We start from the raw sequence: 144179 nt of genomic DNA on the forward strand, positions 1-144179 counted from the left end.
CCACTTACTTTGTAGGGAATATTAGAGTATATTGCCGCATTAGACCATTCCTTTCTGATCAAAATGCGAAGTCGACGACCATATATTATTTTGGCGATAATGGTGAGCTCCTTATCAGGAATCCCTACAAACAAGGAAAAGATGGACACAGGATGTTCAAGTTCAACAAAGTCTTTGGTCCTACTGCATCTCAAGGTTTAAATTTTGTTGATGATCTATTATTTCATTGAATTGTTTCTTAAAATAATGCAACTGTTATTGCTTTTTACTAGAATCAATAAGATTTGATAATTTAATTGGTGTGATTTAGTTCAATATCTTGATTGTTAATTTCTATTCATAACACTTATTTCAGTTTATCTATTGTGCTTTATTAATAATAGCTGAAATATTCTCGGATATTCAACCATTAATAAGATCTGTTCTTGATGGCTACAATGTATGCATTTTTGCATATGGTCAGACTGGTTCTGGGAAGACATACACAATGGTACACTTTTTGTTCCTTCTCATTAATGAATTTTAAATCATTTTTTCCATTAGTTTACAATGTTTCTTTTTACCTATGATTTTCGGAAAGTTGAAAATCTTTCTTGTTTTAAGAGTGGTCCTAATTTAGAATCAATGGAGGATTGGGGAGTGAACTACCGAGCTTTGAATGACCTTTTTGAGATTTCTGAAAGGCGGAGAAATAATTATTTATATGAAGTTGGAGTCCAGATGGTTGAAATTTACAATGAACAAGCGCGCGATCTTCTTTCAGGAGATGGTTCTCATAAGAGATATCCTTTAAGCACATCTTATTTAAAAATTCTAGTAGGAATATTCATGTTTTACTGGAGGTAATTGGGATATTGATCTGATATCTAGCTTAATACGACTCAAAATATGCCTGTTGATTGTAGATGTAATTGTACCTACTTGGTAAACTTTTGTTCTATCTCTTGGTCTTAGAATGACTTTAAGTATTGTTGGAACATAAGTGCAACTTATTTACCTTAACCTACCAAACACTTGGTATTTGGAGTATCACTCAACCAAATGGACTTGTTGTTCCTGATGCTAGCATGCATCCTGTCAAATCAACCTCTGATGTTCTGCAATTGATGCATATTGGACAAACAAACCGAGCCGTAGTTTCAACTGTTCTCAATGAACGAAGTAGTAGATCTCACAGGTCATCCTTCTATTTTTTGCAGTTCATGCACATACTGTAGTTTTCCTTAGCTATTTTTTTTTTCTATTATTTTACTGCAGTATCCTGACTATCCATTGTCGAGGTGTGGATTTGAAGATTGGATCTACATCGAGGGGTTGTCTTCATTTGATAGATCTTGCAGGTAGTGAAAGAGTTGAACATTCTGAGGCAACTGGAGACAGAGTCAAGGAAGAACAGTATATCAACAAATCTTTGTCTGCTCTTGGAGATGTTATATTTGCTTTGGCACAAAAATCTACTCATGTTCCATACAGAAACAGTAAATTAACACAAATTCTTCAAAGTTCTTTAGGTAACTATTCTTTTATTTGTTGGAGATTCGTATTAGCTGTGCAATGAGTCCTCATTATTTGGAACACTTTCACAACAGGTAAACAAGCAAAGACACTTATGTTTGTTCAAATAAATCCAGACAATGAATCATATTCCGAGACTATCAGTACTCTAAAGTTTGCTGAAAGAGTGTCTGGAGTTGAGTTGGGTCCAGCACGAAGCAACAAAGATGACAAGGATGTCAAAGATTTATTAGAACAGGTCTTTTCTCTCTTGTCCTTCCTGGAAACACAATACATTAGCCTCTAACTTCAACTTCCTTATAAGTAAATACTTGCAAATATTTTCAATAATATTTTCCCAAGGACATGAAGTATGGAAAAGATCTTTGTTAGAATATGGCTATGAGTTTTCCTGAATTAGGCCAACGTAATTTTTAGCTTCACTTGAGGTTGTAAAAGAAAATACGGTAGTTAGTAATCTTAGAAATAATCATGGGTAGAATGTGAAAGGAATTTTGATGAGGGCTGTATATGCATAAATACAAATGGTGATTGTTCTTCAATATCATTTATCTTAGCTTGCCATTGACAGATTAGTTTGGGTACAACTCAAATGCTAAGGAAGCTAAATATCATCATCGTTGTCATGATTATCATTGTCGTCATCAACATTGTCGTCGTTGTCATCATCACATCATCATCGCCATCATCCTTCTAGTCCTCTTCATCACCATCCTCATCTTCTATCATTGTTGCTCATCAGGTTGCGCTTATTCCAACTATTTGGGCTTGGCAGGTTCTATAAGATACAACAGACCAAATTCTAGCTGGGTCATTTAGCCTTATCCTCATATTGTTTGTCTTAGTAAAATATTTCTTATAATGGTCAGATAATTTTGTTCCATGAACCATCCTGTAATAGAAAGACTTCCTGATTGTAGTTATGTTTTGCAGTTAATTAATTTACCATGCTTACTCTTCCCTACAAAGTTTCTCCGTAAAACTTCATTGTTTTGCAGGTGGCATTTCTCAAAGACACAATATCTAGGAAGGATGTAGAAATTGAACAGATGCAGATGCTGATAGATCATCAGACTGTATCGCATGAGTCAACAAATGAGAAGTATGCAGTGTTAGGACACTCTTCATCCACTCCTGGTATCCGTCCCTCAGAAGAAGAAACTACAAGTTCTCGTTTGCCTCATGGCATGCTAGTAACAACTGATAATTTTGCCTCATATCTTGAGAATCAAACTCAATTTAGTGAAAACGATGACACATCTAATGGAGGGGATAAAGGGCAGATCTTGCAAGCTGGTTCTGACCTTGTTGGATACAGAGATGCAGATTTAGAAGACAGAATTAGTGACATATCTGATAGTGTCATATCAATGATGACAGAAACAGATGGTTCTGTAACCAGTTCCACTGATTTTTCATTATCCCCTGGTACTAACAAATCAGAAGAGAAGAAAACAGGGAAGCTGTACGTTTCTGAAGTGCAAAATTGCTTTTATCTATCAATTCAATGAAATTTCTTGATACTTTTCATAAATCTGTTGCATCACTGAATTTTTTTATCCAGAAATGTTTGCTCTCTCAATTTCTGATGTCAATGTTGTCTCCATTTTCTTTGCTAAATATTTTGGCTTAAATATATTTGGTATCTGCTTTCAAATCTTCTACTTGTTTTTTTTTCTTAATGCAGAGCTAAGTTTCAGTCAAGATTTTCTAAAACGGTAGCAAAGGTAGGACAATCAATAACTTCCAGGACGAAGTTGAAAGAACCCTCAAACTCTGGAGGTATGTTATGAATCTATCTCAGCTCCTTATGGTTTTGTTCTTTCAATCAGTATGGTTGATTTCCATTTTAAAGATGTTATTGGAAGAAAAATTGAAAAGAACCTACTGTCGCTGTGGATGTTTAAAGATGTTATAAGGATTCCTCTTTCCATGATCAGTGATTTAATAGGTATTTTTATTTTACGGTTCATATTCCGGGTTGGATCTATCTCTCTAAGAATCAAACATCATCATGAGCGGCCCTTATCAACCGTGTTACTCTACTATAGAAAAATGCTTCTTGATTACATCAAGCATTAGTGCTTAATCCTCCTCACATTATCAGGCACAAGCAAAGCAACAAGCAATAGCAACCAGGCAACAGCTACCATGAAGCCTACAAAACACTGGCACTAGAAAAAGTAGATCCACAGAGCAAATCGATGGGAGGTCGAAAGAAGTTTAGAATGCAATGTATGTGCACTTCATCTGTCGATATGAACTCTATAGGTCGAAATCTGTATCAAAGGTCAAGTGATAGTTCTGTTTAGGTTGTAATATGTATCAAAATGATGTATAGAAAATTGTTCAAATGTCTGAAGAGCAATTACCATGGTAATTCTCAAAATGACCCAAGGAGACACCTTTTTCAATATGCTCCTAAAATTTTATTGACGTTGGGAGTAAGTACTCTTGAATATTTTTGTTTGCCATTGATAAATGAATAATTTGATCATGATAAAATAGTTGTTTTGATAGTAAAATAAAATATTAAATGTGTTTTGATAATAATAAAACTTTGATAATATTATAAGCTTTGTGAGGCATTTAAAAATAAAACTTGATGTATTAATTATTAATGGTTAATAAAAATGAAAGTTTATTGGAATGAAATTAATATAGGGAGAGATGTTTACATAAGATTTTATTATTAGTAATAATAAAATAAGATAAAATTTGTTTAAATATAGATGGAAAAAATAATAGAGGGTAGTATTGGAATGAAATTTTGAACTTTATAAATTTAGAAAAATTGAGGGGTTTTTACAAAGATGCAAGTAAAATGTAGAGGAGAAAAAAAGTGAAGGCAAATATGCATATTTGAACATATAATTTTAATAGTAATTCTGGTGTGATTTTAAAATTTATCAAATATATATTAATCCAAAAAAAGAAAATCATATAATTTATATTAAATTTTACCTTTTATAATTGACGAACATATAAACTAAGAATAACTAAGAAAGCAAATAAATTTTTTTCTTAAATTAAATTAAGAATTTCTTGGTTGATTTTATTCAATTTAAAATAATAAATAAAGGCAAGTAAAACCATAATACGGAACTAACTAAATTGAACACTTCGATTATTAAGTCGTTACGGAAGATGGGGCCACCTCTTCTCCAATTGAAAGATTGGTACAATTGTGGGGTATGTATCAACGGATGCACATACATTATGAAACTTTAACTCTATAAATAGCGCGGAGAGTGGCAGAACGAGGGTAACGTAGCAAGCTTAGGGTTACGCTTCGTGCAATTGCGGCGTGGTTCTCTTTTTCTCCATCTCGAGAGGTATTACTCTTGCCGCCGCTGATCTCTCTTAAGATCTCATGTTTCTCTGTCAGATGTTTTCTGGAGCTTTTATGCAATTTGGATCGCTCTCGACGTGTTTGTTCTCTGAGATAATCTTTGCTGCATATTGTAAAATTTGGCCCGAGAGCCATGGTCGTAGACGGCTGATTTGTTTTTGTTGATATCTTACGCTGTGATCTTGATATTATCATAGTTTTGGTGAATCTCGATTGGCTTGCCAGGAAATACGTCTATTTGTAACATTAGTAGGTGTTACGAACGTTTAAATTCTTCTCGTGTTGTTTATTAAATACGCTTGGATGTTTATCTTGTAAGGTTCAAAATTGTTTTTTTTTTGCTGATTTGCTTTTTCTTTTTCTTTCTGATCTTTGACTCTGAGATTGGACTTTGACGGGATGATCCATCCCTCAATTCTATATCCATCTGCTAATGTTCTGTTGATTTGTTGATCTGTTAGACAAAGATCTGAAATTTGAATGAGGTTTTCTTCCCAGAAAATATTATTTTCTTATATAGCTTAGAGGTTGCATTTTGATTTTTTTTTTTTTTTTTGTGTTATTGATCTTGGTCTACAATATTAATTGATAGCTAGTATGTGCCATCAATTGAAAATCTAAATGCTTATAAAGCTAATATCTGAGTTTACGTTAGATGACTAAACTGTTAAATTTAACCTTTTTAGCACCTATATATTGATACGTCAATGTTCTTCCCTCTTTTGTTATTCTAGGGGTAATTTGGGTTGTGACTAGTATGGTGTTGAAGTGGAAGGATCATGGGCTAACGCCTTGTGCTATTTACAATTATACTGATTGTGCTGTTTCCTGTATAATGTTTCAAGTAAATTTGGTTTGTATCATGTTTGCAACCTAAAGATTCATAAATATGTTTGAAGAAACACAGGACATACGACAATGACTGAATCTGTCTGTTGGTCTATGTATTTTGTATTTTATATTAATTTAGATGTATGACCCTTTTGTTTCTGAATCGTTTTATCATCTTCTCTTATTGTTGCTTTACTTTTAATCGATCTATTCTAGCTTCATATGTTTACATATTTTCATGGTTCCTACGTATTTCTTTTTCTGGTTCTTAACTTCCTGTTGGTGTTGGTTTTCATACTTTTATTTCTTAATTTGTATTTTATACTGATCAACTTTCATGTGGATGATGGCCCTATAACAGGATTCCCTTTAAATTTGTTACATCTCAGCTTAATATTTTTTGTTTGTGCGGAAATCCATGCTTTGTTGACAAATCGGGTAGCTTCTGTGTCTGTGGTATTGATTGACATTAATTGTGTCATTTGAGTTCATAGTTTCAGTTGTTGCTTGGTGTTCAATTATGATAAGTTATTAACACTTTGTTATCTTTCGTTAACTACATTTGTTTTGGTTGTTTTCTTTAAACTATTTTTTAAAGCCTTATTAATACGCTCCTCATCTTTTTATAAATTATTATGAGATTGCTTTTCTTTGTTAAAAAAAAGCTTTAAAAAAAGGGAAGCTGGATATAAAGTTGTCTTTTTCATTATTTAATTTTCTTTTCTCTACTGTTATATAATTCATTGTGACCAGGACCCTGTTCTGTTATTTGTGCATTCACAGGTTCATTTTGAGGATTGTCTAATTTCTAAAATCAGTCGAGATGGTGAAGTTCACAGCCGAAGAACTCCGTCGCATCATGGACATGAAGCATAACATCCGCAACATGTCTGTCATTGCACATGTCGATCATGGTTAGTTATTCCCTGCCTCGTACTTTCTCGATACCATGTGAAGTAACAAATACATCAAGTGTTGTTTCTTATATTTGCAGGTAAATCAACCCTCACTGATTCTCTTGTTGCTGCTGCTGGAATCATCGCACAAGAAGTCGCCGGAGATGTTAGGATGACTGATACTCGCCAAGACGAGGCTGAACGTGGTATTACAATCAAATCCACTGGGATTTCCCTTTACTATGAGATGACAGAGGAATCTCTAAAAAACTACAAGGGCGAAAGGAGTGGAAATGAATATCTAATCAACCTCATAGATTCACCTGGGCACGTTGACTTTTCTTCCGAGGTCACAGCGGCTCTTAGAATCACTGATGGAGCATTAGTCGTCGTGGACTGTATCGAAGGCGTTTGTGTCCAGACTGAAACTGTGCTCAGGCAAGCTTTGGGTGAAAGAATTAGGCCCGTATTGACTGTCAACAAGATGGATAGGTGTTTCTTGGAGCTTCAGGTTGAAGGGGAAGAAGCCTATCAAACATTCCAACGCGTCATCGAGAATGCCAATGTTATCATGGCAACCTATGAAGATGCTCTTCTTGGTGACGTCCAAGTGTATCCAGAGAAGGGTACTGTGGCATTCTCTGCAGGTTTGCATGGTTGGGCATTCACTCTGACCAACTTTGCCAAAATGTATGCTGCCAAATTTGGAGTCGATGAGTCAAAGATGATGGAGAGGCTCTGGGGTGAGAATTATTTCGATCCAGCTACCAAGAAGTGGACTACTAAGAATACAGGATCTGCTACCTGTAAGCGTGGCTTCGTCCAGTTCTGCTACGAACCAATCAAGCAGATTATTAAAACTTGCATGAATGATCAGAAAGACAAGTTGTGGCCGATGTTGCAGAAGCTCGGCGTGACGATGAAATCCGATGAGAAAGAGCTGATGGGCAAAGCTTTGATGAAGCGAGTCATGCAGACTTGGCTTCCGGCGAGCACGGCTCTGCTGGAGATGATGATCTTCCATCTTCCGTCTCCTTCCAAGGCGCAGAGATACCGTGTGGAGAACTTGTATGAGGGTCCTCTCGACGATGTATACGCTAATGCCATCAGAAATTGTGACCCAGAAGGCCCCCTCATGCTGTACGTTTCGAAGATGATTCCAGCTTCCGACAAGGGCAGGTTCTTTGCATTTGGCCGGGTGTTCTCCGGCAAGGTAGCTACCGGGATGAAGGTCCGGATCATGGGGCCGAACTACGTGCCAGGGCAGAAGAAAGACTTGTACGTCAAGAGCGTCCAAAGAACTGTCATCTGGATGGGCAAGAAACAGGAATCAGTGGAGGATGTCCCCTGTGGAAACACAGTCGCCATGGTCGGTCTGGATCAGTTCATCACAAAGAATGCAACTCTGACAAACGAGAAGGAAGTGGATGCGCATCCTATCAGGGCCATGAAGTTCTCTGTCTCCCCCGTCGTGCGCGTCGCCGTGCAATGCAAGCTCGCGTCGGACCTGCCTAAGCTCGTGGAAGGATTGAAGCGCCTAGCCAAGTCAGACCCCATGGTGCTGTGCACGATAGAGGAGTCCGGCGAGCACATCATCGCCGGAGCCGGGGAGCTTCACCTCGAAATCTGCTTGAAGGACCTGCAAGATGATTTCATGGGAGGAGCCGAGATCGTGGTATCCGACCCGGTCGTTTCCTTCCGAGAAACTGTGCTCGAGAAGTCATGCAGGACCGTGATGAGCAAGTCCCCCAACAAGCACAACCGCCTGTACATGGAAGCGCGGCCCATGGAAGAGGGTCTCGCCGAGGCAATCGACGACGGGCGCATCGGTCCGAGAGACGACCCCAAAGTGCGGTCCAAGGTCCTTTCGGAGGAGTTCGGCTGGGACAAGGATTTGGCCAAGAAGATTTGGTGCTTCGGCCCCGAGACCACCGGCCCCAACATGGTGGTCGACATGTGCAAGGGAGTTCAGTACCTCAACGAGATCAAGGACTCCGTCGTGGCCGGCTTCCAGTGGGCATCCAAAGAAGGAGCACTCGCCGAGGAAAACATGCGAGGAATCTGCTTCGAGGTGTGCGACGTCGTCCTCCACGCCGACGCCATCCATAGAGGCGGCGGGCAGGTCATCCCCACCGCGAGAAGGGTCATCTACGCTGCCCAGCTGACGGCCAAACCAAGGCTTCTGGAGCCTGTCTACCTAGTAGAAATCCAGGCCCCTGAACAGGCTCTCGGTGGCATCTACGGCGTGCTCAACCAGAAACGAGGCCACGTCTTCGAAGAGATTCAAAGGCCCGGCACTCCTCTGTACAACATCAAGGCCTACCTCCCCGTCATCGAGTCTTTCGGATTCTCCAGCACGCTGAGAGCCGCCACCTCCGGCCAAGCATTCCCCCAGTGCGTGTTCGACCACTGGGACATGATGTCTTCTGACCCGCTCGAGTCAGGGTCGCAGGCAGGGCAACTGGTGGCCGACATCCGCAAGAGGAAGGGGCTGAAGGAGCAAATGACTCCCCTCTCTGAGTTCGAAGACAAGCTCTAGACCTTCAAGTTTCAACTTCACCTCACTTCCTGATTACCCTTTTCGCGCATTGGGATTTTGGTTAATGTTTTCGAGTTTATTTTACGGTGCAGGTTTCCCTTTTCTGAGAGTAATCATTCTGGAACCGAGTTATGTTTTCTTAGGCGAGCATCTGATGCTCTGGTTATTTATGTTTTGAGCAGAGTAATTGCGATTTCCATTTAATAGTTTAGTTCATTTTATACTTTTAACTTTCTCGCTGAATTCAGCCTCTGCTCTAAAAAACAATCAAGGGTGTCAATCTACAATTTGAATATGAATGTTATTATCTGATTAAAAATAATTTTTGATATGTATAATTTTTAAAATATAATTTAAGAAAACCCATTAAATTTTAAATTCAGACAAAACCGCGTCAATTTGAGCTCGACCCGATCCACCAAAAGCGAATGCCCCACTAACTTGAGACGGGCGAATAACGCAATCCACCATGGACAGATGGCTGAATTCCTCCCGTCAAACCCCATGGTGGACAAACAAAAGGCTGCGTGAATTGCGATGGATTTGGACGAACATATCCACTGCCAGCCAAGTTGCCATGAAGAAAAAGAATCCAAGAAACAAGGAGAGGCACGCCAATGGCAAAAGGGAGCACCTCGTCTTTAAATCGCCAGCAACTACATAGAAATGTTCCCCTGAGGCATCATACTTCAGCAATTTCTATAGCTGGGTTTCGATATGGGCGAAGCTGTAGTCGATGACGAAGAACTCTCTGATTTGGACTCCGACTACGACGATGATGTCGATCATGCGGAAGATGCAAACATGAGTAAGACTGGACCTCTGTATGAGCTATCTACTCTAATGGAGCAACTGCCTATCAAGTAAGTAAATATAGGACCGCAAATGAGTTATAAATCAAGCCGTTCAAATAGTTTGAGTTTGGTTTGTTGAATTCAAACTTATTTGATTAAGCTAGGCAATACATGTTTTTTTTTAAAAAAAAATATTTAAAAAAATAATTTTTAATCTTTATTCATAAAGATTAACTAGCTAAAAGTTAGTCCATTGTTGATGAAACTCGTTCATTTAATTAACTTTTAACGAAATAAATAAATATAAATAAATTTTGACCAAGCTAAACTTTTCATAAATATTTAATTCATTTAGGCCCCTAAATAAATAGATCTTGCAGGAGAGGGCTCTCAAAATACTACCAGGGGAAGTCACAATCCTACACGTCCCTCTCGGTGGTCCGGGGCATAGAGGACTTGCCAAAGAAGGAGAGCTCTTACAAGAGAAAGATGGCGAAGGCAAGCGAGAGCTACAAGGGAGTGGATGCAAGCCAGAAGAAGGCTACTGGTCATGCTCTTGCAGTTGGGAAGGTTCCAAGGGTTGTTTCTTGTGCTTCTTTGGCCACACCGAGCGACAACAAGAAAACCACCTCTTGTTCCCGCACAGAAAAATTCATGTAATTCTCATTGATTGTTTTTTTTTTAAAATATATATCGTTTCTAGATAAGGGGGAAAAAATCGAGTTGTGTGTTTTTTATGTGTTTTGATGCGTTACTAATAATACGATTTAAGTTAGTTGTTGTTTGTGTTTCTAATGTGTAAATTTGTTGACTTAACACGATCGAGTTGTGTTTCACTTACTGACTTAGTAGCCTCGAATGAATGGTTAAGCTTTGGAGAAACTTGAAGAACTCAAGGGCATGGAGCATTGAGTGACAATGAATCCTAGTCATAAAGGAGGATTGAATGACATGGAGCGAACTAGCTAGGCGAGCTTAATGTATTTGAATACTTGGCGGACTAATGCAAGCTTAGGGAGCTTGGTGCATTCGATAACTTACCAGCTTAGATTGAAGAGGTTAAAGATCATAAAAGTGAGTGTTGATAGATTATGAAAGTCAATTAGGTAGAGGGTTTGACTTTAATACAATATTTTTGACAAGAGGTGAAATCCATTCGATTTATTTTAGAATCATTAGCTTCGACGGATACATTTGGCTTTCCATTCAACTAGAGGTTTTGTTCAATCGAGATGACTAGATTAGAGTTGTTGGAGTACTTATTATACTCAAGAGTGCACGATAATATTCTCATTTCATCCATGAATAAGTGCTCAAAATCTTTAAAGCTCTCCTAATCTCCTCGACCACTATCTTAAAGTTTCTTGTATCTTCTAAGAGAGAACTTTGTTAGTTAGAGCCCTAGAACCAATCATATGATAATTATTGTATGGACTCATTGTATCATATTCCTGTTGGACCCCGCGGTAGTTTTGATGTGATCAACCAAGTTAGTTAGGTCCTGTGTTGTGTCTGAACCTTGTGTCTGAGTGTGCAGAAACTTAGGAGCGCAGGAAGTCGAGCGGAAGACGCAGCTAGTGAGAAGGACGGCACGGGAAGGGAGCCGACGGGCTCGGTGCGTCCGAAGGACGAGAGAGCTGCGGAAGAGAACTCCGGTGGAGCGAGAAGAACGTGCGCGGCGTTCGAGGGACGAGAAGTCGAACGGAAGCCTGCTCGAGGAGAAGGCCGGGAACTGGGTTCGGGTGAGCCCTATTCCGGATGGCCGCAATCACCCAAGGAGCCGAACCGGAGCAAGTCAACTGGAGTTGACTTGTCAACGGTTCGGTCGACCGAACCTATTGATCGGTCGACTGAACCCTTCATTAACCGAAGTCAATCAGCAGCCAACCGCCAATGCTACGTCAGAAGCCACGTCAGAAGCTAACCGTTGTTAAAGCTGATCGGTCGACCGAACCTCCTGATCGGTCGACCGAACCAAAGTTAATCCACAGACTTAGTCAAGCAAACTGATCGGGCCAACTCAGCTAGAGACCGTTGGCCGATCGGTCGACCGAACATAAGGATCGGTCGACCGAACATAAGGATCGGTCGACCGAACAAAAGCTCATCCTCAGAGACTGCACCTGGATGGAAGACTGGGCAGGTACAGCAGGTTCGGTCGACCGAACCTGGGGATCGGTCGACCGATCCCTCTCGAGTCAAAACCTGATCTCGAAGATCAGGTCATCCGATAAGCTCTAGAACCCCTATATAAAGGAGGGTCTCGGGCAACTTTAAAGAACAACGATTAGATATGAAATTCAACTCTGTAATTACTGTTTAAGCAACTTCTGTGCTCTCAAAGTGTACAAGGCTTCTCCGTCTTCAAAGAAGGAGTTTCTTACTGTGCTTTCCATCGCCCTGGATTAACAACCCTCTTGGTTGTAACCATGTTAAAAGATTCTGTCTTCACTGCTCTTTCTTTTATTAAGTGTTGCTTTATTTTTGAGTTGAAAAGCTTTGAGGAGGGTTATTTTTATTTGCAGGCAATTCACCCCCCTCTTGTCGGTCCACGCTGCACCTACAAGTGGTATCAGAGCCCAACAGCCTCAGAAGGACTAACCACCATTTGAAGCACAAAGATCAAGACAATGGCCGCTGTGAACATTCATCCCCCGAAGTTCGACGGAGATTTCGCTACATGGAAGCGAAAAATTGAGGTATTTTTTAAAACAGACTTTGATATTTTAATTATTATGAAATATGGTTTTGCAGCTCCTAAAGACAAAGAAGAAAACACATGGAGCAAGAAGGAGTAAGCTGATTTCGTCGCCAACGGAAAAGCTGAATTCCACCTCCTCAGCGTTCTGCCACCTCAGGAGGTAAGTCGGATCGGAAGCTACAATTCAGCGAAAGATCTCTGGGAGAAATTCCTGGAGCTTCACGAAGGTACCTCTGAAGCGAAGCTGGCGCGACGCGACATCCTCTGGACACAACTAACAAACCTCCAGATGAACAACGGCGAGAAGGTAGCGCAACTCCAAGCAAGAATCAAGGAGCTGATAACGCAACTAACGAACCTTGGAGAAGAATTAACCAACCGGGATTCCATCAGATACGCGCTCAATGCCTTCCCGAGGAATTCAGAATGGGCGTTCTTAGTAGATGCTTACTACATCTCTAAGAACTTTGAGGTAAGTAGTTTAGAAAACTTGTTTTCAACTTTCGAACTTCACGAGTCTCGACTTGCAGAAAAACCAGTAGAGAAGTCGAACCTCAACATTGCCCTACGAGCTGAAAAGGGCGATCCCGACTCCGAAGCATCAATCGACGAAAACGAAGCTGTGTTAATGGTAAGACGGTTTAATAAGTTTTTTAAATCTAACAAGTTTAGATCGCAGTCAAGTAAACGCCATCAAAAAGGAAGGACAGTCCGGTGCTACAATTGCAACGAAGAATGGCACATCAAGGATGATTGCCCAAAATTGAAGAGCAAACAAAAAGATAAGGATAGAAGCAAGAAGCCAGCTCGACCCAAGCATAAAAATCTGAAGACGACATGGGATGACTCTTCATCCTCCGAGTCAGAAGTCGAAGAATTCTCGGGACTAGCTCTGATGGCCAACCATCAGCTAGAAGAAACATCTAGCTCAGAAATGAGCATTGATGAAGGGGGAGGAACATCAGAAGAAGAAAGCAGTAGTGAAGGGAGAGCGTCACCAGACCAGGTAAGTAAGGTACGCAATCTAACCCTGACTCAATCTTTTAAATTTATTAAAGCTCTTTCTAAAGAATTAGATAAATTAGAAAAAGAAAATGAAAATTTGAAATCAGAAAATAAAGATTTAAAATTAGAAATTGAAAAATTAAAATCTGATGCATTCTTAAGGATAAATATTTTTCCAAAATCAAAACTTAAAATTTATGGAAAATTAAATTGGTATATAAGAAAGCATCAGGGTCAACTTAGGAAAATTCCTAAGAATTATATACCCCCTAAGTTTTTGACTAATCCTGTAAGAAGGAACCTTTATTGGGTTCCAAAATCTGTGCTAAACTAAGCTCTTTAAATTAAAAAGCTTTATAGAAAGAAAATTAAACATTTTCCTTATGAAGGCTTTGTCTAAGGAAGTGGTTGTTGCTCCAATAACCAAGAAGGCCTAGTGCCTCTCCACGACCTGGAAGCTGAAATATTGAAACAAAATGTTTAATTAACTTTTCGAAAAAGTGTTAAAAGTAGAATTAAATGCTTTGAAAGTGTACAAACATTTTTTTTACTTTTCTAAGTTTTGGATTTTTTTTTAAATTTTTTAACTTAGAAAATAGATTTTTACTTAGAAATTTTTTTTTCCTATCTTAAGAACTTGCTTCCCCGTTTTTGCTGTGATCAAAGGAGGAGAGAAAAAAGTACAAGTTTAGGGGGAGTTAGGAAAATTAAAAGTTTAAATTTTTAATATTTTTCTAAATAGTGTTGCAATTTTATTTATTGCAAATCTTATGCTTAAAATGCTAGTTTAGTAATTTTTCTTTAAAATTATTTTTTTTGTCTGTTTTACCCTAACTTGAACTTGGATTGATGCACATCAAAAGGGGGAGATTGTTGGACCCCGTGATAGTTTTGATGTGATCAACCAAGTTAGTTAGGTCCTGCGTTGTGTCTGAACCCTGTGTTTGAGTGTGCAGAAACTTAGGAGCGCAGGAAGTCGAGCGGAAGACGCAGCTACCGAGAAGGACGGCACGGGAAGGGAGCCGATGGGCTCGGTGCGTCCGAAGGACGAGAGAGCTGCGGAAGAGTACTCTGGTGGAGCGAGAAGAACGTGTGCGGCGTTCGAGGGACGAGAAGCCGGACGGAAGCCTGCTCGAGGAGAAGGCTGGGAACTGGATTCGGGTGAGCCATATTCCGGATGGCCGCAATCACCCAAGGAGCCGAACCGGAGCAAGTCAACTGGAGTTGACTTGTCAATGGTTCGGTCGACCGAACCTATTGATCGGTCGACCGAACCCTTCATTAACCGAAGTCAATCAGTAGCTAACCTCCAATGCCACGTCAGAAGCCACGTCAGAAGCTGACCGTTGGTAAAGCTGACCGAACCTCCTGATCGGTCGATCGAACCAAAGTTAATCCACAGACTTAGTCGAGCATACTGATCGGGCCAACTCAGCTAGAGACCGTTGGCCGATCGGACGTCGACCGAACATAAGGATCGATCGACCGAACAAAAGCTCATCCTCAGGGACTGCACCTGGACGGAAGACTGGGCAGGTACAGCAGGTTCGGTCGACCGAACCTGGGGATCGGTCGACCGATCCCTCTCGAGTCAAAACCTGATCCCGAAGATCAGGTCATCCGATAAGCTCTAGAACCCCTATATAAAGGAGGGTCTCGGGCAGCTTTAAAGAACAACGATTAGATACGAAATTCAATTCTGTAATTACTGTTTAAGCAACTTCTGTGCTCTTAAAGTGTACAAGGCTTCTCCGCCTTCAAAGAAGGAGTTTCTTACTGCGCTTTTCATCGCCCTGGATTAACAACCCTCTTGGTTGTAACCAGGTTAAAAGATTCTGTCTTCACTTCTCTTTCTTTTATTAAGTGTTGCTTTATTTTTGAGTTGAAAAGCTTTGAGGAGGGTTATTTTTATTTGCAGGCAATTCACCCCCCTCTTGCCGGTCCACGCTGCACCTACAATTCCTATATATATAAAGGCTTTTGTTTTGGTTATTATACTTACTTGTATTGGTACCAAATAACTAAGTATAATAGCGTCCTTGAGTAGAAGGTTCTTACCTATATCAATCGATTGGTTGAATCGATAGTGAGATGATATAGGGAACGCTACTCTTAATCATTCCTAGTCAAGTATTAACATTCAGGGACAATGTTAATGCGATGAGACTAGCATGTAGGTCAACTGGATGACTTGATCTCACAAGTCATGGATATAGAGATATCAAGTTGACACATGAGTATACATTGGAGAATGTATATTGAATGACCCGCCATGAGAAAGTATCATTGATCGTTATATGAGTGTCATATACTTTCTCATGTGGCTATTAGTATGACTACTAGTCCTTGGACCTGAAGTCACCATGGTTCCCTACATAAGGAGTTGCATACTTTGTCTTCGTCAAACGTCACCCGTAACTAGGTGGACTATAAAGGCGATTACTAGGTATGTAATAAATTATGCGGAGAGATGTGAGTGATGTAGATGGAATCTATCCCTCCTATATGACGGGAGTGACATCATTATTCTTGATAGAGTGAGACCACTAAGTGCATGACCATGCACAAATGAGTCAATATGAGATATTGAGCTCATTTGATTAGAGTGAGTCTACTTGGAGTTCAAGATTTAGATTGATTAGAGGATGACACGGTCTATGCCTCACATTGATCAATCTAGATGTCAAGGATAGAAGGACATTGTCATATATTGTGAAGGGTCACAATTAGTAGTCACAAGGTGATGTTGGATCTCAACATTCTTGTAACTTGGGTAGTAATGATGTGTTGTTAGATACCGCTCATTACTTATGCTTCTAAATGAGTTTAGGAGCATTGGCAACGTTACAAGAACCTATAGGGTCACATACAAAGGACAATTAGATGGAGATTCGGTTCATATGATGGACCAAGAGGATTAGGTTCATGTGATGAACCGAATTGGATTAAGAGTAATCCAAATTAGATTAATTGAGTAAGACTTGATTGAGTTAGACTTGAGTTAGACTCAAGTGAGGCTAGACTTGAGTTGGACTCAAGTGAGGCTTAATGATGATATTCATTGAATTTTGAATTCAATGATAAATGGAATTCAATTTGAATTTTAGATTCAAATTTAGAATGAGTTTCAAAATGGACATTTAATGAAGAATGAATATTCATTAAGGCTCATTAATGGCGTTAATAAGCATTAAGTATTTTCATTAGATGAAAATACTTAAGCCATTTTTTTACTCTTATTTTATAATCGATCATTATTATTCCTCTTTACTTCTTCTTCTCTCGCTCTCCTCCTCCTTGGCTAAAACCCTCAAAGAGTGCTAGCACACTCTAAGGTTTCCTCTCCACCTAATTGTTCGTGTGAATACACATAGAGGGGTATTCACTTGACACCCTTGAGATCCGACATCTTCTTGGACGAGCGGGATAAGCGAAGGGCTTCGCATCAAAGGTATAAACTCCTAAACATGTAGATCTAAAGTAGATCTAGGATTAGAAAACACGTACATGAAAAATTTAATATTCGCAGGGATCGGGTGGCATGGGATTTTGGGGTTTCTGTAACGTAAAAAGTGATTTTTATGATCCGAAAGACCCTACAAACTTATCGTAAACAATCATAGGTCCTGTAAGTAGAGTAGATAAGTATTTCGATATCTTCTGCGACCATTAATTGTTGACACGATCGACCAAACACAAACGAGCACACTCAGCTACTAACTTTTATTTTTTTAAAAATATGACCCGCAATCTTAAAGTACTGTTTTTGTTCATAACTAAGGTGTAAGGTGTGTTATAGGGAGAGCAGATTGTTTAGTCCATAATTTTTCATCTCTTTCTAATCACTTTCATAATTTGTACGTCAGATCATAATCAAAATTTAATTAAAATTGACGGTGATCTTATTTGGGTTCACATTCACATTTAGATTATAGTTTGGGTCAAATTAGGCGGCCGAAGGCCGCAGACAATTGAGCGGATTGTATGGCACCGACAAGTGGACGACTCGTTCACTGTCGGTAGCCTTCGGTCGTCTAATTCAACTCAAATTATAACTTATGTGAGAAGATGAATTTAGGAGAGATCGTAATTAATTTTGACCGGATTTTAATTCTGATCCAATATCTAAATGGTAGAAGGGATTAGAAGGAGATAAACAAAATTATATTTTTAAGTGTTATGAAATTATATAATAGATGTCAATAAATCTATTATAATTACTATCAAATTATACTATAGATAATAATAGATTATACTGAAGGTGCTGCTAAATAATATGATGCATGCTACCAAATTCTGTCTTATCTTACCAGATAAAGTAGTTCTATGGATCGTTTTTTATATTATTGGATTATATCTTTTATTATATTATTATTTATATTAAAAAAATTATTTTATTTTATTACTGTTAAATAAATCTTTTTAAATCTTTCTCTTACTCGTTTGGTATACATATTTATTATAATTTCACATCTTCTAACTAAAATATTTATTGATCGTTTAAGTATATATTCTTTTCATTTTAAACATGTCTATCAATGTTTTATCTCAATAGATGTAATATTATTTTTTTTTCTAATATTTTTATTTCTTATCTTGTCTATCCTTATATATCGGCACATCCACCTCAATATCTTCATATATGCCATTCTTATATTCTACTCATGTATTCGAGTTATAACATAATATTCAACTCCATATAATATAATATGTCTAACTATCGTTTTATAAAATTTTCTCTAAGTGTTAGAGGTATTTTACGATTACAAAAAACACATGACAACCTCCTCTATTTCAACTATTCTGATTCTATTCTATATAAGATGTCTTTGTATCAATTTTATAAAAATGATACTAAATACTTAAAACTCTCAGTTATAAGATAACTCATTATCTTTTATTTTAATAATTATTTTATTACGTCTAATATTATTAAATTTAAATTTTATTTGTTTTATCTTTATTCTACCGCCTTTAAAATCTTTCACATTTAGTATTTTTTGTCAAAATTTAAATTTAACATTTATTCTCCAGTGTCTCATTTAGCAAATTTTACAAATGCTACTAAAATTGTATCATAGGTGTGACCAAATTGCTAAATTACATTATAGTTATTAGAAAATTTAATTATAGGTGCTAATAAATTATAGGTATTTTGTTAGAGAAATAGTTTGTATGCTGGTTTTAATTTTACTCCTCAAAATTACTAAATTATATTATAAATACAATTAAATTATATTACATACTCTAATAAATTGTATCATTTAATCATGTTTATTAAATCTAAACAGTACTTTAATTTTTTTTGAAATTTAATGTAGAAATTATATTATTAAATTCTTTTATTTATAATAAATGGTGAAAATAAGGAAATTCTGAATAGATTTCAAAAATAAGATGATATTTATTTATTTATTTATTATTATTATTATTATTATTATTTTTTGCTGATAGCAACCTCTGGCGAAAAAAAGGGGGGGACTTGGGTTATCTTCGCGAGTTGTTCCTGCGGCGGCAATCTCGCGTCTGCCGGCGCCGGCGATAAGGCGTGTGGTAGACGGCCAACAGCACCAGTGACAGTGCCTGCAGAGGCCCATCCACTAGGAATGACTGCCTCACTGAAGCGCTGCTGCCTTCTCTTCTCCTCTCCCATCTCCCCCATCTCCCTCGCGAGATTGGGCCCTCAAATCTCCGCCCGCGACCTCTCCTCCCTCTTCCTCAGATCAAAGGAAAAGAAATATCTCTCCTTTTCCCGACCCTTCTTCTCTCCTCCCCAACCCATTCCTTGCGACGGCGCCAATGGGAGGACGCCGGTGTCGGCCGAGGCGAAGCCGGCTACGGAGCTTTACCTCTACAATACCATGGAAAGGGAGAAGGCTCTATTTCAGCCGAGGATTCCCGGTAGAGTGGGTATGTACGTTTGTGGCGTTACCGCCTACGACCTCAGCCATATCGGCCACGCTCGGGTCTATGTTACCTTTGATGTTCTTTATCGGTAAAGTTTCAATTTTTATAATTTTCAAGATGATACAATCTGGGGTTTGGGAAATTTTTTTATTGGATTGTTACACTCTGATCTACGCAAGAAAGTTTTCAACTGGTTTCCGAGTAAAAAGGGCTTCATATGATTTATTCTATTTAAATTTGCAACTATCTTGTGAGGTTTTTGCACTTGAAGTTTCAGTGACGGCTTTCAAAGTTTCCAACTTCGGTCATGCAATCATGTATCTTTTGCTAGAAGGGATTATATGATTCCATATTTAAGCATCATGCAGTTGCTTTAGATGTTAGCTTTATCTTAATTCAGCTCTGTGACCAATACATTCATGTTTCATTATGGATTGAATTAATTTCTTGGTGCTTTGAGTGCCTGTTATAAAATGTGATTTTTGACTATTAGGTTTAAGGTCCTTTATCTTGTATAATAATGTGAACTTCCAACAATCGGGCAACTATTGGAATCTTACAAATTCAAGTAGATCAGCTCAATTGTGGTACTTAAATCTTAAGTGGTTTGACTACTTATTCTTATATAATTATGACACTGAGAAATCCATGTTAGATAATGGGAATGAAATGTTGCAGAAATCAGCATTCACCGACCTCTTTGATTTTATCAGAGAATTCACAGAGTATTCTGCATTTTGTGCTTGAGTGTCAGACTAGATATAAGATATAAGCTCATTTCCTCTGTTAATCATCTCTAGGTTTATTCAATAAGAATAAAGCAACATCTCATTTTAGTGAATTCAGTGAAAGTGAGTGTTCACAGCAAGTGTTTTCTATTTTTCAAAAAGGATTTATCCTTCTTATTTTTTTTCTACAAGTTTCTTGCCCATGTAACTGACACAGAAAATCTGGGTAATCAAACCATAATTATGAATAATGATACAGAGAAGCTGGCTGTGGAGCTTAGTAAAGTTCGTAGTATTTCATAGTTAAATGGTGCACTTGTATGATCATTGCATGTCTAGGATACAGATATAGTACAGATATTAACAACAATATACTCTTGGAGTCTTGGTCAAACCTGACATAATCACAGGTATTCTTCCTCTAAAATGATCTCACTGCTCTTGTCTTGGCATATCTTGCCAAAAATACGATGTATCTTGTGATAAGTTGTTTCGTCTCTTCTTATCTCATCTTTAGATAGCAAATAAACTTATCATCCCTGACCATCAATATGACAGATATTTGAAGCATCTGAATTATGATGTCTGTTATGTGCGAAACTTCACGGATGTTGATGACAAGGTAACAACTTGAATCTCATACTTGTTCTCATCAACTTAGCTATACATTTAACTTAGGTACTGTTTCTTCTTGGGGACCACTAGAAATTAGAACCATATATTCCTGATCAATTATCTTGTCTTCTTCAATAACTGTTTTGAAGGTCTTGGTGTTTATAAGCAAGACATTTTCTCTTGTAGTTACCACATCCATAATCCTGTGAAGATATTCACACATCTCATACTTTCCTTTTGAGAAAATTGATCTGCATTACATGTATCATCTCACTTTGTTTCCTGCTGCATGACAATGTATATAGTGATTCTAGTTTTTTTGTTTATATTTACATTTTCTAGTAGTATTCAGCTTTGTGGTCTAAGATTTTTCTTGTAAATGTATGATAAGGAACCTAATATCAGAATTTGTAATATCTGTAGATTATTGCTAGAGCAAATGAATTGTGTGAAGATCCCTTAAAGTTGAGCAGTCGTTATTGTGATGAATTTCACATTGACATGGCTTACCTTCAATGTTTGCCTCCGTCTATCGAACCACGTGTTTCTGATCACATAAATCAGATCATAGACATGATTAAGCAGGTACATTGTGATGTATATATTTTTTTTACTATAACTTAATTAACCTCATTCAAACATTCTATTGATTGTTTCTTGCTTATATAAATTTCACCATGTTGCTCACTCAGTATGCATATCATGCTATGCATTTTTTTTTTCATACGATGTTCAGCATAAGCCATATTACTCCCAACTACTTTGGTGCTTCTATTTCTTTTAGACTATGATCAACATGTTAGTTGGAACTACTTGGGATTGACTACAGGGATCTTCTCTCTCCATTAAAGTATATGCAAGACAATAGTTATTATTAGTAATATCCAAATCTCTTAAATCAAACATATTATCTTAATTGTAGTTTTCTTTGGTCTCCCTCTACCACTCACCTTCAACTCTAATCAATTCAACTAACTTAATTATAGAATTGATTGCTTGTCTACAAACAATTATTACCATTTCATTCTATTTTATCTCATTCATCATCTGTCTAAGCACTTAATTACTTACCTGATGATAATATTTTTGATTTTTTTTATAACATCATACATTCATCTTTACCCTCCACCTTTAATTCTCTATGTAAATTGTAAATTTTTTTTCTTTTAACAGGTTTAATCATTAATGCATCTCACTTATCAATTATACTTCCAAATTATAATTTATTGGCAACTGTACTTATATACCAGAACTGACAAGCAACGGTCTCAATTAAGTGAAGTCAGTTAGACAAATCTTATTCTAGCATTATTCTCTAATTGTATTAGATAGAGTTCTCTTTTATCTCCTCTTCCTTGCACACCTTCAATCCTAATTGATTGAACTCGCTGGTATTCCATATCAGCATATTTTACAATTTTATCATCTATTAGAGTTGCACTTAATTGCTATTGGGCACATTTATCTTGTCTTGTAATTCACAAATTCATCTTAGCATAGTTTATCTTTGTTGCATTGACTTTATGTTTGCATTTTTCTTAACCACCCTCTCCTGTAAAGTATGGTTTGCGATACAATTTATGCATTTAACTAAGGTGCAGTTGACAAATGCACAAGACTTTAGAAACTCATCTCCATTTTGACCGCTTAGTTTGTATCTGTAATCAAAATATCAAAAAAATTTAATTGCAGGGGTTCCTTATGGCCATAATATATGCTCAATGCTAAAGTAACTCTTCCTCTCTTGTTGTCATCCTCTCTTTTGCTCTTCTCTTCCTCTTGTTTTCTCTTTCCTCTTCTTCCTCTGTTCCCATTCACCACCAAACGGAGAACATGAAGTCTGCACTGGTACTACCATAGCCACTAACATCTAATGATCCTCGATTCCTGTTTCTACCAGATATGGAAAATTTGTGGAATAATATAAGAATGTTTTCTCTCAAACATGTCACTATGGCAGTGGCGGAGCCACGTTAACGGCTACCCGGGCTGTAAGCCCGGGTAGCCAATGACGGTAGTAAAGAAATTTATGAGGGAAGAAAGGAGAAAAACGTGGGAAAGGGGCGGCTAGCCCAGGGCGACGATGTCAGCATCGGCGGCTAGTCCGGGGTGACGACGTTGGCGTTGGCGATCGTGACCCACAGCCTGGGTAGATCACCCAGGCCGGCTTCGCCATTGTTTCATGGCATTCAAAAAACTAAAGGTTAGCAACTATATCTTACACTAAATCCCTCTATAACATGCCATCTCCTTGATTGCAAAAGAAGAATCCTCAGCATCTCCTTGAGCATTGCTCTGCCAAAGCTCTGTGCTTTCCTCTCTTGGTTATGGTTGTCGAAAATGGGAGACAAACTGTATTTTCGCTCTTGGTCTCTCTCCCTCCCTCCTGCTTGGCCTCTGGTGGCACACTGTGCACAAACACATGAAGGAAAAAAAACTAAGACCTTTTCTTCACACTACTGTTGATTTAAATCATCATGGCAGGGATAAACATGGAGCCTCCTAATTCAATAATAGAATTTAATCTCCATAAATAGTTGTGGTAAACATGGCTGATTATGCTCTTATAATTCATATAAAAATATTAAAATCCAAAAATTATTTTGCGTAGTAACTAAAAATTCTTTTACTGGTCAGTTCCTATTACAAGTTTGTTGATTTGCAAATGTGTATTATGAATTTAATTGTTCATCAAACGACACTGTTCCTATGAATTTCACTTTGATATTTCTGGCCTATCTTTCCAACAGATTCTTGATAACGGTTATGCCTACAGACTTGATGGAGATGTGTATTTTTCTGTTGACAAATTCCCTGCTTATGGTCGACTATCTGGACGGAAATTAGAAGATAATCGATCGGGAGAAAGGGTTGCTGTGGATTCGAGAAAGATAAATCCTGCTGATTTTGCTCTATGGAAGGTACGAAAAGTTTTTTGGGTTCTTCCCTTTGAAGAATTTTAACATCACCTCATAGGCTAACCATATTAAATGAATTGCTATGTGCTGCAGTCTTCCAAGGATGGCGAACCATATTGGGAGAGCCCGTGGGGACCAGGAAGGCCAGGATGGCACATAGAATGCAGTGCGATGAGTTCGACATATCTTGGTTATATGTTCGACATACATGGTGGAGGGATGGACCTTGTGTTTCCCCACCACGAGAACGAAATTGCCCAGAGCTGTGCTGCTTGTAGCAAGAGCAGCATAGCCTATTGGGTACACAATGGATTTGTCACTGTAAATGAGGAAAAAATGTCCAAGTCACTGAAAAATTTCTTCACCATTCGCGAGGTAGAGTTCAGTAAATCATTCCTTGAGTTTCTCCTTGAGTCTATTAGTTCAACTAATTATGGAATTCTCAGGTCTTAGAGCTTTACCACCCATTGGCTTTGAGGTTCTTCCTAATTGGTACTCATTACCGGTCTCCAATTAACTACTCGACAGCACATCTTGATGTTGCTTCTGATCGACTGTATTATATCTATCAAGTAAGTTACCTCCATTTGCTCCTTCACTGAGATTGGTGTGGTTGACTGTTCCCTGTGCATGGTTCAGAGCCTTCTGGATTGTGAAGAAGCTTTACACCAGCAAGCCCGTCTTAGTGATTCTCTACCACCAGAAACTCTTCAATGCATCGATAAACTTCATCTCGATTTTGAGAGTTCAATGTCAGATGATCTGCACACTCCTGTCGCATTGGCTTCGATCTCTGAACCTCTTAGAATAATCAATGAGCTTCTGCACACAAAGAAGGTAGGAGTCTAAGTCCTCTCTGCGCACATAACTTTCTAATTCTAATCGGTGTTCATCCATCAAGTAGGGTAGGAAGCAAGAACTGAGAATGGAGTCTCTTTCTGCTCTGCAAAAGGGAATAAGTAAAATTTTGAGTATTCTTGGATTAGTTCCTTCAAATTTTTCTGAGGCAAGTATTTTTGTATTATGGATATGTCTAAAGTTAATATCTCGCTTACCAACACATTTTAGTAAACCAGATATTACAAGAGCTGAGGGAGAAGGCTCTGAAAAGAGCTGAAATCACAGAAGATGAACTGCTGCAAAAGATTGAAGAAAGGACATTGGCGAGGAAAAATAAGCAATATGAGAGATCCGATGAGATAAGGAAAGAGCTATCTACCATTGGAATCGCTCTCATGGATAGCCCTGATGGAACAAGTTGGAGGCCTACCGTCCCGCAAAGTGTCGAGGAGCATGCGAGTGTAACATGATTGCATTCTTTTCTCAGGCATTCACCAAAGTAGCTTCTTTTTTTTTTCCTGCTCTCAGAACTGGCCATAGAAATGTAATTCCTTTTTGAAGTTATAGTTTCATGTATCCAAACAGCATAAAACATGAATAATTTGACTCAAGAAACCACCTTCCTTGGGTCTTCTTCATTAGGTTTTTCTGCTGTCATCTTGTCAGCAAAATTTTGTCATACTTTGACTCTCATTATGGATTAACATTAGTTTACTCCATCCATGGTTGTTGAGCTATTAAACACAATAGTACGGTTCTTTTGAATACTTTTGGATATCAAAAAAGTACTTTCCTCGGGCATTCACCAAAGTAGCTACATTGAGAAAAATATTTATTTATTTTTATAAGGTTTAGTATATCAAGTGCTGTTTTTAATTTAGATTTATTATTTCTTTTAGAACTTTTAATTTTAAAAATAAATCTAATCAATATCACATGTCATGTTTTAAAAAGATTTCAAATTCAAATAGTTTTCTTTTAGAAAATCATCACCAAGCAATATTAATTTTTCTACCTCATACAAAAATTAAAATTATCTTAATCTATTTAAAACGCTTCAAACCTATTTTGGATTGAAGAAATGATAAAGTATAATTGAAATAAAAAAATTCAATTAAAAGTCTTACCTTATTAGTTTTATTCTCATCCAATTGTTTTTCTTTTAATTATACATTTTGAGATTGAATAATTTAAAAAAAAAAATTCCATATGTTTTGCATATTCAGAATCACATTTTATAGTAGACTTATTTATATTAAAATAATAAAAATAGAAAATACAGATCCCTAATATTTTATCAAAAAAATACTTAAAATTAAAAAAATAATACAATCTAGTTTATGCCTAGTATTTTCAATTTGATAATAATTTGCATATCGAATAGACCACAACTTATGCACACCCAAATATTCCATTACTTAGCTATATAATACATTTACATGACACGAGTTTGCATTCTTTCTTCAAATAAACATGTTCAGTGTTTGGCGATGGGTTTTGTAGTGAGTGTTCATTCTTCTTTCGTACTAGCTGTTTCTTTCAAAGGAACTGTCTCTGCCACTCTAGTTCTAATGGTATATACCTCTAAAAGAAACAGTGAGTACTTATACTTCCAAGGGTTATTAATTAATTATGAAAACGTAAATATCACAATTAACAAAGCAAATTGTGCATTTTCATTAGCTAGGTTCTCTCTGTGGAACATGGCAAGGTGCAGCTTGAATTCTACTAGTAAAGTCTTCCATTTTCGTCTCTTCTGCGGAGAACTCACTTTGTGTGCCAGACGGAGAAGACTTGGAATAGTAGAAGATAATGATAATGGGTGGCAGATTTCTACATAAACGACCACACGGAGAAGACTTACTAACTATCAGAATTATATTCCCTCGTTCAATACTTGGATTTGATAAGCCCAAGTGAATCTCAGTACAGTCTCTCAAAATTGGTTGTCCGACGTCAACATGCTCCCTTCCCTGCAAGAATTATATCTGTACGGCTGTGAACTTAATCACATCCAAACTTCATTTAATTCTCATCTCAATCTCACTTCTCTCGAAATTCTTGACTTGGAAGCCAATCCCTTCTACTCCTCCTCCTTGCCCAATTAGCTGTGGCGACTCACTAATCTCTCATTGCTTAAATTGATGCTTCAGGACTGATACCTGCTGGAATGAGTAACTTAACTAGACTAATTCAACTTGAACTTTCAGGCAACATATCTAGTCCCCTACCTGTTGAAATCTGGAGTCTGAATCATCTAATACTACTTGACCTTAGCAACAATAAAATGCTAACAGATCCTATACCTGCAGAAATTGCAAATTTAAGTAGTCTACAATCATTGTTTCTTTCTGATTGTTCACTTAATGGTCAAATACCTTCTGAAATTGAAAACTTGACTAGTTTAATAAGACTCGACCTTTCTTTTAATTCACTTTCGGGTCCCATACCTACTGAGATTGGGAAACTTTCCAACTTGAAGGATTTATTCTTAAGGAAAAACTCTCAAATTACCATTACATTAGACTATATGACCGGATCCCATCTTTACAATTAGAAAACATTGACTTGACCTCTTGTACAGCAGTGGGTCCTAGGTTTCCACAATGGCTCCACTCACAAAAATCCATGTCTATTGATCTCTCTACCTCATTGGTTTTGGAAGTCATCCACCTCTTGGGCTATTGATCTCTCTCATAATAAGCTTAGGGGTACTTTGCCATCATCCTCCTTAGAGAGCATGTCAACACTTGAACTTTTGAATCTCCGTTCTAATAAACTGGAAGGACTTGTTCCTCGTTGGCCACCTCAAATCTGGGCCTAGACCTATCTTTTAATGATTTTTCAGGGCCTATACCATCATCAAAAATTTCACCACCCTACTTAATCCTTTTGAATAATCACTTCAATGGGAGCATACCATCTTCATTTGCAAATCGGAGCAATTAGTGGGTTTGGATTTATCCTACAACAAATTATCTGGAGAGATACCCAAGTGTTGGCAAGAAGTAAATACGAACCTTTACTTTATTCACTTGGGAAACAATAAGCTCACCGGTGACATTCCTAGCTCCATTGGAAACTTGATTGGATTGATGTCTTTGCATTTGGACAATAATGATCTCAGTGGACAACTTCCAATGCCATTGCAAAATTGCACTAAACTACGTGTCATTGATCTCACTGGCAACAATTTTTTAGGAAGTATACCTGTGTGGATGGCACAAAGTTTACAACAATTGACAATTATCATATTACGGTCAAATATGTTTTCTGGCATTTTTCCTTCAAATCTTGGAGAATTGAGCAATCTTCATGTTCTTGACCTTGCCAATAACAATTTAAGAGGGTCTATACCAAGTTCCTTTGGCAATTTCAAAGCAATAAGATCGACATCAAGAACAACAGATGACACAATTTCAATTAGAGTATCAATCAAATATTTTGAATTTAGAGAAAGTGATAGTGTATCAATAGTGACAAAGGGATATAAATATAACTTTTCATCTATTCTCTATTTGGTGAAGATTATAGATCTTTCCAGTAATAATCTTACAGGTGAGTTTCCTATGAAATTAGGATCTCTTGTAGGACTTCAAACTTTGAATTTGTCAAGAAACTTTTTAAGAGGCATGATTCCATATACTATTGGTGGAATGAAGTCATTGGAAACATTGGATTTGTCATTCAACAACTTATCATGTGTTATTCCTCAAGATTTGTCAAGATTGAATGCTTTGGACCATTTAACCCTTTCTTACAATAATTTATCAGGGAATATTCCTTCCGGGTATCAACTTCAAACAAATCCCAAAATCTCCCTTGCTAGGTGATGCCTTGGATGCTCCTGCCACAGACACACTCACGATCGCAAGGTTGATCTGATAACATCTGTAACGCCCCAGCCCCAGCGGGCCCACCCGGACCGAACCGGGAACGCCACCAGAATTGCCCATCGTGTTGACAACTAGTTCCACAGACCACCGAAGGTCCTTTCAGCGTGCTTTGTCATCACTTGCACGCACCTTGGAAAACTTCTCAGGAGGTCATCCATCCTCAGATTTCTCCAAGCCAAACACGTTTAACTTTGGAGTTCTTAAGTTTGAGCTTCCGAAAAGGAAGGTGCACCTTGGTGATATGAATAGTACCATCTAACTTTTTAAGTCATACTTAACCAGAATCTCAGAACTAGGGTATTACACTTCTAGATGCTTCCATTTATATAGGCAATGCTCATCTTTGTGGGGCTTTGATTAATAAGAGTTGCTCTAATGATGTCAACCCCAATGTGACAAAGGAAGTGTTGCAAAAGAGTAAATCCCAAATATTTCTCTCAATTTACTTTGATGCCTCACTTGGATATGTGATTGAATTATGGACTGTGTTTATAATCCTACTATCCAAACAAAACTGGAGGAATTTGTATTTTCATTTGATTGACAAAGTTCATGTACCATTAGAGTAAGGTAACTAAATAATGTTTAGGTAAACTGTGGGACAAAATCCAAGTTAATATCAATGTAACTATTCGTAACTATTCAGATACTTAATAACAAGTTAACATAGTCCTATTATTATTTAGCAATGTTTAAGCAAATTCTGATATAAATAAAATGTAGTTTGTATCGATGTGTAACTATTCAAATATTTTATCTTCTATAATGGATCTTTATTACCCTATTGTGAGTACTTATAGTTAATATTATTATTTTTTCAATCAAAGGAAAAGATGCAAGTCCCTTAGTTAATAATATGGAGAATAAAGAAAAGAAGACTGATATAATACAAACTAACATAACATATACGTGAACACATTGTAGATAGTAAAAGAATGAATCAATTATATGGAGATTTTGAGTGAAATATCTTTGTATTTTGGAAATATTTATTTATATAATGGTCAAATTCAATAAAATTTAAAGATTTTTTTTATATTTTTAATTTTTTTGATAGTCTGGCCCACCTTATTGTAGGGATGTATTGACTATCACTATCAAAACTAATATAATTGATTTTGCACCAATTAAATTAGAATAAGTGGTCAATCTTGGCATCAAACCTCACTGTATTACCATAATTTATAATCCAATTTAGGAATTTTTTCCCTTCTTAACTCGTGACCAATCCAAGCCTACCACAGGCTAACCTGGAATCGCAACACGTGCGAATTGACTCATTTAGATCCGCTTTTAAATAAGGTATATAATTTCAATCCAACCTACTTAAAATATTTGGTAAAATAGATCAATCCAATGAGTCTAAATTGACAGTTCTTGTCAACATACTCCCTTCCTAACAAGAACTCTATTTGGACTATTTTGCGATCTTAATTACATCTCCTCTTCATTTAAATTTCAAAATGATTAATTATTGTGGTTATTTCTAATATATTTTATTAATTTTTATTACTATAGTAATAAAATTTAGAACAATTAAAAACATTTTTTTAAAAAATAAATATGATTAAGTTTTAAGATTATTAAATGTTTGTTGAAAATTATTCATGCTTGCATAATTCATGCAAATCATACATCAAAAATAAATAACACATTGGAGAAATTGCCAATTCCTTTTTGCAACACTAATATATATTGGAGAAATTTTTTAAATAATTTTTTGTTTGAATTTTTAAATATATTTCTTTGTAATAACTAACTCCTTTATATGTACCCGATAAAGTTTCTAATTTTTTTAATTATTATTATTTTACTATTTTAATAATAATATGTCCTCTTTCGTAGAAAAACTTTTATAAATATTTTGATTTTGAGATGTTAAAAAATATATTTTTCTTATATATATTTTTTTTATTATAATTAAGTATAATATTAAATTAATTTTTTTATAAAAGGATCTATTATAATAACTTGTTACTATGATTCTCGGGGTATGCATTATTATTATTTATATTTGTTCAAACTTTATTCAAATAAACTTTTTCCTGATCAGTTTTTTCAACTTTAAGTATTCCTGACCAGCGGCGAAAGATTATAAAATATGTGAATTCAAATTGGCAATAGCACATTGATATATGTGGACTATGTGCTGTTGTTGAATCTTGTCAAACAGATGAGAGGTTGGTGAAGAGTGCAGATCTTCTAGACCTTTTTTTTGTAAGAGGAAATAAATTACTCATATTTACGGTTGGATCGTGGCTGTGGTCCGATCACAATTGGTTGTGATTCATTATTGGGTTCATCCTCTCCATCAGATTATAGTTTGGTTTGGAACGGACTGTCGGAGGCCACTAGTGGTAGACAAGTGGTCAGGTTGCTGGGCACCGAGCAAGGGTGGCCACCGAGCAGCCTCCGGCCGTCCACTCTGAACCAAACTATAACCTGATAGGGACGGTGAACCTAGGAAAGGATCGCAATCAATTATGATCGGATCACGGTCATGATCCGGCCGTAAAGATGAGTGATCCAGGAGATCGGCCTCGTTGGTGAATTGCCATTGCCAATTGCACAAATTGAGTTAATTAGAAGTGGTTTCCAGTGCACCACTGACTGAGTCAAAATTCAGTAATGATGGGAGTCGCCTTTAATTTATATCCTACCTCGCTGCTATTCGATAAGTTTTCGTTGGCTACATTAATATTTGTCTTGTGAATTAGACTCCAAAACGTGGTACGCAAGTTGTGGAAATGGAGGATGTATATATATATCTAATTAAAGCTACAAGAAAAGTCCAGATTAGATTCCACAACATGTAATTAATCCAAGTGTTAAACACGGCATAATTGAATTAATTAAGGCTATTAGCAGTCTCCTCCTCCACATAAATCGTTATCTCTTTAAGATGAGATTGCTTTGTGCCGTCTTAGTGAGGACGTTATATATATGTCCATGTCCTTTTTGATAATTGAATTATGATGGTCGAGTCCACTTCGTATCTTTATTAATTATATAATTGTACGTCGTCGATGGTGATTCGACGACCTCGAATCCAACTACAATTTCTCAATTTACCTCTTTATAATAGATGATCGTAGGGCGGACCGTATAGAATTGCTCGGGCGACGAATTTCATCTTTACTACCATATTTGATATTGACAGTTTGAATTGGTAAAACTTACTGATACGGCTGATAATGGAGGGGCCCCAGAAGGAAAGGGGGAGAAGGGTCAAGGCTATGTAGCGGTCAAAAGTCAAGATGATGTGACAGTCAGTAGTCGAGGTGACTTGGCAGTCAATAGTCAAGCTGACGGGGCAGTCAGAGTCGAGCATAGGGGATAGTCAGAGGCCAGACAGACTTGTTGAGCGAAGGGGCAAAGCAGTAGGAAGACGAAGGGAGACGACAGGCGAGGTACAAGTCACGGGTCGGGATCGGCAGAGCTGACTAGAAACAGCCCGATCTACAGGCCTGCGGTCGAGGGCCAGGAAATACAAAGCGCAGGGTACAGAACGGTATCGGCAGAGCTGTTTAGAGATGACCCGATCTACAGGCCTGCGATTCAAATGACTGGAAGTACAAGTCACGGGTCGGGATCGGCGGAACTGACTAGAAACAGCCCGATCTACAGGTCTGCGGTCGAGGGACAGGAAATACAAAGCGCAGGGTACAGATCGAGATTGGCAGAGCTGTTCAGAGTCAGCCCGACTGGCAGGTGATGCTTAGAGGTTGGATCTGATCAGAGGATGCGAGGCAGATGCAGACCTCAATAAATCGGATGAGCTAAGCCATGCGGGAGTTGGGGAATCACAATTGTCCATCAAGGGGTAATCACTGCATACCAGCGATATGTGCGGAGGCGGATGTTTCTAAATGAGAAGATGCTTTCACAACCAATAGCAGCCTGACAGATGACCTTCATTACAAGACAAAACACATGTGTAAAGGCGGAGGTTTTGAAAACAAGAAGATGCTTTCACGATCAATAGCAGCACGACAGGTGTCCGGGACTACACGACAAAGCCCAGCGTCTAACGCTTTCTGACAGGATGGTAGATTCTAGAAAGAGAGGGGGGCATAAAAAGAGGAGGCTTCTTCGTACGCGGGTACGCGCTCTCTCGTCACTTGTTTTTCACAACTTTTCACTTTCAATCAGTGGTTTTTTCCTTCTCTTTGCGTTTTCTGGGGAAAAAGTACTTGACTTGAGCGTCGGAGGGCCTGATCCGGGGACTTTTTCCCTGGGTTCTGGTCTCTAACGTGAGAGGGGGGATCGTCTGAGTGTGTGCAGGGACCTGCAGCATCGTCAACCGCCCGTGGGAGCCGAATCACCCGCGACTTTCCGTCAGCAACTAGGTCGTCGCGACCAGCCTTCGTCCAACTCAGCCTTCGGACGAGATCAAATTTGGCGCCGTCTGTGGGAAACACAACAGCCTGATCCGAAGCGTGAAGATGGAGGACTCTGGTCGAAGCTCCAACAGGAGGATTAATGTCACCATGACTGCGGGGGAGTACGAGCTCTTCAAGGAGGTCAGAAAGCAAGCCGCCTCTGAAAAGTAAGGAACAGTTTCACGACCTCGCCTAGCACCTGAAGCGTCCAAAGAACCAGCTCCTGTCTCCAACAGGAGCTCAAAGAGGAAGCAACCAGAAGAACTCCCTCGTGCTTCATTCCGAGAGCCTCGCCGCAACTATCATCAGCCCGGACCTCGCGAGCATAGTCCGAAGAAAGAAGAGCCGCAGGCGTCGGTGGCGGAGAGCTCTCTACATCCACCCCGGGATTCAAGAAAGGGAAAAGCTATAACCCCTGCCAGAGATCTGCCCGAAGATCCGGATGACAAGGTACCCTTCTCGGCTCGGATCTTGAGGGAAAACCTACCAAGGGGTTATCGAGCCCCTAACATCGGAGAATACGATGGAAGCAAAGATCAGGAGGAGCATCTGCGAAAGTTCAAGAACGCGGCTATGCTGTATCAATACAGCGATGCTGTCAAGTGTCGAGTATTCCTACACACCTTGTCGGGTTCGGCGCAGAAGTGGTTCGATGGACTGCCCCCAGAATCCATCAATCGCTTCCTGGATTTCAAAACGGTCTTCTTGCGTCGTTTCGCCAGCAGTCGTAAGTATCAAAAAATCGACCACTGTCTTTTCGCTCTTAAACAGGGTCAGACCGAGCCTCTGCGAAGCTACATCAACCGGTTCAGTCAGGTGGCCAATGACGTCCCCTCCGCCACCTTGGAAATACTGATGAGCGCCTTCTCCCACGGATTGCTGGAAGGGGAATTCTTCAGGGACCTCATCAAAAACTCCGCCCGAAGTTTTGATGACATGGTGGAGAAAGCTTCTTGCTACATCAAAGTGGAGGAAGCTCAGGCAGCTAGGAGGAAGGCCGAAAAGACGGTGGCTCCTGGCAACCGACCTGAAAGGAGAGCACTTCAACCAGCTCAGCCCTTTCAGTGCGTTCAACCCAGGCCTGCCCCTCAGTCCGCTCAGGGAGTCAGACCAGCCCCGCGAGTCGCTGCCATACACGCGCCCAGGCCTGGACCAAGGGGAGCACCATATTGCACATATCATCGGTCCAGGACGCACGATCTCAGTAACTGCTTCCAATTCGCCCGTGACTCCAGGCGAGCTACAGAGCAGGGCTTGCCTCCCCCGAAGTTAGCACCCCAAATACAGAGAATGGAAGAAGAACGGGCTGCAGCGGGACGTGCTCGTCAGACCCGGCCCGACCTAGCCGGTCCTTCTAACCAAGCTGGTCCCATGAAGGACCGAAGAGATATCGGGGAGCTGGAAAACCGGGGTAACGCCGCTATACGAGAGATCGGCATGATTTCAGGTGGGCCCACTAACGGGGACTCAGGCCGAGCCCGTAAGTCACACGGTCGGCGGTTGTATGTGGGAGCTGTGGGGTGAAGCCACGAGCAGGCGTCTGGCCCTGTCATTAGCTTTGGGCCACAAGATTTGGAGGGTCTGGAACTACCCACGACGATGCTCTCATAATCAAGGCTGTTATCGCTAACAGTCGAGTAGCCCGGGTCTTTGTGGATACCGGGAGCTCGGTCAATATTTTGTTTAGAGCTGCATTTGAGGAGATGCAGATTGACGCCGCTGAGCTCCAGCCCGTAACCACTTCTCTATACGGGTTCACAGGTAACGAAGTCAAGCACATGGGTCAGATCAAGATGGCCATATCCATGGGCACTGAGCCACTGGTGCGCACCAGGAGGAGCACCTTTATAGTGGTGGACTCTCCTTCCTCATATAATGTCATCCTGGGAAGGCCAGCTCTGCATGAGTTCAGGGCTGCTGTCTCTACTTTCCACCAGAAGATTAAGTTCCCGGTCGGCGAGCAGGTCGGAGAAGTCAAGGGAGAATAGAAGGTGTCCCGAAGTTGCTATATTGATATGGTCCGGGTGGAGGCACGCAAGAGCAGGAAGACTCAGGATGGTGGTGTGCACGCTATCCGAGAGGAGCCTCTGCCTATTGCCGAGGAGCCTATCCCTTGGGAAGAAATTCAGTTGCATGCTGACAGAGCAGAGAGCATCACTCGCATTGCCAGCGACTTATCACCGGAGCTTAAGTCGGAGCTGATACAGTGTCTGATCCGCAATAGGGACGTTTTTGCTTGGTCCTCGGAAGAACTGCCCGGAATCAAACCAGAGATAGCCGAGCACAAGCTGCATCTGATACCTGAAGCCAAGCCAGTCAAGCAGAAGAAGAGAAATTTCTCCGCCGACCAGAATAAAATTATCCGAGTTGAAGTGGATCAGCTCAAGAAGGCGGGACATGTTCGGGAGGTGCAATTCCCGTCCTGGCTTTCTAACATTGTATTAGTAAAGAAATCTAACAACAAGTGGAGGGTGTGCATAGACTTCCGCGACCTCAATAAAGCCACCCCCAAAGACTGTTATCCTCTCCCGCGGATCGATCAGATGGTGGATTCAACTGCTGGCTGCGAGAGGATATGCATGATGGACGCTTATCAAGGATATCATCAGATACCCTTGGCTATGGAGGATCAGGAGAAGGTTAGCTTCATAACGGCTGATAGTACTTTCTGCTATACGATCATGCCATTCGGACTTAGAAATGCTGGGGCCACCTACCAGAGAATGATGGAAAAAATCTTTCAGAGCCAGATCGGGCGGAACGTTGAAGTCTATGTTGATGACATCTTGATCAAGTCCCCCCGGGCGTCCAGTCTAATAAAAGATGTAGAAGAGACCTGCGGAACCCTGAGGCAATATGGTGTAAAGCTGAATCCTCTGAAATACTTGTTCGGGGCCAAAGGAGGGAAGTTTCTGGGGTATCTGGTGTCTGAACGAGGGATAGAAGCCAATCCTGAGAAGGTACAAGCACTCCGGAACATGCAGGTCCCTCAGAATCTGAAGGAAACGCAGAAGCTGGTCGGCAGGATAACGGCGCTGTCCCGATTCATCTCCAGATCTGCAGATCGAGCCGCGCCCTTCTTCAAAGTGCTCAGGAAAGCAGCTAAGTTTCAGTGGACGGAAGAGTGCACACAGGCCTTTGAGGAGCTAAAGCAATATCTGGAGTCTTTGCCATCGCTGTTTAAGCCTGTTGTGGGAGAGCCCCTTTGGATCTACTTGTCAGCCACCCCCGAGGCCGTGGGGGCCGTGCTAGTTAAAGAGCAGGACAATGTACAACGGCCAGTGTATTTTTTCAGCCATCTATTGAAGGGGGCTGAGTCTCGGTACACGGCCCTAGAAAAGTTGGTTTACGGACTTGTTCTCATGGCTCGGCGCCTCTGACCGTATTTTTTGGCGCATCCCATCACCGTCCTTACAAACAGTACAATGGGTCGAGCTCTCACCAAGGTGGAGGTAGCAGGTCGGCTTATCAAATGGGCAACCGAGCTAGGAGAATATGATATACAGTATCAGCCCCGAACCGCGATCAAGGCACAGGCTCTGGCGGATTTCTTGACAGAAGTTTATCAAGCGGATTCGGAGGAGGTTTGGAAAGTTTACGTAGACGGGTCAGCCACCCATCGTGGAAGTGGAGTAGGTGCACTTTTAATATCTCCGCAGGGAGACATTATGCAGCTGGCTGTACGGCTGAATTTCAGAGCTACCAACAATGAGGCAGAATATGAAGCCCTATTAGCAGGTCTGCAAGCAGCTCGGCATGTGGGGGCAAGCCGAGTCGTAATATATTCAGATTCGCAGCTAGTAACTCAGCAGGTGACCGGGCATTTTGAGGCAAACAACGAAAAGATGCAAGTTTACAAGGAAGCTTATGAGAAGATGAGGAAAGATTTTAAAGAGGTCACAGTCACTAAGATTCCCAGGGCTGAAAATGAAAGAGCGGATGAACTAGCTAAAATGGCCAGCTCCCTGACCACTTGGGTACTTGACAGATCTATAGCACAGACCTTCCTTATAGCTCAGATAGATCTACAAAATAACCTGGGAGGAGTAATCGATTGGAAGGCGCCCATAATAAATTTCCTCCAGCAGGGAATTGTACCAACCAACTTAGAAGAAGCGCGTATGCTTAGGAGACATGCCGATTTTTATGTTATGATTGGAGATCAACTATACAAAAGGTCTTTCTCCAGACCTCTGCTCAAGTGCTTGAGTATGGAAGAAGCAGAGCAGGCCTTGCGGGAGATACATTTGGGGTGTTGCGGCAATCACGCAGGCGGAAGAACGCTGGCTCGGAAAGTACTACTGGCCGGGTACTTCTGGCCTACCCTACAAAAGGATGCACAGAGGCTGGTGAATACTTGTTTGTCATGCCAGAAGTATAGGAACTTGACGCACCGACCCACAGAGCTGCTGAGAACTTCTATAGTATCTTGCCCGTTTGACCAATGGGGTATGGATATCGTGGGGCCTTTCCCGATGACTACAGGGCAAAGACGTTTTTTGTTGGTAGCAGTAGACTACTTCTCCAAGTGGGTAGAGGCAGAAGCTCTGGCCAGAATTACTGAAGATGTGGTGATCCAGTTCTTGTTGAAGAATATCTTTTGCAGATTCGGCTTACCTCATAAGTTAGTATCGGATAATGGCAGGCAATTTCAAGGGTGCAAGATACAAAATTGGTGCAAGGGGTTCGGCATAACTCAGGCCTTTACTTCGGTGGCGCATCCTCAGAGCAATGGTCAGACAGAGGTGGTCAATCGAGAAATAGTGCGAGGGCTCAAGGTCAAGCTGGATCACACGGGAGGCAGTTGGGTGGACGAACTGCCAAGCATTTTGTGGGCTTATCGTACGACACCCCGAGAAAGCACATGTCTGACACCTTTCCATTTGGTATATGACAATGAAGCTGTGGTGCCTCTGGAGGTCGGGATACCCTCCGTCAGAAGAATGATGTGCGACGAAGGGAACACAGAGCGACGGCTGGCCGAACTAGATTTCATCAGCGAAATTCGCGAACAAACAGCTGCCAGGCTGGAAGCCTATAGACAGAGGATGAGATAGAACTATAATAGAAGGGTGATCCCTCGTTTCTTCAGAGAAGGAGACCTAGTCTGGAAGCAGGTGAAACCCTTAGGGGAAGTGACAAAGCTGGTGCCTCAATGGGACGGACCATACAAAGTTATCAAGAAACTGGCATCAGGGGCCTATTATTTGCAGGATGCTCAAGGAAGGAATCTAGACCGACCTTGGAGTGCTAACTACCTACGACCCTATCGGGTTTGAGGGGTGCTGACTCTGTTGGTGTAAGCCAGGTCAGGTGAGGGGTCTGAAGGTAGCAGAGTAGTCAAGTAAAAGCTCAAAGATACATATGTACATGTAAAAATCTCATCAGTTTAATCAGTTGATACAGATCATTTAAAAGGGGCAAAGATCTCATCCGGAAAGCCTTGAATGATCTTGTCTCGATCCAAGAAGTTTGTGGGAGGGATAGAGCTCAGGAAGTTCTGTGCGTGAAGTTGCCGAATAACTCCAGCCGCCGTGTAGGGCACGGTGGCAGAAAAGCGTGCCCCGCCCTGGGATAAAAATTCAGGAGAGCTCAGATACAACATTCGACTTTGAAGGCAACGATCACTCTCTCCTTCCCGATAGACCGCTAAGGCAGTGGATACTCCCGTCAAAGCCGCTCGGGACTGGGATAGTTATGCTTTCAGAGCCCTCAGTTCAGCTGCTTGAGTTTCCAGGTGAGCTGCCTGAACCTCCAATCTCTTGTTCGTCTCCTGCAGAAGGGTATCCTTGGACTGTATTTCCTGAGCCTGATGGGCTAGTTGTTACTGATACCCCGCCTTGGATGCAGCTCTCCCCTCCTTCAACGCTTGGAGCTCATCCTTGACTTGTACCAGAGACCTTTTTTGCCGGTTGTTCTGATTGGTCAGGGCTTGGATTTCTGCCCGCAATGTATAACTAGCTTGGGCTGGGTCATTGAGTTGCAGCTCTAATTCAGAGACTCTCTCTCGGAGTTCTTTGCCTTCATGATGGAGGTTGTGGAAGGACTGGTTCAGAACTAAAGATTCTGCATGAGTCTGGATGGAAGATATAACCTTCAGTTAGGGCAAATTAATAACAAGCGTAAGGTATGAGATACTTACTTTAGCCCAGGACTTCGAGAACCTGTCCATCTGGACTAGTGGCGACGCGCCATCCATTTGGCTCATGCTCTCCGCCCACAAGCTGCCAAGACAGCCTTTCATCATCAGAAGGCTCGTGGGGACGTCATGTCGCCGAACTAAGGCCGCTTCAGAAGGAATAGTGGTTTTGTAACGATAGCGACCAGAGAAGGAAGGTGCAGAAGGGTCGGCGTCAGAACCAGGAGGAGCAGGAGGTGGCTCGGGAACGAGCTCAGTTGGCACGGGGTCATGACGATCGCCTGGGCTGTCTTCCTCAGCAGGAGTGGGGGCAGAACGGAATGCAGCTGGTCTTCCCCTGTAAGGGTTGGGAGAGGCTGCCAGATAAACGAAACAAAAATGAAGAAGGGAGTGGGGCTAGAGTCAGCCACGATGGCAGCAGGGGGCAATATGGCAGCAAAAGGAACAAGATCGAGCATTTGTGAAGTCAGACCTGGTCTCCGACGTCGTCTGTGAAGCAGGGGCTGGTTGTCCGAGTCAGAATTATCAGAGCAACGCTGACCCTGTGAAGAGGCTGCAGTACCCTTGTCTGTGGCGTCTCGCCCGGACGAGCTTCGACCTGCGCGATGAAGGGCTGCGCGACCACGTCTAGGGGCTCGGGGGGCTCCTCGGAAGACGCGGCTGGCCGGACGGCTGGCTTGATCACAACCCCGACCTCGGTTCGGGGCGGCAGGTGAAGGAGAAGCTGTGTGCGAGGCGGGGTTGGAAGTAGGCTGAGGCGCTGCCCCAAATGAGGTGGATCCGAAATGAGGGAGTAGCCTTCTCTCCAGGATCACCCGACCGCGTCGCAGTATTTCCAAATCACTGAGGGGCAAAGGCAGAGCCTCTGATGCGCGATACAAAACCTCCGCTGTGGGCACCAACATGAAAGGTCATTCTAACAGAAAATGATCGAAAGGGGGAGCTCAGCACGAACTTACCTAAGGAGTGCGGTGTTTCAGAAGAAGGGGGGCTCAACCTGAAATAAGAGAGTAGGTCGTCGGACAACAACCTCGTCAAATTCAAGCGCCAATCCTCCATGCGGGTCGCAGCCACAGTATAAGAAAGGTCCATATGGAAGTCTTCCAACGCCGGAGTCAGAGGCAGCGCAGATTGCCATCGCAGAGGCCAGTCCACTTCCTCTGGAAACCTGAGAAAAAAGAATTTTTTCCTCCAGTCAGCGTTGGGAGGAGGAAGAGGAGCGAAGAAAGCAGTGTGACTGCGAGCCTGGAAGTAAAAAAGACCATCGGCTTGCCGAGCAAGAGCAAAGAAGCAGTGAAAAAGAGGAGCTGACCAGGAAACCTCACAAACTTCGCAGAGTATTACGAAGCCACACAAAATCTTTATGGAATTGGGAGTCAGTTGACCTAGGGGAATCTTAAAGTAGCGGCACACTCCAGATAAAAAAGAATGTGGGGGTAGACGAAGGCCAGATACGAATTGTTTGGTGAAGAAAGTACAAGAACCAGGCGGAGGATCGAAGTACAGGTTCACACCAGTAGGGATGATGGGGCGAAAGCTAGTAGGGATTTCATAAGTGTACCGTAGGTCATCCCAATCCAACTCGGCGAAAGTCGAAGCGCCTGGGAAGTGCTCCGCCAACAAGGAGATCCAAGAAGGAGAGGCCATTGCAAGAGAGATTATCTCAGGAGTTAGAAAGAACAAACGAAAAGAGGAGGCTTGGAGAAAAGGAGGGATCTCGGCAGAGTCTCGGGAGAAGTCAGTCTGCGGCGGCGACGCTTGAGTGCTCCGTGGTGATGGCGAATCATAACAGAAGGAAGACAGTATGAAGATACTTATAGGTATGGCGGAGGAAGGGCATTTTCGTAAGTGGACAACGGACGGGTGATACAGGGGCTGAGATAGGCAGGGAACGCCTTGTGATGATCATTGAAAATATAACCAGGGGGCATTATAGGAAAGACAGAGGCTCGAGATACGAGGCGCCTCATAAGGTACGAAAAAAGAGGAAAAAGAAAAAAGAGGGAAAAAGGGCACACGCAGTTCAGCCAACTTTTCGCCGAACAAGTGATTGTCGCGTAAGGACAAAGGTGTATGGAAGCGGCCATCAGAAAGAAAGGTGGAGCAGATCAGCGGGCTTCATGGACATGCGTCAAAGACAAAAAGCAAAATCTGGCCCTCGCCAGGCTCGGTATAAAAGCGATCATTGGGAGGAGAGCGACGTAGCAAAAGCGAAATAAGCAAGGGCAGGCTGATTAGCAGAGATCAGCCAAAACCCACGGACGACCTACTAAGAAAAGAAACAAGCTAAGGATACATGAAGGGGAAGCGATACGGTTAGCCGGATATAAGGGAAGATAAGTATAGTCATCCAAAGTTCAATACGACCACACGAGTAAATACAATCAGGGAAGGTTCAGCATCAACACATAAAAGGTAAACATTATAACATGGTTCCGACTACACAACATCTGAAGAAGAGGAGGCAGGGTCACCGGGGGCCAGCGGAAGGAGCACGGGGTCGGCCAGCACTAGGGAGAAAGACGCAAGATTAGCAGACGCTTCGGGAAAAGCAGCAGGAAGATCCCGGGCAGAAATATCCATGGGAGCCTGATCAGCTGCAGGGGGAGGAGCCTCCAAGAGGAAAAGTCCATCATCCGCTTCAAAGGAAGGGAAAGTTTCCTGCGGCAATTCCTTAGATAGGCGAGCTGTGTCCAGAAAGGTGGCAGGAGGTGCCGAGAGTAGAAAACCTTGCTCGAAGGCCTGTCTGACCCCGCCAGCGGCCCCATGGCACAGCAACAAGACCATCCAACGTCCCAGCTTTTGGAGGAAAAAGGAGGAGCTGACATAGGCCAGTCTGTACGCCTTCAACCGCTCTGATTCGCCAGCTCGGTACACTTCCAAACTGTGCTTGTTTTCGGCAACCTCGTCGCGGGCCACGGATAAGTCGCTCTGGCCCTGAGTTGCCGCTTCCTAGGCCTTCAAGAGATCTGCTTGCAAAGACTGAAGAGTGGCTTGGCACGCTTCCCACTGAGTCCACATGGTTGCCTCCCGATCAGCGGCAGCAAGGGCCAGAGCTTGGGCATCGGCCAAGCTCATTTGCAGAAGCTCCTGACTTTGCCGTAGCAATCTCAACTCTGCTGATCGGGAGAGCAGCTCTGCCTCTTTGTCCTTCAGCTCAGAAACTGCCGCCTGATGACGCCCCGCTTCAGAAGCCAAGGAAGACTCATTTGTCTTTAAGGCCGCCTCCAACTTTTGAAGTTTATCGAAGGCGGCATGGGAAATGGCTTGGGCAGAGGCCGCAGATTCCCCGGCGGCACGCAGATAAGCATCCAAGCTTCCAAGGGAAGGCTTAGGAGGAGCTGAGGAAGCCACGGGGGGCTCTAGTTCCTGAAGACGCGCCTTGAGCACCGCGTTCTCTCGCTGGAGCTCGGCCGCTCGCTGAACGACACTCAGACTCGCGGAACAGGTCTGCAGGTGGCCATAGGAAGGGAAAGGGGGTTATAAAAAGGTATGGACACCCAGAAGAAGAAGAAAAGGAGCTTACCGCTACCAAGGAACGAGCAATTGATCAAACCCCTCCAAAGGGGAACTGCTCTCCCAGATTGGCGATTGGCTGATTGCCAGGAGGTGGCCAAGTCCCCATAGAAATCGACCCTACCAAAGACAAAGGATAGGTCAGTAGCTGAGGGAAGCCTCCAGGAAGCCTCAAAGGCTAGGTCCGCGGAAGGAAGGTCCAGAGTCGGCAAGGCGGAGCTCGTAGGAACAAGAAGAGGAGAGGCAGGGGGAGTCAGCCAGTCCAGGGGCTGATCGCCAGAGGACGAAGGCAGGGCAGGTAACGAGCTCTGGACAGGCACCGGAGCTATCACGTCCAATGGCAGGTCTGCAACTTCCAGATCAGAGGTCCTCTCCTGGGTGAAGCCTGTATCGGAGGACCTGGAAGGAGAAGAGATAACCGCCACATGTTGACGGCGGGGAGGTGGAGGAGAAGTCGCAGTGACCGGGGCCGCTCTTTTGCCCTTGCGTGTCAGGCGTAACTTCATAGTAGGAGGGAGAGAAGGCACTGGTCCTGCGGGCGATGGCTCAATCGCAGGTTGATCAGAGATGCGGGGTAGGGCTGAGTCTGCAGGGCTGGGAGCAGGTGGCTCAATAAGCGCCGAGGCGGCTACCGTCTCTGAGGTTCGGGGTCCCGAAGGCTGGGGACCGGCGGAAGCAGCGGGGTCAGAAGATAGGCCTTGTGTTAGCTCCTCGTTCAGAGCTTGCAGAACGGCCACGAGGGTGTCTCCTGATTGGCAAAAGAGAGGAGAATGGCAGCCACTACGAGAATAAGAGGAAAAAACACCTCAGTTACTGAAGAGCGGCATATAAAAAGTAAACAACTTACCAAAAGGAGCTCCGATTTCTGTGGAAACAGGACTAAGACCAAAAGCGTACAGAATGCCTCCTAGCATCAATACAAACAAGTGAACAACAACACCGCTCAGCTTGTCTGCAGCTGCAGAGCAGGCAGGTTCATGAGCGTGCGAAGGGAAGTCTGAAGCAAGGATGGGACGCCATTGGGAAGGCCCGGTTAAGGGGACGGGGGGCTTGAGGAAGAAAAAGTGAGATCTCCAGCCTTTATTGGAAGAAGGTAAGTCATCAAAAAACTTATAGCCCGGCTTGGCCTGAACGTTGAATACCCCCGCCCCGGCCCGCCGGAAGGAATAAAAATGATGGAATAATCGAGCGGTCAAGGGAATGCGATAAATGCGGCACAAGATGATGGTTCCGCAGACGGCTCGGAATACATTAGGGGCAAACTGAGAAATGCTGAGGCCGCAGTACTGACACAGCTCGGAGAAGAAAGGGTGTAAAGGAAAGCGAAGGCCACCTAAGACTTGATCCCTAAAGACGGTGACAAAACCTTCGGGAGGAGAAGAGGGGTGTTCAGTGGACAAAGGGAGACGAAGCTCATACGAGGAATCTAACTTCAAATGGGATTGCAGTAAAGACAAGTCGTGATGGTCCAGATCAGAGATATAGCATGAATACTAGAAGGTTTCCTTACCGTCCATGATCGTGAGGAGTAAGCAAAGGAGGAGGTCGAAGACAAGAGGGGTCACAGGTCGGGCGCGAGCAGGAAGACGAGAAGTTGCACTACCAGAAGCGGCCACGAACAAGAGAAAGAGGATAGCGAAGCGTCGAAGTGAAGACGACGGACTGCCTTTAGGGCTTATAAAGCCCATTTATTCCTAGGAAACATCGAGAGTCGAGCCAAGTATCTTTTTGGGTAATACGCCCCAGCGCCGTCAGATGGGTAGTAAGCGGCGGGGGGTGCGAAGAAGGGTCGAAAGCTGACATCAGGAGGCGTGACAATAAAGGCGCCGGACAGGTTTCATCGCGAGAGAAAGTGCATTAAGGATTGAAATGGTGAGGTAATCACGAGGGGGCATGGCCCCGAAAAAGGGGCATTCTTCATGAAAGCCCCGAGGCTAGGCGGGAAGTTTCATAAAGCTGCAGAAGCCAGGCAATTCAAAAGGGTCGCGAATGAAACAAGGTAGGTCAGCAGAAGTGAATGTCAGATCAAAGAAGTATCAAGCGGGCCTGTGGGGGTGTTGTTTGCTCGGATCATCCGAGCAAGTAGCTCTGCGTAGGCAGCCCCTGATCCGATCAGCTAACCAAGCGCATTGCGAGAACTGCGGGGTCATCATAAGCTGCAAGAGCATTGTGGCCCAAGGGTTGAGTAAGGTTTTTACGCTCCCTTCTCTATTCTTAATTCTATACCATACATAATGCAATTGCAGGGAGAAACGCGACGCGAATGAGTAAGCCCAAAGCTAGCAATAACAACCAGATCAACCAAAGCAATGAGGTCGGCATAGGCGAGACGGATGAAGGCGGAGAAGAGAAATGCATCTATGCCTTCGCTGTTTAGGGTCCAGCTGGTCTCGGACCAGCGCCATCGCCACCGGTCTCGGACCGGAGTATCATTACTGGTCTCGGACCAGCGCCATCGCCACCGGTCTCGGACCGGAGTATCATTACTGGTCTCGGACCAGTGCCATCGCCACCGGTCTCGGACCGGAGTATCATTACTGGTCTCGGACCGCCACCGGTCTCGGACCGGAGTATCATCACTGGTCTCGGACCAGCGCATCATCACCGGTCTCGGACCGGAGTATCCCACTCGCCTCGTACGAGTTATAAGTGAGCTCGCTCTCACGCCCAACGACCTTCAGGTCGGCTCCCATCTGAGAATCAAAGTGAGCCACATGCTCCATGACTGGTAGGTTGTCCCGGACTCTCGCCCGGTCGAGTTATAAGTGAGCCACTGCTCCACGTGACCTTCGGTCGGCTCCCATCTGAAATTAAAGTGAGCCTTGTGCTCCACCTTAGGTCGGTATCTCAGAACTCTCGCGGTCACGAGTTATAAGTGAGCTCTGCTCTCCGCCCAGACCTTCGGGTCGGCTCCATCGAGAATCAAAGTGAGCCACTGTGCTCCACGCGACAACACAGGTCGGTTGTCCCGAACTCTCACCTCGGTCACGAGTTATAAGTGAGCCACCTCTCACGCGACCTTTTAGGTCGGTTGTCCCGAACTCTCGCCCGGTCACGAGTTATAAGTGAGCCACATGCTCCATGACTCTTCAGGTCGGCTCCCATCGAAATTAAAGTGAGCCTTGTGCTCCACGCTTGACCTTAGGTCGGTTGTCCCGAACTCTCGGCGGTCACGAGTTATAAGTGAGCTCTGTTCTCACGCCCAACGACCTTCAGGTCGGCTCCCATGCAGAATCAAAATGCTCTCACGCCCAACGACCTTTAAGGTCGGTTGTCCCAGACTCTCCGGTGCGAGTTATAAGTGAGCTCTGTTCTCACGCGACCTTTGGGTCGGCTCCCATCTGAGAATCAAAGTGAGCCACGTGCTCCATGACACAGGTCGGTTGTCCTAGAACTCTCGCCTCGGTCACGAGTTATAAGTGAACTCGCTCTCACGCCCAGCGACCTTTCAGGTCGGCTCCCATGCGAGAATCAAAGTGAGCCCTGTGCTCACACCCAACAACCTTTAGGTCGGTTGTCCCGGACTCTCGCCGCAGTACGAGTTATAAGTGAGCTCTGTTCTCCCAACGACCTTCAGGTCGGCTCCCATCGAGAATCAAAGTGAGCCACATGCTCCATGCTTGTTTGGTTGTCCCGGACTCTCGCCCGATGTGAGTTATAAGTGAGCCCTGTGCTCACACCCGACCTTTCAAGTCGGCTCCCATGCGAGAATTAAGAGTGACGCCCAACGACCTTTTAGGTCGGTTGTCCCAGAATCTCGCCCCAGTGCGAGTTATAAGTGAGCTCTATTCTCACGCCCGACCTTTCGGTCGGCTCCCATCGAGAATCAAAAGTGAGCCACATGCTCACGTGACAGGTCGGTTGTCCCGAACTCTCGCCTCGGTCACGAGTTATAAGTGAGCTATGCTCTCACGTGACCTTCAGTGGCTCCCATCTGAGAATCAAAGTGAGCCACATGCTCACGCAACGACCTTTAGGTCGGTTGTCCCAGAATCTCGCCGCAGTCACGAGTTATAAGTGAGCTCTGTTCTCACGCCCAACGACCTTCAGGTCGGCTCCCATCTGAGAATCAAAAGTAAGCCCGTGCTCCATGCGACCTTTAGGTCGGTTGTCCCGAACTCTCGCCTCGGTCACGAGTTATAAGTGAGCTCTGCTCTCACGCCCAATGACCTTCGGCTCCCATGCGAGAATCAAAAGTGAGCCCTGCGCTCGCCCAACGATCTTTTAGGTCGGTTGTCCCGGACTCTCGCCCGGTCACGAGTTATAAATGAGCCACTGCTCACATACGACCTTCGGTCGGCTCCCATCGAAATTAAAGTGAGCTCTTCTCACGCGACCTTCGTGACGGTGGCCCCGGACTCTCGCCTCGGTCACGAGTTATAAGTGAGCTCTGCTCTCCATGCGACCTTCGGTCGGCTCTCTCCGAGAATCAAAGTGAGCCACATGCTCCACAACCTTTAGGTCGGTTATCCCAGACTCTCGCCGCAGTGCGAGTTATAAGTGAGCTCTGTTCTCACGCTCAACGACCTTTCAGGTCGGCTCCCATGCGAGAATTAAAAGTAAGCCTTGTGCTAACGCCCAACGACCTTTCAGGTCGGTTGTCCCAGACTCTCGCCACAGTGCGAGTTATAAGTGAGCTCTGCTCTCACGCCCAACGACCTTTCAGGTCAGCTCCCATGCGAGAATCAAAAGTGAGCCCTGTGCTCACGCCCAATGACCTTTTAGGTCGGTTATTCCAGACCCTCCCATGCGAGAACCAAAAGTGAATCCGTCACCCATGCCTAACGAGCTTTCAGACCGATATGCCTCAAGCTGAGCAGATCGTTTTCAAATAATCAGGTTAACTACATCTGACTTTATTTTAGCTCCTTTATGTAAATTGCGAATATGCAGCAAATATGCGAGATACTGAATACAGGAAGTCAGCCATCACACCCATAAAAGCATCAATATTAACTACGGAATCAGGTTTTGCACGTTCATTACAGCCTTAATTTTCAAGCATTATGTTGGTTTTATTATCCAAAATTCATACATAAAAATAAGTCATGAGGCAACTCTTGTCTCTTACATACGGGCCAGTTTCTAAGAATGCTTGCTAGATGAAAATTGAGCAGGAAAGACTATGCCGGAAAAGGACAGACAGACAAGTACAGCGACACAGTTCAATAAGTAGGTGATACAGTGAAGGCTACAAGCGGAACGTCCTTGGGGAAGGAGCCACTGAGACAACTATCCCCCAGACCAGCTTTAACTCGTGGAAGGGATTGGCCATGGAGAATGAGCACTTCCACGTGAAGACCTGTCGGGAGACTCAGGGGCTTTCTGAGCCCGAGCTAGCTCCGCACGTAGGGAGTCGATGACCGCCTGTTGCTGGGCGATCGTGTCTTGCTTGACGTCAAGGCACGTGCGGAGAAGGGATAACTCCGTCTCATGCTCTCGCTGCAAGAGTTCTTGGAGGCTAAGTTGGTGTTGCAGGCTAGCCTGGCATTCCTCTTTCCTCGCCTTCTCCGCATGCACGCAATACTTTGCAAGACGATACTGAGCTTCCATGGAATGCAGAGCAGCCGTCTGGCGAGCCCGATCCTGGGACACGTGCTCCAGTTTGCGTTCTCTCGCGGCAAGTAGCGAGGCGAGTTGATTTATCATCACTTGGGAGGGTGGTTGATCAACCTCCTCGGAAGAAGGAGAATGCATCGCGTGGGAAAGAAGCTGGTGGAACACGGGTTAGCAAAAGAAAGTAGGAAGGCGTGAAAGAGGAAGGATTGAATAAAGAAGTGACCGTGAGGCTCTTTATAAAGAAGGCGGGTGGCCAAGTCAAAGCAACTGCGTGGGCACGACACCCCAAGTGACTGGCGAAGCAATTAAGGAGGCATGACATCCCAGGCGACGCGACACAAAGGTTGATGCGTGAGGCAGGAAGTAGAGCGCACAGAGATATGCTGAGGTAGAGACACAGAGATAGACTGAGGTCACAGAGATACGCTGAGATCTTAGAGATGTGCTGAGGTCTAGTCAGTCAGACTGTCGTCCTCCTTCGACTAGACTTGTGGGGGAGGTTTGTGGTACGGCTGATAATGGAGGGGCCCCAGAAGGAAAGGGGGAGAAGGGTCAAGGCTATGTAGCGGTCAAAAGTCAAGATGATGTGGCAGTCAGTAGTCAAGGTGACTTGGCAGTCAATAGTCAAGCTGACGGGGCAGTCAGAGTCGAGCATAGGGGATAGTCAGAGGCCAGGCAGACTTGTTGAGTGAAGGGGCAAAGCAGTAGGAAGACGAAGGGAGACGACAGGCGAGGTACAAGTCACGGGTCAGGATCTACAGGCCTGCGGTCGAGGGCCAGGAAATACAAAGCGCAGGGTACAGATCGGGATCGGCAGAGCTGTTTAGAGATGGCCCGATCTACAGGCCTGCGATTCAAAGGACTGGAAGTACAAGTCACGGGTCGGGATCGGCAGAACTGACTAGAAACAGCCCGATCTACAGGTCTGCGGTCGAGGGACAGGAAATACAAAGCGCAGGTACAGGTCGGGATCGGCAGAGCTATGTAGAGTCGGCTCGGTGATGCAGAGTTTGGATCGAAGGCCCGGAGGCGCATGCCTCGATCAAAGATCGGAAGCAGCAAGGCTGTGCAGAGACGAATCTGTCTGCGGGTCTGCTACCGAAGATATGCGGAGGCGGAGGTTTCTAAATGAGAAGATGCTTTCACAACCAATAGCAGCCTGACAGATGACCTTCATTACAAGACAAAACCCATGTGTAAAGGCGGAGGTTTCGAAAACAAGAAGATGCTTTCACGATCAATAGCAGCACGACAGGTGTCCGGGACTACACGACAAAGTCCAGCGTCTAACGCTTTCTGACAGGATGGCAGGTTCTAGAAAGAGAGGGGGGCATAAAAAGAGGAGGCTTCTTCGTACGCGGGTACGCGCTCTCTCCTCACTTGTTTTCCACAACTTTTCACTTTCAGTCAGTGATTTTTTCCTTCTCTTTGCGTTTTCTGGGGAAAAAGTACCTGACTTGAGCGTCGGAGGGCCTAATCCGGGGACTTTTTCCCTGGGTTCTGGTCTCTAACGTGAGAGGGGGGATCGTCTAAGTGTGTGCAGGGACCTGCAGCATTGTCAGCCGCCCGTGGGAGCCGAATCACCCGCGACTCTCCGTTAGCAACCAGGCCGTCGCGACCAGCCTTCGTCCGACTCAGCCTTCGGACGGGATCACTTACTATGACAACTTCAGTTTATAAATCCCATTTATATATATTCTCAATAATTTCTTTCATTTGTTAAGGCACCATTATTATTATTATTATTTAACTTAGTTTTATTGGTTACCAATTTAATATTGTTGATTGTCAAAATATCTTTTACACACTTTTTTTTAGATAATTTTTTCATATCTTTATTAATTATACAATTTGTCGTCGATGGTGATTCGACGACCTCAAATCCAGTCTATTTGACATCGACAATTTGAATTAGTAAAGCTTAGTATGACAATTTCAGTTTAATCCTATTTGTATTCTCAAAATATTTTTTCACTTGTTAATGCGTCGTCGTCGTCGTCATCATCATCATCATCGTCAACTTAATTTTTTTATCCTGTCTAAAATCGAAGGATGGATCAACTTCTGTCCCATCAACTTTCGTCAGATCACCTTTTTTTTGACTTGTGCTAAGTCAATTGCGCAATGGGATTTGATGTCACATAAAGTTTATTTAAATCAACTTCTGCAATGACATGAGAGAGATTTTTCATAGTGGTTTATGAATAGAATGATAAAATTAAAGAATTTAATAAATTTAGATATTACAAACGGGTTGTACTATTTAGCAATGAGACTTGATGTTGAAGTTCAATTGTATGATGCCTGCATTGTAAATGGTATTCGATATCATAGGACTACTCAGAATAGTAGTGTTAGCATACTATCATCTGTTGAGGGTGACAATTTGGATTTTTTTAGACTGTTTAAGGATGTTGTTTAACTATTTTACTCTTTCAGGTATAAAGTACAATTATTCTTGTGTGAATGGCTACAATGTAATCCAAAAAAGAAATCAATGGTTGAAGAGTTTGATCTCTTATGAATTGACACTTCTAAAACATGATACACTGATGATCCATTCATTTTGTCCAACCAAGCAAATCAAGTTTATTATTTAAATGATATAAAGTGTGGAGACCATTGGAAGGTAGTGTAAAAGGTTCAACATTGAAAAATATACGAAGTAACCGAAGTTGACGAAGCATATGAAGAAATTGAATCTGGAAATAATTTCAATATTGAGACTAATCAAGATATTTCATCTAATGAAGCAACTTTAATAGTTGGTGAAGACTTAGAGATATTCCAACTTTGTAGATTACATGTTGATCATCAACATCTAAATATGTCAAATGCACAAGTGGAGCTAGGTAGGGATGCTCAAAGTTTTCTTAATGATGAGGATGAAGATAATGAAATTGATAGTGATGCAGATAATCAATTATCTCTTTCAGATGATGACAACGATTAATTTTATTTACATGGTATGAGTTGTTTTTCTTCATTTTTAATTCATTTATATAAGATAAAGTTTCATTACTTGTAAATACATATATATGTTGATCTATATATGATGAGTATGTAATAGTCATGCCGCTCAAGAGAATTGAGCATCTACCCGTTTATACCGATGATGATAATTCCCATAGTGGTTAGTTGTTTTGTATTTACATTACAAAAGTTTTATTTAGTCAGCTATTTCTTTAAGTGTTTCATTTGTTAATTGTTAACACTTTTGCATTTATAGACCTACCGTTACGTAGGGAGACACATGGCACATATTCCGATCAATTGCGACGTTAGATCAGTGAACCGGGCAAATTATCAGCTACTTTTCGTTAGAGCGATAGACATCCAATTGGCCTAAACGTAGCTTCATTTATGACCGAGTTAGGCTTTCAGTGAAGAAATTTGCTCAGTTAAGAGTTGGAAGCATGTCCCTGCGAATAATAAAAAGATAATATACGATCGATTATTAAGTAAGTATAAGTAATTCAACGTATTTATAACCACTATTCCTTTATTACTAATCATATACAAAATAAATTTATTTTTTTTCAGATTGCTATTGATATTGAGGAGGATTCATCTTCGGTCATAAAGGACACCAACCAGTTAATGGGTGCAAGGTATAGATATAATAGAACAAAAATGCATAACCATTATAAGAAGTTATTACACCTTCCTCTCGTTGAGCATCAACAATAGATGCCGGTCGAGTTTTGTGAGACGCAAGAGGACTAAGACTACATGTGTGCTCTGTTTGAATTAGAGGCATTTCAGGTAATTCATTCTATAATAACTTTCTTTTTTATATTACAATTTAACTATTTGAGCTATAACTAATATTTTATTTATACAAAATTTTATGTTGTAGAAATGGTCTGCAACAAATGTTGAAAATCGAGGGAAATTTCCATTTAATCATCGCGGAGGTTCAAAATCATTTATTCAGTATTGACGTGGATATGGTTTAGGGCAGGTGAGGAAATAGGAGGAAAGGGAGGGGCAGTTTGGGAAAATGAGGAGATAGGGTTTTAAGAGAGTACTGTAGCATGCAGAGAAGGGGGAGGGGTTTTGGTTCGTGTTTTGGCCGCCGCCAACTCCTCCTTCCTCCTCATGCTTCTCGCCGGAGACGATGCCATCGCCGGCCGTCACACCTCCTCTCCCTGCTTACACGCGCCGTCACCTTCTCCTCTCTCCCTCTGCTCCTCACGTCGCCACCGTCGGAAAGGCCGGTGCTCCTCTCTCCCCATCCGCCTCGCGATGCCGGTGACGATCGACCACCGTTCCTCTCCCACTCCTCCTCCTATAGTCGCCGTGAACCGAAAGAAAAGGGGGTTCATTCGTGCATGGGAGGCCGCTGTTGGTGCGGGAAGCATCCGACGATCGAACTTGTGTTTTGATAAAGGCAAAGAATTCAAAGTTAAGATGTTTTGTAGTCTAACAAGTCTACTTGAGGATTTCAGGAAAGTCCTAGCTGCGTTTAGGCAAAGGGAAAACCCTAGGGGGCGGTAAACCTAGGTCATAGGGGGTGGTAACCCTATGCGGAAAGTCTTGGTAGGTCGATGGTTTCAGGCAAAAGTCCTAGGGGGTGGTAACCCTAGGTGAAAAGTCCTGGTGTCGCGAACCAGGTGAAAGACTGGACTAGCCGGGGAATGTCCGCAGAAAGTCCGGAAGCATCGAGTGTTGAGCAAAAGTCCAGTCGATCCGGAGGATCGACTGTCAATCTCTGAGTGGAGTAGGTGAGGGCGTTCCCGTAGAGGGGTTGGCGTTCGACCTAGGATTTCGGATGGAAATCAAAGTCTCGGATAGTCCGGAGACTGTCTATACTTTATTTATCATGTTTATTGTGCTAACTTTGTGCTGCAGGATAGTGTTTGAGACTAACGTATCTTGCAGGTGTAAAAGAGCAACCTAAAGCCTCGGATGAATAGTGTCCGAGGCACCTCCATGGAGCTTGGAGGCGCCTCGGGTGCAAAAGCTGAGCTGGCTTCGAAGCAGGCTTGGAGGGCGAAGGCGCCTGAGAGGGATATAAAGGCGCCTTGAATGGATGAAATTCGACCAGGTCAGTTTTGATCCACGCGGAAGACCAGGCAGCATGGAGGCACCTTGAACTGCTCTCAAGGCGCCTTGAACACCCTTTATAAGGGGGATTCGACCAGCACTTCAGATCAACACATTCCAAGTCTTCTCTCTTCAACGTGCTGCTCCGAAAGACACCCGGAAGTGCTGCTACAAGTCTCCGACGACCCGAAGCTCCAAAATTCTACTCTTGTCGTCGGTATAACTAGTTTTTCCATTTACTTGTACTTCATCTTGTAATCCTTTTTCTTAGCTTATAATTGTTGCCCACCGGAAGCGATCAAGGATCGCGGGCCTTCGAGTAGGAGTCGATCAAGGCTCCGAACGAAGTAAAAATCCTCCTGTCTCTGTGTGCTTGTTTTTGCTTTATTCCGCTGCTTAATTACTCCGATAATTCTTACGATTCCGATAATCGAACAACATAGCCACGAGCGCTATTCACCCCCCTCTAGCGCGGTCTCGATCCAACAATTGGTATCAGAGCGGGGTTGTCTTGAATCAGTGCAACCACTATTCGAGACAATTTTTTCGTGGTTTTGTTCGGAGTCGATTAGAATTTAGCCTCATAGCTATATTCTAATTCTTTTCAAATCTGTATTGCTCAAAGTTGGTCAATACCACTTGGGCTCGTTTTTTTTTCTTTTCTTCCAGCACTACTAATCCAAGACTTAGTCTTGGAATAGATCTTGTTGTTTCTGTTTTTTTAGATCTAAATGGCCCAACAAGAAGGATATAGCACCGTTCGTCCCCCACTATTTTCCGGAGAAGACTTCGGATATTGGAAGGGGCGAATGGAAATATATCTGAAGATCTAGTTCGACATCTGGATGATAGTCAAAACAGGACTGCAGCTACCAACTGGTACAGATGGTAAGCCTACATCCTGTGAGAACTGGGAGCCAGCGTTTATCAAAAAGGTGGAAGCCGACGCCAAAGCCACCTGTACCATCCAGGCTTACCAAAGAAGAGCTCAACAGAGTCATTCTCCTCAAAAGAGCTATGGGATCGACTTGAACTCACGAGGGCATTGAAGATTCCAAGGTAAGTAAGCGTGATTTGTTAAATAAACTATACAATTTGAAAATGTTATACAAAGAAACTACAACTCAACTACACGTAAGAATAAAAGGCATAATCAACGGACTCTACCTCATCAGCCACCATCTAGAAAATTGAGATGTGATATGGTATGCGCTAAACTCCTTCCCTCGAAATGTACTATGAGTATCGATGGTAGATGCCTATAAAGTTTCGAAAGATTTTTCCATTATAAAGTTAAATGAATTATTTTGTGAATTGGAATTACATGAGCAAACTAATACTAGCCAGACCGAGAAGGATATAACTTGGTATGCAGGTCAAAACAAGATCAAAGAGGCTCAGTCCAATTCAAAGTCAAAACAAGAACTTGAGAGCGAGTTAGATTTGGATTCAAACAATGAAGAAAAAATAGTAGACATAGTAAGAAGAATGTTTACTGAAAAGAAGTTCAACAGAAAGAATCCAAAGAAAGTACAAAACATTTCAACCAACTCAAAATTGGAGATCACTTACTACTGGTGAAACTGGAAGGGTCATTAAAAGCACAACCGCCCAACCAAAAAGAAGGAGAAAACCAAGGAAGAAGAAGGTGGACGAATTTAAAAGAGGAACTCACCGAATGCAACCGGTTATTCATTGATGGTCGTGAATCATCGTGCAGAAGCCGAGTCCGAGCAAAGCCACGGATCCGCATCCGTTTCAGAAGGGCCAGAATCCAATGTAAGTATTCCAAGGCTTAACAATTTAGTTAATTACTTACTTCGCAAACTAGCTAAATCAAACCTTAGGATTAAATCACTTCTAAAGGAAGTAGCTGTCCTTAAGGAAGTGACAAACACTAAATCTTTACCTGATCAAGTTCAAACTGAAGATTCAACTCAAGTACAACAACTTGAGGAAGAAAATTCAAGTCTGAAAAATCAGTTAAAAGATTTAAAAATTACTTTAGAAAAGTTCTCTCTGGGCTCCAAGAATTTGGATCTAATTCTTGGAACACAAAGAGCCGTCTACAACAAAACTGGACTGGGATATAAAAGTAAAAAGAAATATAAATCCTATTTATCCCTAATAAACAAATAAGGTAGTAAACTAGTCCAAGCATGGGTCCCCAAGTCCAAATTGATCAATCAAGTTGGACTTGGCCAATACTGGATTCCGAAGGATAAAATACACTACCTCGATAGACCAAATCGAGTCTATGATCCAGGGAAAGCTACAAGAAAAACAATCTTAAAAATTTAAAATTAAAAATTAAAAAATTCAAAAATAAAAAATTTAAAAATTCAAAATCAAAATTAAAAATAAAAAATTAAAAAATTAAAAATTAAAAGTCAAAAATTAAAAAGTCAAAAATTAAAAATTAAAAATTAAAAATTAAAAATTAAAAATTTAAAAAATTAAAAATTAAAAAAATTCAAAATTCAAAATCAAAATTAAAAATTAAAAATTCAAAATCAAAATTGAAAATTCGAAATTAAATGTTAATTCAAAATAAAAAATTCGAAATTGAAAAATAGATGGAGGATCCAAACTAGCTGGCACCTCCAACTGAACTACCCGACAGGGTAACTGAACCTAATTTACCCGGAATGGGTAAAACAAGAATAAATTACCCGGCAGGGTAATTAAGGTCAGATTAAAACGAGATAAGTTTAACTTGAACCATAGTACTGGTGAAGTTTTTGGATGATAATACGTTAGGGAAGCTTGGGCATCGCATGTCTAGGAAGATATGGCTTCGACCTGGTGCATTTGGCCAAGTGGAACTGACCGAAGCTACCCTTAAATGGATCCTAACTAATTAGACCAAGGATTAGTATTAAGTTCAATGGGTAGGACTATTTGGAAGACCTCGAAGGCATGATTACTTTAATGAGTTCCTTGTGACTCACCATAACCCAGAAGTTTATCCAAAAAATGTCTACTTGTTGAACCCAAAGATAAACCTGAATCTAACACAAAGTTAAACCTTACCCTAAAAATTCAACCATAATTTATCTCACAAAAATTATAGGATTTCCTGATTGAAAATTTAGATCGGGTGAGATGACTAAGTAATTAAAATCAAACTGATAATTATTTCAAAATTTAAATTTCAAAATTATTTTAAAAAACTTAAATTTCAAAATTATTTTAAAAAAAAAAACTTAAATTTCAAAATTATTTTTAAAACTTAAATTTCAAAATTATTTTAAAACTTAAATTTCAAAATTATTTTAAAAACTTAAATTTCAGAATTATTTTAAAACTTATATTTCAAAATTATTTTAAAAACTTAAATTTCAAAATTATTTTAAAAACTTAAATTTCAAAATTATTTTAAAAACTTAAATTTCAAAATTATTTAAAAAAAATAAAATTGAAAATTTAAGGAAACAATAAAAATATTTTTTGCTTCAATCAAGCTATCTTTAAAACATTCAAAAGAAACTAATTCAACTAATTCATTTGTAGGAATTGGATCAATTGATTTTAAAAACTAAATGCTTCAAAATTATTACTTAAAACAATTTCAAAATTATTAAACTTAAATTTCAAAATTTATTATTTTTAAATTTCAAAATTATTTTAAAACTTAAATTTCAAAATTATTTTAAAAACTTAAATTTCAAAATTATTTTAAAAAACTTAAAAACTTATTTCAAAATTTAAAAACTTAAATTTCAAAATTATTTTAAAAACTTAAATTTCAAAATTATTTTAAAAACTTAAATTTCAAAATTATTTTAAAAACTTAAATTTCAAAAAAACTTAAATTTCAAAATTATTTTAAAACTTAAATTTCAAAATTATTTTAAAAACTTAAATTTCAAAATTATTTTAAAACTTAAATTTCAAAATTATTTTAAAACTTAAATTTCAAAATTATTTTAAAACTTAAATTTCAAAATTATTTTAAAATAAAAAAATTATTTTAAAACTTAAATTTCAAAATTATTTAAAACTTAAATTTAAAAATTTTTAAAATTTCAAAATTATTTTAAAACTTAAATTTCAAAATTTTTTAAAACTTAAATTTCAAAATTAAATTTCAAATTATTTTAAACTTAAATTTCAAAATTATTTTAAAACTTAAATTTCAAAATTATTTTAAAACTTAAATTTCAAAATTATTTTAAAAGCTTAAATTTCAAAATTATTTTAAAACTTCAAAATTATTTTAAAACTTAAATTTCAAAATTATTTTAAAACTTAAATAAACTTAAATTTCAAAATTTCAAAATTATTTTAAAAACTTAAATTTCAAAATTATTTTAAAACTTAAATTTCAAAATTATTTTAAAACTTAAATTTCAAAATTATTTTAAAAAACTTAAATTTCAACATTATTTTAAAAACTTAAATTTCAAAATTATTTTAAAAACTTAAATTTCAAAATTATTTTAAAACTTAAATTTCAAAATTATTTTAAAAAAACTTAAATTTCAAAATCATTTTAAAAACTTATATTTCAGAATTATTTTAAAAACTTAAATTTCAAAATTATTTTAAAATACTTAAATTTCAAAATTATTTTAAAACTTAAATTTCAAAATTATTTTAAAAAACTTAAATTTCAAAATTATTTTAAAAACTTAAATTTCAAAATTATTTTAAAAAAACTTAAATTTCAAAATTATTTTAAAAACTTAAATTTCAAAATTATTTTAAAAACTTAAATTTCAGAATTATTTTAAAAACTTAAATTTCAGAATTATTTTAAAAACTTAAATTTCAAAATTATTTTAAAAACTTAAATTTCAAAATTATTTTAAAAACCCAAATTTCAAAATTATTTTCAAAACTTAAATTTCAAAATTATTTTAAAAACTTAAATTTCAAAATTATTTTAAAAATACTTAAATTTTAAAATTATTTAAAAATAAAAAAAACTTAAATTTCAAAATTATTTTAAAAACTTAAATTTCAAAATTATTTTAAAAACTTCAATTTCAAAATTACTTTAAAAACCTTAAAAAATTTTTTTTTTTTAAAAAACCTAAATTTCAAAATTATTTTAAAAACCTTAAATTATTTTAAACTTAAATTCCAAAATTTAAAACTATCTTTAATATTATTCCAAAGTTAACTAACTTTATTATTCTTGTCAAAATTTAATTATATCAATTCAAAACTTCAAAATAGGTTTAAGTATTTGCTGAATTACTTCAAATATAATTGAGTAAAATAGAAAATCTAAGGAGTCTACTTCAAATAAGCCATCTTTAAATCCATTTATATCCAACTCAAAGTCCTTCATGTGTAGGAGTTAAATCAATGGATGTTGGATAGCGGATGCTATAGACATATGACTGGAGATAAGTTGAAGTTTACTAAACTGAAGTACAAAAAGTTAGGATCAGTTGCATTCGACAACGACGGTAAACTTAAAGTAATCGGAAAAGGTAATATTGAACTTAGTTCCGATTTCATTATTCGAAATGTCTTATTGGTTGAAAATTTTAACTTTAATTTACTAAGTATAAGTCAATTATGTGACAGTGGATATCTAGTCAATTTTGACAGATCTGGATGTTTAGTTAAAAACATAGAAAACCCTGAAATTAGACTTAAGGGACTTAGGAAGAATAACATCTACACGATTGACTTATCAATATCCTCAATAAAGTGTCTCTTGACACAACAAGAGGAAACCCAACTGTGGCACAGAAGGCTAGGTCACACCCACACTAGACTCATTTCAAAAATGAGTCACAATGGTCTAGTTAGAGGTTTGCCCAAATTAAAATTCTTGTTAGAGGCAAAAGTCCTAGGGGGTGGTAAACCTAGGTGAAAAGTCCTGGTGTCGCGAACCAGGTGAAAGACTGGACTAGCCGAGGAAGCGGATGTCCAGTAGAAAGTCCGGAAGCATCGAGAGCTAAGCAAAAGTCCAGTCGATCTGGAGGATCGACTGGCAACAGGTAAATCTCCTGAGTGGAGTAGGTGAGGACGCGTTCCCCGTAGAGGGAACAGTAGGCGTCGGGTCGACCTAGGGTTTCCGGATGGAAATCCAAAGTCAGACTCGGACAGTCCGGAGACTGTCTATACTTTATTTATCATGTTTATTGTGTTAACTTTGTGCTGCAGGATAGTGTTTGGGACTAACGTATCTTGCAGGTGTAAAAGAGCAACCTAAAGCCTCGGATGAATAGTGTCCGAGGCGCCTCCATGGAGCTTGGAGGCGCCTTGGGTGCAAAAGCTGAGCAGGCTTCGAAGCACCACTGGAGGCGCCTTGAAGCACGCAGAAGGTGCCTTGGAAGGCGCCTTGAGAGGGATATAAGGCGCCTTGAATGGATGAAATTCGACCAGGTCAGTTTTGATCCACGCGGAAGACCAGGCAGCATGGAGGCGCCTTGAACTGATCTCAAGGTGCCTTGAACACCCTTTATAAGGGGGATTCGACCAGCACTTCAGATCAACACATTCCAAGTCTTCTCTCTTCAACGTGCTGCTCCGAAAGACACCCAGAAGTGCTGCTACAAGTCTCCGACGACCCGAAGCTCCAAAATTCTACTCTTGTCGTCGGTATAACTAGTTTTTCCATTTACTTGTACTTCATCTTGTAATCCTTTTTCCGAGCTTATAATTGTTGCCCACCGGAAGCGATCAAGGATCGCGGGCCTTCAAGTAGGAGTCGATCAAGGCTCCGAACGAAGTAAAAATCCTCCTGTCTCTGTGTGCTTGTTTTTGCTTTATTCCGCTGCTTAATTACTCCAATAATTCTTACGATTCCGATAATCGAACAAAATAGCCACGAGCGCTATTCACCTCCCCTCTAGCGCGGTCTCGATCCAACAGCCGCCGCCAGAGAAGCCAACGGAAGGGGCCTTTTCTCCTGCCGGGTTCCTCGCCGGTGCCGACGACGGTTACCGACTGTCACTTCTTCTCCTCCCCGCGACGTTGCTGCCGCCGGACCAGCCATGGCTCCTCTCCAGCTGCTCCTTGCGAAGCCATCATCAGATAGTTCACAGTCGTTCCTCTCCTCCACCTCCTCTCTTCTCTCAGCTAGCACCACCGCCGGGCAGACCACTGCCCTTCTTCGTTTCCTCCTTACTACGCCGTCGCCGGGCAGACCACTGCCTCTTTCCGCACCGACGCCATTGTGAGCATTACTGTTGACACCAGCAGCCACTGCCCTCTTCCTCGTCTTCACATGGAGACCACCGGCTTCGAGCACCCACAGTTGGCTCGGGTCGTCGCCCTCCTCCATTTCCCAGTGCACCCTAGCAGCAGCCGTCGGCTGATCCATGGCTTCGTTGACGGTACAACGGTTGTCATGCTCCGATCCACACTGTCGTACAATTTTGACGTCGATCCGGTATCCGATCCACGCCGTCGTGCGCTTTCGGCACTGGTCGAGCCTTCGAGCCATTGTAGTATTTCGTCCTTCGGGAGGTGGTTGTGTTTCGACTCGTGTGTTTATGTTGTATTCTTGTCTATGTACTGATGTTGTATCCCGGCCAGTGTGCCGATAGTTTATCCCGGTCTGCGTACCGGTGCCTTGTCCCGGCCTGCGTGCCGGTGCCTTATCCCGGTCTGCGTACCGGTGTCTTATCCCGGTCTACGTGTCATCTTCCGGGCCCGTGCCGCATTCTGATTCTCGTCGTCAGGTCCAGCTCTCCAGCTTGATCGGAGTCATCTATTCTTCCGGGTCACGACAACTCGAGCCGCGTCCCATCCGAGGACGCCCCCCTGGGCCAGGGTATGTTCCTCGTTCATATTTCATATGCATTTTCATTATTTCAGGGCTTAGTCTTGTACTCATATATTCGTTGGCTCTGCCTCGAGCATCGGGGTACCGGGGGTTGGGTCAACCCGGTCGCTGCTGCAGGTAGCGTTGACCAGAGGACTTCCGAAGACTCGGTCAACACGGGAGCCGTCTCAGCACACCACCCTCCGGGACACCGCGACTCAGTCAACATTCTCGCCACCTCACCCGACGATCCGTCTGACTCAGCTTCCGGACCGAATCAATTTGGCGCCGTCTGTGGGAACACAACAGCCTGTTCTGGAACGTGAAGATGGACGACGTCGGAAGGTTCTCTGCTATTATCATAATTTCGGAGGATCTTGATGCACATATTATTTTCTATCCTCACTCCACCGGTATTCGGGAGTCGAGGGATCGAGTGGAGCTTCAGCTGGCTGACAGGTTAGTTTTTCCGTTATGTTTTTTCTCTGACTCCACGGGTATTCGGGAGTTAAGGGACTGAGACAAACCCTTAGCCGGTTGGCATGACTTCCCGATCAGGTACGATTACAAGCTCTGCACTCTTTTTACGATTATAGGAACTGCTATATTTCCCTGATAAAAGAGTAAGAGCATAGTTCCTTGATCAAAGACTAGAGCCTTCAATTTCTGATCGGACACTAGGGGCCCAGCTCCTCGCTCATACTCTAGGGGCACAGCTCCCCACTCATACACTTGGGACACAGCTCACCGATCATAGACTTGCAGTACCACTTCCCGATCAGGATCTAGGGGCCTCGCTCTTTGATTATAGGCTAGGGATCTTACTCTCCGATCAGGGGCCAGGGGCCCAGTTCCTCGATCAGGTGTGCTATAGGCTCTGCACCCTTCACCATGAGGCTCTGCATCCTCTTATTGCTACAGGCTCTGCACCCTTCACCATGAGGCTCTGCATCCTCTTATTGCTACAGGCTCTGCACCCTTTACCATGAGGCTCTGCATCCTCTTACTGTTACATTCTCCGCACCCTTCATCAGGAGCTCAGCATTCTCTACTACTATAGGCGATTCATTTTATTATTATTATATGCTCTACATCCTCTTATGTATACAGGCTCTGCTCCTTACACTCGCGATGCTGTAAAATACCGAAAATGGCGAATATTGATAAGAGAATTTTCCGAAATTTTTAGAAATTTTTCGGGAATTTTTCGGAGCTCGTATGGACGAGTTAACGGGGATATAAATGGGGCCCGGGAAAGCCTGTTTAGGCTACCCAATTTAAGTGAGGAAAAGTTGAAATTATTTATTTATTTCTTTTTCTTTTTCTTTCCCTGTTTTCGCCGAAACCTCTCCCCCCCGTGCGTGCCATTTCTCTTCTCCTCCGCCGAATTCACCCGTGCCCTAACCTCCTAGCGCCGACGGTTATCTCTTCTCCTCCGATTGAACGCCGGCCAAGCTTCTTCTTCCCCTCTCTTCCGAGCTGTGCCGCCCGATTTTGTCTCTTCCTGTGCCGTAGACGTTTCTTCTCGCCGACACTTAAGCGCCGCCCTTTCCCCTTCTAGGATCTGTGCGCCGACGCCGCCCAGCCCCTGCAGCCAGGTGATCATCCCGTGGCTCCCTATGCCCTAGCACCGGCAGACGACCGCCGCCCTGCGCCGCTGCCAACTCTTGACCCGAGCAGTGCTATGAGCCGTGCCCTAGATCTGTCCTTGTGTACCACTGCCGACCACCGGATCGGGCTGTTCCAGCCTCTCCACGCCGAGCCTTAGTTTCCCGGCGTCACTCCGATCGTCCTCTGCCCTAGCACTGGTCTGCCAGCCGTCCAGTGCCAGCCGCCAGCTTGTTATCGACCTGAGTCTCTGGTATTAAGGTTTCCAGCAGCAGCTTCGTCGGGTTCTTGGTCATCGCAGACGATTAGAGGAAGAGGTAAGGTGCTCAGGTTGTTCTGAGAATTTGGTTGTTGTTTGGATGTCGATTTCTTAAGCTTCATTTTGATCCAGACAGTGCATTGCAGGGCGTTTCTTGATTTCCAATAGCTACCTCTGTTCCGACAGCAAGTTGTCTTTGCTATGGATTTGTTGGGCTGTGGATTAAGGTAAGAAGTAGGGAAATTGATTCATGTTGTTGATGAATTAGGTATGTATTGAATTAGGGCTAAATCAAGTAAGATATTATGATTGGTTATTTTATTGCAAGCCCTAATTCGAATGAATTAATTAGAATTGATTGAGGAGTTAAATGATCCAATTAGGGTTTATAATTGGATTTGGATTTATGTTAGTTTCTCGAGGATTTGATTTAGCTAATTAATTGGTATTTAATTTGCTAAATCTGTATACTATGTATTACAGGACTGTGACGCGAGATGAGCAACTCGACGTTGGATTTGGATTGGATACGACCCTTTCTATTGGAGGCGGGTACCTCTTGACTTATCTTTTATGATAATGTCTTTGGATATGCATAGTATTTTATAACTACATGCAATGAACATGTTTGCCGTTGGTATGTCACTGTTTGATATCCTTAGCATGTTAGGTTTGTCACCTGTGATGTATCCGTGCTTATATCTCGTGATTTGTTGCCATGATTATCTTGTTACCATGAGTATCTTTGTTTCTAGAGTGACATACCATGCTTACTGAGGTTAGGACTAGGATTTGGATTGTTGTTTCTGGCCTATATATCTAGATTATTTGATACTTAGGTTTTTGTGCCATATCAGGTTTGTGTACCTCTATTTGTATATCATATATGATTCGGGTGTTTAGACCCTGATTCTTTGATCTGTGTATATTGTTGGTACATATGCTATGGAAGAGGGATATGATTTGGGTCTAGGTTGTTATACCTTAGAGGACTTGTATACCCTAGATCCGTGGATTTGGCTTACTGATACTGTGGTACCCATATTATGTATATATGGATTTTTCTATGCTGATCAGGATATTCCATACTTATTATGTTCAGGACATAGAGTTTTTGATATTCTATCTGACCTGTGTACTCTAGATCTTGGTATGTGACCATCGCTTTTACAGTACCCATTTTGTATGTATGGATATGGTTATGTTGATCAGTTTTTGCTATGCATAGTGACATGCATCATGATTGCATGCTGTGCGATTGTCGGCTCCACTATGGTTGAGCCCATCGCCAGTTACATGTACTGCACACACCCCCACTCATGGTTTAGTGGTATATCAGACAGGTGTGTGGCGGTTCTGCTGTTTGGCTCCGTTGGTCTGAGGACTCAGCGTGGTAGCCGGCAGACAGTTCCGCTCTGTTTGGCTCCGCTGGCATTTAGTGTAGCAGCGTAGTAGCCGGCAGACGGTGGACTCTGTTTGGCTCCGTTGGTCAGGTGACTCAGGGTAGTGTGGCAGATATCCTCCCGTCATCGTGTGCCGGGAGTTGAGAGCATTGAGCTCCCCATTTATGATTCGGGGTCACGGGACAGGAGTACTCCGACAGATCCGTCCACTCGGTCACTCATCGGAGCGATTACGGCGAGTGCACTGGTTGTCACACCCTACCCACGGTCTCGCCATTTTGTGTGAGATGATCGACGCGTCGGGGGTGACCAGACGCATCATTGACATCATATGCATTGATGCATTTATTTCTTGTGATTGTGTTTCCTGTGGTTGGATGCATATGTTTGACATGCATCTAGGGACACTTTCGGTTTGACGACCCTTTTGTTTGGATAGGAGTTCCCGGTGAGTACAACTTTCAGTTACCTTCGTTTTGCATCTTTCCTAGATATATGATTAGGAAGTTGTATTCCATTATTATTGTTAGATATATCTTACTAGGCATGTCTATTGGTATTCGCTGAGTTGAACTCACCCCGTGGACACTATTTTTTTGGTACCATGTTATTTATGGTGTCGCTTGGAGCATCCTGTCTGCCCACGTCACATCGTAAGACTTATCGGTTTCACGATGTTTTGTTTGTTTTATGTATCGGTTTGTTTAGCTCTGACTGGTTTTATTTTTGGAATGTTGACGTTGTTATGTGGTATTTTGTATTTATGTTATTGGTTGTGTAAGTCTAGCTAGCGTTTTGTGTTTTGGTTTTGAATGCAGTAGTGAGTCGCTTTATTTTTTTATCAGCGTGGTTGTGTCGACGTAGGTGAATTTGATATTAATCTGCGTGGTGTTTGTTTTCTTTATTGTTATTATTCCACCCGCATGTGGTGAGGTATATAGTGCTTGTAGAAAGTTTGATTGTCCCAGACGGGGAGATCTTCAAATTTCTTGGACGGAGACTCTCCGGGCGTGACAATTTAGTGGTATCAGAGCATGTATACTTGTCTATGTGTTCGGAATTATTTATCGATACCAATTTATTTGGTATCGAGATCGACTTACGTGACTTATTTTTCCGGTGTTTCGGATTTTGTATTTTGGTCTTCTCGATGTGACTTTTCGGATTTGGGACCTGGCAGCAGCAGGACATCTCCAAGCTATAGGAGGTATGTTGGTATACTGTTGTCCTACCTTTTTGTTAGTATATGCCCTGTTCACTATTACAGTTTATGACCTGTATTAACATTATTTATTGGTACCTGTCTAGTTGATATATCATATATTTTATGTGTTAGGTAAACCATTGATCATGGTAGACCGGAATAGAGATCAAGGATTACAGGTCTATGCTGATTTTTCATATCACACCATAAGTAGTATTAGCTTTTATTACTACTAGTTGATTAGCATATTGAGGCACATACCAGCCTCTGCTAGTATTAGCTGGGTAGTGGATAGTATCTATATCTTCATGTTGACCTAGCCAGTAGTATATCATTTTATCTTAATTAATTACATCAGTAGATAACTGATTTACTCTTGTTAGATGGGTCAGTGAAAGACTGACTTACGCTTGTCGACTTGGGTAGTCGTAGATTGATATACCTTAGTAGCTTATGGAGGATTAAGGTATTCTTGATTAGTTAATAGATGACCGATTTAGCTTTATTGGTCCGATCTGAATCTTTGGGTAGTTTGTGCTTAGTTTGGTATCTAAAGCACATTTGAGTACATGTTTTGTACTGATGTGGAAAAGACTGAGTTGATCGTATATCATTGTCGATTTTGGTCAGTCTATGGAGGATCGATGTATCATATTCTATGGATACTTTAATTTTAGACTGTATGTACCTAATTGGATAACTTAGAAGGTGGCATATGATTTGTGTGATAGATTAGATTAAATATGCTGATTATGCATATCTATGAAGTGTACATATGATTGTTATGAGTTGAAGGAGTTCTATGATGGATAATTCATTTGTGGATAGTGAGGGTATTTCCGTCTAGATATGGTTATTGTAGGTTTCTTGTGGATTATAGCTATTTAGTTAGCTGTACGTGTTTGATTGACATATTGGAGGTGTCTTATCGATTTAAATCTGTGTCGTGGTATGTGCACATGGGTGTGAATGCCATGTTGGAAGTATCTTGTCGACTACATCGGTGTTGTGATATGTACATCTGTGTTTAGTGTGGTATCTGAGGTATCATGTTGATTACTGGAAGTATATGTTGATTATATTCTTGGCATATGTGTATATTTGTCATGTGAGTGTTGTTTGAGGGTATTGTTAATTTTACCTATGATGATATATGCACACGAGTTCGGTATACATTGTTGGAGGTATCACGGTGATTTATACCTATGATGTGAGTATTTTTGGTGTGAACCAATTGGATGATTATGTCGATCATACATATGTGGTGTGTGCATGTATGTCAGATGTATGGTTAGTAGCATCATGATGATTCTACCTATGTTAAATGTAGAATATTAAAGGTCTACATTATGATATTGGTTGTTTTACCCTGTCAACTAATTCTCCTATTAGTGGGTGACCGACTCACTAGGATGACGATAGAGTTGACTATGGATTTGATTTGCTTACTGGATGGTTATACCCTAGGCTACCCACATTGGTCTGTGGTAGAGAGATCTTGTGCAGTCTCTAGCCAGATAGTTAGGTGCTTTGGGCACTTATGTATTGTTTGTGGTAGAGCGTAGCTCCCACATGTTATGGATCGTTTGTGGTAGAGCGTAGCTCCCACATATTCTGGATTGTTTGTGGTGGAGCGTTGCTCCCACATATTACGGATTGTTTGTAGCGGAGCATTGCTCCCATATTTATTGTGGATATATATTCTGGATTATTTGTGGTGGAGCGTTGCTCCCACATATGGAGGATTTCTTGTGGTAGAGCGTTGCTCCCACATGTATGATATTTCGTGTGATAGAGCATTGCTCTCACACTGGAGGTTCTATTCTTTGGTGATTATATATCGTTGGTGATTAGATCTATTTATTGTTGAGGATCTCATGGTTAGGAATGTCTGTGATACGGACATTTTGTGTCTTGGTTTTACCATTAGTGCTTGTGGTGCCCTAGATGTTATCATAGACTCGATGATATGGGTATTCCTAGGATGTTTAGATTGGTTTCCATTGTCTTTGTTGACGATGTGGTGATCTATTTCGGATCCGAGGTGAGTCACGTGCACCACCTTTGCATAGATCTAGAGATGATTCGACGAGAATATCTATATGTGATTATCAGTAGTGCTGATTTGGATTATCTTATGTGATGATGTTTGGGACACACGATCACCAGTCGGAGTATACCGTGGTTCCACAGGAGATAGAGGTTGTTACCGTTGGAAGCAGCCGAAATCAGTGCAGGAGATCCGCAGTCCTTGGGACTGGCAGGATATTACAGACCTTTCGTCGAGGGTTTCTTTCGCATAGTTATGCTACTTTCACGCGTGACCATGAAAGGCGTGAAGTTTACTTGGACTGAGGATTGCAAGACCAGCTTCTAGGAGCTGAAGCGGAGACCAGTGTCGGCTCCGATTTTGGTTTTAACTTTTGGAGAGGACGGATTAGTGCTTTATACCGACGCATCTCTACAGGGTTGAGCGCTGTTTTGATGCAGCACGGCAGGGTAGTCTCCTACTTCTCTGTAGTTGAGGGAGTATGAGGAGAACTACCCAGTACATGACTTGTGATTGAATGCCAGTATGTTTGACTTGAAGATTTGGCAGCATTATCGGTGCGGTGTTACAATTGAGATTCTCACTGACCATAAGAAATCTCAAATGTCTGTTCACTCAGCAGGAACTTAATCTCCGACAGAGGAGATGGATGAAGTTCCTGAAGGATTTTGGTTGTACCATTAGCTATCACCCGAGGAGAGCTGATGTTGTTGCCGATGCACTTAGCAGGAAGTCCAGAGGGACTTTAGCTTGCCACCGAATTGTGGTCACAGACTGGTTACCCTGGTTGTTCAGTCGTCGATCAGGACGAGGATCCGAGAGCCCTAGGCTGTATTTGCAATTTATAGGCAGCCAGATAGCTTCCGGGCAACAAAACCGAGTTCACACGAGACGAGGAGGGTATTATATACTACCGAGGCAGATTATGCGTACCTCAGTCTTACCCGGTTTTGTCGGAGCTATTTCAGGAGGCTCATCGTTCTCGATTTGCGATCCATCTAGGCAAGACCCGCATGTATCGAGATTTGAGGTGTTCCTATTGGTGGGACAGTATGAAGACAGACATCGCGGATAATGTAGATAGATGTCTTGTCTGTCAACAGGTGAGGGCTGAGCACCAGATACCTGCCGGATTATTTTAGCGGATTTCTATTCCTGAGTGCAAATGGAAACATATTACCATGGACTGTGTGGTGAGTCTGCCTAGAACACGATGAGGTCATGACACGATTTGGGTAATCATTGATTGATTAACCCAACCTGCGCACTCGTTAGCGATCCGGAAGACTGATTTCCTGGATCGATTGGTAGAGTTCGTCTACAACAACGGTTTGCATTCGGTTATCCAAATGCCACCGTTGAAGCGTTGTAAGGTAGGCCTTGTCGGACACCCATCCTCTGGGATGAGGTTGGGGAGGCCCAGTTATTGAGACCTCATAGAGCTCAGCTTGAGACCAAGTTGGTCCGTACTATCAGACGGAGGATGTCAGAGGCGTAGGACTGCTAGAAGGGTTATGCAGACCTGAGTCGGAGACTCTTAGAGTTCTCTGCAGGCGACTATATTTTTCTGCGAGTCTCACCTACGGAAGGGGTGAAGGGATTGATCTCAGAAGTAAGCTAACTCCGTGATACATTGGACCTTTCCAGATCTCGGAAAGGATTGGAGCGGTAGCTTACCGGTTGGCACCACCACCGTCTCTGGCAGGAGTTCACGATGTATTCCACGTATCTATGTTGCGGAGATATGTGCCCGACCCGACGCAGGTGCTGGCTGATATTCCAGTTCCAGTTCAGCCTGATATTTCATATGAGGAGATTCCGGTACGGATTTTGGACAGGAAAGAGCGTCAGTTGCGGAACAAGACTATCCGGCTGGTTAAGTCGGATGACAGTATCGTTTGGACGAGGAAGTTACTCAGGAGCTCGAGGATACGATCCGAGCTCGATATCCCCATCTTTTCACTTGAGGTATGTGAATTAGATTACCGTTCAGCATTCATACTTTCTATATCTGTTGTTAGTACTTGCTGATGGTAGATAACGAAATTTGGGGACCAAATTTTTATTAGTGGGGGAGAATGTAAAATACCGAAAATGGCGAATATTGATAAGAGAATTTTCCGAAATTTTTAGAAATTTTTCGGGAATTTTTCGGAGCTCGTATGGACGAGTTAACGGGGATATAAATGGGGCCCGGGAAAGCCTGTTTAGGCTACCCAATTTAAGTGAGGAAAAGTTGAAATTATTTATTTATTTCTTTTTCTTTTTCTTTCCCTGTTTTCGCCGAAACCTCTCCCCCCCCGTGCGTGCCATTTCTCTTCTCCTCCGCCGAATTCACCCGTGCCCTAACCTCCTAGTGCCGGCGGTTATCTCTTCTCCTCCGATTGAACGCCGGCCAAGCTTCTTCTTCCCCTCTCTTCCGAGCTGTGCCGCCCGATTTTGTCTCTTCCTGTGCCGTAGACGTTTCTTCTCGCCGACACTTAAGCGCCGCCCTTTCCCCTTCTCGGATCTGTGCGCCGACGCCGCCCAGCCCCTGCAGCCAGGTGATCATCCCGCGGCTCCCTATGCCCTAGCACCGGCAGACGACCGCCGCCCTGCGCCGCTGCCAACTCTTGACCCGATCAGTGCTATGAGCCGTGCCCTAGATCTGTCCTTGTGTACCACTGCCGACCGCCGGATCGGGCTGTTCCAGCCTCTCCACGCCGAGCCTTAGTTTCCCGGCGTCACTCCGATCGTCCTCTGCCCTAGCACTGGTCTGCCAGCCGTCCAGTGCCAGCCGCTAGCTTGTTATCGACCTGAGTCTCTGGTATTAAGGTTTCCAGCAGCAGCTTCGTCGGGTTCTTGGTCATCGCAGACGATTAGAGGAAGAGGTAAGGTGCTCAGGTTGTTCTGAGAATTTGGTTGTTGTTTGGATGTCGATTTCTTAAGCTTCATTTTGATCCAGACAGTGCATTGCAGGGCGTTTCTTGATTTCCAATAGCTACCTCTGTTCCGACAGCAAGTTGTCTTTGCTATGGATTTGTTGGGCTGTGGATTAAGGTAAGAAGTAGGGAAATTGATTCATGTTGTTGATGAATTAGGTATGTATTGAATTAGGGCTAAATCAAGTAAGATATTATGATTGGTTATTTTATTGCAAGCCCTAATTCGAATGAATTAATTAGAATTGATTGAGGAGTTAAATGATCCAATTAGGGTTTATAATTGGATTTGGATTTATGTTAGTTTCTCGAGGATTTGATTTAGCTAATTAATTGGTATTTAATTTGCTAAATCTGTATACTATGTATTACAGGACTGTGACGCGAGATGAGCAACTCGACGTTGGATTTGGATTGGATACGACCCTTTCTATTGGAGGCGGGTACCTCTTGACTTATCTTTTATGATAATGTCTTTGGATATGCATAGTATTTTATAACTACATGCAATGAACATGTTTGCTTGGTATGTCACTGTTTGATATCCTTAGCATGTTAGGTTTGTCACCTGTGATGTATCCGTGCTTATATCTCGTGATTTGTTGCCATGATTATCTTGTTACCATGAGTATCTTTGTTTCTAGAGTGACATACCATGCTTACTGAGGTTAGGACTAGGATTTGGATTGTTGTTTCTGGCCTATATATCTAGATTATTTGATACTTAGGTTTTTGTGCCATATCAGGTTTGTGTACCTCTATTTGTATATCATATATGATTCGGGTGTTTAGACCCTGATTCTTTGATCTGTGTATATTGTTGGTACATATGCTATGGAAGAGGGATATGATTTGGGTCTAGGTTGTTATACCTTAGAGGACTTGTATACCCTAGATCCGTGGATTTGGCTTACTGATACTGTGGTACCCATATTATGTATATATGGATTTTTCTATGCTGATCAGGATATTCCATACTTATTATGTTCGGGACATAGAGTTTTGATATTCTATCCGACTGTGTACTCTAGATCTTGGTATGTGACCATCGCTTTTACAGTACCCATTTTGTATGTATGGATATGGTTATGTTGATCGGTTTTGCTATGCATAGTGACATGCATCATGATTGCATGTTGTGCGATTGTCCACTATAGTTGAGCCCTTCGCCATTACATGTACCGCACACACCCCACTCATGGTTTAGTGGTATATCGACAGGTGTGTGGCGGTCATTGGCTCCGTTGGTCCGAGGACTCGGCGTGGTAGCCGCAGACGCCTGCCTGCTTGGCTCACCGGCATGTAGTGTAGCAACAGAGTAGCCGCAGACGGTGGACTCGTTTGGCTCCGCTGGTCGAGACTCAGCGTGGTAGCCGGCAGAGATATCCTCCCGCCATCGTGTACCGGGAGTTGAGCATTGAGCTCCCCATTTATGATTCGGGGTCACAGGATGTGAGTACTCCGACAAGATCCCGCCCACTCGGTCACCATCGGAGCAAGTGACGACAGAGTGCACTGTTGTCACAGCCCTACCCACTGGTCTCGCCATTTGTGTGTGAGATGATTGACTGGTGGTGACCAGGACGCATCATTGACATCATATGCATTGATGCATTTATTTCTTGTGATTGTGTTTGCTGCATTTGGTTGGATGCATATGTTTGACATGCATACAGGATTTAGGGCACTTCCGGTTTGACGACCCTTTTGTTTGGATAGGAGTTCCTGGTGAGTACAGCTTCCTTAGTTACCTTTCAGTTTTGCATCTTTCCTAGATATATGATTAGGAAGCTGTATTCCATGTTTATTGCTGTTAGATATATCTTACTAGGCATGTCTATTGGTATTCGCTGAGTTGTTGAACTCACCCCCGTGGACACTATTTTTTTTCAGGTACCAGGTTATTTATGGTGTCGCTTGGAGCATCCTGTCTGCTGGTCCCCACGTCACATCAGAAGACTTATCGGTTTCACGTATGTTTTGTTTGTTTTATGTATCAGTTTGTTTAGCTCTGTACTCTGGTTTTATTTTTGGAATGTTGACGTTGTTATGTGGTATTTTGTATTTATGTTATTGGTTGTGTAAGTCTAGCCGGCTAGCAGTTTTGTGTTTTGGTTTTGGTACAGCCGAGTGAGCTGCTTTATTTTTTTTACTGCGTGGTTGTGTCAGCCAGAGGCTGAATTTGATATTAACTGCGTGGTGTTTGTTTTCTTTTATTGTTATTATTCCAGCCGCATGTGGCTGAGGTATATAGTGCTTGTAGAAAAGTTTCAGATTGTCCGCCGTACAGGGGAGATGCTGCCGAAATTTCTTCGGACAGAGACTCCTCTGGGGCGTGACAGATGCTCTGCTTCCTTCTATTATTACGGACTCTGCTCTCTCATATGGCTATGGACTTCACTTCCTTTGACGGTCAAGGCTCAGATTATTCTCTCCCTGACTCCGCGGATATTTGGGAGTTAAGGGATCGACACTATTTATCTCATTGACTGTATGGGCATTTGGGAGTTGAGCCGAGCCAGCCAGTTGACATCACTTTGCGATCAAGTATGATAAAAGCTCTATCTCCTCATGTTGCTATCGGCTTTGCTTCTATGAGCTTCAAGGCTTAACCTCCCCCGTTCGGGGTCGAGCTATTGCCACGGGTCTCGGACCAGAGTAGTACCACCAGTCTCGGATCTGAGTATTGCTAGCGATCTCTCGGTCGGGGGGTCAGACCAATCCCCGGTCGGGCTCCTGGACCAATTCCCGATCAGGCTTCCAGACCAATTCCCGGTCGGGCCTCCAGACCAAGTCCTGGTCAGATCTCTAGATCAATTCCTGGTCAGGCCTCTAGAACATTTCCTGGTCAGGCCTACAGAGCATTTCCTGGTCAGGCTTCCAGAGCAGTTCCTGGTCAGGCTTCCAGAGCAGTTCTTGGTCATGCCTCTAGAACATTTCCTGGTCAGGCCTACAGAGCATTTCCTGGTCAGGCTTCCAGAGCAGTTCCTGGTCATGCCTCTAGAACATTTCCTGGTCAGGTCCCCAGAACACCTCCCGGTCGGGGTCCCAGACTCTCGCCTCAGTGCGAGTTATAAGTGAGCATGCTCTCACGCCCAACAACCGGCAGGTCGGATTCCAGACTCTCGCCTCAGTGCGAGTTATAAGTGAGCACTGCTCTCATGCTCAACCCCCCCCAACGACCTTCCCGGTCGATGTCCCAGACTCTCGCCTCAGTGCGAGTTATAAGTGAGCTCTACTCTCACGCCTCCAGACTCTCGCCCCAGTGCGAGTTATAAGTGAGCATGCTCTCACGCCCAACGACCGGCAGGTCGGTGTCCCAGACTCTCGCCCCAGTGCGAGTTATAAGTGAGCTCTGCTCTCAAGCCCAACGACCGAGCTGCTCGGTCGGCTGTCCCAGACTCTCGCCCCAATGCGAGTTATAAGTGAGCATGCTCTCACGCCCAACGACCGAGCTGCTCGATCGGCTGTCCCAGACTCTCGCCCCAGTGCGAGTTATAAGTGAGCATGCTCTCACGCCCAACGACCTCTCGGTCGGCGCTCATCACTCACTCGCAGCCCTGCATGACACTCATTATACTCGCTTTACTCGCCGCTCTGCCCGGCACTCAGCTCCCACGTTCCGCTCACGGCTGTTGCTCGGTCGGCATTCATCGCTTCACTCATCGCTCGGCCCGGCACTCATCGTGCACGCTTCGCCGCTCTGCTCGGCACTCATCCTTAGCAGGTCACTCACCGTTGTGGCTCGGTTGGTACTCACCGCTGCACTCGCCGCTCTGCCTGACCCTCATCGCACTTGCTTTACTCGTCGTTCTGCCCGACACTCAGCCTCAGCAGGTCGCTCACCACTGTGGCACAGTTGGTACTCTCCGCTCACTTGCCGATCTGCCGTGCACTCATCATATTTGCTTCGCTCGCCGCTCTGTCCGGCTCTCGGCATCCGCGTTTCGTTCACCGCTGTGGCTGGGTCGACATCCACCGCTCACTTGTCACTCTGCCCTTCACGTTTCGCTCATTGCTGTTGCTTGGCCGTTTGCTCGACCATTCGCTGGTACCACTCGGCTACTCATTTTACGCTGGTCGGCCTATCGCTTAATGTTTTTCTCGGTTACGCACTCGACATCGCTGGCTCGGTCTTATTCTGCCATATAGGCATTCTCTCTGTTTCCCGGTTGACACTTTTCGGTCACCCGGTCAGGATTTATTGTAGTCCGAGCACGCGCTCGACACCGCTCGTCCATCATCTTTCGACTCACTTGACCTTTTTGGCCACTCGGTTGTCATTTTTCAGGTCGCGCTCAAGGCCTTGCTCGTCGGTCTATCTCTCTATAGCTCGGTCGCGATTTATGGTTGCTCGATCTACACTCGCTCAGTCGCGCTCACGACTTTACGCATTCATCATGCTCTTTTTGCCAGGTCGCGATTCACTATCGCTCGACATTCGCCAGATCACTCTTTCGACACTCTCTCGATATGTCTTTTGTCGCTCGATCAACGCTTATTCTTTTCGTCGCTCTGCCAGGTACCCGTTGTCCATAGCTACTCGTTCGACGTTATGTGACAACCTCGCAATATGATTTTGCATTTAGTAGCGATTCCGTGTTTCATTTGGCTGGGTCTAGTCAGTCGGACTGGCGCCTCCTTTGACTAGATTTGAAGGGGAGGCTTGTGACGTGGATATGGTTTAGGGCAGGTGAGGAAATAGGAGGAAAGGGAGGGGCAGCTTGGGAAAATGAGGAGATAGGGTTTTAAGAGAGTACTGTAGCATGCAGAGAAGGGGGAGGGGTTTTGGTTCGTGTTTTGGCCGCCGCCAACTCCTCCTTCCTCCTCATGCTTCTCACCGGAGACGATGCCATCACCGGCCGTCACACCTCCTCTCCTCCTCTCCCTGCTTACACGCGCCGTCACCTTCTCCTCTCTCCCTCTGCTCCTCACGTCGCCACCGTCGGAAAGGCCGGTGCTCCTCTCTCCCCATCCGCCTCGCGACGCCGGTGACGATCGACCACCGTTCCTCTCCCACTCCTCCTCCTATAGTCGCCGTGAACCGAAAGAAAAGGGGGTTCGTTCATGCATGGGAGGCCGCCGCCAGAGAAGCCAACGGAAGGGGCCTTTTCTCCTACCGGGTTCCTCGCCGGTGCAGACGACGGCTACCGACGGCATCATCAGATAGTTCACAGTCGTTCCTCTCCTCCACCTCCTCTCTTCTCTCAGCTAGCACCACCGCCGGGCAGACCACTGTCCTTCTTCGTTTCCTCCTTGCTACGCCGTCGCCGGGCAGACCACTGCCTCTTTCCGCACCGACGCCATTGTGAGCACTACTGTTGACGCCAGCAGCCACTGCCCTCTTCCTCGTCTTCACATGGCGACCACCGGCTTCGAGCACCCACAGTTGGCTCGGGTCGTCACCCTCCTCCATTTCCCAGTGCACCCTAGCAGCAGCCGTCGGCTGATCCATGACTTCGTTGACGGTACAACGGTTGTCATGCTCCGATCCACACTGCCGTACAATTTTGATGTCGATCCGGTATCCGATCCACGCCATCGTGCGCTTTCGGCACTGGTCGAGCCTTTGAGCCATCGTCGTATTTCGTCCTTCGGGAGGTGGTTGTGTTTCGACTCGTGTGTTTATGTTGTATTCTTGTCTGTGTACTGATGTTGTATCACGGCCAATGTGCCGATAGTTTATCCCGGTCTGCGTACCGGTGCCTTGTCCCGGCCTGCGTGCCGGTGCCTTATCCCGGTCTGCGTACCGGTGTCTTATCCCGGTCTACGTGTCATCTTCCGGATCGGAGTCATCTATTCTTCCAGGTCGCGACAACTCGAGCCGCGTCCCATCCGAGGGCGCCCCCCTGGGCCAGGGTACGTTCCTCGTTCATATTTCATATGCATTTTCATTATTTCAGGGCTTAGTCTTATACTCATATATTCGTTGGATCTGCCTCGAGCATCGGGGTACCGGGGGCCGGGTAAATCCGGTCGCTGGCTGCAGGTAGTGTTGACCAGAGGACTTCCGAAGACTCGGTCAACACGGGAGCCGTCTCAGCACACCCTCCTCCGGGACGCCGCGACTCAGTTAACATTCTCACCACCTCACCCGACGGTCCGTCTGACTCAGCTTCCGGACTGGATCAAGTATAATTACGATGGTGTAAGTACTAATTTTATAGTTATCGTATATTGTTATTATCTATTGATTAAAATATTAACACATTATTTTTTTAGACCGATCAGTCAGAAAGAAAAGATCAGATTACTGTCTTTAAGAAAACTCATTATAGCTCATCAAAAGGGATGATTGGAGGGAGTGTCAAAATTGCATACGTTTGTTATGACCTTTTTAGTGAATTTGTTCTTAATTGTGCATAATTAAATTTTATAATATTTTTAATATGTTTGTTATTTCTAGGATGATATGGTAAGATTGCGTGATGATTATGTTCAAACACAAAAAAATATAGAAAATGTTATCGATGCAGTCTAAATTGTAGATACATTTTGTGATCAGGTCAGCGATACTTGTTATGTTATCTACTTGTCATGTTTGGTACAATTTTGTCAATATAGACTCTTATCCATACTCATTTTGGATACATTAGAGGATTTGGAAGTAAGCCAAAGCCAGTTAGGTCCACTTCTTCAGATGTCACCTCATCTAGACCAACTAACACAGCATTATGAGAAAAACTTGAATCCATCGAGTAACGACTAGAAGACACAGAACAAGAGTTAGCAAACACCCGAGTTCAGTTAACAAACACCCAAGAGCAGTTAACAAGCACCTAAGATCAATTGGAATCAATGAGATCAAGACAAGATTTGTTTAAATGAATTCTAAACTGGTTGGCACTTGGAGTATTAGATTTCTTGATCCATGATTCATCTTCAGCTCCACCGCCTCATCCTTGACCTTATTTGTTGTTGTGGACTTCATGTTGTGAACTTTATTTTTGAACCTGATGTTGTGAACTTTATTTGTTATTACTTGTTGCTAGAGATGTGAACTTGTTAATGTTTATGTTATGTGAACTTTATATTGCTTGTGATGAGTTGACTTGTGAACTTGATTATTTTGAGTTGTTATGTGCACTTGTTTGAGTTGTGAACTTGTTGATTATTGTTTGAGTTGTTTGTGAATGTAGTGAGTATGAGTTGTAAATTTTGTTGTTAGTTTGTTTATTAGTTGTAAAATTGTACATCTTGATGTTGCTTCTGATCGACTGTATTATATCTATCAAGTAAGTTACCTCCATTTGCTCCTTCACTGAGATTGGTGTGGTTGAGTGTTCCCTGTGCATGGTTCAGAGCCTTTTGGATTGTGAAGAAGCTTTACGCCAGCAAGCCCGTCTTAGTGATTCTCTACCACCAGAAACTCTTCAATGCATCGATAAACTTCATCTCGATTTTGAGAGTTCAATGTCAGATGATCTGCACACTCCTGTCGCATTGGCTTCCATCTCTGAACCTCTTAGAATAATCAATGAGCTTCTGCACACAAAGAAGGTACGAGTCTTAAGTCCTCTCCGCGCACATAACTTTCTAATTCTAATCGGTGTTCATCCATCGAGCAGGGTAGGAAGCAAGAACTGAGAATGGAGTCTCTTTCTGCTCTGCAAAAGGGAATCAGTAATATTTTGAGCGTTCTTGGATTAGTTCCTTCAAATTTTTCTGAGGCAAGTACTTTTGTATTATGGATATGTCTAGAGTTAGTATCTCGCTTACCGACACATTTTAGTATAACAGATATTACAAGAGCTGAGGGAGAAGGCTCTGAAAAGAGCTGAAATCACAGAAGATGAACTGCTGCAAAAGATTGAAGAAAGGACATCGGCGAGGAAAAATAAGCAATACGAGAGATCCGATGAGATCAGGAAAGAGCTATCTACCATCGGAATCGCTCTCATGGATAGCCCCGATGGAACAAGTTGGAGGCCTACCGTCCCACAAAGTGTCGAGGAGCATGCGAGTGTAACATGATTGCATTCTTTTCTCAGGCATTCACCGAAGTAGCTTCTTTTTTGTTTTTTTTCCTGCTCTCAGAACTGGCCAATTAAACATAGAAATGTAATTCTTTTTTGAAGTTATTGTTTCATGTATCCAAACACCATAAAACATGAATAATTTGACTCAAGAAACCACCTTCCTTAGGTCTTCTTCATTAGGTTTTTAAAAAATTTTGAGATTGAATATTTTTTTTTTTTAAAATTTATTCTTCTTTCGTAGTAGCTGTTTCTTTCAAGGGTTATTAATTATGAAAACGTAAATATGGTAGAACAGATGCTAACTCCCTTATATCACAATTAACAAAGCAAATTGTCCAAGCCTTAGACTCCGCAACACGGAGGACAGTTACTAAGGCTAGCTATTGGCAATTTCCTCTACCACATGGATCTTTATTTATCTCTTTTACGTTGAGATTGCTTTCTGCAGTCACAATAAGGACGATATATGTCCTTTTTGATAATTGAATGATAAACATGTCCATTTGGTATCTTTATTATGCACATAAATATATAAATTATTTTCAAATGAGTGGACGAAGTGCACTGAAAGAGAGATTGCTACACTCGTGATGCCACATTGATCTGGGCCTCATTTTCTACTTAAAAATGGTTGGTTGATTTAAAAGACACGGCATATGGGAAGACTTGGAAAAGTAATCAATAGAAAACATTGAATCAGATGCACATCTATATATTAAGCAATAAGCTATTGCAATCCCCCATCGAGGAAATTAAGCAGCAAGTAGTTTACCAAATTGGAGGAAAACTATGCCTCTGCACTCGCTCTACTACTCTTTGTTGCTTTGTGGGCTTATTATGATCCTTGCCTTTTCTTTGAAAGAAGCAGCAGTAGCAACACCTACAAGAGGCTGCTCGGAAGTGGAACGGGATGCCCTGCTCGACTTCAAAACCAACGTCAAAGACCCTTCCCACCGTTTGGCCTCCTGGTCTCCACAGATAGACTGCTGCAAATGGAGTGGCGTCGTATGCAAGACGACCAACAACGCAACTTTGTTCGGAGGCCACCGTGTGGTGGAGCTCAACCTTCAAAATCCAAATGTTGATAATGAGCAAACTTTCCATACGGCTCTGCGAGGTGAGATACTGAGTCCTTCTTTGTTGAACTTGACTCGGTTAGAGCGGTTGAATCTAAGTTGGAATGACTTCGAAGGAGCTCAAATTCCACAATTCATGGGCTCTTTTTTGAATCTCAAGTATCTTGAGCTTTCTTGGTCCAATTTTTCTGGAGTCATTCCTTTTCAACTTGGTAATCTGTCGAGCCTTTATCATCTTGGACTGCAGTCAGCTAGATGGCTTGCGACTCCAATTGCCCATCGTTTGGATTGGCTCTCAGGACTCTCTTCTTTGAGGTACCTCGACCTTAGCTATGTGAATCTCAGTACAGTCTCTCAAAATTGGTTGTCGGACGTCAACATGCTCCCTTCCCTACGAGAACTCTATTTGGTCTATTGTCATCTTAATAACATCCCCTCTTCATTTAATTCTCATCTCAATCTCACTTCTCTAGAAATTCTTGACCTGGAAGCCAATCCCTTCTACTCCTCCTCCTTGCCCAATTGGTTGTGGCGACTCACTAATCTCTCATTGCTTAGAATTGATGCTTCAGGACTGATACCTGCTGGAATCAGCAACTTAACTAGACTAATTCAACTTGATATTTCTGGCAACATATCTAGTCCCCTACCTGTTGAAATCTGGAGTCTGAATCATCTAGTACTACTTGACCTTAGTGACAATACAATGCTAACAGGTCATATACCCGCAGAAATTGCAAATTTAAGTAGTCTACAATCATTATTTCTTTCTTATTGTTCACTTAATAGTCAAATACCTTCTGAAATGGGAAACTTGAATAGTCTAACAACACTCCACCTTTATTTTAATTCACTTTCGGGACCCATACCTAGTGATATTGGGAACTTGACTAGTCTAATAAGTCTTGACCTTTCTTATAATTCACTTTCGGGTCCCATACCTAGTGAGATTGGGAACTTGACTAGTTTAATAAGTCTTGACCTTTATTCTAATTCACTTTCAAGTCTCATACCTATTGAAATGGGGAACTTGAGTAGTCTAATAAATCTTGACCTTTCTTATAATTCATTCTCGGGTCCCATACCTACTGAGATTGGAAAACTTTCCAAGTTACAAGTTTTATTTCTTTACAATTGTTCACTTAATGGTCAAATACCTTTTGAAATTGGAAACTTAACTAGTTTAATAAGTCTCGACCTTTCTTATAATTCACTTTCGGGTCCCATACCTACTGAGATTGGAAAACTTTCCAAGTTACAAGTTTTATTTCTTTCCAATTTTTCACTTAATGGCCAAATACCTTTTGAAATTGGAAACTTAACTAGTTTAATAAGTCTCGACCTTTCTTATAATTCACTTTCGGGTCCCATAGCTATTGAGATTGGAAAACTTTCCAATTTGAAGGATTTATACTTAAGGGGAAACTCTCGAATTACCATTTCCTTAGACTATGACTGGATCCCTTCTTTTCAATTAGAAAGGCTTGACTTGGCATCTTGTACAGCAGTGGGTCCTAGGTTTCCACAATGGCTCCACTCACAGAAATCCATGTCTGAGTTGAGTTTGTCCAATACAAGCATTAATGACATCCTACCTGATTGGTTTTGGAATTCATCTTCTTCCACCTTTTCGGTTATTGATCTCTCTCATAATAAGCTTAGGGGTACTTTGCCATCATCGATCGAGGTCATACGAAGCCTTGAATATATAAATCTACGTTCTAATAAACTGGAAGGACTTGTTCCTCGTTGGACACTTCAAATCTGGGCCCTAGACCTATCTTTTAATGATTTTTCTGGGCCTATACCATCATCAAAAATTTCACCATCCTACTTAATCCTTTCGAATAATCATTTCAATGGGTGCATACCATCTTTCATTTGCAAATCGGAGCAATTAGAGGGTTTGGATTTATCCTACAACAAATTATCCGGAGAGATACCCAAGTGTTGGCAAGAAGCAAATATGAACCTTTACTTTACTCACTTGGGAAACAATAAGCTCACCGGTGAAATTCCTAGCTCCATTGGAAACTTGATTGGATTGGTGTCTTTGCATTTGGACAATAATGATCTCAGTGGACAACTTCCAATGTCATTACAAAATTGCACTAAACTACGTGTCATTGATCTCACGGCCAACAACTTTTTAGGAAGTATACCTACATGGATGGGACAAAATTTGCAACAATTGACTATTCTTATATTACGGTCAAATATGTTTTCTGGCATTATTCCTTCAAATCTCGGAGAACTGAGCAAGCTTCATGTTCTTGACCTTGCCAATAACAATTTAAGAGGGTCTATACCATGTTCCTTTGGCAATTTCAGTGCAATAAGATTGACATCAAGAGCAACCGATGACACAATTTCAATTGAAGGATCAATCGATGGTTTTGAATACGGAGAAAGTGATAGTGTATCAATAGTTACAAAGGGATATAAATATAGATTTTCATCTATTCTCTATTTGGTAAAGATTATAGATCTTTCAAGTAATAGTCTTACAGGTGAGTTTCCTACGACATTAGGATCTCTTGTAGGACTTCAAACTTTGAATTTGTCAAGGAACTTTTTAAGAGGCAGGATTCCAGATACTATTGGTGGAATGAAGTCATCGGAAACATTGGATTTATCTTTCAACAACTTATCAGGCGTTATTCCTCAAGATTTGTCAAAATTGACTGCTTTGGACCATTTAAATCTTTCTTACAATAATTTGTCAGGGGATATTCCTTCCGGATTTCAACTTCAAACACTTCTAGATGCTTCCATTTATATGGGCAATGCTTATCTTTGTGGGGATTTGATTAATAAAAGTTGCTCTAATGATGTCGACAACAATGTGACAAAGGAAGAGTTGCAAAAGAGTAAATCACAAATATTTCTATCAATTTACTTTGGTGCCTCACTTGGTTATGTGATTGGATTATGGAGTGTGTTTATAATCCTACTATCCAAACACAATTGGAGGAATTTGTATTTTCATTTGATTGACAAAGTTCATGTACCATTAATTTAGGGTAACTAAATAATGTTTAGGCAAACTGTGGGACAAAATCCAAGTTAATATCAATGTAACTATTCAGATACTTAATATAAAGTTAATAGATGTTGGTGCAATATCCCTTAGGTCAAGGTTGACTGGTTTGACCAAGCTTGAGGCTTGGTCATAGTTTCGATGTTTGACAATACATGTAGACACATGGACAATGCATGTGCAGTTGTTCATATGGGGAGATTCTGATCAGGGACTGATCAGTGTGAATGAAGAAGAGTCAAGTAGGTATACCTGACTGGAAGGAAACCCTGGTGAGTGAAGCCAGGTGAAAGTCCTAGTGAGTGAAGCTAGGCAGATGGAAATCCTTGTGAGTGAAGCCAGGTGAAAGTCCTAGTGAGTGAAGCTAGGCAGATGGAAATCCTGGTGAGTGAAGCCAGGTGAAAGTCCTAGTGAGTGAAGCTAGACAGATGGAAATCCTGGTGAGTGAAGCCAGGTGAAAGTCCTAGTGAGTGAAGCTAGGCAGGTGAAAGACCTAGTGAGTGAAGCTAGGCAGATTGAAAACCCTAGTGAGTGAAGCTAGGTGAAAGTCCAAGTAGGTCAAGAGAGTGACCGGATACTTGGCATGAAAGAAAAGTCCAAGTGGGTCAAAGGGATTGACCGGACACTTGGTGAGGGAGTCCTAGCAGGTCAAGGGAGTGACTAGATGCTAGGCATGACGTACCAACAGGTTAAGGTTGACCGGATGTTGGTTTGAGACTTGGTTTTGGGCAAAAACCAAGTGCTGGATCGATCAGTGGATCGATCCAGACCTTTCCCAGCGAATAGAAAGCCTCTGGATCGATCAGTGGATCGATCCAGAGGTCTCAATCGATCAGTGGATAGATTGGGACGCTGCTGCTTCGCGCGATAAGCGTTGGATCGATCCGTGGATCGATCCAGGCGTTTTTCCAGAGCACAGAGGTGCTCTGGATCGATCCGTGGATCGATCCAAAGCCTCCCCGATCGATTGGGAATAATCGAATCGATTGGGATCCGACCGTTGAGTCGTATTTGAGCCGCAGGCGAGCGTTGTCTTCGGCACTTCTTCACCGATTCATTTCAGATCTTCACCAGCACCTCCACAGCTCTTCTCAAGCTCGAGATCGCCAGTTCTTGAAGGTTCTTGGAGGTTCTTCCAAGTCAAGAGGCGGATCAAAGCAAGGAGAAGAAACTAGGGTTAGGGCTTTTGCACTCATTGTAAGCTTGTGAGCTTGTATTTCATTACCTTTCCCTTTCTTCTTGTATTGAGTCTTGTAGGGCTTCTCCGCCTTTGGTAGTTACCATAAAGGAGAGTTTTATTAGTGGAGGGTGTGTGTGTTGGTGTGGATCCTTGGACTAGTCACCTCTTCTGAGGTGGATACCGAGTAAACCAACCGTGTTAGCGTTGTGTAATTTGTTTCTGTATTTTCCGCTGCCTTATCTTTGAAGAAACAAGCAACGCCGAACACTGGGCACGCGACGAGCTATTCACCCCCCCCTCTAGCTACTTTTGGTCCTAACAAGTGGTATCAGAGCAAGGTTGCTCTTCACCGGAATCATCGCCGGAAGGATCAAGCATAACAAGAAAAGCTAGAGGGTGAAGAAGTTGGAGAAAATTCTTCAAGTTCAAGATTTTATCAAGCTCAACTTCAAGATGCAATTCCAAGATGGACTTGGATTTGATACAAGGGTGGCTCCACCATACACATCCACAAGCTTCGATTCTTGGAGATCAAGAATTGAAAATTTCTTGATGATGGAGATAGAGCAATGGTTTGCTCTAATGGAAGGTTTTAAGGCTCCAAGGAATTCAAAGGGCAAAGTTCTCAAAAGGAGCAAATGGAGCCAAGAACAAATCCAAAGATGTGAGGCCAATGACAAAATGACCAAGCTTTTGGTCAATCTATTACCAAGCAACATCTTGGAGAAAATTGGAGAAGTTGAAGATGCCAAAGAGCTATGGAGCAAATTGGAAAAGGCTCATGAGATCCCCTCCACTGTACCTAACCAAGAAGAATCCAAAGAGGGTGACTCATTGGAGCAAGATCAAGAGGAGGACTCCGAAGTTGAGAGATGCTCAACTTCCGAAGAAGAGGAAATCCAAGAAGCTTCATTCTCAAGGGAGTGTAATCAAAAGAGCAAGGAAGGAGCATATTCCTTGTTTCATGTACAAGAGGATGAAGAAGAAGGTGAAGCCTCCACCTCTAGGATTGAGGGGGAGCAACTCTTGGTGACACCGGATCAAGAAGAAGGAGAATCCTCCACATCCGGGTCAAGAGAAGAAGAGGATGAAGAAGCTTCCACCTCCACAAGTCAAGATAAATCAATTGGAGGGAAATCGATTTCGGATCAAGAGGAAGCCTCTACATTCATATCAAATGGAGGAGCAAGTGCCACCCCTACACAAGAAGGTATAAATAGTTCAATTAATAATAAGAATCATATTATATGTTTTGAATGTAGGGAACATGGGCACTACAAAAGCAAGTGCCCTAAATTGGCCAAGAAGAAGGGTCAAGTGGCACCAAAGGGCAAGGAGAAGCCAAAGGAGACCATCTCCGGAACAAAGAAGAGCAAGGAGCACATTGTGTGCTTCTCTTGCAATCAAAAGGGGCATTACCAGAGTCAATGCCCTAAGGGGAAGAAGATGGTCAAGGTGTTAGAGTGTATACTAAAAGCCTAGCTTTTGGTATAAATATTTATCTAGAAATAAGAATCACATTGGTCAAAAGTCTACATTTATGATAAATGTAGTTGCTCAATTAATTTATATTGTAGATAACATGGTGTGTGGTGTCACACACAGAAGATCATGTTATTGGTTCCTTATAAATTATAAACAGTAGCTCACGACCAAGATGGAAAGGAACAAACCATTGGAAGGTCGTAGTGTAATTAGGTATTAGTATATCTTAACTATATAATTACACTAGTACACTTAGAGTGTATTGAGTAGGACCATTTGAGGTCGTTCCTTTTATACTGACTTTATAAAGGAACAAAGACCTCAGTTATTATGGAAGTGTGTGCTCTTAATCCTAATATAATAACAAGCACATATATTTGATATTTATTTCTTTAATTTATCAATGGGTGAGATTTAGTTCGATGAATCAATAAGCCCGATAAGTTGGGAAATGATATCACTTATAGTGTGTGTTGTTAATTATAGAAGAAAACTGTGTCCTAGTAATCTAGGTTGAGAATGTCCCCAAGAGGAGCTCATAAGGATTGTCATGTTAAACCCTGCAGGTGGACTTAGTCCGACATGACGATGAAGTTGAGTGGTACTACTCTTGGAGCTAGATATTAATTAAGTGAGTTGTCAGTAACTTACTTAATTAGTGGACATTTGTTATCTTAAACACAGGGAGACTAACACACTCATAATAAGAAGGAGCCCAAAATGTAATTTGGGATTGGTGCGGTAGTTCAATAATAGTTCTCTAGTGGAATGAATTATTATTGATAAAATTAAGTTGTGTGTTCGGGGCAAACACGGGATGCTTAATTTTATCGGGAGACCAAAACCAATTCCTCCTCTCGGTCCCTATCGTAGCCTCTAGTATATAGAGATTTATACCCACCGCATACCCACCTTCTTACCCATCCAATGGGGCCGGCCAAGCTAGCTTGGAACCCAAGCTAGGGCCGGCCAAGACCAAGTGGATAAGTTAAGTTGGTGGCCGGCCAAAGCTTGGGTCCCAAGCTTAGGTGGCCGGCCACTAGAATATTAAAAAGGATTTTTATTAAAATTATTTCTCATGTGGATATCATGTTTTTAAAAGAGAGTTTAAAAATAAAAAATTTCCTTTTATAGCTTTCTACAAAAGATTAAGAGAAGAGATTAATCTCTTTCCTTATTTGTAGTTTAAAAGGATGGTTTTAATTTTTGGTAAAAACTTTCCTTATTTGTAAATCATCTATATGTTTAAAAGAGAGTTTAAAATTTGAAATCTTTCCTTATTTGTTGATTAAAGGAGGATTTTAAATTTTAAGAAAACTTTCCTTTTTAAACATATTCATGATTTAAAAGAAAGTTTAAAAATTAAATATTCTCTTTTATAAGTTTCTACAAGAGATTAAGAAAAGATTTGATATCTTTCCTTATTTGTAGATTAAAAGAGATTTTAATTTTTAGAGATAACTTTCTTTTTATTCACATGTTTAAAAGAAAGATTTTAATTTATTAAATTTCCTTTTTATAAACCAATCATGAAGGGATAAAAATTATTGAGAAATTTTTATAAAATTCCGGAAGCAAATAAGGAAGTTTTAATTGGTGTTTAAAATTTTATTTGCTTGGAGTTTTTTTTTGTGGCCGGCCATTATAAAATTGAGAAAGGAAATTATTTTTAATTAAATAAATTTTCCTTTTCAATGGCAAAAGAATTAAGGAAGTTTTTATTAAAATTTCCTTATTTGCCAAGATCAAGGATTATAAAAGAGGGGGTAGAGGAGGCTTCATTGCTAATGAATCTATTCTATTTTTCTCTCCCTCTTTTCTTCTTCTTGTGGCCGGCCCTAGCCTTTCTCCTTTCTTCTCTTTTGGTGGCCGAACCATACATCTCTTGGAGCTCTTGTTGGTGGCCGGACCTAGGAAGGAGAAGAAGAAGAGGAGGAAGCCTCATCTTGAAGATCCCTTGGAGTATTGGTGGTGATCAAGTTCTTCTTCCTTGGAGGTGGTTCTTCTTGTGGCCGAACCTTGCTTGGAGAAGAAGAAGGTGCGTGGTGGTTCTCGTCTCGGAAGATCGTCGCCCACACGACGTCCGGGATAAGAAGAGGAATACGGTAGAAGATCAAGAGGTTTTTCTAAAAGGTATAACTAGTAATTTTTCTTTCCGCATCATACTAGTTATTTTTGGAAATAATACTAAATACAAGAGGCTTACGTTCTAGTGTTTCGAATATGGTTTTTCGAAGTTGTGTTCTTTTGTTTCTTTCTTTTCCTTGTGATTTGATTGTTCTCTTTGGTTAACCTAAAGTTATTTTAGGAAATTAAATATTAGCTTTCTATTAAAGGTTTTGTCTAGTCGGTGGTAGTTGCTCCCATATCCAAGAAGGTCATGTGCCTCGCCACGTCAGTACTGGGAACCTTTTATGGAAATTAATATTTAATGGAAAACTTAATCTATTTTAACGTGTTAAGTTCCGCAGGAGATCCAAGTCAAAACCTAAAGAACAAATAGATTAAGTTTTGGATCAAACGTGTAAAGTTCCGTAGGCGATCCAAAATTTAATTTAAAAGAACACATGGTAGCTAGGAAAAGGTTCAGACCTTTGTACAAAAATTTTGTACAATGGAAACCTATAGGTTTTCCGAGTAGCAACCAACAATTGGTATCGAGCTAGGGTTTTGCCTCTGTGTATTTGGTATTTAGTCTAATTATGCACATGTCATACATAATTTAGGCAGGATAATAGTAGGATGTGCTAACTTTGTGGACGCAGGATCCAACTATTATGGCTTATAGTTATTATGTGTGTGATTGGACCCTTGGACATGTCAAGGGCATTTTATCGTGTGTGCATGATTGTATTAAAAATACAGCAGGAGCTGTATTTAGTTTTATTAGGATTTTATTTTGATCTAGATACATGTACATTCCTTTTATGGAATATAGGATCAAAATGTAAAATTCTATTTATGTCGTGGATCGAATCTTGCAAAGCGTGGAACCTTCTATGGACCAGAGGCGCAGTGGAACTAGGAGCAAGATGGATGCGACAAAATATGGCAGTAGCTTGGGATGACAACACACAGAGGACAACTAAAGATTAAAGCCATAATAGTTGAAAATTAGATTTTCTATTTATTGCTTTTTATGTTGTGTGTGCATGTTAGTTTACAAGTTTAGTAGGCTAGCATAGTTAAAATTCCTCATTTATAAATAACTAAGTGGGAGAGGGATTTTAAGTAAATCCGTGGTCTCCATTATGGTTTGTAAGTGATGCAAACAAGCGCGTTGGCTCGAGTGCCTTCCTCCATGATGAGCTAGTTTGCGGATCACTAGACTTCCATTTTGGATGACTATAGGAAGTTAATTAAGAGCGTGTGATCTTCCCCAAGGGGCATAATCTTATTAATGGACTTAGTGTCAAGTAATGATATACACTTAGACATATCTAATAGTATCCTCCCCATCGGAGTCACTGCTATTATTTGTGTGACCAAATAAAACCAACTATTAATTTGTCATAAAACTAGGTTGACAAGATAATAAAATTAAAGGGTTAAAACCCCTCTTACAAATGATTGATTTTGTATACGTCCACACTAACGTGGCATACAAAATTAACGGTGTTTGAGATAATTTTATTTGTCATAAAGTTACGTTGACAAGATAGTTAATGGGTGAAAACCCTCCTCTTACAAATGTTGATTTTGTATACGTCCACACTAACGTGGCATGCAAAATGCACGGTGTTTTTGAGGTGTTGGTAAATTTAAATAGTATTGTTAAAGGAATCAATATTATTTTAAATTTAGAGTCTTGACCAAATATTTGATTAAAGATAGACCAACTATTTTATTCGTCATAAAGTAAGGATGACGAGATAATAAAATTAAATGATAAAATTTCCTCTTTGAATTTGTATACGTCCACACTAACGTGGCATACAAAATTCATGGGGATTTTTAAGGTGTTGGTCTTAACCAAATATTTTTGTGATTCTTAGGATAATGGTCAATCCCTAGCTGATATACTTAGTGGTCCCAATTATAATTGATTGGAAATAGGATTTGGACATTAAGGTAGACTGTCCTTTTAGAACTAAGAACAATATAGGTGTATTTTATTCATTAGTTGAAACATGTTTAGTGGAGTTATCTACCGGTACCTGGTGTGTAGATATGTGAGCCACTGATTCATTGCAGGGTTCCAGGAAACCCGACAACTAAATGAAAATAAAAAACACCGTCCACATGGGCACTACTGCAAAAGTAGCAGCTATTGCAGTGGGAGAGGTTTATTCTCTAATGAGAATAAAATTTGGATTATTAGTAATTATCTTTACGTACTAAGTTTAGAAAGAACCTGATTTCAGTTTCCAAACTATTATAGAATAGATATTGTGTCTATTTTGATAACAAAGCTGTTATCAAGAAAAATAGACAAGTTATCGATTCTGGTATGTTGGTTGATAATTTATAATCCAATAACTCCCACGATGTAATAAATGGAAATTATAACACATCTTCTAACTTTAAGAGGAAGCAACCTTCGGAGATAAACCAATTATATCTTTGGCATCTAAGGCTAGGTTATATTAACTTGAGTAGGATTCATTGGTAGCTGATGAACTTTTGGGTTCATTAGTAGTGGAAATCTTTCCAACCTGCGAGTCTTACTTGGAAGGAAAAATAACCAAGAAGCTTTTAAGTCTAAGGGGTATGGAGCCAAAGATATGTTGGAATTGGTTCATTCTGATTTATGTGATCCTATGACTATCCAGGCAAGAGGTAGTATCGAATATTTCATCTATTTTATAGATAACTATTCAAGATACAAATACATTTACTTAATGTGCCGAAGACTAAGTACTGATTAGTGGAGAAACGTCAAAGTAAAAGTATTAAGACACTACGGTGAGATCGTAGTGGCAAGTACCACTTGGGAGAATTTAGGAGTCACTTATCAAAAGTAGGGATTCAATCCCAACTAACTACACCCCCTACAGAATGGTGTAGAAAAAGGAAGGTATAAGGCTCTTATGGAATAATTAGATCGATGATGAGTTATTACCAAATTTGTTTTAAGGATATACACTAGAAACAGAAGTGAACATAATACCTTCTAAAGTCAGAACTCTCTACTCCCATAGAATTGCAGAATGGGCATAAGCCTAGTATATTCGGATTTGGGTGGTCTAGCATATGAGAGACACTGATAAGTTGGGCAGGAGTTCACTTGTTTGTGAGTTATCCTAGAGAAACAAAAGTAGGTTTATAGTCTTAAAAATCAGAAGGTCATTATCAATGACCGATTTTTAGAAAATGACTATGTGCCCATAAGAAAATTTGTTCTTAAGGAAATAATAGAAGACATGTCTAATCTAGTACCAACTGTACAAGATGAGATACCACAAGGAAACTGCAACACGTATCACAAATGATACACAATTGCAGAAAGTGCCTTGTCGTAGTGGGAGGGTTGATAAGCAACCTAAAAGGATTCATGTTTTGGGAGAGTTTTTTGACTTGATCCCTGGAGGACATGAACCTGATCTCCGGACATATGACGAAGCACTCCAAGATAAAAATGCAACATCTTGGCAAAGAGTAATGAATAACAGAATTAGAATATATGTATTCTAATAAAATCTGGAAGCTTGTAGAAACACCAAATGGTGTAAAAGCCTTTGGGTGTAAAAAGGTCTATAATAGGAAAAGAGGAATGAAGGTAGAAACTTTCAAAAGCAAGGCTTGATGAAAAAGGAAACTTTTCACTGGTAGCCATGTTTAAGTCTATCCAGATTCTTTTATCTATTTGGCAAGTGGATGTCAAGACAGCATTCCTTAATGGAAGTCTTGAAGATAGCATCCACATAAAGCAAACCAGAAGGGTTCATTACAAAGGGCTAAGAGCATCTTGTGTGAAAGCTCAATCAGTCTATGGACTGAGGCAAAGCTTCAAGTCTTGGAACATCTAGTTTATCAAAGTAATCCAGACCTTTGGATTTATTGAGTAAACGGATAAGTCTTGTGTATACAAATGGTGTGATGGAAACGTGGTGGTGATTCTTGTACTATACGTAGATAACAATTTTGGTAGTTGGAAACAATATCAAAATGTTGTCAGAAGTAAGGGTATGGTTGTCCAAATAATTCAATATAAAGGACTTGGGAGAATATATATATTTTTGTGATCAAAGTAATAAGAAATATATATATATATATATATCCCAAGTTTAATACATCGAAAAAATCCTTGCTCGTTTTTAGCATGCAAGATTCCTAGAAAGGTTTCTTACCTTTTAAGCATGGAGTGTCTTTATCTAAAGGGATGTCTTCGATGACATCAAAGGAGATTGAGGACATGTAGGCAGTTCTTTATGCTTCGGCAATTAGACAACCTAATGTATGCTATGCACGAGATCAGAAATCTATTTTGCCAAGGGCATAGTTAGTAGATATCAAAGTAACCCTAGACAAGGACATTGGACTGCAATAAAGCATATAAGTACCTTAGAGGCACTAGAGATTATATGCTAGTTTACAAGGCAGTTATTTTGGTCCCTATGGGTTGCATGGATTTTGACTTCCAATCGGACAGGGACAATATTAAGTCAACCTTGGGGTTTTGTGTTTACTTTAGGAGGTAAAGTCATAACTATGGAAGAGTGATAGGCATAGGTGTTTATCTGGACTCCACCATAGAAGCTTAGTATATGGCAAGCCTCTAAGGTAGCCATAAAAGCTGAATGACTCAATAACCTCAAGATAGATTTAGATATCTGGTTTGTCCAAAGATTATTACAATTTGTTGTAATAATGTTGGTGCAGTAACAAACTCGAAGAAACCATAAGTCTATGAGGCAAGTAAACACAATAGAGCGCAAGTACCACCCAATACGAGAAATCGTATAAACGAGGAGAAGTTGTTGCCGCCTAGATTGCATCAGATGATAACCTAAGGTCCTTAAGGCAAGAGATGTATGGCAGCAGATATGGCAACTTAGTCTTTAGTATAAGTGGGAGATTGTTAGAGTGTATACTAAAAGCCTAGCTTTTTGTAAATATTTATCTAGAAATAAGAATCACATTGGTCAAAAGTCTACATTTATGATAAATGTAGTTGCTCAATTAATTTATATTGTAGATAACATGGTGTGTGGTGTTACACACGAAGATCATGTTATTGGTTCCTTATAAATTATAAACAGTAGCTCACGACCAAGATGGAAAGGAACAAACCATTGGAAGGTCGTAGTGTAATTAGGTATTAGTATATCTTAACTATATAATTACACTAGTACACTTAGAGTGTATTGAGTAGGACCATTTGAGGTCGTTCCTTTTATACTGACTTTATAAAGGAACAAAGACCTCAGTTATTATGGAAGTGTGTGCTCTTAATCCTAATATAATAACAAGCACATATATTTGATATTTATTTCTTTAATTTATCAATGGGTGAGATTTAGTTCGATGAATCAATAAGCCCGATAAGTTGGGAAATGATATCACTTATAGTGTGTGTTGTTAATTATAGAAGAAAACCGTGTCCTAGTAATCTAGGTTGAGAATGTCCCCAAGAGGAGCTCATAAGGATTGTCATGTTAAACCCTGCAGGTGGACTTAGTCCGACATGACGATGAAGTTGAGTGGTACTACTCTTGGAGCTAGATATTAATTAAGTGAGTTGTCGGTAACTTACTTAATTAGTGGACATTGTTATCTTAAACATGTGGAGACTAACACACTCATAATAAGAAGGAGCCCAAAATGTAATTTGGGATTGGTGCGGTAGTTCAATAATAGTTCTCTAGTGGAATGAATTATTATTGATAAAATTAAGTTGTGTGTTCGGGGCGAACACGGGATGCTTAATTTTATCGGGAGACCAAAACCAATTCCTCCTCTCGGTCCCTATCGTAGCCTCTAGTATATAGAGATTTATACCCACCGCATACCCACCTTCTTACCCATCCAATGGGGCCGGCCAAGCTAGCTTGGAACCCAAGCTAGGGCCGGCCAAGACCAAGTGGATGAGTTAAGTTGGTGGCCGGCCAAAGCTTGGGTCCCAAGCTGAGGTGGCTGGCCACTAGAATATTAAAAGGATTTTTATTAAAATTATTTCTCATGTGGATATCATGTTTTTAAAAGAGAGTTTAAAAATTAAAAATTTCCTTTTATAGCTTTCTACAAAAGATTAAGAGAAGAGATTAATCTCTTTCCTTATTTGTAGTTTAAAAGGATGGTTTTAATTTTTGGTAAAAACTTTCCTTATTTGTAAATCATCTATATGTTTAAAAGAGAGTTTAAAATTTGAAATCTTTCCTTATTTGTTGATTAAAGGAGGATTTTAAATTTTAAGAAAACTTTCCTTTTAAACATATTCATGATTTAAAAGAAAGTTTAAAAATTAAATATTCTCTTTTATAAGTTTCTACAAGAGATTAAGAAAAGATTTGATATCTTTCCTTATTTGTAGATTAAAAAAGATTTTAATTTTTAGAGATAACTTTTTTTATTCACATGTTTAAAAGAAAGATTTTAATTTATTAAATTTCCTTTTTATAAACCAATCATGAAGGGATAAAAATTATTGAGAAATTTTTTATAAAATTCCGGAAGCAAATAAGGAAGTTTTAATTGGTGTTTAAAATTTTATTTGCTTGGAGTTTTTTTGTGGCCGGCCATTATAAAATTGAGAAAGGAAATTATTTTTAATTAAATAAATTTTCCTTTTCAATGGCAAAAGAATTAAGGAAGTTTTTATTAAAATTTCCTTATTTGCCAAGATCAAGGATTATAAAAGAGGGGGTAGAGGAGGCTTCATAGCTAACGAATCTATTCTATTTTTCTCTCCCTCTTTTCTTCTTCTTGTGGCCGGCCCTAGCCTTTCTCCTTTCTTCTCTTTTGGTGGCCGAACCATACATCTCTTGGAGCTCTTGTTGGTGGCCGGACCTAGGAAGGAGAAGAAGAAGAGGAGGAAGCCTCATCTTGAAGATCCCTTGGAGTATTGGTGGTGATCAAGTTCTTCTTCCTTGGAGGTGGTTCTTCTTGTGGCCGAACCTTGCTTGGAGAAGAAGAAGGTGCGTGGTGGTTCTCGCCTCGGAAGATCGTCGCCCACACGACGTCCGGGATAAGAAGAGGAATACGGTAGAAGATCAAGAGGTTTTTCTAAAAGGTATAACTAGTAATTTTTCTTTCCGCATCATACTAGTTATTTTTGGAAATAATACTAAATACAAGAGGCTTACGTTCTAGTGTTTCGAATATGGTTTTTCGAAGTTGTGTTCTTTTGTTTCTTTCTTTTCCTTGTGATTTGATTGTTCTCTTTGGTTAACCTAAAGTTATTTTAGGAAATTAAATATTAGCTTTCTATTAAAGGTTTTGTCTAGTCGGTGGTGGTTGCTCCCATATCCAAGAAGGCCATGTGCCTCGCCACGTCAGTACTGGGAACCTTTTATGGAAATTAATATTTAATGGAATTAATAACTTAAGGAGACTTGGGTCAAACGTGTTAAGTTCCGCAGGAGATCCAAGTCAAAACCTAAAAGAACAAATAGATTAAGTTTTGGATCAAACGTGTAAAGTTCCGCAGGCGATCCAAAATTTAATTTAAAAGAACACATGGTAGCTAGGAAAAGGTTCAGACCTTTGTACAAAAATTTTGTACAGTGGAACCTATAGGTTTTCCGAGTAGCAACCAACACAAGGCTCAAGGAGGCACTAGTCAAGGGGGAGCCTCCAAGGTAAAGAAGAAAGTATCTTTTCTTGAGCCTAACCCTTTACATTATGGTAAAAAACATGATAGTTCTAATTTTTATCATTTTAATGCAATTTACCATAAGAATAGAAAGCATGAGGGCTTTAAGGAAAAGCATGTGGCCCTACATGCCAAAACTACCCAACCTAAGGTTAGGAAGGTAGATAGACACTTGGGTGGGAACACTAAGGATAATAGATACATGCCTAAGAACAAAAATGCTCATGGACCAAAACCTAAGGATTTAATGATAGAAAATCAAGTCTTGAGGTCAAGACTTGATAAAATGGAAAAGACCCTAAAAAGGATGGAAAATATCCTACAAGGGCAAAATGAGCAATACCTAGGGCTAGGAAAATCAAAGCCATCCAATGGCCATAGAGGGTTGGGATACAAACCAAAGGCTAAGAAGGATGTGCCCTTGTACCATAGAATTCCATATAGTTATGGAACAAACCCTAGGTCCAGTGGTCAAGCCAAGAATACTAGGGAAGTCATCCCTAAGAGTATTTTTGCGATAAATATGACTAAGACTTCTAAGAAGTCTAAGAAAGTCACTAACAAGGTCACAAGGGAGGCTATCCCTAGAGTTGACCTAGAAAATGTGACCAAGGCTTCTAAGAAGCCCAACAAGGTCACTAGGAAGATATCTAGGGAAGTAATCCCTAGTGAGTACCTAGAGCATCCAAGGAGCACCAATAGGTGTTGGGTTCCTAGGAGCATCTTCTCTACCCCATAGATGGGTTAGAGAGTGTCAACTCCAATTAGAAGGGTAGTTAACCCAACTTTGAGGAAATTGACACTCAAGGAGCATTTTCAAGGTTTTTTTTAACCTTTGAAAATAAAATGAAATGATTATTTACTCCTTGAAAGAGTAAAATGTGCCTAATGATGGAAAGATTGATTCTATCTAAAATGGCACAAATTGGGAAAACCTTGAGAAATATCAAGTTGGGATTTTGATATTCTCTTAAAAATTTAAGGCAATCCGGGCTTTGATTTACGTGTTTACTCTTGAGGAAAAATGGAATATGCCAACATTTGAGGATATACTTAATTTTTAAGTGGCATAAACAAATCAAGAGAAATAGAAATGTCAATTTAGGTTTTGGCACTTCTTTGAAGCATCTAGGGCAATCTAGGTTTAACGTTTTAAGTTAAAACAAGTGGAAATAGCTAAGTGGTTAAGGATACTTAGGTAGGTAATCTAGGTATATTTTATTTATACTAAACCTTGCCATGATTGTTTGCCCATCATATGCCATGACGTCATGTCTATTTTTGCATTCATGTCTTATTATGAAAAATCCAAAAATATCATGTCATGACATTCATACATCATGTAGTTATAGGACATTTTTTTTAAAATTATTTCCTTTTGATGTATTCCATAACATAATCATGCATTAAGGTTAATTCCTTGTAATTAAGGACAAATGACATTTAACAACACTTATTAACAAGTGACATCCTAGGTGAATGTCTAATATCTCTAAAATGCCTAGATAGATATGCATGATCCCTAGAATAGGGCAAAATCAAAATCTCACATCTCACAAAGACCTATAAGATGACTTGTATGTATTTTAGTGCACATTAGATACAAGTGAGATGTTAGGATGATGAACAAAACTCAATATGTTGATTTAGTGCATTCTTTTGAGTTTTAAGTTCATCAAAACACATAGTTATGTGTTTTCCCATCATTGGGAAAGCTAATGTACAAGTCATGTGCATTAAGCCCAAGGAATGTGATGGGAAATTGGTTTTGAAAATGTTTTCAAAATGATTTTGGAAAACTTTGGTGAAGGCTATCTTTTGATAGTACTCACCATTGAATAGTTAGACATAAACTTGAAGAATACGTTAAAGTTTTAGCAAGTTTTCAAGCTTGTGTCAATCTTTGAAAATATGATGTATTTTCATAGAAAACTATTTTTCCATGATAAAGTATACCCTAAACAATGTCTACACGAAATTTCATGATTTTTGAATTTTTGTAGAATTTTCTAGGGGTCTCTGAAGGTGACTGAAATTATTTTTCAGCAACTATCAGACCTCAATCGATCCACCAATCGATTGAGGGTCTCAATCAATCAGTGGATCGATTGAGAGCAAGCTTCTCGCGAACAGAAGCTTGCTGGATCGATCAGCCGATCGATCCACAAGGCCTGAATCGATCAGTGGATCGATTCAGAAAGGTTCAATCGATTGGAACCCAACTCCAATCGATCCAAGTTGCTGATTTTGGCTGAGAAGGTCTGATTTCAGCATTTTGAACCTATGTTAGTCTAGGTAACCATTCTAAATCCCTCAAAATACATTTGTATACATAAAAAGGGTGTTTTCGTGTTGAAAACAAGGATGGATTGGTTAAGGAAGACTATATTGAAGTCTAGGGTGAGGTTTGTTTCAAATTTTGAATATTTGAACCTCAAAGCTTCTAAATTTGGGTTTCCTAAAGGATTAGGGATTCCAAGTCATTGTTGGTGCAATGACAGAAGTTACCACCATGTCTTTAGGGGGAGTGACTCTTTAAAGGCATGAAAATTATTTTTCATGAACCTTGGAAGGTGGTTAACCTTCCGTTAAGTGGATAATGCTCAAGCATGGGCATTTGCCTACATTGAGGAAGAATGTAGGGTTAAGGATAAATGAAGGGTATGTGACCTTCATTTGGGTCATTAGACCATGTTAATGCTCCAGAGCGAGCATTATTTGAAAATGAAGGGAATGAGTCCTTCATTATCGTGTTGGTCACAACGAGTGAAGTTGTGAACAACGATGAGTAACTCTTCAGGGGGAGAGTTTTCAACAATGGGGCATTTGTTGAAGTGTGCCCAAAATTGAGGCACGGGTTGATGTGTGCTCAAAAATGGGTTGATGTGTGCCAATAGGGGGAGAATGTGTGGTTTAAGTTAGGCCTTCATTACCTATGGGGGAGGTCATAGGGGGAGAATGAAGGGAACCAACATTCATACTTTGGCATGAATGGAGTTAAGGCTATGGGATTAGCTTAACTCAGAATGGTCCAAACTTAAAGGTATTGTCAAACATCAAAAAGGGGGAGATTGTTGGTGCAATATCCCTTAGGTCAAGGTTGACTGGTTTGACCAAGCTTGAGTCTTGGTCATAGTTTCGATGTTTGACAATACATGTAGACACATGGACAATGCAGGTGCAGTTGTTCATAGACTGATCAGTGTGAATGAAGAAGAGTCAAGTAGGTATACCTGACTGGAAGGAAATCCTGGTGAGTGAAGCCAGGTGAAAGTCCTAGTGAGTGAAGCTAGGCAGATGGAAATCCTGGTGAGTGAAGCCAGGTGAAAGTCCTAGTGAGTGAAGCTAGGCAGATGGAAATCCTGGTGAGTGAAGCCAGGTGAAAGTCCTAGTGAGTGAAGCTAGGCAGATGGAAATCCTGGTGAGTGAAGCCAGGTGAAAGTCCTAGTGAGTGAAGCTAGGCAGATTGAAAACCCTAGTGAGTGAAGCTAGGTGAAAGTCCAAGTAGGTCAAGAGAGTGACCGGATACTTGGCATGAAAGAAAAGTCCAAGTGGGTCAAAGGGATTGACCGGACACTTGGTGAGGGAGTCCTAGCAGGTCAAGGGAATGACTAGATGCTAGGCATGACGTACCAACAGGTTAAGGTTGACCAGATGTTGGTTTGGGATTTGGTTTTGGGCAAAAACCAAGTGCTGGATCGATCAGTGGATCGATCCAGACTTTGGATCGATCGGTGGATCGATCCAGACCTCTTCCAGCGATCAGAAAGCCTCTGGATCGATCAGTGGATCGATCCGAGGATCGATCCAGCGGAGCTCTGGATCGATCCGTGGATCGATCCAAAGCCTCCCCGATAGATTGGGAATAATCGAATCGATTGGGATCCGACCGTTGAGTCGTATTTGAGCCGCAGGCGAGCGTTGTCTTCGGCACTTCTTCACCGATTCATTTCAGATCTTCACCAGCACCTCCACAGCTCTTCTCAAGCTCGAGATCGCCAGTTCTTGAAGGTTCTTGGAGGTTCTTCCAAGTCAAGAGGCGGATCAAAGCAAGGAGAAGAAACTAGGGTTAGGGCTTTTGCACTCATTGTAAGCTTGTGAGCTTGTATTTCATTACCTTTCCCTTTCTTCTTGTATTGAGTCTTGTAGGGCTTCTCCGCCTTTGATAGTTACCATAAAGGAGAGTTTTATTAGTGGAGGGTGTGTGTGTTGGTGTGGATCCTTGGACTAGTCACCTCTTCTGAGGTGGATACCAAGTAAACCAACCGTGTTAGCGTTGTGTGATTTGTTTCTGTATTTTCCGCTGCCATATCTTTGAAGAAACAAGCAACGCCGAACACCGGGCACGCGACGAGCTATTCACCCCCCCTCTAGCTACTTTTGGTCCTAACAATAGAGTCCGATTAAATTTTAGCAATGTTTAAGCAAATTCTGATATAAATAAAATTTAGTTTGTATCGATGTGTAACTATTCAAATATTTTATCTTCTATGATGGATCTTTATTACCCTATTGCGAGTAACTATAATTAATATTATTATTTTTTCAATCAAAGGAAAAGATGCAAGTCCCTTGGTTAATAATCTGGAGAATAAAGAAAAGAAGACTAATGTAGTACAAACTAACATAACAGAGGCGTGAACACACTGTAGATCGTAAAAGAAAGAATCAATTGTATGGAGATTTCGGGTGGAATAGTTTGTGTCTTGGAAATGTTTATTTATGAAATGATCAAATTTAATAAATTTTAGATTTTTTTTTTATATTTTTAATTTTTTGATAGTCTGACCAACCTTATTGTAGGGATGTGTTGGCTATCACTATCAAAACTAATATAATTGATCTTTGCACCAATTAAATTAGAATAAGTGGTCAATCTTTGCACCAAACCTCACTATATCACCATAATTTATAATCCAATTTAGGAAAATTTTCCCTTCTCAACTCGTGGCCAATCCTGCCACAGGCTAACCTGCCTGAAAACGCAATATGCGTGAATTAATCCATTTATATCCGTTTTTAAATGAGTTAATACAATTTTAATCCAACATACTTAAATTATTTGGTGAGATAGATCAATCCAACGAGCCTCAAATTGACAGTTCTAGTCAACATACTCCCTTCCCTACAAGAACTCTATTTAGACTATTTTGTGATCTTAATTACATCCCCTCTTCATTTAAATTTCAAAATGATTAATTATTGTGGTTATTTCTAATATATTTTATAAATTTTTATTACTATAGTAATAAAATTTAGAACAATTAAAAATATTTTTTTAAAAAATAAACATGATTAAGTTTTAAGATTGTTAAATGTTTGATGAAAATTATTCATGCTTGCATAACTCATGCAAATCAAACATTAAAAATAAATAACACATGGGAGAAATTGCCAATTCCTTTATGCAGCACTAATAGTTATTGGAGAAATTTTTTAAATAATTTTTTGTTTGAACTTTTTAATATATTTCTTTGCAATAACTAACTCCTTTTCTATGGTACCTGATAAAGTTTCTAATTAGTTTTACATTTTAAAATTTATTATTATTATTATTATTATCATTATCATCATCTTACTATTTTATTAATAATATGTCCCCTTTACTAACTAACTTTAGTGAAGTTCAAAATAAAATTATGTTAATATCCTTTTTTCTTTTCACACCGAAAATAATTTTAAGGTTTATTAATAATTTCTACAAACACATTAATCAGGGATCCAGAGTTTGAGACTCAGCTACGGTGTATTATTAGAAAATTTTCTCATTAATCAATCAGTGATCTAGAGTTCGAACTCAAATGTTGCGTATTATTAGGAATTTTTTTTATTAATCAATCAGAGATCTATAGTTTGAGACTCAGCTATGACGTATTATTGAGAATTTTTCTCATTAATCAATTAGAAATCTAAAGTTCTCTTTAGTCACGCATCTTAGAATTGACAACACTACGAGTAGAAAAACTTCTATAAATACCTTTGGTCTGCGATGTTAAAAAAACATATTTTTCTTGACTTTTTTGCTAAAATCAAGTATAATATTAAATTATTTTTTTTATAAGGGGATCCATTATAGTAGCTTGCTACTGGGATTCTTGAGTGTCATACTAGCATTATACTATTGCATGGGTCTGATGCACCCTTACCTAATTTATGGGCGGCCACTACAAAAAACTAATAGATTAGGGACGAAATTTAGCGACAAATAATTTTCGTCCCAAATTGGCAATAAATTTAGCAACAAAATAAAAATTCATCCCAAAATAGCAACGAACTTTGCAACCAAATAGTCTCCTCCCAGAATTAGCAACAAATAATATTTTGTCACAAATTTCATTGTAGTTTGGTAACGAAATTTAATTTTTGTTCTAAATTATGCAACAAATAAAATATTCGTTGACACTTTTGCAATGGAAGTGATATTCTGTTACAAATTAGTCACATAAACTTAATATTTTAATGAAGTCAAATCTAGGACAAATTCTAGATTCGTTCCCAAATCTGGGACGAATCTAGGATTTGTCCTAGATTCAAAAAATATTTAAAAAAGGAAAAAAGAATCAAATGCCCTAAATATGAACATATAGATGCCAGAATTTCATGAAACAAGTTTCTATGTGTTTGTACTTTTCTCTAGATTATAAAAATATTCCCATCCATAATTTTGATGACTAAGTATATTTCATGTGGTGATTTTTAACACAAATTACGTAAAATTTGTGTTAAAAAATCACTACACTCAATGTATTAGGTTAAAATTATGGATGAAGATATTTTTATGATCAGGAGAAAAATATGAACATATAGAAACTTATTTCATAAAATTCCAACATCTCTAGGTCCATATTTAGGGCTTTCAATTTATTTTTCTTATTTTTTTTATTTTTAAAATTCTGGTACGAATCCTACATTCATCCCAGATTTGGGGATGAATCCCTAGATTCGTCCTAGATTTAGCGATGAATCCAGGATTTGTTCCAGATTCAAAAAATTAAAAAAAAAAGAAAAAAAGAATAGGAAGTCCTAAATATGGACCTAAAGATGTTGGAATTTTATGAAACAAGTTTTTATATATTTATACTTTTCTCCTGATCTTAAAAATATGGGATGAATCCAGGATTCGTCCCAAAATTGAAATAATAAAAAAATAAGAAAAATAAATCGAAAGCCTTAAATATGGACCTAGAGATGTCAGAATTTAATGAAGCAAGTTTTTATATGTTCATATTTTTTTTATCATAAAAATATTCTCATCCATAATTTTGACCTAATATATTTGATGTGGTGATTTTTTAACATGAATTAGGTCAAATTATTTTTTTATCTTCTATAATGGATCTTTATACCCTTTTGTGAGTACTTATAGTTAATATTATTTTTTTTCAATCAAAGGAAAAGATGCGAGTTCCTTGGTTAATAATATGGAGAATAAAGAAAAGAAGATTGATGCAGTACCAACTAACAACTAACATAATGGAGATGTGAACACACTTCAACATGCTCCGTTCCCTACAAAAACTCTATTTGGACTATTTTGTATCTTAATTACATCCCCTCTTCATCTAAATTTCAAAATGATTAATTATTGTGGTTATTTCTAATATGTTTTATTAATTTTTATTACTATAGTAATAAAATTTAGAACAATTAAAAATATTTTTTAAAAAATAAATATGATTAAGTTTTAAGATTATTAAATGTCTGTTGAAAATTATTCATGCTTGCATAATTCATGCAAATCAAACATAAAAATAAATAACTTCCAATTGTCAATTCCTTTCTGCAACACTAATATATAATTCATGTTTTGACGTATTATTATAAAATTTTCTTATAAATCAATGATATTTAGAATTTATTATAAATTTTTATCATTAATCAATTAGAAATCAAGAATTCTTTTTAGTCCCATATCTTAAAATTGGTAACACTACGAATAAAAAAACTTTTATAAATATCTTAGGTCTGCATGTTAAAAGCATACTTTTCTTTATTTTTTTACTAAAATCAAATATAATATTAAATTAATTTTTTTTATAAAAAGGTCTATTATCACATTTGCTAATTATTATTATTTATATTTGTTCAAACTTTATCCTAAATAAATTTTTTCCTGCGAAAGATTATAAAATATGTGAATTCAAATTGGATATTTGTCGTCCTCTCAGACTATCTAGTAAGTGTTACCATTATGAGGTTTGGGGCTCGAATCTTGGTATAAAGCTAAGGTAAATATCCCCCTTATATGCTAGTCATTATTTCAAAATTAATAGTCGTCTATGATTTATCTCTTTCATATTGATCCTGAAACATATTGATAGGATATTGGGTACTAACGTATTTAGTTTTTAGCCAACAACATCATGTTCTTGATACTTGTCAAACATATGAGAGATTGGTGAATTATATTGCCAATTGCACAAGTGGAGTTAATTAGAAGTGGTTTCCAGTGCACCACTGACTGAGTCAAAATTCAGTAATGATATTGATGGGAGTCACCTTTATATCCTACCTCGCTGCTACTGGATAAGTTTTCGTTGCCTACAATATTTGTCTTGTGAAGATTAGACTCCAAAACGTGGTACGCAAGTTGTGTAAATGGAGGATGTATATATCTAATTAAAGCTACAAGAAAAGTCCAGATTAGATTCCACAACATGTAATTAATCCAAGTGTTAAACACGGCATAATTGAATTAATTAAGGCTATTAGCAATCTCCTCCTCCACATAAATCGTTATCTCTTTAAGTTGAGATTGCTTTCTGCCGTCTTAGTGCGGACGTTATATATATGTCCATGTCCTTTTTGATAATTGAATTATGATGGCCAAGTCCACTTCGTATCTTTATTACTTATACAATTGTACGTCGTCGATGGTGATTCGACGACCTCGAATCCAATCTATTTGATATTGACAGTTTGAATTGGTAAAACTTAGTATGACAACTTCAGTTTATAAATCCCATTTATATATATTCTCAATATTTTCTTTCATTTGTTAAGGCACCATTATTATTATTATTATTATTATTATTATTATTATTATTATTATTTAACTTAGTTTTATTGGTTACCAATTTAATATTGTAGATTGTCAAAATATCTTTTACACATTTTGTTCAGATAATTTTTTTTTTTCATATCTTTATTAATTATACAATTGCCGTCGATGGTGATTCGACGACCTCAAATCCAATCTATTTGACATCGACAATTTGAATTGGTAAAACTTAGTATGACAATTTCAGTTTAATCCCATTTAAATTCTCAAAATATTTTTTTTTCACTTGTTAAGGCACCATTATTATTATTATTAACTTAATTTTTTTTATCCTATCTGAAATCGAAGGATGGATCAACTTCTGTCTCATCAACTTCCGTCGGATCATCTTCTATTGACTTGTGCTAAGTCAATTGCGCAATGAGACTCGAAGTCATGTGAAGTTCATTCAAATCAACTTTTGTAATATCATGAGAGAGATTTTCCATAGTGATTTAGGGATAGAATGATAAAGTTAAAGAATTTAATAAATTCAGATATCAATTGTATGATGTCTGCATTGTAAATGGTATTCGATATCATACGAGGTCCCCCGATTCTCGCAAAACTACTCAGAATAGTGGTGTTAGCGTACTATTATCTGATGAGGGTGACACTTTGAATTTTTTTAGAGTATTTAAGGATGTTGTTCAACTATTTTACTCTTTCAGGTATAAAGTACAATTATTCTTGTGTGAATAGTTCCAATATAATCCAAAAAGAGAAATAAATGGTTGAAGAGTTTGGTCTCTTATGCATTGACATTTCAAATCAAGTTTATTATTTAAATAATATAAAGCGTGGAGATCATTGGAAGGTAGTGCAAAAGGTTTAACATCGAAAAATATACGAAGTAATTGAAGTTGATAAAGTATCTGATGAAATTAAATTTGGAAATAATTTCAATATTGAGACTAACCAAGATATTTCATCTAATAAAGCAACTTTAGTAGTTGATGAAGGCTTAGAGATATCCTAACTTTGTAGATTAGATATTGATCATCAATATTTAAATATGTCAAATGCACAAGTGGAGTTGGGTAGGGATGCTTAAAGTTTTCTTAATTAATGATAAGGATAAAGATAATGAAATTGATAGTGACACAGATGATCAATTATCTCTTTCAGATGATGATAACGATTAATTTTTATTTACATGGTATGAGTTATTTTTCTTCATTTTAAATTCATTTATATAAGATAAAATTTCATTACGTGTAGATACATATATATGTTGATGCATATTTGTTGATCTATGTATGATGAGTATGCAATAGTCATGTTGCCCAAGAGGATTAAGCATCTACCTATTCAACAAATACCTGATAATGAGAGTTCTCGTAGTGGTTAGTTTTTTGTATTTACATTACAAAAGTTTTATTTAGTCAGCTATTTATTTATTTCATTTGTTAATTATTAACACTTTTGCATTTATAGGCCTACCGCTACGTAGGGAGACACGTGTCACACATTTCGATCAACTACGACGTCAGATCAATGAATGGGGCAAATTATCAGTTGCTTTTCATTAGAGCGATAGACACACAATTGGCCCAAACATAACTTCATTTATGACCGAGTTAGATCTTTCAGTGAAGGAATTTGCTAAGCTAAGAGTTGGAAGCATGTCCCTGCAGATAATAAAAAAATGATATACGATCGATTATTAGTAAGTATAAGTAATTCAATATATTTATAACCACTACTCCTTTATTACTAATCATATACAAAATAGAAGTATCTACACAAGTTAATTATTTTAAGGGTGCTATACACCAGTCCTCCGAGAGTAAAGAGGATGCAATAAGAGCTTTTGAAGCACATTTTGATAAAAATCTAGCACTTACCTCCTTTACATCAAGAGGAAAAGAAAGTTTATGTGCATCCTCAAATATATTATCAAGTTCAAACTCAGAGAGAAAACTATCAAAGGCTAAAAAATTTAGAAAATTGAAAGATGTATTAAAAGAAATAAAGCATCAGTTAGATTCTCTACAAATTAGTGATGAAAAATAGATATGGTATTTAAAGTTGTAGTGTTTATAGGTTTTCTAGCTTTAAATCTTTCACGAAGTATCAATTCTTGAACAAATTAATTATGAATAATAAATATTTATATTTATCTTGTTATCATTTTTTATATCCAGTATTATAGTTCGCATGTTTGATACATGTTAATATATTATGATTCAAGTTGTATTTCACTTTCTTTCACGTTGTAGCAACTACCCAATAGTAGCTGCTGCAACGTGAAAGCGAAATTATATTATGCAATTACCTTTTTGCCCTCATGGTTTTGGCCAAAGTGATAACCCCTAAACCAAGCGTGCGAGCAAACATTTTGAAACATTCTCATTGGAAGTAGCTCAGTGCTTGATGGTGTCTTCATCTATCAACGTCACCACAATGACTCTTTTTCTCCTCCAAAGCTTCACCTTCATCGTCAGTATTTCATTGGGGGTTTAGCATTTTGATTCTTCTTCTCTTGTTTAGGGTTTTGAATTTTTAGGATTTGGTTCTTCTTCTAGATGCTACAATGATGTTGACTGATTATAGCTTTTCGCTTTGAAGATATACTTTCAGGGAATAGGGGTTTTAAAAAAAAGGTTGTAATATTGTAGTGGCTACTTGACAGTAGGTGCTACAACATAGTTAAGCCCTTATGACTGCTACAACGTGGTTAAATCCTACTTATCGCCATGTTGTAGCAGCTATTTGATTGTAACTACTACAATGTGAATCTCATGTTGTAACAGCTACTAATCACATTGTAGCAGCTAGCCAGCTACTAGATATTGTAATGTATCATATTATGATTGAAAAATAACATTGTAATATATCATATTTTGGTTGAAAACTAATATTGTAATGAAGCCAAATAATTATCACTAAGATATGGTGTATTTGTTTCATAGAGTTAAATGGCGAGCGAGAGAGTTTCTACTTCCCGTGCATATCATAAGAAAGTGCATTAGAAAATAATTACCCTCACTTCAAGGCTTTTTTTATCATCACTAGACATAAATGACCGACTGATGGAGTTGATAAATGGAAGACATTTGTTTGGGCTATAGCCATGCCTGAAATTGCAAATATACAAAATACATTTGACAATTGAGACATTGAAGAGAAATGTTTTATCTTTCAAAATAAGGAAATTAGCTTCATAAGGAAAGATGTTTCTTTGATTTTAGGACTCCTAGACAAAGGTGACGAAATTAATTTGTAGCAGATGTAGCTGCCACCCTACTCTTTTTTCAACACTTCAATAATATGGAGTGTTTACAGAAGGAACTAGAGAATAAGATGATCAACCTCAGCCAACAACCTTCATCTGTTGAATCTGATATTCTCTTTTGCCAATTTTTAATATTGTATTTTTTGTTTGTGTATTATTTACTACTACTAGTAGTATATCTAGATTACCAGTACAATCACTAATTGATTATATAGATGATTTTAAGAATTTAGGTAGGTATAATTGATGTAAGTTTGTATATGACTATATGAGCCCATAGCTGGAGGTCATTGGTATGATGCTTTCACAGAGGCTGAAGTCATAGGGCCTTTAAGGAAATCAAACTCCCATGCTCAAAGGATTTGCATATCTCCTCACTGCAAGTTCTTATATTTGAGGATAGATTCATATATTTTATGCATAAATATTTTAATTTAACCATTCTTATTGTATTGCATGTGTGGATGTTTGAACATGTCAGAATAATGAAGTCTTATAGACAACATGCCCTTCGAAGAATATGCAGATGGAAGTGGTCAGACTCCCGTGTGGAGACAATAAAGTATAGGATTGTAGAGCTACTTGTAGCCCAAATAATTGTTGATTTAAGTCTATCAGATCTAAAGAATATTTGCTCTCAAATGATTCCCTAGCAGATATTATAGAGCATATCTATCAAGAAATTACTGAGGGGTTTATAGAACTAGTTTTTGAGGAAATTCCTGAACAAGTTCCTGAGCAATTTCCTAAATAGCAAGCGGAAGCTCAGGAATATATTGTAGAATATGTTTAGGAGAAAGAGTCTTGTACATTTTGTTAAGCAAGGGAGTACAAAAATATTCATTTAGAGTCTCTAGTTGAGGCCAAGGTCCAACTCATTGTTGTGATGGAGATCCAATTAGTGAGTTAATTGATGAGCTTAAAAATAGTGCCAGTGATTCATAAATAATAATTGCTACCTGTTGATACGGTCTGACCTGGCTGTTGTTTTGATGTTGACACTGATTTAAGTTTGTATCAGATATTAATTAAACTCAGATTGATTACTGATCAATGTTGATCAGGTGGAAGGGAAAAGTCCAAGTATGGAAACTTGGCACGCGAAGTCGGAGAGGGCTCGGTAGCTCGTTCTCCGGACTAGGTCAGAGAGGGCTCGGTAGCTCGTTCTCTGGACCGGACGAAGTCGGAGAGGGCTCGGTAGCTCGTTCTCCGGACTAGGTCAGAGAGGGCTCAGTAGCTCATTCTCTAGACCAGAAAGGTTTTAGGGTTTAGGGCTGGGAAGCGCCAAACCTACCTTACATAGGCATTGGATCGGTCTGTTGACCGAACCAGTGATACTGTGGATATTTGATCGGTCAACAGACCGATCCGGTGATACTATGGTTATCTGATCGGTCTGGTGACCGATCAGTAACCAAACAGTAGTTCACTGTAAGTTATCTGATCGGTCTGTAGACCGATCAGGAAGCGATGGGATTCAGAGGACAATAGGGGATCGGTCTGTGGACCGATCCACCTATAGGCTGATCGGTTCACAGACCGATCAGGATATGTCCTGATCGGTCCAGAGGGCTATGGATCGGTCTGCTGACCGATCCACAACACTGTCTGTTTCTCTGCAACTTCTGATTCGTCTGATTTAACCATCTGGTGTGAGCTTTTTACGTTGCAGGTTGCAGGTATCATGTCGGTGATTAAGTTCAAATTAAGGTCTATCAGAGGAATAAGACAAAGTGGTTTTTCTACTGTGTTTGGCTGCAAATGGTGCAATTGGAGCATCAACGGTTACTGGCGATCTGGCTGTGTTCTGGTTGCAATCAACTTGACTCTAGAGAACCAGATGAGGAGGAAAAGTGATTGACGACGCCTGAGTTAGCAGCAGCGATTCGGTGCAGGTTGCAGTGATTCGATACAGGCAAACGCAATGGAAAAGGCAGAGGCATAAGAAGAAGGAGTATGAGATGTTCGAAATAACAAACCAAAAAAAAAAAGAGGAAATCTCTTGGTCGATCAAGCAAGAGTGCTGTGTGTTTTTGAGCTCTTGGCTAAGGAACTTCTTCTGTTTTGCGCTCTGCTTTCATCGTGGCTGTAAGCTTATTTCTCATTCCATTTAGCCACTAATCCCTGTAAGTCTTGTGCTTCATTTAAATATTTTCTGTGACTTTGTGGAGAGGTTACTCCACCGAGAAGGAGAAATTCTTAGCCGGAATCTATCCGGGGTGTGATCTACCGAAAGATCAAGGGATCGTCCACCTTACGAACACGCCGAGGAGTAGGGGCAAGTTATCCCCGAACCTCGTACATACTTGTGTTAGTTGTGGGTTGTTTCTTTTCCTTGTATTAGTCTTTCTTTTGCATATTTCCGCTGTGCTAACAAACTTTTGTGAGAAGATTGTTTAAGTTTTAGAGGAGACTATTCACACCCCCCTCTCTAGCCATCGGAAGGTCCTAACAAGTGGTATCAGAGCTTGGTGCTCTTCATCCGGATTAACAACCTAAAGAGCAAGAAGATGGCTATGAAGGAAGGGTTTAGCACCAATCATCCACCCTACTTTGACGGAGCGGACTTTCAATATTGGAAGAGCCGCTGGAATATTGTCTCAAGACCGACATCTCCATGTGGTTCTCTATCAAGGAAGGGTTTACACCTCCGAAGGACGAAGAAGGTAAGGAACTTGACTCATCAAGGTGGTCCACCGAGCAAACTCGCAAAGGACAAGCCGATGCCAAGGCGGTGGTCACTCTACAATGTGGGATAGCCAAGGATCAACTCGTCAAGGTAGGTCCATTCACGAGCGCAAAAGATTTGTGGAACAAGCTCATCGAGCTCCAAGAAGGAACCCGAGACTCTCGGATCGCCAAGAGAGACTTGTTCCTAAACCAACTACAAAACCTCACCATGAAGGAGAACGAGACGGTAAGTGAACTACACGGAAGGTTCAAAGAAATCATCAATGGTCTTCATTCCGTAGATGAACGCGTAGAGAATCGCGATCTTGTAAGGTATGCTCTCAAAGCATTTCCGAGGAATGCCTTGTGGTCATCGATGGTAGATGCCTACAAGGTCTCCAAGGACCTTTCAATTGTTAAATTAGATGAATTCTTTTGTGAAATGGAACTTCATGAACTTGCTAACAAGGGTCAAAAAGAGAAAGGTATTGCCTTAGTTGCAGGAGAAAAGAGCAAGGATGGAAGAAGGAAGAAGGAAAAGAAGAAGGAAAAAGAGATTCCTTCATCCTCATCCTCCTCCGAGTTCGATGATGAAGGTGGATCATCATCAAGCGAGATGGCCAACTTTGTAAGGAGAATCATGAGAAGAAGCCGGAGATACAAAGGGAAAGGTAAACCCATCGATCAAAATGTTGATAAAACTAATGTTACTTGTTATGAGTGTAGCAAGAAAGGACACTATCGGAGCGAGTGTCCAAAACTCAAGAAGAAGGAGGAAAGGGCCAAGAAGAAGAAAGCTCTCAAGGCTACTTGGGATGAATCATCCTCAAGCTCATCGGAGGAAGAGAAGAAGGAGAAAAGCATACGTCAATTAGCGTTCATGGCAAGGGAGGAACCGAATTCCGGGAGTGACGGTGACACAAGTGACACCTCAACCGCGGCTTCATCATCTTCGGATGATGAAGAGGCATTTGCCAAGGGGGAGCATCTATCAACTTGGTTTGTTGATAGTGGATGCTCCAAGCACATGACCGGGGACAAGTCACTCTTCACTACCCTTCAAAACAAAAATAGAGGTAATGTGTCTTTTGGTAATAATGGTAGCCTTAAGGTTATAGGAGTTGGAGATATTCATATATCCGAATGTCTCCATATCAAGAATGTCATTCTAGTCAAGGGGATGACCTTTAATCTCCTAAGTGTCAGCCAATTGTGTGATACGGGTTACACAATTGAGTTTCATCCAAGTCAATGCCTGGTCAAACACGTTGACACACTTGACACGGTACTAGTAGGCACAAGGGTAGATAACATTTATCAAGTATCTTTTAAAAGTGCTACTAATGCCTCTGCTAAGTGTTTCATGTCAAAAGAAGAAGAATCATGGCTTTGGCATAGGAGGTTGGCCCATGTGAACATGAAGAATATTCGAAAGCTGGCCAACAAAGGATTAGTGCGAGGCCTACCAAGCATCAAGTACCAAAAGATAAAATTATGTGATGCATGTCAAAAGGGTAAGCAAACAAAAGCGTCTCATAAAGGTAAAAGCGCTGTAAGTACCTCTACTGCTTTAGATTTATTGCATATGGACTTATTTGATTGTAGTAATGTCATTTCATTGAATGGAAGTAGATATTGCTTAGTGATCATTGATGACTTTACTAGATATACATGGACTTTCTTTTTGAAAAATAAGGATCAAACCATAGATATTTTTGTTTCCTTTTGTAGAAGAACTGAAAATGAAAAATCAACAACAATTAAAACAATTAGAAGTGATCATGGTGGAGAATTTCAAAATCATAGATTTTTAGAATTTTGTCAAGAAAAAGGATATAGGCATGAGTTCTCTACTCCAAGGGCCCCACAATAAAATGGGGTTGTGGAGAGAAAGAATCGAGTCTTGCAAGAAGCTGCAAGAAGCATGCTCAATGAGTACTCACTACCGAGCTACTTATGGGCTGAAGCTGTAAATACAGCTTGCTATGTGCAAAACCGATTCTTGATACCTAGGTTTTTAGGAAAGACTCCCCATGAACTTTGGTTTGGAAAACCCCGAGAAGACGGATTTAGTGCCTGAATATGCAATAGAAAAAAAAATAAAAGGATAAATAAAGTTGGATGGAAATAATTTATATGCTTTAAAGAAGGACATACATACATATGGTAAATGGAAGAAAGAAGCACAAGTTCAAAGTAAAAAAGGAAAGAGCACATGACGAAGTTAAGACTAGATGTAAGTCAAAGATTTCACTTGTTAAAGAATAGACTGGGCCAAATTGGGTTGTCACAAACTTCATGGAAAGTCATAATCATCCACTCTCTACTCCTTCAACAGTGTATTTGCTATGCTCACATTGTATTCTTTCTGTAGACAAGAAAGAATTAACTCAATAGTTTTCAGAGATGAATGCTCTAACTTGTCAACAAATTCTACTTTTGGAGATGGAGTATGGAGGGCCTGAACATCTAGGTTGCACTAAAAGAGATATTAGAAACTTTGAGAAAAATATATGGGATGAACAAAAGGGTACTGATGTTAAAACACTGATCGAGTTATTTACAACTGATAAAAAAAAGAGAATTTAGCTTTTTTCTTTAATTATGAGATTGATTTAACTGACAGATTCACTAGACATTTTTGGGTGGATCATATATTATGGAGGGCATATAGTGTCTTTGTTAATGTAATTATATTTGATATGACATATAACACCAACAAATATGGACTAATTTTTGCACCCTTTGTATGAGTTAATCATCATCATCAAACCATTGTGTTTGGTTGTGGTTTTCTAACTGATGAAAAAACTAAGTTCTTTATTTGGTTGCTTAAGAAGTTCATAGAAGGCATGCTTAAAGTTCCACCAACCATGATCATCACTGCTTAAGATCTAGCTTTGACTAATGCCATTGCACAAGTTTTCTCTTAAACATTGCATCGATATTATTTGTGGCACATACTCAATAAATTTTTAGATAAATTACCCCCTTTGACTTTTCACAACTACTAACAAACCATAAAGGATCTCATTGTGAACTCCTTAACTCCCGATGAATTTGAGAAGTCATGAGAAGACGTTATCAAGTGTTCTAGCTTGGAGAAAAATGACTGGTTATCATTGATGTATGAATTAAGATAAAGGTGGGGCCTATTATATTTTATCCATATATTTTGTGCTGAAATGTCAAGTAGTTAGTGATCTGAAAGCCCACATTCATTTTTCAAGAAGTATGTCTCAAATAAGAATTCATTGATGAATTTTATCACCCGTTTCAATAGGGCATTGCGACACCAAAAACATAATAAGTTAGTTGCTAACCATATTGATATAAATGAGCATATGAAGATTAAGACCAATTAGCCTATGGAAACTCAAATGGTTAAATTAAATACAAAAAAGAAATGGTTAGATTTTTAAAGTGAAATGAGTGTGAGTCATCATTATTATGTACAATAAGCATCTATAGGAGTTGAAATAGTGGTTTTTCATGTCATGAATTTCAAAATTATTCTTTCTCAAAACCAAGGGTTCTCATGCATGACAAACAGATGGAGTACATTGTAAGTACCCAGTGGTAGTTTTGATGTAGTCAACCAAGTTAAGTTAGGTCCTGTGTATTTGATCCTTGTGTCTATGTATGCAAAAGCTTAGGAACACAAGTAGTCGAGCATAAGATGTAACTAGCAAGAAGGATGACATGGAAAAAGGAGCCGATAGGCTCGATGCATCTGAGGAATGAGAAGTTACGGAAGAGTACACTAGTGAATGAGAAGGACGTGCACAGCGTTCGAGAGACGAGAAGCCGGGGAGAAAGCCTACTCGAGGAGAAGGTCAGAGTTGGATTTAGGTTAGCTCAACTCAGGTTAATCAGGGCATCACCCCCGTATAGAGATCAGCTAAGGAGCTGATTTGCCCTATGGAAGGCACTTTCGATGAGTAGTGCGAAGGCACCTTCCAGCTTATGGAAGGTGCCTTCCCTAGCCATTACCTGAGGATAAAGTTTTATCCTAGGTGGATAAAATCTATCCGATAGAAGGTTCCTTAGGCCACTTTGAAGGCACCTTCAAGTTGTGGATAATATTTTCCAGGGGCTATAAAAAGACCCCTGAACCTAGGAAATATTGAACAACTTCTGTATTAACTTTCCTAGTCATTTCTGAGTTATCAACGTGTGTAAAAGGCTTCTCCACCTTCAAAGAAGGAGATCTTCTAGTGCTTTTCAACGCCTTGGATTAACAACCACCTAGGTTGTAACATAGTAAAACTCTGGTCTTTTACCTACTCTTTTTAAGTTGTTATGTCTTTTTATTATTATTATTTTAATTGTGGTACTAATCAAATCAAAATAATGAGAAAGGGGTTATTTTTTGTAAGTAATTCACCCCCTCTTGCCAGCTTAAAAAGGTAAATCAGATCCAGACTCTGAAGAATCAATCGACGAAGATGAAGCAACATTATTGGTAAGAAAATTTAGTAAGTTTATTAAATCTAATAAATTTAATAAGTTATAGGCGAAAAAATACTTTGGGAGCAAAAGGAAAGTTTAATGCTACAATTGTCAAGAAGAAGGGAACATTAAAGACGACTGCCCTAAACTAAAGAAGAAAGAGAAAGATACGGCCAATAGATCAACAAAATTGAAGCACAAAAACTTGAAAGCTACGTGGGATGAATCCCCATTCTTCGAGTTAGAGATCGAAGCTTACACCAGACTAGCAATAATGGCAGACCACTAGAGGGATGTCGAAAGTTCCTCAGAGATAAGCATTAACAAAAGGGGAGGATCTTCAAAGGAAAGATGCGATGAAGGGAGAGCATCAGAACACGAGGTAAGTGAGATACATGCACTATCTCTCAAGTAATCTTTTGAATTTATCAAGATATTATCTAAAAATATAGTACAACTAGAAAAAGATAATGCTAGCTTAAAATTAAACTTAAAAAATTCATGCCCATTAGATATGTTTGATAATTTAAAAATAGAAAATAATAAATTAAAGAACAAATAAAATCTTTGAAAAATGACTGTGCATGTTCAATTTCAAAAGATTTATGAAATTTAAATTGTAGAAATTACAGATGACCCAATTGGTATATCAGGAACCATAGGAGTCAAATTAAAAAATTTCTAAAAATTATATTTTACAAAAAATTCTTGATCAATCTAGTAGGAAATAACCTATATTGAATTCCCAAATCATACCTAGTATAAATTAAAATTAATCTTATGCATGCTTTGAATTTTTAATGTGTTTCATCTCACACATTATTTAAACAAATTAGTTAAAATGCCCACTATTTGTTTACAAGTTGAAAATGTTTTCTTTGCTACCTAATGATTTAATCTACAAATAGAATTTTTTTTTTTGAATTTTTTTATTAAATTATTTTCTATAATTTTTTTTAACAAAAATGGTATTTTGCAAATTTAAAATACTTTGGAAACTTAATTTTGAAAACTTTATTTTTCTATGATAAAATGCGAGGTTTTCTATCATAATATTTTTTTAAAATATTTTTTGAATTTTATCTGAATTATTACGAATTATTTTCAATTTTTAATATTAAAAATTAAGGTAAATAGAAATTGGAAATTTTAATTTTTCTAGTATTAAACTATCTATTTTACATATCCAGGATAATTAGCAGAATTTCTAGATGTAAAAATATATTTTTAAACTATCTAAATTATTCTACTTAAGTGTAACAAATTTTTTTAGGAATTTTCAAAATCAAAAATTAACTTTTAAATTATTTTTGTTAAATAGAAGATTAATTAACAAAAATAGAATAATTTTGAAAATTATTTCTGAACAATATTAGCTTATTGATAATTTTAGTTTTGTACACCTAGAAAAATATTTCAAATTTTTCTAAGACTTTATCTTATTCTTCCTAATTTTTTTGATGTTATCAAAGGGGGAGAGATAAGTACAAGTTAAAAGGGAATAAGAACATTTTTTTTAATGTTATAATTTTATTAACCTGCTTAATTAATTGTAATATTTTATTGTAATTGTAACTTCTTTACATAATCATGTTATTACTTTTTGTTTTTCCCTAACTTTAAAATATTACAGGAATACCAGCAAGAATACCGACTTCGATCGACTCCGAAAAAATTGAAAATCACCACGAAAAGAAAGCTTAACTGGTGGTTGCACCAAATTGAAGGGACCCCGCTCTGATACCAATTGTTGGATTGAGAAACGCTAGAGGGGGGGTGAATAGCGCTCGTGGCTTTCATTTTATTTCGTATTCGGAAATTCGACGAGTAATGCAGCGGAAATAAGAAAACACACAGAAAGACCCAAATAGTTACTTGGTTCGGAGTCTTGGGCGACTCCTACTCCAAGGCCCGCGATCGTTGATCGCTTTCGGTGGGCAACAACTATAATATCACAAAGAGTACAAGTGTGAAATAAGTATAGCAGAAATTTAAACAATACCGACAACAGAATTACAGAAATAGAAGCTCCGGGTCGTCGGGGACTTGCTATAGCACTTCTGGGTCGTCTCTTGAGCATCAAACAGTTGAATGATCATTTAGGAATTGTTGTTTTAAGCTGCTGGTCGAATACACCTTATAAAGGCTGTTGAAGGCGCCTCAAAGCCCCTTGAAGGTGCCTCCACAATGCAGAGTCAGCCACACTAATGAGCGCTGAAGTTGTCGTCGCTTATCCACTTGAAGGCGCCTTAAAGCCCCTTGAAGGCACCTTCAAGCCTGTCCGAGGTGCCTCAAGCTTCCATGAGGGCGCCTCCAGTCTTGCCGCGCGCACATCTTCTCCTTTGCACCTGAGGCGCATCCAAGCTCCATGAGGGCGACTTGGGTACTGTTCACTCGAGGCAAACTTTGCCTTTTAGTCCCTGCAAAGTATGTTAGTCCACAAAATACTAACATATCTTGCAAGACAAAGTTAGCACATAATAAACATAGTAACAGAAATGTTTTGACAGTATCCGGACTGTCCGGTTCTGATTTCAGATTTCTGACCGGAAATCGTAGGTCGAACCGCCGCCTACTGTTCCTTCCGCGGGGAATAAGTCCTCACCTACTCCACTCAGGAGAGCATACCTGATGCCAGTCCGGTCCTCTAGACCAACTAGACTTTTCTCCTAGGGTTACCACCCTCTAGGACCTAGGGTTACCACCCCCTAGGATTTTTCGCCACCTAGGGTTACCTTCCCCTAGGACCTAAGGTTACCCCCCTTAGGATTTCCACCACCTAGGGTTATCACTCTCTAGGATCTAAGGTTGGCATCCCTTAGGGTTTCCCTCCACCTAGGGTTACCAACCCTAGGACCTAGGGTTACCAACCCTAGGACCTAGGGTTATCACCCCCTAGGGTTTTCCATCTGCCTAACCGCAGGTAGGGCTTTTGCCTAAGTAACCTTAGCACTTTATTGCAATCTTATTCACACATATCAGATCACAAAACAACTTAACTTGAACCTTTGTCATAATCAAAACATCGCTTTGATCGTCAGATGCTTCCCGCACCAACAAGACGTTGTTGTTCTCAGCTCTGGTGGAGGCCTTCTTTTATAGAAGTGCTTCGGGCACTCGGATCCCTTCCGGGTGCCTGAACCGTGACGTAGGTCCGGCCAATCATCGCGCACCTCATTGCGACAGGATAGAATTTTGCCTTCCTGGTGCCAGGATCGATTCCGGGCACCCGGACTGACTCCGGGCACCTGGATCCCTTCCGGGCGCTCGGACCACCATCTTCCAGAAAGTCCTCCTACAAGAAAGTGTTAGTCCGATGCAAAATAGAAGCTAAACTACCCTACAAAATAGAAGTTAGCACAATTATAGTAAAAGAATAGTAATTAGATTTCATCTCACCGAGATCGGAATCTAGTCACGATATCAACTTAGATTTCCGAAATAGTTCTAAGTTGGATCGACGCCTACTGTTCCCTCAAACGAGGAACGTGTCCTCACCAAATCACTCCCCTCTAGTGACTTACCTTAACTTACCTGCTAAACGTTCGGTCAGCCTGTCAACACGTCTAGACTTAGTGCCAGCTATCAGGTCAGCCCATCGACCTTGCTGGAGTTCGTGTCAGCTATCATGTCAGCCCGTCGACCTAGCTGGACTTCGTGCCAGTTATCATGTCAGCCCGTTGACCTAGTTAGACTTCGTGCCAGTTATCAGGTCGGCCCGTCGACCTAGCTGGACTTCGTGTCAATTATCCGGTCAGCCCGTTGACCTAGCTGGACTTCTCCTACACACTCAATCAAGATGTTAGATCACAACGAAACTAACTTAACCTACTTTGCCATTTATCAAAATCTGAGTTAGAACGTCAGTGCTAACCCCACCAACATCCTCGTCACAGCTCATCTGCCTCATCAAGACGCAAGTCAGATGGTGTTGGATCGTGAGAGTCGATAGAGGGGGGGGGTGAATATCGATTTAAAAAAATCGAGAGTACGCAGCGGAAAAGACGAAATCAAAACAATGCTAACACAAGAACCTTTTACTTGGTTTAGAGCCTTTGGCGACTCCTACTCTAAGGGCCGCACACAAGAGTGCTTTCGATGGGCAATTCACTAGCAATTCGAAAATTATTACAAACAAAGTACAGGAATGCCAATGAAAAATTAAAACAATATCGACAAAGGAAGAAACTAAAAAGAGCAGCGCGTTGTCGAAGCTTCGCAGCGTCACATGAGCACAGAAGAGCGGATTCTGAGTTGTTTTTTGGAAGCTCCACCCTTGACCCTCCTTATATAGGAGGCTCGGGGCGCCCGCAGCCCTTCGGGGTGCCCTGGAGTGACGTTGCCGACCCAACCAGGATGCTCCATGTGGAGACGACGCGAAGATGATAAAATTTGCCTCCGGGCGCCCCGGACCCAAGTTTTCCAGCAGACTCCTTCCTGCAAGAAAAACGTTAGTCCGAGACAATTGTACCCTGCAACACAGATTGTTAGCACAATTTTATAGATAAGTAAAATAGTAATTAGATTCCGTCTCTCCGAGACTGGAATCTAGTCAAGATCTCGACTTAGAGTTCCGAAATGTTTCTAAGTCGGATCGGCGCCTAAGTTCCCTTCCCAAGAACGCGTCCTCACAATCACTCAACTCCAGTGACTTACCTCCACTACTTGCCAGACGTCCGGTCAACCCTTCGACCCGTCTGGACTTCGTGCCAGCTATTCGGTTAGCCCGTCGACTTAGCTGGACTTCTTGCCAAATGTTCGGTCAGCCCGTTGACCCGTTTGGATTTCGTGCCAGCTATCCGGTAGGCCCGTCGACCTAGCTGGGCTTCGTGCCAGACATCCGGTCAACCCGTCGATCTATCTGGGCTTCTTCTGCACACTCGGTCAGAATGTTAGATCAACAACAAAACTAACTTAACCTATTTTATCATTCATCAAAACTTGGGTTAGTCCGTTAGTGCTAACTGCACCAACAGATGACATACCCGAAAGGTCATCCCGAGCTGTTCGTAGCTAAACCCGAGGAGGACAGAGGGTGCTAAGCGACAAACAATGTCAGGGAATCGCAACCACCTGTCAGAGAATAACTGTCATCAGTTAGGGAATATTCTAGTGGTCGGTCATTCCCTAAGAATGGAACCTTCTTTCAGCCAATGAGAGGGCACCACGTGTTCTCCATCACCCGACAGATCCCGACACCTAACATTCTCTGACATTGGTCAAGTTCTAGAGGTACGCATTGTCATATAAAAAAGGAGGTCCTCTCCCTTGTGCAGGTACGCGCACATTCGTATTCATCTTTTGTAATTTTTTTTCCTTCATATATTATTTTTTTAAAGAAAAAATACCTGACTTGAATATTGTAAGATCTGCGCGAGGACTTTTTCTCTTCTCTGATTTATAGTCTTTATGAACATATAGTCTCTATGAACATGGCAAGGTACAACATGAATTCTACTAGCAAAGTCTTCCATTTATGGCCAAATAGGATTTCGTCTCTGGAGAACTCACTTTGCGTGCCAGACGGAGAAGACTTGGAATAGTATAAAATAATAATGGGTGGCAGATTTCTACATAAATGACCACACGGAGAAGACTTACTATCAGAATTATATTCCCTCGTTGAATACTTGGATTTGATAAGCCCTATATATATATATATATATTAAACAATAAGCTGTATATTGCAATCCCCCATCAAGGAAATTAAGCAGCAAGTAGCTAGTTTACCAAAATCGAGGAAAACTATGCCTCTGCACTCGCTCTACTACTCTTTGTTGCTTTGTGGGCTTATTATTATGAGCCTTGCCTTTTCTTTGAAAAAAGCAGCAGTAGCAACACCTACAAGAGGCTGCTCGGAAGTGGAACGGGACGCCCTGCTCGACTTCAAAGCCAACGTCAAAGACCCTTCCCACCGTTTGGCCTCCTGGTCTCCACAGATAGACTGCTGCAAATGGAGTGGCGTCGTATGCAAGACGACCAACAACGCAACTTTGTTTGGAGGCCACCGTGTGGTGGAGCTCAACCTTCAAAATCCAAATGTTGATAATGAGCAAATTTTCCATACGGCTCTGCGAGGTGAGATACTGAGTCCTTCTTTGTTGAACTTGACTCGGTTAGAGCGGTTGAATCCAAGTGGGAACGACTTCGAAGGAGCTCAAATTCCACAATTCATTGGCTCATTTTTGAATCTAAAGTATCTTGAGCTTTCTTGGTCCAATTTTTCTGGAGTCACTCCTTCTCAACTTGGCAATCTGACGAGCTTTTATCATCTCGGGCTGCAGTCAACTGGATGGTATGCAACTCCAATTGCCCATCATTTGGATTGGCTCTCAGGGCTCTCTTCTTTGAGGTACCTCGACCTTACCCAAGTGAATCTCAGTGCAGTCTCTCAAAATTGGTCGTCGGAGGTCAACATGCTGCCTTCCCTGCAAGAATTATATTTGTACGGCTGTGATCTTAATCACATCCCCTCTTCATTTAATTCTCATCTCAATCTCACTTCTCTCGAAATTCTTGACCTGGAAGCCAATCCCTTCTACTCCTCCTCCTCCTCCTTGCCCAATTGGCTGTGGCGACTCACTAATCTCTCATTGCTTAGAATTGATGCCTCAGGACTGATACCTGCTGGAATGAGTAACTTAACTAGACTAATTCAACTTCATATTTCTGGCAACGTATCTAGTCCCCTACCTGTTGAAATCTGGAGTCTTAATCATCTAATACTACTTGACCTTAGCAACAATAAAATGCTAACGGATCCTATACCCGCAGAAATTGCAAATTTAAGTAGTCTACAATCATTATTTCTGTATGAGTGTTCAATTAATGATCAAATACCTTCTGAAATGGGAAACTTGAATAATCTAACAACACTCGACCTTTCTTTTAATTCACTTTCGGGTCCCATACCTACTGAGATTGGGAACTTGACTAGTCTAATAAATCTTGACCTTTCTTTTAATTCACTTTCGGGTCCCATACCTACTGAGATTGGGAACTTGACTAGTCTAATAAATCTTGACCTTTCTTCTAATTCATTTTTGGGTATACCTACTGAGATTGGGAGCTTGACTAATCTAATAAGTCTTTACCTTTCTTCTAATTCACTTTCGGGTCCCATACCTATTGAGATTGGGAAACTTTCCAAGTTACAAGTTTTATTTCTTTCCAATTGTTCACTTAATGGTCAAATACCTTCTGAAATTGGAAACTTGACTAGTTTAATAAGACTCGACCTTTATTATAATTCACTTTCGGGTCCCATACCTACTGAGATTGGAAAACTTTCCAAGTTACAAGTTTTATTTCTTTACAATTGTTCACTTAATGGTCAAATACCTTCTGAAATTGGAAACTTGACTAGTTTAATGAGACTCGACCTTTCTTATAATTCACTTTCGAGTCCCAGGAAACTTTCCAAGTTACAATATTTATTTCTTTTGAATTGTTTGCTTAATGGCCAAATACCTTTTGAAATTGGAAACTTAACTAGTTTAATAAGTCTCGACCTTTCTTATAATTCACTTTCGGGTCCCATACCTATTGAGATTGGAAAACTTTCCAACTTAAAGGATTTATACTTAAGGGAAAACTCTCGAATTACCATTTCATTAGACTATGACTCGATCCCTTCTTTTCAATTAGAAAGCCTTGACTTGGCATCTTGTACAGCAGTGGGTCCTTGGTTTCCACAATGGCTCCACTCACAGAAATCCATGTCTGAGTTGAGTTTGTCCAATACAAGCATTAATGACATCCTACCTCATTGGTTTTGGAATTCATCTTCTTCCACCTTTTTGTATATTGATCTCTCTCACAATAAGCTTAGGGGTACTTTGCCATCATCGATCGAGGTCATACCAAGCATTAACAATATAAATCTACGTAATAATTGTTGGACCCCGTGTTAGTTTTGATGTGATCAACCAAGTTGGTTAGGTCCTGCTATATTTGATCCCTGTGTCTCAGTGTGCAGGAGCTTAGGAACACAGGAAGTCGAGCGGAAGACGCAGCTAGTGAGAAGGACGGCACGGGAAGGGAGTCGACGGGCTCGGTGCGTCCGAAGGATGAGAGAGCTGCGGAAGAGTACTCCGGTGGGCGTGAATAGCGTGCGCGGCGTTCGAGGGACGTGAAGCCGGGACGGAAGGCTGCTCGAGGAGAACACCGCAAATTGGGTTCGGGTGAGCCCTATTTCGGTTGGCCGAAATCACCCAAACAAACGGAGCTTCGGAAGACAAAGTGAAGAAGAAAAGGAGTCAAAAGAGGCTGGAAGTTACTGTAGCAGGAACCTTGAAGGCGCCTTAAACACATTGAAGGCGCCTTGAATGGATTTAAGGCGCCTTGAGCAGGCCAGTTTGACCGTTTGCGCTGCAGATAAAGTTTTATCCGCAGATTGAGTTGGAGGCGCCTTAAACCCTGTTGGAGGCACCTTGGACTCTCGGGATAAGATTTTCAGGGCCTATATAAAGGGCCCTGGAGCTAGGAATTCAACAACAACTCAAGCAATCAATCTGTAAACAATTCCTAAGCAACTAGTGAGCTTCAAAAGTGTAAAAGGTTTCTCCGCCTTCAGAGAAGGAGATTTTTCTTACTGCGCTCTTTTCTACTGTCCTGGATTAACAACCTCCTTGGTTGTAACCAGGTTAATCCCTGAGTCTTTTCTGTTCCTATTTCTTTTTCTGTTTCATTAATTTAGTTGCTGTTATTTTTATTGCTGATTTAATTATGAGTTGAAATCCGAGGAAGTTAGTTTTTATTTTCTTGTTTTCAGCAATTCACCCCCCTCTTGCCGGTCTCCGCTGCACCAACAAGTGGTATCAGAGCCTGATCGCCTCAGAAAGACTAACCGCCAACTGAAGCACTACGATCAAGACGATGGCCGGAGTGAACATCTATCCCCCGAAGTTCGACGGAGACTTCGCCACATGGAAGCGCAAAATGGAGGTATTTTTTAAAACGGATTTTGATATTCTTATTACAATGAAATATGGTTTTGCAACGCCGAAAGATAAAGAAGAAAACACATGGAGCAAGAAGGAGCAAGCCGATTTCGTCGCCAACGGAAAGGCTGAGTTCCACCTACTCAGCGTTCTACCGCCGCAGGAGGTAAATCGGACCGGAAGCTACGAGTCAGCGAAAGATCTCTGGGAAAAATTCTTGGAACTTCACGAAGGTACTTCCGAAGCGAAGCTAGCGAAGCGCGACATCCTCCGGAACCAGTTAACGAACCTTCGGATGAACCAAGGTGAGAAGGTAGCGCAACTCCAAGCAAGAATCAAGGAGCTGATAACGCAACTAACGAACCTTGGAGAAGAGGTAACCAACCGGGATTCCATTCGATACGCGCCCAATGCCTTCCCGAGAACTCCAGAGTGGGCCTCCTTAGTAGATGCATACTACATCTCTAAGGACCTCGAGGTAAGTACGTTAGAACAATTATTTTCGACTTTTGAACTTCACGAATCTCGAGTTTCAGAGCCAAATGGAGTAGAGAAGACCGGTCAGAACATAGCTCTAAAAGCAAAAGTAAACGGTTCTGACTCCGAAGCCTCAGTCGACGAATCCGAAGCGACACTACTGGTAAGACGCTTCAATAAACTTTTCAGTAATAATAAATTTAAATCGCAGAGGCATCATCGAAAGAAGAGGACGGTTCGTTGCTACAACTGCAACGAAGAAGGGCACATCAAGGAGGACTGCCCAAAATTGAAGAGAAAGGAGAAAGAAAAGGAAAAGCCAAAATACAAGAAACCAGAACCCTCCAAGCACAAGAATCTGAAGGCTACCTGGTCAGATTCGTCAACCTCTGAGTCGGACATCGAAGAATTCTCAGGGTTAGCGCTAATGGCGAACCATCAACCGAAAGAAGATTCAAGCTCAGAGATGAGCATCGATGAAGGGGGAGAATCGTCAGAAGAAGAAAGCAACAGTGAAGGGGGAGCGTCACCAGACAAGGTAAGTAAGGTACGCAATCTAACCTCAACTCAATCTTTTAAATTTATCAAGTCTCTTTCTAAAGAGTTGGATGAATTAGAAAAAGAGAATGCTGAACTAAAGTTGAACCTAGCAAGAGCATGGCCGTTAGAAATGTATGATCATCTAAAATCAGAAAATGAAAATTTGAAATTAGAAATTGAAAAACTGAAATCTGATGCATGCTTAAATCAATTTCCAAATTCAAAATTAAGAATTTATGGTAAATTAAATTGGTATATAAGGAAGCATCAAGGTCAACTTAGAAAAATACCAAGAAACTATGTACCCCCTAGATTTTTGAATAATTCTGTAGGAAGGAACCTCTTTTGGGTTCCAAAATCTGTGCTTAATTAATTTTTCAAAAATTAAAAGCTTACAGTAAGAAAATTAAACATTGAAATTTTTTATGGAAGCTTTGTCTAAGGAAGTGGTTGTTGTTCCAATAACCAAGAAGGCCTAGTGCCTCGCCACGACCTGGAAGCTAAAATATTGAAAGAAAATGTTTAATTAACTTTCTGAAAAAGCATTATACAAGTATTAAATAATGCTTTGAAAGTTTATCAAATATTTGTTAAAATAAACAAAAATTCTTAAGAATTTTTTTTTCTAACTTAATTTCTTTTTGGGTTAGAATTTTTTTTTGGAGAATTCTAAAAGTTCATTTCACTTGACTTAGAAATTTTTTTTGGGAACCCTTAAACATTTACTTAAGATTTTTTTTTACTTAGAAAATTCATTTTAACTTAGCAATTTTTTTTTTCAAAAATTCATTTTACTAAAATTTTTTGGAAAATTTTTTAACTTGAAATTTTTTTTGTGGAAACTTTTTGACTTGCAAAATTTTACCTAGAAAATTTTTCAAAATTTCATTCTTACTTGGAATATTTTTGAACCATTTATTTTACCTAACATATTGTTGGATAATTCTCTCTATTTTTATTAACCCCGTTTTTGCTATGATCAAAGGGGGAGAGAAAAGTACAAGTTTAGGGGGAGTTAGAAAAAATTTAAAATTTAAATTTCTTTTTCTATTTTTTGTTGCAATTTTACTAATTGCAAAAATTATACTTAACTTGTTAGTTTAGTAATTTTTCTTTAAAATTACTTTTTATGTCTAATTTAACCCTAACTTGAACTTGGGTTGATGCACATCAAAAAGGGGGAGATTGTTGGACCCCGTGGTAGTTTTGATGTGATCAACCAAATTGGTTAGGTCCTGCTGTATTTGATCCCTGTGTCTGAGTGTGCAGGAGCTTAGGAACACAGGAAGTCGAGCGGAAGACGCAGCTAGCGAGAAGGACGACACGGGAAGGGAGCCAACGGGCTCGGTGCGTCCGAAGGACGAGAGAGCTGCGGAAGAGTACTCCGGTGGACGTGAAGAGTGTGCGCAGCGTTCGAGGGACGTGAAGTCGGGACGGAAGGCTGCTCGAGGAGAACACCGCAAATTGGGTTCGGGTGAGCCCTATTTCGGTTGGCCGAAATCACCCAAACAAATGGAGCTTCGGAAGACAAAGTGAAGAAGAAAAGGAGTCAAAAGAGGCGGGAAGTTACTGTAGCAGAAATTACTGTAGCAAGAACCTTGAAGGCGCCTTAAACACATTGAAGGCACCTTAAACACATTGAAGGCGCCTTGAATGGATTTAAGGCGCCTTGAGCAGGCCAGTTTGACCGTTTGCGCTGCGGATAAAGTTTTATCCGCAGATTGAGTTGGAGGCGCCTTAAACCCTGTTGGAGGCGCCTTGGACTCTCGGGATAAGATTTTCAGGACCTATATAAAGGCCCCTGGAGTTAGGAATTCAACAACAACTCAAGCAATCAATCTGTAAGCAATTCCTAAGCAACTAGTGAGCTTCAAAAGTGTAAAAGGCTTCTCCGCCTTCAGAGAAGGAGATTTTTCTTAATTACTGCGCTCTTTTCTACTGTCCTGGATTAACAAGCTCCTTGGTTGTAACCAGGTTAAATCCCTGAGTCTTTTCTGTTCCTATTTCTTTTTCTGTTTCATTAATTTAGTTGCTGTTATTTTTATTGCTGATTTAATTCTGAGTTGAAATCCGAGGAGGGTAGTTTTTATTTTCTTGTTTTCAGCAATTCACCCCCCTCTTGCCGGTCTCCGCTGCACCAACACTAATAAACTGGAAGGACTTGTTCCTCGTTGGACACTTCAAATCTGGGCCCTAGACCTATCTTTTAATGATTTTCTGGGTCTATACCATCATCAAAAATTTCAGCATCCTACTTAATCCTTTCGAATAATCATTTCAATGGGTGCATACCATCTTTCATTTGCAAATCGGAGCAATTAGAGGGTTTGGATTTATCCTACAACAAATTATCCGGAGAGATACCCAAGTGTTGGCAAGAAGCAAATACGAACCTTTACTTTATTCACTTGGGAAACAATAAGCTCACCGGTGAAATTCCTAGCTCCATTGGAAACTTGATTGGATTGGAGTCTTTGCATTTGGACAATAATGATCTCAGTGGACAACTTCCAATGTCATTACAAAATTACAGTAAACTACATGTCATTGATCTCACGGGCAACAACTTTTTAGGAAGGATACCTATGTGGATGGGACAAAGTTTGCAACAATTGACTATTCTCATATTACGGTCAAATATGTTTTCTGGCATTATTCCTTCAAATCTCGGAGAACTGAGCAATCTTCATGTTCTTGACCTTGCCAATAACAATTTTGGAGGATCTATACCATATTCCTTTGGCAATTTCAATGCAATAAGATTGACATCAAGAGCAACCGATGACACAATTTCAATTGAAGGATCAATTTCAATTAGAGTATCAGCCGAATATTTTGAATTTGGAGAAAGTGATAGTGTATCAATAGTTACAAAGGGATATAAATATAGATTTTCATCTATTCTCTATTTGGTGAAGATTATAGATCTTTCAAGCAATAATCTTACGGGTGAGTTTCCTACGACATTAGGATCTCTTGTAGGACTTCAAACTTTGAATTTGTCAAGGAACTTTTTAAAAGGCTGGATTCCAGATACTATTGGTGGAATGAAGTCATTGGAAACATTGGATTTGTCATTCAACAACTTATCAGGTGTTATTCCTCAAGATTTGTTAAGATTGAATGCTTTGGACCATTTAAACCTTTCTTACAATAATTTGTCAGGGGATATTCCTTCCGGATTTCAACTTCAAACACTTCTTGATGCTTCCATTTATATGGGCAATGCTTATCTTTGTGGGGATTTGATTAATAAGAGTTGCTCTAATGATGTCGACAACGATGTGACAAAGGAAGAGTTGCAAAAGAGTAAATCACAAATATTTCTATCAATTTACTTTGGTGCCTCACTTGGTTATGTGATTGGATTATGGAGTGTGTTTATAATCCTACTATCCAAACACAATTGGAGGAATTTGTATTTTCATTTGATTGACAAAGTTCATGTACCATTAAAGTAGGGTAACTAAATAATGTTTAGGCAAACTGTGGGACAAAATCTAAGTTAATATCAATGTAACTATTCAGATATTTAATATCAAGTTAATAGAGTCCGATTAAATTTTAGTAATGTTTAAGCAAATTCTGATATAAATAAAATTTAGTTTGTTTCGATGTGTAACTATTCAAATATTTTATCTTCTATAATGGATCTTTATTACCCTATTGTGAGTACTTATAGTTAATATTATTATTTTTTCAATCTAAGGAAAAGATGCAAGTCCCTTGGTTAATAATATGGAGAATAAAGAAAAGAAGACTGATGCAGTACAAACTAACATAACAGAGACGTGAACACACTGTAGATAGTAAAATAAAGAATCAATTGTATGGAGACTTCGAGTGGAATAGTTTGTGTTTTGGAAATGTTTATTTATGGAATGATCAAATTCAATAAATTTTAGATATTTTTTTTATATTTTTTATTTTTTGGTAGTCTGGCCCACCTTATTGTAGGGAGGTATTGGCTATCACTATTAAAACTAATATAATTGATCTTTGTACCAATTAAATTAGAATAAGTGGTCAATTTTGTACCAAACCTCACTATATCACCATAATTTATAATCTAATTTATAATTTTTTTTTTCCCTTCTCAACTCATGGGCAATCCAAGTCTGCCACAGGCTAACTTGCTTGGACTCGCAATATGCACGAACTAATCCATTTAAATCCGTTTTTCAATGAATTAATACAATTTCAATCCAACCTACTTAAATTATTTGACGGGATATATCAATCCAACGAGCCTAACTCAAATTGACAGTTCTAGTCAACATACTCCCTTTCCTACAAGAACTATATGTGGACTATTTTGTGATCTTAATTACATCCCCTCTTTATTTAAATTTCTAAATGATTAATTATTGTGGTTATTTCTAATATATTTTATTAATTTTTATTACTATAGTAATAAAATTTAGAACAATTAAAAATATCTTTTAAAAAATAAACATGATTAAGTTTTAAGATTGTTAAATGTTTGTTGAATATTATTCATGCTTGCATAATTCATGCAAATCAAACATCAAAAATAAATAACACATTGGAGAAATTGCCAATTCCTTTCTGCAACACTAATATATATTGGAGAAATTTTTAAATAATTTTTTGTTTGAATTTTTTAATATATTTCTTTGCAATAACTAACTCCTTTTTCTATGGCACCCGATAAAATTTCTAATTAATTTTTTTATTTTAAAATTTATTATTATTATTATTATTATCAACAGCATCATCATCATCTTACTATTATATTAATAATATGCCCCCTTTATTATATGAAGCTTAAAATAAAATTATGTTAATGTTCTTTTTTTATTCTTTTCACACTGAAAATAATTTCAAGATTTATTAATAATTTTTACAAACACACCAATCAGGAATCCAGAGTTCGAGACTCAGCTACGGCGTATTATTGAAATTTTTTCTTATTAATCAATCAGTGACCTAGAGTTCGAGACTCAACTACGAATTATTATTATGAATTTTTCTCATTAATCAATCAGAGATCTAGAGTTTTAGACTTTATGACGTATTATTGTGAATTTTTCTCATTAATCAATTAGAAATCTAGAGTTTTCTTTAGTCCCATATCTTAGAATTGATAACACTATGAGTAGAAAAAGTTTTATAAATATCTTGGGTTTGCATGTTAAAAGTATACTTTTCTTGATTTTTTGACTAAAATTAAGTATGATATTAAATTAATTTTTTATAAGGGGATATGTTATAGTAACTTGTTACTCAGGTTCCGGAGGTATTTACAATTGCTAATTAAATAAACTTTTTTCTGAGCAGTTTTATTTTTCAACTTTTAAGTATTCCTGACCAAAGATTATAAAATATGTGAATTCAAAATTAGCAATGACACATTGATATATGTGGATTATGTGTTGTTGATGATATTTGTCGTCCTTTCGGGATGATCTAGTAGCTAGGGTATTTATAATCATAAGGTCTGGGATTCGAATCTTGATAAAATTGAGATAAATATCTTCCTTATGTATTAATTATTATTCCAAAAATTAATAATCATCCGTTATTTATCTCATCTTGAAATAAATTGATAAAATACTGGGTACTAACATATTCATTTTTTTATCATGTTGTTGATACTTGTCAAACAGATGAGAGGTTGGTGAATTGCCATTGCCAATTGCACAAGTGGAGTTAATTAGAAGTGGTTTCCAGTGCACCACTGACCGAGTCTTGTGAAGATTAGACTCCAAAACGTGCTACGCAAGTTGTGGAAATGGAGGATGTATATATCTAATTAAAGCTACAGGAAAAGTCCAGATTAGATTCAACAACATGTAATTAATCCAAGTGTTGAACACGGCATAATTGAATTAATTAAGGCTATTAGCAATCTCCTCCTCCACATAAATCGTTCTCTCTTTAAGTTGAGATTGCTTTCTGCCGTCTTAGTGATGGTAGTAAAAGATGATTAGGATTGTCCTCAGTACTCTTATCAATTTATTTCAGGATTAATATAACGGAAATAAATTACGGATGACTACTAACTTTTGAAATAATGATTGACAGATAAAGAAGACATTTATATCGACTATGTCGAGATTTGAATCTGATCTTATAATAACAGTATCTCATACATTAATCATTAGACCGTCCTGAGGAGATTTTATTTTGATGGCCAAGTGATGTCCAAGCCCACTTCGTATCTTTATTAATTATACAATTGTACATCGTCGATGGTGATTCGACGACCTCAGAGTCCAGTCTATTTGATATTGACAGTTTGAATTGGTAAAACTTATTATGACAACTTCTGTTTATAAATCACATTTATATATATTCTCAACATTTTCTTTCATTTGTTAAGGCACCATCATCATCATCATCATCATCATTATTATTATTATTATTATTATTATTATTATTATTATTATTATTTAACTTAGTTTTATTGGTTACCAATTTAATATTGTTGATTGTCAAAATATCTTTTACACATTTTTTTTTCAGATAATTTTTTTCATATCTTTATTAATTATACAATTGCCGTGTGATTCGACGACCTCAAATCCAGTCTCTCTGATATCGACAATTTGAATTGGTAAAACTTAGTATGACAATTTCATTTTAATCACATTTATATTCTCAAAATATTTTTTTTCAGTTGTTAAGGCACCATTATAATAATTATTATTATTATTAACTTAATTTTTTTTATCTAGTCTGAAATCAAAGGATGCATCAACTTCTGTCCCATCAACTTCCATTTGATAGCCTTCTATTGACTTGTTCTAAGTCAATTGTACAATGGGACTTGATATCACATAAAGTTATTCAAATCAATTTTTATAATATTACGAGAGAGAGATTTTCTATAGTGTTTACGAATAAAATGATAAAGTTAAAAAATTTAATAAATTCACATATCACAAACTAGTTGTACTATTTAACAATGAGATTTGATTTTGAAGTTCTATGATGCCGGTATTGTAAATGATATTCAATATCATATGAGGTCTTGTGATTCTTGCAGAACTTCTCAGAATAATGGTGTTAGCGTACCATCATCTGATGAGGGTGACAATTTAAATTTTTTTAGAGTATTTAAGGATATTGTTCAACTATTTTACTTTTTTTAGGTATAAAGTACAATTATTCTGGTGTGAATAGTTCCAATATAATCCAAAAGAGAAATCAATGGTTGAAAAGTTTAGTCTAACACTTCAAATCAAGTTTATTATTTAAATAATATAAAGTGTGGAGACCATTGGAAGGTAGTGCAACAGGTTTAATATCAAGAAATATACGAAGTAACTGAAGTTGATAAAGTATCTGATGAAATTAAATCGGGAAATAATCTTAACAGTGAGACTAACCAAGATATTTCATCTAATAAAGCAACTTTAGTAGTTGGTGAAGGCTTAGAGATATCCCAACTTTGTAGATTAGATATTGATCATCAATATTTAAATATGTCAAATGCACAAGTGGAGCTGGGTAGGGATGCTTAAAGTTTTCTTAATAATGAGGATAAATATAATGAAATTGATAGTGGCGCAGATGATCAATTATCTCTTTCAGATGATGATAGCGATTAATTTTTATTTACATGGTATGAGTTATTTTTCTTCATTTTTAATTCATTTATGTTGATGCATATTTGTTGATCTATATATATATGATGAGTATGCGATAGTCATGCTGCCCAAGAGAATTGAGCATCTACCAATTCAACATATACCTGATAATGATAGTTCTCGTAGTGGTAGTTGTTTTGTATTTACATTACAAAAGCTTTATTTAGTCAGCTATTTATTTAAGTGTTTCATTTGTTAATTGTTAACACTTTTGTATTTATAGGCCTACCGCTACATAGCGACACACGCGACACACATTCCAATTAGCTATGACGTCAGATCAATGAACGGGACAAATTATAAGTTGCTTTTCATTAGAGTGATAGACATACAATTAGCCCAAACATAGCTTCATTTATGACCGAATTAGATCTTTCAGTGAAGAAATTTGCTAGCTAAGAGTTGGAAGCATGTCCCTGTAGATAATAAAAAGATGATATATGATCGATTATTAGTAAGTATAAGTAATTCAACATATTTATAACCACTACTCCATTATTACTAATCATATTTGATCCTGTCCGGAATCTGAGTCAGATGAAGGTCAGATGAGCTATTACTGGGGTTGACCGGGAGGGGGCGAGGGGGCGATTGAGACACCTTTCTCGTATGCGCTTACAAGAATGGACTGCCACGTGATGTTGACGGATGACGATGACTGAGCTGGCGGTACCTGAGCTCTACGCACACTCAGACAAACATACGGGCCTTAAAGATCAGAAACCAGGGAAAAAGTTCATGGGCGTTAATTTAAATAGTTTAATTTAATTTAACTTAATTTTTAGTTAAGTTAATTTTAAATTTGATTTTTAATTTTAGTTTTAGTTTTGATTAATTTAGTTTAAAATAATTTTTAAGATAGTTTTTAAGTTAAACTAATTTTGAAAATAATTTTTAAAATAGATTTTTAAGTTAATTTTTAAAATAGATTTTTAAGTTAAATTTAAAATAATTTTTAAAATATATTAATAAAATATATTTTAAATTAATTTTAGAAATATATTTTTAAGTTAATTTTTAAAATAAATTTTTAAGTTAAAATAATTTTATAATTTTTAAAATAATTTTATAATTTTATAATTTTTAAAATAATTTTATAATTTTTAAAATAAATTTTTAGGTTAAAATAATTTTTAGTTAAAAATAATTAAAATAATTTCTTAAATTATTTTTTAAGTTAAAATAATTTTATAATTTTTAAAATAATTTTATAATTTTTAAAATAAATTTTTAGGTTAAAATAATTTTTAGTTAAAAATAATTAAAATAATTTCTTAAATTATTTTTTAAGTTAAAATAATTTTTAAAATAATTTTTATGTTAAATAAAATATTTAAGATAATTTTTAAGTTATTTTTTTAAATTATTTTTTAAGTTAAATTAATTTTTAAAATAATTTCTTAAAATAATTTTTAAGAAACTTTTAAGTTAAAATAATTTTTAAGAAATTTTTAAGTTAAAATAATTTTTAAGAAAATTTTTAGGAAGATTTTTAAGTTAAAATAATTTTTAAGAAAATTTTAAGTTAAAATAATTTTTAAGAAAATTTTTAAGTTAAAATAATTTTTAAGAAAATTTTAAGTTAAAATAATTTTTAAGAAAATTTTAAGTTAAAATAATTTGTAAGAACATTTTAAGTTAAAATAATTTTTAAGAAAATTTTAAGTTAAAATAAATTTTTTAAAAAATTTAAGTTAAAATAATTTTTAAGAAAATTTTAAGTTAAAATAATTTTTAAGTTAAAATAATTTTTAAGAAAATTTTTAAGTTAAAATAATTTTAAAGATAATTTTAAGTAAAAATAATTTTCAACAAAATTTTTAAGTTACAATAATTTTTAAGTAAATTTTTAAGTTAAAATAATTTTTAAGAAAAGTTTAAGTTAAAATAATTTTAAAGAAATTTTTAAGTTAAAAATTATAAGTTAAAATCATTTTTAAAAAAATTTCAAGTTAAAATAATTTTTAAGAAAATTTTAAGTTAAATAATTTTTTTAAATAAAATAATTTTTTAAGTTAAAATATTTTTTCAAAAAATAATTTGATATTGAATTTTTAATTTAGTTATAAATTTAATTTAATTTAGTTTAATTCTAATTTATTTTAATTTTAATTTAATTTAATTCGATTTGATTCAATTTGATTTGAAATCCTTAGTCATCTCACTCGATCTACGTTTTCAATCAGGGAAATCTATAGTTTTTATGAGATGAAGTTAAGTTCAATTTTTAGAATTTGGTTTAACTTTGTGTTAGATTCATGTTTAGCTTTGGGCTTAACAAACAGACATTCTTTGGATAAACTTCTAGGGTATGGTGAGTCACTTGGACATCATTAGAGTAACCATGCCTTCGAGGTTTTCCAAATAGTCCTATCCACTAAACTTAGTACAAAACTTTGATCTATCTAGTTAAGATCCGTAAGGGGTAGCTTTAGTCAGTTCCACTCAGCCAAATGCACCAGGTCAAAACCATATCTTCCTAGACATGCATAGACTGAGCTTCCCTAACTTACTATCATCCAAAACTTCACCAGTACCGTAAGTTAGGTTAAACTTAGTCCCTTTTTAAGCTAATCCTAATTACCCTACCGGGTAGGTTATTTTTGGAGGTGCCAACTAACTTGGAGTCTCCCCCTAAATTATTGATTTTACTTTTAAGATTTTTAATTTTGTAATTTAAATTTAAGTTTTTAATTTTGAATTAATTAAATTGATCAAATTTTCCTTCTTTAAAAGAGTGTATTTAATATTTAAATTTTCTTTCAATTTTGACTTTATTAAGTTAACATTTTTAGTATTTAAGTTTTTATTAGTTTTAAAATTTGAATTGATTAAACTGTTTGAATTATATTTCTTTGTAGGTTTATCTCTTAATTTTTTATTAACGGTTAATTTTGAATTTTCTTTAATGTTTAATTTTGAATTTATTAAATTCAATTTTGGTTTTATTGAAATGTTTGAATTTATTAGATTAGTCTTATCTTTAAAATTTGATCTTTTGTTAATTAAATTATCTTGGGTTTGGAGAAGATTTTCTAGATTGATATTGTCTAGATTATTAAATAATTTATTATGAATTTATTGATTTCATCTAAATCTATTTCGTTATTTTTTGAATTCAACTTTATTTTAATGTTTGAATTAATTATTTCTGAATTAATTAATGTGTCTGAATTGATTTGGACAATGTTTTGTTTGACCAAGTCACAGTTGATGTAAATTTGATCAAAGTCTTGATTGACTTGATCAAAATCTAGACAGTCATTCAAATTGATTTGGTTATAATTTGAATTTTTAGGGTTATTAATTATTTTCAAATTTTATGAATTTTCTAAATTAATTAGATTTGTTTTATCAAATAATATCTTAGGGGTATTTTTGCATGTATTATCAAATACATTATTTTCACTTATATTTTCAGAAATATCCAAATTAACATGTATATTTTTTAAACTACAACTATCAGGAGTATTTTTGTAGAGTGGGCCAGAAATACCCGGCTAATAATACTTTTCGGGTCAGCGTCCTTCCTCCCGCATGGTTGCCGTAACATCCCTGATGTACTTCATGCAAAGCATACTCCACCTCTTCCATTCCTAAGCATTTGAGTAACGGTCTGGAGAATGCTCGCTTGTACAGTTGGTCCTTAATTAGGGTATATATATGAGCTCTTTTACTGATCAACTCAGACTCTTCCGGATCAGCAGGTAGGACACCCTACTGAAGATAAATGATCATCGGGACCCTCCAATTGATTAACTCCTCCATATTGTTCTACAGTTCTATCTAAGCTATTAGGTAGGTCTAGGTTATGACTTGTCCAGCACCCAAGTGGTCAAAGAGCTGGCCATTTTAGCTAGTTCATCAGCTCTTTGATTATGTGCTCGGGGAATCTAAGTCACCATAACCTCCTTGAAATCCTCTTTCATCCTCTCATATGCCTCCCAGTATACCTGCAGCTTGTCACTGCTAACTTTGAAGTTGCCTGCTACTTGCAAGATGAGAGTCTAAATAAACAACCACCCGAGCGGCTCCGACATGTCGAGCTGCTTGCAGTCCTGCCAATAATGCTTTGTACTTCTCCTTATTATTCGTAGCTCTGAAATTTAACCTGACAGCCAGCTGCAAGATGTCTTCCTGAGTGGATATCAGGAGGATCCCAACTCCGCTTCATTCCTGAGTAGATGACCCGTCTACATAGATCTTTCAAGTTTCTTCGGAGTCAGGTTGATGAACCTCCATTAGGAAATCTGTCAGAGCCTGTGCTTTAATTGCAGTTCGAGGCTAGTACTGTATGTCATATTCTCCCAACTCAGTAGCACATTTGATGAGGTGACTTGCTACTTTCACATTAGTGAGAGCCTTATCCATGGCGCTATTAGTCAGGACTGTGATGGGGTGTGTTAGAGGCGAGCCATGAGTACCAATCTGTAGACCAATTTGTCCATGGCCATGTATCGGGGCTCGACCCCTTTTAAATCACAAATATTTCTATCAATTTACTTTGGTGCCTCACTTGGTTATGTGATTGGATTATGGAGTGTGTTTATAATCCTACTATCCAAACACAATTGGAGGAATTTGTACTTTCATTTGATTGACAAAGTTCATATACCATTAAAGTGGGTAACTAAATAATGTTTAGGCAAACTATGGGACAAAATCCAAGTTAATATCAATGTAACTATTCAGATACTTAATATCAAGTTAATAGAGTCCGATTAAATTTTAGCAATGTTTAAGCAAATTCTGATATAAATAAAATTTAGTTTGTATCGATGTGTAACTATTCAAATATTTTATCTTCTATAATGTATCTTTATTATCCTATTGTGAGTAATTATAATTAATATTATTATTTTTTCAATCAAAGGAAAAGATGCAAGTCCCTTGGTTAATAATATGGAGAATAAAGAAAAGAAGACTGATGCAGTACAAACTAACATAACATAGACATGAACACACTGTAAATAGTAAAAGAAAGAATCAATTGTATGGAAATTTCGGGTGGAATAATTTGTGTTTTGGAAATGTTTATTTATGGAATGATCAAATTCAATAAATTTTAGATACTTTTTTATATTTTTTATTTTTTGGTAGTCTGGCCCACCTTATTGTAGGGAGGTATTGGCTATGAAAACTAATATAATTGATCTTTGTACCAATTAAATTAGAATAAGTGGTCAATTTTGCACCAAACCTCACTATATCACCATAATTTATAATCCAATTTAGGATTTTTTTCCCTTCTCAACTCACGACCAATCCAAGCCTGCCACAGGCTAATCTACATGGACTAACAACACGCGCAAACTGACCCATTTAGATCCACTTTAAATAAGTTAATACAATTTCAATCAAACCTATTTAAATTATTTGAGAGGATAGATCAATCCAATGAACCTAACTCAAATTGATAGTTCTAGTCAACATGCTCCCTTCCCTACAAAAACTCTATTTGGACTATTTTGTGATCTTAATTACATCCCCTCTTCATCTAAATTTCAAAATGATTAATTATTGTGGTTATTTCTAATATGTTTTATAAATTTTTATTACTATAGTAATAAAATTTAGAACAATTAAAAATATTTTTTAAAAAATAAACATGATTAAGTTTTAAGATTGTTAAATGTTTGTTGAAAATTATTCATGCTTGCATAATTCATGCAAATCAAACATCAAAAATAAATAACACATGGGAGAAATTGCCAATTCCTTTTTTGCAGCACTAATAGTTATTGGAGAAATTTTTTAAATAATTTTTTTGTTTGAACTTTTTAATATATTTCTTTGCAATAACTAACTCCTTTTCTATGGTACTGATAAAGTTTCTAATTATTTTTTTTTCATTTTAAAATTTATTATTATTATTATTATTATTGCTATTATTATTATCATCTTACTATTTTATTAATAATATATCCCTTTTACTAACTAACTTTAGTGAAGCTCAAAATAAAATTATGCTAATATTTTTTTCTTTTCACACCGAAAATAATTTCAAGGTTTATTAATAATTTTCACAAATACAGTAATCAGGGATCCAGAGTTCAAGACTCAGTTACGGCGTATTATTAGAAATTGTTCTCATTAATCAATCAGTGATCTAGAGTTCGAGACTCAAATGCGGCGTATTATTAGGAATTTTTCTTATTAATCAATCAGATATCTAGAGTTTGAGACTCAACTATGATGTATTATTGAGAATTTTTCTTATTAATCATTTAGATATCTAGAGTTCTCTTTAGTCACACATCTTAGAATTAGCAACACTGCAAGTAGAAAAACTTCTATAAATACCTTAGGTCTGTGATGTTAAAAAAACATACTTTTCTTGGTTTTTTTTGCTAAAATCAGGTATAATATTAAATTAAATTTTTATAAGGGGGTCCGTTATAGTAGCTTGCTGCTGGGATTCTTGAGCGCCACGCTAGCATTACACTATTGCATGGGTCTAATGCACCCTTACTCAATTTATGGGTGGCCACTACAAAAAACCAATGGATTAGGAACGAAATTTAGGGACAAATAATTTTTGTCCCAAATCGACAACAAAGTTAGCAACAAAATAAAAATTCGTCCCAAAGTAGCAACAAACTTTGCAACCAAATAGTTTCATCCCAGAATTAGCAACAAATAATATTTTGTCGCAAATTTCATTGTAGTTTGGCAACGAAATTTAATTTTTGTTTTAAATTATGCGACAAATAAAATATTCGTTGGCACTTTTGTAACGAAAATGAGATTCTATTACAAATTAGTCGCATAAACTTAATATTTTAATGAAGTCAAATCTGGGACAAATTCTAGATTCGTTCCCAAATCTGGGACGAATCCAGGATTTGTCCAAGATTCAAAAAATATTTAAAAAGGGGAAAAAGAATCAAATGCCCTAAATATGGACATATAGATGTCGAAATTTCATGAAACAAGTTTCTATGTGTTCGTACTTTTCTCTTGATTATAAAAATATTCCCATCCATAATTTTGATGACTAAATATATTTCATGTGGTGATTTTTTAACACAAATTAGGTAAAATTTGTGTTAAAAAATCACCACACTCAATTTATTAGGTTAAAATTATGTATGAGGATATTTTTATGATCAGGAGAAAAATATGAACATATAAAAACTTATTTCATAAAATTTCAACATCTCTAGGTCCATATTTAGAGCTTCCGATTTATTTTTCTTATTTTTTTTAATTCTGGGACGAATCCTACATCCTAGATTTGGGAATGAATCCATAGATTCATCCTAGATTTAGCGATAAATCTAGGATTTGTTCCAGATTCAAAAAATTAAAAAAAAGAAAAAAGAATAGGAAGCCCTAAATATGGACATAGAGATGTTGGAATTTCATGAAACAAGTTTTTATGTGTTTATACTTTTCTCCTGATCTTAAAAATATTCTCATCCATAATTTTGACCTAATATATTTTATGTGGTGATTTTTTAAACATGAATTAGGTTAAATTCATGTTAAAAAATCACCATACTCAATTTATTTGGTTAAAATTATGGATGAGGACATTTTTATGATCAAAAGAAAAATATGAACATATAAAAACTTGTTTCATTAAATTCTAACATCTCTAGGTCCATATTTAGGGTTTTTGATTTATTTTGATTATTTTTTTATTATTTCAATTTTGGGTTAAATCTTAGATTCATCCCAGATTTAGGGACGAACCCCTGGATTCTTCCCATATTTAGCGACGAATCCAGGATTCATCCCTAAATCTGTGAAAAATCCAAGATTCATCCCAAAATTAAAAAAAAATAAGAAAAATGAACCGAAAGCCTTAAATATGAACCTAAAGATGTCAAAATTTTATGAAACAATTTTATATAGGTTCATAGTTTTCTCTTGATCATAAAAATACCCTCATCCATAAGTTTGACCTAATATATTTCATGTGGTAATTTTTTAACATGAATTAGGTCAAATTTATGTTAAAAAATTACTACACTCAATTTATTAGGTTAAAATAATTGATGATGATATTTTTATAATTAGGAGAAAAATATAAATGCATAGAAACTTATTTCATGAAATTTTGATATCTCTAGGTCCATATTTTAGGCTTTAGTTTTTTTTTTAATTTTTTTTTTCCAATTTTGGGACGAATCCTGGATTCGTTCCAGATTTGGGGACAAATCCTAAATTTGTCCCAGAATCTGGGATGAAATTGGTGAAGAAATAGATTTGTTGCCAAAAAACCCCTAAAATCTATATTTGAGATCCAGATCTCCTTCCCTTTGTAAAAATCTCTCATTCGTTTGCCACTCATATCTTCTTCTCTTGGCGGCGGCAATGGCAATGATCTCCGGTGGTGGCCACAGTGATCTGTAGCGGCGGTACAGTGTCTTGCTTAGTCCCTCTCTTCTCTCTTCTCTCCCCTCTCCCCTCTCCCCTAATGTGCCACCACGTGGCCACCCGGGGTAGCGCGGGGCCACGCGTGGCCACACCTACTCACGCGTGGCAGTGCTTGGCCACGCTTGCCTACGTGTGGTGGCGCCTGGCCGAGTGTGGTCGCGTGTGGCCCACCAAGCCCCGGCTGAGTGGCCGGGCATGGTTGCGGCTAGCCCCGATGGACGTGTGCAGCATGCCCCTAGCGGTCGCGGCGGCCCCCGATGGTCGCGACTGCCCCTGGGGGTAGACCGGTGGCTGGGGCTGCTCCCAGTGGCCGCAACTGCCCTTAGTGGTCGCGGTTGTAGATGTTTGATTTGATTCTTATATTAACTAATTTTATTTTTGATTTATTATCATAAGGTATTGTCTAAATTTGTAATGTTGTTTATGTAGGTCTTAATTTACTATGAGCTCGGTGTAGTTGGAGACGCTCCTATTTGTGATTTATTATCGTAAGGTATGTTCTGATTAATTGAAATAGATCCAATGTTTATATAAGAGTTCTTGTAGATCTTCCCTGTAGCATCCTAGTATTGACATTATTCATTTCAAAATTTCATCCTAGTAATATTTTATATATGTGTGTGTTCCTTCATTTTGATAAGGTGCTCTTTGTTACATTGTCTTTAATGGTAAGATTTATGTGTAGTAGTTTTTAATAGTATTTAAATAAATAAATATAGGCAAAATGCAGAATAAAATAAGTTGGATGTATAACAAGAATTTGCTTGATCATCGGGGTTTAACTGATCAGTTTATCACTGGCTTGAGATAATTTTTGAAATTTACATCTAGTCAAGTTAAGTATATAGATGACAATAGATAAGGTGTTCGTGTATAAAGTATCACAATGACAAATTTTTAGTCTCCAATAAAGTTGAAGAACATCTTTGTAGATTTAGTTTACCCTGAATTACTATAATTCGACATGCCATGGTGAACCGTTTATATCGGATTGGGATTATGGACAAAATATCCAAGTCTCTGTTAGTGGGGATCATAGTTATTATGAACAATTAAATCCATATCAGAGGATGTTAATTGACGCAACAGGTCATAATTTCAATCTTGAAACATTTGGTGCAAGTTCTAGTTTTCCTCCAACAATTAAACAATTGTTTACTACTTATACATCACCATTGGAGGAGTTAGAAGTACCAGGTGTAGATGAAACATATCGCAAATTTTAGGAAGTGTTGAGTGCTGTAGATGAACCATTATGGGCTAGTTGTGACAGTTAAACTAAATTATCTCTCACCGCAAGACTATTAAATACGAAGGAAGATCATAATGTGTCACAAGATTATTTTAATATTTTGTTCAAGCTTTTGATGACATATTGCCACGTGATCACATTTTGCCTCCTGATTTTTACAATATGAAAAAATTGGTGAAAGGAATAGGTCTTCTAGTGGAAAGAATTGATGTTTGTAGAGATGATTATATGTTATATTAGGGATATGATGCAGATGTAGATGTTTGTAAATTCTGTAATCAAGATAAGTATAAGACTACCAGAAGGAGTCAACAATGACATAAATCATATAGCTAGTTGTTTTATTTGCCTTTAACTCCTAGATTACAAAGACTTTATGTATCAAAGGCAACTGTTGAACACATGAATTGACATGCAACTCATCAAACATAAGAGGGGCTAATGTCCATTAGATGCAAATGCATGGAAAATTTTTGATAGAATATATCCAAAATTTGCAAAGGAGACTCAAAATATTAAATTTGTTTGTGTGCTGATGGATTTGCTCCATTTAGTAAATCAGGAAGAACTTATTCTTGTTGGCCAATTATTTTAACTCCATATAATCTTTCACCTGAGATGTGCATGAAAACACCTTATATGTTTTTAACATTGGTTGTGACTGACCCAAAAAATATGAAAAAGTTAATAGATATTTATATGTAACCCCTGATAACATAACTGAAACAACTATGGGATGAAGGTATTCCTACATATGATATTCATACTAATCAGATGTTTGTAATGAAGGTTGCTCTTCTTTGGACTATAAATGACTTTCCATCTTATGGTATGCTATTGGGTTGGAGTACCATTGGGATCTTTGGATGTGCAATATGTATGGAGAGATCAAAGTCAATCAAATTAAAATACAGGAAGAAGTCGAGTTATTTTGATTGCCATAGACAATTTTTACCGCTAAATCATAATTTCAGAAAGAATAAAGATGAATTCACTAAGAATAGAATTGAAAGAACACCTCCGCTATTGAGATTAACAAGTCTAGATATTTGGTACAGAGTGCTTCACTTTCCGTCTGTTATTGAAAATCCACATGGTACAACAAAATGAATATGGAAGTACACATAAATGGACTAAACGGAGTATATTTTGAGATTTTCCATATTGGTTTAGTCATTTGATACATCATAATCTCGATGTAATGCATATTGAGAAGAATGTTTTTGATAATTTGATAAATACAGTGATGGATGTCAATGGAAAAATCAAAGACAATCTCAATGCAAGAAAAGATATGCCACGCATTTGTAAAAGACCAACTCTTGATGTCGATGAAAATAATAGGGCACCAAAGCTAAAGGTAGTTTATATATTAAATAAGGATCAGAGATGTGTTCTTTGTGAATGGTTAAAATCATTGAAATTTCAAGATGGGTATGTCTCTAATCTTGGAAGATATGTCATATGAAAGAATGCAAATTGATTGGTTTGAAAAGTCATGACTGTCATATAATAATGCAAAGACTCATTCCTATTGCTTTTAATGAACTCTTACCACATTTTGTATAGGGTACGATTACGGAGTTGAGTATTTTTCTACATGATATTTTCTCAAGAGTTTTGAGACATTAACAATTGGAGAAGTTAGAGAGAGACATTCCAATCATTTTGTGAAGCAAGAGTTTTGGATATTTTCACCATCATTTTTTGATTCCATGGAGCATCTTTTAGTTCACTTTCCATATGAGGCTAAAGATGGAGGACTTGTTCATTTTCAGTGGATGTATCCATTTGAAAGGTTGAAATTTCATTTTCTATACTTTAACTTTTTGAATGCATAAAAAATAACTATTTATATTATATATTAATATTTAATATAATTTATTTTTTTAACCACCAGATTCTTATACCATTTGAAGAAAAAAGTGAAAAATAAAGCATGAGTTGAAGCCTCTATTGTTAATACATACATTGTGGAGGAAGTAATAACTTTTGCATCATATTATTTTGAACCTCATATTCAAATCAAAAGGCGAAGAGAGGGCAGAAATGATGAGGGTCCTATTGATCTAAATGTAAACTCATTTTTAATTTTTACTATCTTGGTCAACCAAGTGGACCATGTAAACAAAGATACTTAACTAGTAAAGAATGGTGGGCATCTGAGACCTATATTTTACTGAATTGTCCACAACTATCGCCATATTACAAGTAAATATATATATATTTTATATTTTTGTAATGTCGTAAATTGTTTGTGTTATAATATATTTTTTTGAGTAGGATTTTCCAAAACTTATATTTTGAATTGTCGACACAAGAGTTTGATTGATTTTGTGAAAAAGAATTTACTGCATGGTTCAAATCATATGTAAGTAAAAATCTATATTTGTGTGACACATATCCATACTTTTAACAACGGGTGTTTTGACCTTAGGTTCATGGTAATCAAGCTTACCTTGAGCTAGAATGACTATTCCATTTGTCATGGAGTCCAAAAGCATTAGTACACACTTGGCCAACATATTTTATAAATGGATATAATTTTCATACTGAATAATACAGAATGGGGAATAATACCATGAATAGTAGGGTGTGTGTTCAGTCATTCGATGATGAAGGTGCAAGCAATGATTTTTATGATTTGCTCGATGAAATTACAGAAGTAGAATATCTAGGGTCAGAAATACAAGT

General features: G+C 39.0%; 6 protein-coding genes and 1 pseudogene across 11 annotated transcripts in view; all 7 read left to right on the forward strand.

Annotated features, from left to right (window-relative positions):
* The window catches only part of LOC122006088 (kinesin-like protein KIN-14C), a 25152-nt gene extending 21176 nt beyond the window's left edge, over nt 1-3976 (forward strand). For all 4 annotated transcript variants that reach the window (XM_042561430.1, XM_042561432.1, XM_042561431.1 and 1 more), the window contains exons 13-21: nt 16-195; nt 384-490; nt 604-782; nt 1013-1177; nt 1258-1511; nt 1590-1753; nt 2514-2980; nt 3203-3297; nt 3623-3976. In XM_042561430.1, coding sequence (XP_042417364.1) covers nt 16-195; nt 384-490; nt 604-782; nt 1013-1177; nt 1258-1511; nt 1590-1753; nt 2514-2980; nt 3203-3297; nt 3623-3693 — 1682 coding nt within the window. In that variant the 3' untranslated portion in view covers nt 3694-3976. The remainder of the gene's footprint in view (nt 1-15; nt 196-383; nt 491-603; nt 783-1012; nt 1178-1257; nt 1512-1589; nt 1754-2513; nt 2981-3202; nt 3298-3622) is intronic.
* A 783-nt stretch (nt 3977-4759) lies between these two features.
* On the forward strand, nt 4760-9337 carry LOC122006089 (elongation factor 2-like). Its single transcript, XM_042561434.1, has 3 exons — nt 4760-4850; nt 6482-6612; nt 6693-9337. The coding sequence occupies exons 2-3, from the start codon at nt 6522-6524 to the stop codon at nt 9131-9133; spliced, it is 2532 nt and encodes an 843-aa protein (XP_042417368.1). The 5' UTR covers nt 4760-4850; nt 6482-6521; the 3' UTR covers nt 9134-9337.
* Nucleotides 9338-9684: 347 nt separating this feature from the next.
* Nucleotides 9685-10722, forward strand: LOC122003851. Its single transcript, XM_042558845.1, has 2 exons — nt 9685-9996; nt 10308-10722. Exons 1-2 carry the CDS (start codon nt 9851-9853, stop codon nt 10585-10587), a joined length of 426 nt encoding a protein of 141 aa, XP_042414779.1. The 5' UTR covers nt 9685-9850; the 3' UTR covers nt 10588-10722.
* An 8369-nt stretch (nt 10723-19091) lies between these two features.
* Nucleotides 19092-78545, forward strand: LOC122006090 (cysteine--tRNA ligase CPS1 homolog, chloroplastic/mitochondrial-like). Of its 3 annotated transcripts, none has more exons than XM_042561436.1 (9): nt 19092-19628; nt 20827-20890; nt 21307-21468; nt 23634-23804; nt 23895-24176; nt 24248-24373; nt 77662-77859; nt 77928-78029; nt 78100-78545. In XM_042561436.1, the coding sequence occupies exons 1-9, from the start codon at nt 19240-19242 to the stop codon at nt 78331-78333; spliced, it is 1728 nt and encodes a 575-aa protein (XP_042417370.1). In that variant the 5' UTR covers nt 19092-19239; the 3' UTR covers nt 78334-78545. The 3 variants fall into 3 exon arrangements, with proteins under 3 accessions (XP_042417370.1, XP_042417369.1, XP_042417371.1); XM_042561435.1 differs by lacking the exons at nt 77662-77859; nt 77928-78029; nt 78100-78545 and adding exons at nt 24441-24638; nt 24706-24807; nt 24878-25282; XM_042561437.1 differs by lacking the exons at nt 77662-77859; nt 77928-78029; nt 78100-78545 and adding exons at nt 24441-24638; nt 24706-24807; nt 24878-25282 and having other exon boundaries at nt 19411-19543.
* A 551-nt stretch (nt 78546-79096) lies between these two features.
* On the forward strand, nt 79097-82645 carry LOC122006091 (receptor-like protein EIX1). The gene has a single exon (XM_042561438.1). It carries the CDS (start codon nt 79128-79130, stop codon nt 82434-82436), a length of 3309 nt encoding a protein of 1102 aa, XP_042417372.1. The 5' UTR covers nt 79097-79127; the 3' UTR covers nt 82437-82645.
* An 18230-nt stretch (nt 82646-100875) lies between these two features.
* Nucleotides 100876-101018, forward strand: LOC122007666 (annotated as a pseudogene).
* An 18962-nt stretch (nt 101019-119980) lies between these two features.
* LOC122004462 (receptor-like protein EIX1) lies at nt 119981-128027 on the forward strand. The gene is made up of 3 exons (XM_042559346.1): nt 119981-122181; nt 126480-127541; nt 127942-128027. Exons 1-3 carry the CDS (start codon nt 120021-120023, stop codon nt 128025-128027), a joined length of 3309 nt encoding a protein of 1102 aa, XP_042415280.1. The 5' UTR covers nt 119981-120020.
* Nucleotides 128028-144179: the final 16152 nt, after the last annotated feature.

Source organism: Zingiber officinale, chromosome 7B, assembly GCF_018446385.1.
Source record: "Zingiber officinale cultivar Zhangliang chromosome 7B, Zo_v1.1, whole genome shotgun sequence".
Lineage (NCBI taxonomy): Eukaryota > Viridiplantae > Streptophyta > Magnoliopsida > Zingiberales > Zingiberaceae > Zingiber > Zingiber officinale.

What these genes read in the sequence shown, in the direction of transcription:
- LOC122006091 (XM_042561438.1), top strand. Translation starts at nt 79,128, where the DNA reads ATGCCTCTGCACTCGCTCTACTACTCTTTGTTGCTTTGTGGGCTTATT.
- LOC122006090 (XM_042561436.1), top strand. Translation starts at nt 19,240, where the DNA reads ATGACTGCCTCACTGAAGCGCTGCTGCCTTCTCTTCTCCTCTCCCATC. An exon ending in TCATAGACATGATTAAGCAG is followed by an intron (nt 21,469 to 23,633) that starts GTACATTGTGAT and finishes TCTTTCCAACAG; the next exon opens with ATTCTTGATAACGGTTATGC. An exon ending in TTCCTTCAAATTTTTCTGAG is followed by an intron (nt 78,030 to 78,099) that starts GCAAGTACTTTT and finishes TTAGTATAACAG; the next exon opens with ATATTACAAGAGCTGAGGGA.
- LOC122003851 (XM_042558845.1), top strand. Translation starts at nt 9,851, where the DNA reads ATGGGCGAAGCTGTAGTCGATGACGAAGAACTCTCTGATTTGGACTCC. An exon ending in ATGGAGCAACTGCCTATCAA is followed by an intron (nt 9,997 to 10,307) that starts GTAAGTAAATAT and finishes TAGATCTTGCAG; the next exon opens with GAGAGGGCTCTCAAAATACT.
- LOC122006089 (XM_042561434.1), top strand. Translation starts at nt 6,522, where the DNA reads ATGGTGAAGTTCACAGCCGAAGAACTCCGTCGCATCATGGACATGAAG. An exon ending in CATTGCACATGTCGATCATG is followed by an intron (nt 6,613 to 6,692) that starts GTTAGTTATTCC and finishes TTATATTTGCAG; the next exon opens with GTAAATCAACCCTCACTGAT.
- LOC122004462 (XM_042559346.1), top strand. Translation starts at nt 120,021, where the DNA reads ATGCCTCTGCACTCGCTCTACTACTCTTTGTTGCTTTGTGGGCTTATT. An exon ending in TAATAATTGTTGGACCCCGT is followed by an intron (nt 122,182 to 126,479) that starts GTTAGTTTTGAT and finishes CAAAAATTTCAG; the next exon opens with CATCCTACTTAATCCTTTCG. An exon ending in AAAGGAAGAGTTGCAAAAGA is followed by an intron (nt 127,542 to 127,941) that starts GTAAATCACAAA and finishes TTTCAATCTAAG; the next exon opens with GAAAAGATGCAAGTCCCTTG.